General features: G+C 43.3%; 4 protein-coding genes, 1 long non-coding RNA gene and 1 pseudogene across 13 annotated transcripts; 5 read left to right on the forward strand and 1 right to left on the reverse strand.

Annotated features, from left to right (window-relative positions):
* Window positions 1–11,699: 11,699 nt before the first annotated feature.
* LOC129860908 (AMP deaminase 1-like) lies at window positions 11,700–56,016 on the forward strand. The gene is made up of 15 exons (XM_055931812.1): window positions 11,700–11,789; window positions 18,550–18,715; window positions 32,472–32,637; window positions 33,241–33,406; window positions 33,524–33,746; window positions 45,947–46,076; window positions 46,819–47,013; window positions 47,258–47,389; window positions 47,477–47,640; window positions 48,331–48,457; window positions 48,713–48,876; window positions 49,034–49,154; window positions 49,270–49,443; window positions 49,657–49,767; window positions 55,502–56,016. Exons 1-15 carry the CDS (start codon window positions 11,768–11,770, stop codon window positions 55,655–55,657), a joined length of 2,217 nt encoding a protein of 738 aa, XP_055787787.1. The 5' UTR covers window positions 11,700–11,767; the 3' UTR covers window positions 55,658–56,016.
* Window positions 56,017–60,209: 4,193 nt separating this feature from the next.
* On the forward strand, window positions 60,210–81,885 carry LOC129860907 (DENN domain-containing protein 2C-like). Its single transcript, XM_055931811.1, has 19 exons — window positions 60,210–60,787; window positions 63,615–64,870; window positions 65,873–65,997; window positions 68,830–68,951; window positions 69,054–69,194; window positions 69,722–69,800; window positions 70,039–70,083; window positions 70,348–70,535; window positions 70,786–70,895; window positions 71,272–71,341; window positions 71,705–71,782; window positions 76,459–76,599; window positions 77,352–77,500; window positions 77,775–77,952; window positions 78,583–78,624; window positions 79,459–79,564; window positions 80,367–80,612; window positions 80,784–80,870; window positions 80,956–81,885. Exons 2-19 carry the CDS (start codon window positions 63,858–63,860, stop codon window positions 80,979–80,981), a joined length of 2,946 nt encoding a protein of 981 aa, XP_055787786.1. The 5' UTR covers window positions 60,210–60,787; window positions 63,615–63,857; the 3' UTR covers window positions 80,982–81,885.
* A 2,601-nt stretch (window positions 81,886–84,486) lies between these two features.
* LOC129860910 (uncharacterized) lies at window positions 84,487–92,446 on the reverse strand. Its single transcript, XR_008760479.1, has 2 exons — window positions 91,317–92,446; window positions 84,487–85,245 (listed from the first exon to the last, which is right to left on the reverse strand). It is a non-coding gene; the product is annotated as an uncharacterized LOC129860910 (long non-coding RNA).
* LOC129860909 (pre-mRNA-splicing factor SPF27) lies at window positions 90,873–93,742 on the forward strand. Of its 2 annotated transcripts, none has more exons than XM_055931813.1 (7): window positions 90,873–91,360; window positions 91,871–91,963; window positions 92,147–92,217; window positions 92,369–92,530; window positions 92,786–92,836; window positions 93,004–93,084; window positions 93,178–93,742. In XM_055931813.1, the coding sequence occupies exons 1-7, from the start codon at window positions 91,268–91,270 to the stop codon at window positions 93,302–93,304; spliced, it is 678 nt and encodes a 225-aa protein (XP_055787788.1). In that variant the 5' UTR covers window positions 90,873–91,267; the 3' UTR covers window positions 93,305–93,742. The 2 variants fall into 2 exon arrangements, with proteins under 2 accessions (XP_055787788.1, XP_055787789.1); XM_055931814.1 differs by having other exon boundaries at window positions 90,894–91,021.
* A 909-nt stretch (window positions 93,743–94,651) lies between these two features.
* On the forward strand, window positions 94,652–115,683 carry LOC129860911 (E3 ubiquitin-protein ligase TRIM33-like). Of its 8 annotated transcripts, none has more exons than XM_055931822.1 (21): window positions 94,652–95,705; window positions 99,268–99,386; window positions 99,522–99,669; window positions 100,085–100,217; window positions 100,439–100,555; window positions 100,854–100,968; window positions 101,386–101,532; window positions 101,727–101,843; window positions 102,314–102,730; window positions 103,110–103,295; window positions 103,745–103,801; window positions 104,263–104,472; window positions 105,506–105,647; window positions 105,840–105,903; window positions 106,151–106,313; window positions 109,644–109,981; window positions 110,183–110,303; window positions 111,227–111,301; window positions 111,670–111,822; window positions 114,640–114,690; window positions 114,866–115,683. In XM_055931822.1, the coding sequence occupies exons 1-21, from the start codon at window positions 94,931–94,933 to the stop codon at window positions 115,115–115,117; spliced, it is 3,900 nt and encodes a 1,299-aa protein (XP_055787797.1). In that variant the 5' UTR covers window positions 94,652–94,930; the 3' UTR covers window positions 115,118–115,683. The 8 variants fall into 8 exon arrangements, with proteins under 8 accessions (XP_055787797.1, XP_055787793.1, XP_055787794.1 ...); XM_055931818.1 differs by having other exon boundaries at window positions 106,169–106,313; window positions 109,569–109,981; XM_055931817.1 differs by having other exon boundaries at window positions 94,653–95,705; window positions 101,727–101,844; window positions 102,318–102,730; window positions 109,569–109,981.
* A 9,224-nt stretch (window positions 115,684–124,907) lies between these two features.
* On the forward strand, window positions 124,908–129,311 carry LOC129860912 (lysosomal amino acid transporter 1 homolog; annotated as a pseudogene).
* Window positions 129,312–144,179: the final 14,868 nt, after the last annotated feature.

Consider the following 144,179-nt stretch of genomic DNA (forward strand, 5'->3'; position numbering starts at 1 on the left):
GTTGAAGATAAATACTTTTACTAAGAGTATTAGTAATTGACTGACCCAGTCTCTCCAGATCTCCTAACAGTACTATTTGTAGGGTACATTTTAGATCACTGCTATGCATTTTCAGCCATTCCTGAACCTGAGACCAGAAACAGGCTACCTGAGGGCAATACCAAAATAAATGGTCTATTGATTCTGTATCCTCACAACAAAATCTGCAGAGTTTCGATGATTTTATGCACCACATATTCAACATTTTGTTGGTGGCAAGAATTCTATATAACAATTTTAGCTGAAAAGCACGAAGTCTTGCGTTGTTTTATATATCAACTAATACACCCTGTACCATAGAATCGGTACATCAAATATCTCTTCCCAACTATTTTGCAATCTGTATAGCACAGTTGTCAACATCCTGGTCCTCAAGTGAAACTGGTATACTTGACTATTTATGCTATTTTTATTCCTCCGCAGGTTTTGATCCTTTATATTGGGCAGACAGACCAGTTCCCTACCTCCTCCCGCTGCCACCTGCCTCCTCCATTTTTGGGGTAATGCTGTAATCAATTGGTTGTGCTCTTGGATTGAGCAGACCTTCCCGTACATTTCTGATAACTCCATGAAGGACTTAACTACCATTCCAATTTATAATATCATATTAAAACAAAATACCCTTTTCAAACATCTTTCCCATAAATACAGGTATTTTATCAACCAGCACATTTGAGTTCAGTCATAATATTTGTTGTAATATTTGTTCTATCTTTTCAGGGGGGTGAAATTGAAATTGTAGCCAGCTCTGCAATGCTTGTTTGAAAAAGAGAGATACTTTGAAAAAAAGTATTATTTTCAATTAATCGAAAATGAGACATGGCAATCGGCAAAAAGGTCATTTTTAAACAACGGATGAGCTTTTCTTAGTAATCTACTTGAGAACCATTTAGGGTTCAAGTAAAACTTTTGAATAAGTGAAGGTTTTAGAGAGAGGTCTTAAGTCTTACTTTATCAAATGTCTTTTCAAAATCCGCTATAAATACCAGGCCTGGCTTCTTAGATGTTTCATGATGTTGTCATATATTATCTCCAATGTATAGTCCATGTAAAAACCCTATCTGATCAGGATGAACAGTACCTGGTGAAACGCTTTTAATTCTGAGTGCTATGCATTTCACTAGTATTTTTGCATCACAACATTGAAGTGTAAGGGGCCTCCAGTTTTTTTAGATAGACTGGGTCTTTATATTTGCCTTTTTTTTTTTATTTTTTTTTTTAACCTTTATTTAACTAGGCAAGTCAGTTAAGAACAAATTCTTATTTTCAATGACGGCCTAGGAACAGTGGGTTAACTGCCTGTTCAGGGGCAGGGGCAGAACGACAGATTTGTACCTTGTCAGCTCGGGGATTTGAACTTGCAACCTTCCGGTTACTAGTCCAACGCTCTAACCACTAATAATAGAGAAATAAGACCTTCCTGCTGAGTACCTGACAGACTACCATTTCTATAGGAGTAGTTAAAACAATCTAACAATGGAGCTTTTAGAATATCAAAAAAGGCTTGCTATACCTCTACCGGTATGCCATCAAGCCCTGGGGTATTTCCAGACTGAAAGGATTTAATAGCCTCAAAAAGTTCTTCCTCTGTAATTTGGCCTTCGCACTGATCTTTCTGTACATTTGTTAATTTTCAATTTTTTATATTATTTGGAATGAATTCCTTACCGTAACCTTCATTCAGTGGGAGAGGATGAGAAGGAAAAGAGAACATCTGCCTAAAATAATTAGCTTCCTCTTTTAAAACATCTTTCAGAGAATCATAGATGACTCTGTCTTCAGTAACGAGTTTCTGCAAATTATTTTTGTTAGTGTTCCTGTATTGACGATTCAGGATGAATTTGGTGCATTTTTCTCCATATTCCATCCAGTTTGCTTAATTTTTTGTAATAGATTACATTAGATCATTCTTGAATAAGTTCCTCAAGTTCTTTTTGTTTTTCCTCTAACTTATTTTGTATCTCTGTAGTATTGTTTTTATTGCTATCTACCTTTCCTATTAGTTCATGGATTTCCCTTGTTAGTCTTGTCTCTTCAGCCAGAAACATTTTTATTTTTTATTATTGGTGAATATTGAATTGAATGACCTCTGAAGGTACATTTAAAGGTATCCCAAACAATAAGGGGATTTGCTGAACCTATATTATACTGGAAAAATTCCGTTATAAATGATTGTGTCTTAGTTAAAAATAAGTTGTCCTCCAGTAAACTTTGATTAAATTTCCAATATACTTGTCAACGTGGGAAAACTGAGATATATGTGAATGCCAATTAGATGATGATCCGATCGCATTCTGTCTCCTATTAAAACTTTTTTAACCTTTGATGCAAGAGAGAAAGAGACAAGAAAGTAGTCAAGACGACTAGCTTGATTGTCTTCTCTATGTTTAAAAAATATATATTATTTCACCTTTATTAAACCAGGTATGCCAGTTGAGAAAAAGTTCACATTTACAACTGCGACCTGGCCAAGATAAAGCAAAGCAGTGCGACAAAAACAACAACACAGAGTTACACATAATCAAACGTACAGTCAATAACACAATAGAAAAATCTATGTACAGTGTGTGCAAATGTAGAAGATTAGGGAGGTAAGGCAATAAATAGGCCATAGAATCAAAATAATTACAATTTGGCATTAACACTGGAGTGATAGATGTGCAGATGATGATGTGCAAGTAGAGATACTGGGATACAAAAGAGCAAGAAGATAAATAACAATATGGGGATGAGGTAGTTGGGTGTGCTATTTACAGATTGTCTGTGTACAGGTACAGTGATCGGTAAGCTGCTCTGACAACTGATGCTTAAAGTTAAAGGGAGATATGTCTCCAGCTTCAGTGATTTTTGCAATTCATTCCAGTCATTGGCAGCAGAGAACTGGAAGGAAAGGCAGCCAAAGGAAGTGTTGGCTTTGGGGATGACCAGTGAGATATACCTGCTGGAGTGCGTGCTATGGGTGGGTACTGCTATGGTGACCAGTGAGCTGAGCTGAGATAAGGCAGGGCTTTACCTAGCAAAGACTTATAGATGACCTGGAGCCAGTGGGTTTGGCGACAAATATGTAGCGAGGGCCAGCCAACGAGAGCATACAGGTCGCAGTGGTGGGTAGTATATGGGGCTTTGGTGACAAAACGGATGGCACTGTGATAGACTACATCCAGTTTGCTGAGTTGAGTGGTGGAGGCTATTTTGTAAATGACATTGCAGAAATCAAGGATCGGTAGGATAGTCAGTTTTACGAGGGTATGTTTGGCAGCATGAGTGAAGGAGGCTTTGTTGCAAAATAGGAAGCCAATTCTAGATTTAATTTTGGATTGGAGATGCTTAATGTGAGTTTGGAAGGGGAGTTTATAGTCTAACCAGACACCTAGGTATTTGTAGTTGTCCACATATTCTAAGTCAGAACCATCCAGAGTAGTGATGCTAGTCGGGCGGACAGGTGCGGGCAGCAATCGGTTGAAGAACATGCATTTAGTTTTACTAGCGTTTAAAAGCAGTTGGAGGCTACGGAAGGAGTGTTATATGGCATTGAAGCTCGTTTGGAGGTTTGTTAACACACTGTCCAAAGATTGGCCAGAAGTATACAGAATGGTGTTGTCTGATTAGAGGTGGATCAGAGAATCACCAGCAGCAAGAGTGACATCATTGATATATACAGAGAAAATAGTTGGTCCGAGAATTGAACCCTGTCAGAGGTCCGAACAACAGGCCCTCCGATTTGACAACTCTATCTGAGAAGTAGTTGGTGAACCAGGCGAGGCAGTAATTTGAGAAACCAAGGCTATTGAGTCTGCCGATAAGAATATATGTACATCTCACTAGGTCAGGTTTTTTTATTCTCCAAATAACCACTGTTTCGAATGTGTCCATAATATTTGTGATTTCCTTAAGGACTCGGTGATGATAGTTTGTAGAGTGATTACCTTTAAGGTCCATTGAGGTACTTAACACTGTGTTATAGTCTCCTACCATAATGATTTGATAATTGGTTGCCTGTAAGTTCAATAAATTGGTATAAATGTTTTCGTAGAAGTATGGATCATCCTGATTTGGACCATGTAGATTAATGAGCCAAATCTCTTTTTCGTCCACTTTCATATTCAAAAGGATCCACCTTCCTTGCGAATCATTCCTGACTATTTGCACATTCAGATCAAACTTTTTGTTAATTAATATCATCACACCTTTTGAGTTCCTTTGTCCATGACAGAAAATGATTTCACCACCCCATTCCCTTTTCCACGCAACTTCATCTAAGGATGTTGTGTGTCCTGTAAACTGTATATGTTATATTCATTTTCTTTTAGCCATGTAAAGAGTGATCTTCTTTTTTTATAATCTGCTAAACCGTTACAATTATAACTGGCTATACTTATTTCACCCCTTACTATAACTAGATACTATTATCAGTCTAAATTGACCATAATTAGTGCTTGTAGATTCAATAAATAGTACCCGCAAAACATCAGTGTCAACGTCAACAGAAGAGGCGACTCCGGGATGCTGGCCTTCTAGATAGAGTTCCTCTATCCAGTGTCTGTGTTCTTTAGCCCATCTTAATCTTTTCTTTTTATTGGCCAGTCTGAGTATGGCTTTTTCTTTGCAACTCTGCCTAGAAGGCCAGCATCCCGGAGTCGCCTCTTCACTGTTGACGTTGAGACTGGTGTTCTGCGGGTACTCTTCATTGAAGCTGCCAGGTGAGGACTTATGAGGCATCTGTTTCTCAAAGTTAGACACTCTAATGTACTTGTCCTCTTGCTCAGTTGTGCACCAAACAACAGTTTTCAGCTGTGCTAACATAATTGCAAAAGGGTTTTCTAATGATCAATTAGCCTTTTAAAATTATAAACTTGGATTAGCTAACACAACATACCTTTGGAACACAGGCGTGATGGTTGCGGATAATATACGCCTATGTAGATATTCCATAAAAAATCTGCCGTTTCCAGCTACAATCGTAATTTACAACATTAACAATGTCTACACTGTATTTCTGATCAATTTGATGTTATTTTAATGGACAAGAAATGTGCTTTTCTTTCAAGGGCATTACTAAGTGACTCCAAACTTTTGAACGGTAGTGTATATTGGATGATGCCCACGTTGATAGTGTCTATCTGGGAATCTGGTTTGACGAAAAGCTATCTTTCAAAAAGCATATTGATGATTTAGGTATTCAAGTCCTACCCTATGAGGTCTGGAGCCTGCTGGTTTTCTTTTCTACCTGATAATCAATTGCAGAAACCTGGTGTCCCATGTCTAAATCAGTCCCCGATTAGAGGGGAACAATGAAAAAAACGTAGTGGAACTGGCTTCAAAGTCCAGGGTTGAGTTTGAGGGGTCTATATGAATGCAGCTGCCACTATTGAAGCCATTGGATACGGTTTATCATAGCGCACTACACTTTATTGCGTACAGTAGACATCACTGCATTCTGTATCAGAAAGTAGGGTGGCCCCTCTTAAGTCGCGTAAATCAATTTGGTATTTTTTGGTATTTTTTAAGGATCCCCATTACCGTTGCAAAAGCAGCAGCTACTCTTCCTGGGGTCCACACAAAACAGAACATAATACAGAACATCAATAGACAAGAACAGCTCAAGGACAGAACTACATTTAAAAAAAATTAAGCCACACATAGCCTACATATCAATGAATACACACAAACTATCTAGGTCAAATAGGGGAGAGTCGTTGTGCAGGGAGGTGTTGCTTTATTTGTTTTTTGAAACTAATTTTGCTGTTTATTTGAGCAATATGAGATGGAAGGAAGTTCCATGCAATAAGGACTCTATATAGTACTGTATGCTTTCCTGAATTTGTTCTGGATTTGGGGACTGTGAAAAGACCCCTGGTGGCATGTCTGGTGGGGTAAGAGCTGTGTGTAAGTTGACTATGCAAATAATTTGGGATTTCCAACACATTCATGTTTCTTATAAAAGGAAGAAGTGATGCAGTCAGTCTCTCCTCAACTCTTAGCCTAGAGAGACTGGCATGCATAGTATTTAAATCAGCCCTCTGATTACAATGAAGAGCAAAACGTGCAACTCTGTTCTGGGCCAGCTACAGCTTAACTAGGTCTTTCCTTGCAGCACTGGACCACACGACTGGACAATAATCAAGATTAGACAAAGCTAGAGCCTGCAGAACTTGCTTTTTGGAGTGTGGTGTCAAAAAAGCAGATCATCTCTTTATTACGGACAGACCTCTCCCCATCTTTACAACCATTGAATCTATATGTTTTGACCATGACAGTTTACAATCTAACGTAACACCAAGTAATTTAGTCTCCTGAACTTGTTCAACAGCCACACCATTCATTACCAGATTCAGCTGAAGATGATTTGTACCAAATATAACGCTCTTAGTTTTAGAGATGTTCAGGACCAGTTTATTACTGGCCATTCCAAATAAAGACTGCAACTCTTAAGGGTTTCAGTGACTTAATTAGCTGTGGTTGCTAAAGCGTATGTGGTTGAATCATCAGCATACATGAACACACAGGTCATTGGTAAAAATAGAAAAGAGTAGAGGGCCTAGAGAGCTGCCCTGTGGTACACCACACTTTACATGTTTGACATTAGAGAAGCTTCCATTAAAGAAAACCCTTTGAGTTCTATTAGATAGATAGCTCTGAATCCACGATATGGCAGAGGTTGAAAAGCCATAACACATACGTTTTTTTCAACAAACAGGTTATATCAAAGGTAATATCAAAGGTTGCACTGATATCTAACAGTACCGCTCCCACAATCTTCTTATTATAAATTTCTTTCAACCAATCATCCTTCCTTTGTTTCAATGCAGTACATGTTGAGTGCCCTTCTCTATAAGCATGCTGAAAGTCTGTTGTTAATTTATTTACAGAGAAATAGCATTGTATTTGGTCAGTTTGCTTCTAGAGAAGGGCACTCAGCATGTACTGCACTGAAACAAATGACGGATGATTGGTTGAAAGAAATTGATAATAAGAAGATAGCTTGCTAAGAGCTGGCAGCAAGCTTATAGGTCTGCTGTTAGAACTAGTAAAGGACGCTTTACCACTCTTGGGTAGCGGAATTACTTGGGCTTCCTTCCAGGCCTGAGGACAAAGACTTTCCTCTAGGCCCAGATAAAAATATGACAGATAGGAGTGGCTATAGAGTCAGCTACCATTCTCAGTGCTCTCTTTTTCTTTATAAATCCCTCTTGTACAAACCACCACCATAACTTGCTTCAGTGTTTCCCAACTCCAGTCCTCCAGTTTCCCCAACAGCATACATTTTTGTCGTAGCCCCAGACAAACTCACCTGATTAAACTTAACGAGGGCTTGATGATTAATTGTCAAGTTCAAAGCGGTGTGCTTGTCCAGGGCTACAATAAACATGTTGGGAGTACTCGAGAACTGGAGTTGGGAAACGTTGTCTTACTTTGTTGTTATATTACAGACATACGAGTCACCAGACCCGATCACAGGGATGGCTAACTCTGGAGATCCCTTAGGTTTCCACTGAGTTAGGTAGATCTGCATTTATTTAGACTGGATGGCTTTATTTTTTTTTTTACTGATGAATGTTTGTTTTTCATTATCCTATTTTGTTAGTTACTTGTATTAAATTGCTTGTAAATATTGTATGTTTTTAGGGTGTTGGAATTGTAAATATTGTGAATTTGTATGATTATGTGCAGGGCTCCCTTGTAAAAGAGACCTTGGTCTCAATGCGATTTCCCTGTTTAAAAAACATTTTCACAAAACAAAACCTCTCTCCTCTATACCCAATGTTCCCCTACTTCCCATCTCCCTCCTCTCTTTACCCAGTGCCCCCCACTGCCCACCTCCCTCCTCTTTACCCATCTCTCTTACTTGATGTCTTTAACTGGCTGCACACGGAAATAAGCTTTGACATTTGGGATTGCATTCTCTAAATAGATTGGTTGTGTCTTTGGGGGGGGGGGGGGGGGGCGCATTGGTGATTCGTGCATGAGGTTGGGGCAGGGGCTCAGTTGTTCAGTGTGTTCTTGGCCTCAAGTTTTATCCCAGTACCATCTCAAAAGTGTACCAAAAAAACAATGTCCTCAAAAAGCTTCCATGAGCTTCCACTCCAAACAAATTTCCAAACTGGGAGAAATGTGTTATCTTGTCTTTTCAAGGTTACTCAAAATACATTTCATAACGTTTTATTTATTCTCAATACGTCCTTTATGTTGTAAAAGTATCTCGTCAGATTGGTTTACTTTGCTGAGCAAGTTTAAGTCCTATTAGCTAAATTGTTGAGTTTTGGCAGCCTTTCAGAGCATGACAGTGGGCGAAAGGAGAATATCTTATATTTCAGATTACATTATCTTTTCCTCAGTGAACATTTTCTTACACGTTTTAACCCTTACCCTGTCAGGGAGTGGAGGATGTCAATTCTGCAGTGCAAGACAAGCAGGACCATTGCATGATGAAAATGGATCCACACACACCCATAAAATCATGTGATCTCAAATCAAATCAAATGTATTTATAAAGCCCTTCTTACATCAGCTGATGTCACAAAGTGCTGTACAGAAACCCAGCCTAAAACCCCATACAGCAAGCAATGCAGGTGTAGAAGCACAGTGGCTAGGAAAAACTCCCTAGAAAGGCCAGAACCTAGGAAGAAACCTAGAGAGGAACCAGGCTATGAGGGGTGGCCAGTCCTCTTCTGGCTTGCCGGGTGGAGATTATAACAGAACATGGTCAAGATGTTCAAATGTTCATAGATGACCAGCAGGGTCAGATAATAATAATCACAGTGGTTGTAGAGGGTGCAACAGGTCAGCACCTCAGGAGTAAATGTCAGTTGGCTTTTCATCGGCGATCATTCAGAGTATCTCTACCACTCCTGCTGTCTCTAGAGAGTTGAAAACAGCAGGTCTGGGAAAGGTAGCACGTCCAGTGAACAGGTTCCATAGCCGCAGGCAGAACAGTTGAAACTGGAGCAGCAGCACGGCCAGGTGGACTGGCGACAGCAAGGAGTCATCAGGCCAGGTAGTCCTGAGGCATGGTCCTAGGGCTCGGGTCCTCCGAGAGAGAGAAAGAAAGAGAGAAAGAAAGAAAGAGAGAAAGAGAGAGAGAATTAGAGAGAGCATACTTAAATTCACACAGGACACTGGATAAGACAGGAGAAGTACTCCAGATATAACAAACTGACCCTATCTCCCCGACACATAAACTACTGCAGCATAAATACTGGAGGCTGAGACAGGAGGGGTCGGGAGACATTGTGGCCCCATCCGACGATACCCCCGGACAGGGCCGAACAGGCAGGATATAACCCCACCCACTTTGCCAAAGCACAGCCCACACACCACTAGAGGGATATCTTCAACCACCAACTTACCATCCTGAAACAAGGACGAGTATAGCCCACAAAGATCGCCGCCACACCACAACCCAAGGGGGGCACCAACCCAGACAGGAAGATCACGTCAGTGACTCAACACACTCAAGTGACGCACCCCTCCTAGGGACGGTATGGAAGAGCACCAGTAAGCCAGTGACTCAGCCCCTGTAATAGGGTTAGAGGCAAAGAATCCCAGTGGAGAGAGGGGAACCGGCAAAGCAGAGCTAGCAAGGGCGGTTCGTTGTTCTAGTACTTTCCGTTCACCTTCACACTCCTGGGCCGGACTACACTCAATCATAGGACCTACTGAAGAGATGAGTCTTCAATAAAGACTTAAAGGTTGAGACCGAGTTTGCGTCTCTCACATGGGTAGGCAGACCATTCCATAAAAATTGAGCTCTATAGGAGAAAGCCCTGCCTCCAGCTGTTTGCTTAGAAAGGACAGTAAGGAGGCCTGCGTCTTGTGACCGTAGAGTACGTGTAGGCATGTACGGCAGGACCAAATCGGAAAGATAGGTAGGAGCAAACCCATGTCATGCTTTGCAGGTTAGCAGTAAAACCTTGAAATCAGCCCTTGCCTTAACAGGAAGCCAATGTAGAGAGACTAGCACTGGAGTAATATGATCACATTTTTTGGTTCTAGTCAAGATTCTAGCAGCCGTGTTTAGCACTAACTGAAGTTTATTTAGTGCTTTATCCGGGTAGCCGGAAAGTAGAGCATTGCAGTAGTCTAACCTAGAAGTGACAAAAGCATGGATACATTTTTCTGCATCATTTTTGGAAATAAAGTTTCTGATTTTTGCAATGTTACGTAGATGGAAAAAAGCTGTCCTTGAAACAGTCTTGATATGTTCGTCAAAAGAGAGATCAGGGTCCAGAGTAACGCCGAGGTCCTTCACAGTTTTATTTGAGACGACTGTTCAACCATCAAGATTAATTGTCAGATTCAACCGAAGATCTCTTTGTTTCTTGGGACCTAGAACAAGCATCTTTGTTTTGTCCGAGTTTAAAAGTAGAACATTTGCAGCCATCCACTTCCTTATGTCTGAAACACAGGCTTCCAGCGAGGGAAATTTGGGGGCTTCACCATGTTTCATCGAAATGTACAGCTGTGTGTCATCCGCATAGAAGTGAAAGTTAACATTATGTTTCCGAATGACATCACCAAGAGGTAAAATATATAGTGAAAACACCGAAATGTACAGTTGATTTGTCAGAGGACAAACCATTCACAGAGACAAACTGATACCTTTCCGACAGATAAGATCTAAACCAGGCCAGAACTTGTCCGTGTAGACCAATTTGGTTTACCAATCTCTCCAGAAGAATGTGGTGATCGATGGTATTAAAAGCAGCACTAAGGTCTAGGAGCACGAGGACAGATGCAGAGCCTCGGTCTGACGCCATCAAAAAGTAATTTACCATCTTCACAAGTGCAGTCTCAGTGCTATGATGGGGTCTAAAACCAGACTGAAGCGGTTCAAGTGGAACCACTTACTCTTTCATACTTGTTAGTGTTGTTGGAGACTACACAGCCAAAAGCCTTTTTTCTGGACCATGCAACTTTTCAGGCAGGATTTGTCTGTTGTTCCTTAGCTTTTGTATGTTCTTACCTTTCCAACTGGCAAACTAGCTATTATTGGATAATGAGAAGCTGTCCTTTACTGTACAGTGTTCAAAGGCTTTTGGAGTATGATCTTTTGAGGGTGAAGTGGACTTTGAAGCAGGTTCTTTACTGTTGAAGCTGAATATTTGATGCTCAACTTTTTCACAGCTGACAATGACACCACAATATGAGTCTACTGTAGTAGCTTTTGCTGAAGACATTTTGCAATGATTTGCAAACACTGCTAGATATTTTAAATATTTAATTGTGTACATGCACTAGTATAAATGACAGAGTAAGAGTTAAAAAGTGTAAGAAAATATTCACTGAGGAATAGGTAATGTAATCTTAAATATAATATATTCTCCTTTCGCCTACTGTTCATTGTGGATTACCTTTCCAGATAATTATTTTCCAGTCGTTTTCCCACTCTGTTCATGACCACCCTTCTGGAAAAAAAAATGTCTATGCTCTTGAACTTGTCCAGAAAAAAATTTGTGTGTGCTTTTGAACTTGTAACACCAGACCTTCACCCTCTCTCCCGCTATGTGTACTTGTCAGTGAGACTTGGCATGTTAAAACTTAAAATAGAGTGGTGACGCGGAATCCTCTGTCATGTATCCAGTGTGGGCACAGCAAGCTCTGGTTACACAGCGCAAGCACAGTTTCATATTGCATTGGAGAGGAAGAGGGCTCCACACTTCCCGCTACACCAGTCCAGTAGCTGACCAGCTTTGCCAGTCCTCAGGGATCGAGTTTGTGGAATTGAACCATGCCTAAAGTCAATATGCCAGGTGAGTCGTTTGGTGGGTGCCACTGCCATTGTATTGGCAGACTGCTGCCCCACTTTCAAGCCATGCCCAGGCCTGAGATTGTTGGTAGTCCTGTCATGCAGCATTGTTGCCAGTAGAACACAGATTTCCAGAGTGCAGTATTTTATATATGAAAACGTAGTTCTTTGGTAAATAGACTTTATTCAAGTACAATGATTTCTCTCTCTAATCTTAATCTTCCCAGGTTTATATTTATTTAATTGCTTGTTTATTAAAGGGTGACTGCACTTCCTGATTTAACCTAGTGTTTCAACAATGATCATTAAGAAATGCTAGCAAGTTCGTTTTGTGTGACCTGGGTGGGCTGGGTTTGCTTATTTTTGACCATTCCATTGGTCATCCTAAGGATAGGTCTCTGCCCACCCGGGCCACCGGGCCATGCAAAGCGAACCTGCGCTGTCTTTTAACAGAAAACCACCACACATGTTAATAGGCAAAAGGGGGAATTAATTGTTGACATAATTGTAATCCAAACCAAATCCTCAAGTAAGTCATGAAGCAGTCACTAACCATACTCCGTTTTGGACGAGACTGACTTTATGACCAAAATTATCCTATTTACACTTTGTAGTAAATTTTGACACTAGTATAAATGTTTGACTCCTATCGATGCCACATAGACCAGTAAAGGGCAGTTGACCTTTAATGGACTACCCATATTTTATTGTGAACGTCAAACTCTAAATATGTGTTGGTAACTCAAATTTGTTGGTCACTTACCTCTGCTGATTTGTCCCCTCATGTTTTGTCAGAAGAATTTTTCTTTCAGACAATCCATTCAGAAATGTTAATTGTAAAGATTTATACAGGATAAAGTTCCTAATCTCAATTTGACTCAATATCAGAAAGCTTTGATATGTTGATTGACTAATCCAGTCACACCAGGTCTTGTGGCATGAGCACAGACCAGCCAACTGTTCAGGTGATAAATTCCCATTGAGGCACTTGTTTGTCTGTCATTACCACTCTGACATTATAATTGGTGGGCAGAGAATTGGCTTGACAGCTTTAATACGTTGTTGCAGTCATGCACAGTGTTCTTGGTTGGTCATCAATCGACAAGATAATTGAAAAAAACATGATTATTTTATTTCATAATATACATAATTTAAAACAGCCAAGTTCTATTCACAACGGTATTCCGTTGGTAAGAGACAGACATTCCGTAAATACTAGGAATAGATTGTCCACCATCTATGCGTTATCCAGACAGAAAAGAGAAATAGTCAAAATAACATTTCGATTTAGAGCAATAAAGAAATGGAATAAATTAACTGAGCAAACCAGAAACCTTTCAATATATACATTTAAACATTATTTTAAAACGATTTAAATATAATACATAGAAATGTTGTGGGACTATAGTAGATGAAGAATCAATATTTTTTAGATTGAGTATTTACGGGTCATTATGTGAAAATGTGTTCGTATTATAAATTGTATTTTAATGTTTAAGGACTCTTGGAAGATTAGTCCAAATGGGGACTAAAAGAGATTGAAATCAAATCAAATCAAATACGAAGTCGTTAAGGCATAATTTGAACCTCTACCTATGGACAGCAGTCCAACATTACAAAATTCTTCAGAGTGGTGGGGAGTCTTCCCAGTTCCAGTATATCTGTCTGAGACAGAATATGAATATGTTACATTGAACATGCATGTGGACCAATATGCAAGTGGACCACTACAGTTGAAGTTGTAAGTTTACATACACCTTAACCAAATACATTTAAACTCAGTTTTTCGCAATTCCTGATATTTAATCCTCGTAAAAATTAGGATGACCACGTTATTTTAAGAATGTGAAATGTCAGAATAATAGTAGAGAGAATGATTTGGGTCAAACGTTTCGGGTTGCCTTCCACAAGCTTCCCACAATAAGTTGGGGGAATTTTGGCACATTCCTCCTGACAGAGCTGGTGTAACTGAGACAGGTTTGTTGGCCTCTTTGCTTACACACGCCTTTTCAGTTCTGTCCACACATTTTCTATAGGATTGAGATCAGGGCTTTGTGATGGCCACTCCAATACCATGACTTTGTAGTCTTTAAGCCATTTTGCCACAACTTTGTAAGTATTCTTGGGGTCATTGTCCATTTGGAAGACCCATTTGCGACCAAGCTTTAACTTCCTGACTGATGTCTTGAGATGTTGCTTCAATATATCGACATCATTTTCCCTTCTCATGATGCCATCTATTTTGTGAAGTGCACCAGTCCCTCCTGCAGCAAAGTACCCCCACAACATGATGCTGCCACCCCCGTGCTTCCTGTTTGGGATGGTGTTCTTCGGCTTGCAAGCCTCCCCCTTTTTCCTCCAAACATAACGATGGTCATTTTGTCCAAACAGTTCTATTTTTGTTTCATCGGACCAGAGGACATTTCTCCAAAAAGTACGATCTTTGTCCCCATGTGCAGTTGCAAGCCGTAGTCTGGCTTTTTTAAAGGCAGTTTTGGAGCAGTGGCTTCTTCCTTGCTGAGCGGCCTTTCAGGTTATGTCAATATTGGACTCGTTTTATTGTGGATATAGATACATTTGTACCTGTTTCCTCCAGCATCTTCACAAGGTCCTTTGCTGTTGTTCTGGGATTGATTTGCACTTTTCGCACCAAAGTACGTTCATCTCTAGGAGACAGAATGCATCTCCTTCCTGAGCGGTATGACGGCTGCGTGGTCCCATGGTGTTTATACTTGCATACTATTGTTTGTACAGATGAACGTGGTACCTTCAGGCGTTTGGAAATTGTTCCTAAGGATGAACCAGGCTTGTGGAGATCTACAAAAACAATTCTTGGCTGATTTCTTTTGATTTTCCCATGATGTCAACAAAGAGGCACTAGTTTTGAAGGTAGGCCTTGAAATACATCCACAGGTACACCTCCAATTGACTCAAATGATGTCAATTAGCCTATCAGAAGCTTCTAAAGCCATGACATCATTTTATGGAATTTTCTAAGCTATTTAAAGGCACAGTCAACTTAGTGTATGTAAACTTCTGACCCATCGGAATACTTGAATGATAATTGAAATAATCTGTCTGTAAACAATTGTTGGAAAAATGACTTGTGTCATGCACAATGTAGATGTCCTAACCGACTTGGCAAAACTATAGTTTGTTAACAAGAAATGTGTGGAATGGTTGAAAAAATAGTTTTAATGATTCCAACCTAAGTGTTTGTAAACTTCCGACTCAACTGTATGTGTGTGATGCCTTTTAAGCTGCATTTAGACAAGTAGCCCATTTCTGATCTTTTTTGTTCTCAGGCTATTGTCCAAACATTTTGTTAAACGAAAGCAATCCAAGCTTTTGTGAGTGTATCAATCAATGCTACAACAGCTAGCCCCAAATTAGCATGGTCACGAAAGTCAGAAATGCAATTAAATTAATCGCTTACCTTTGATAATCTTCGGATGTTTGCACTCACGAGACTCCCAGTTACACAATAAATGTTATTTTTGTTCGATAAATATTACTTTTATAACAAAAAAACGCCATTTGGGTTGCGCGTTATGTTCAGAAAACTACAGCCTCGTTCAGGTCTTGAAAGGCAGAAGAATATTCCCAAATGTATCAGATTCAAAAATATTACTAAAAATATTTATAATCATGCAATCACAAGTGAAATATACCAAAATACAGTTTAGATTGTGTTAATCCACCTATCGTGTCAGATTTTGAAAATATGCTTTGCAGCGAAAGCAATCCAAGCTTTTGTGAGTGTATCAATCAATGCTACAACAGCTAGCCCCAAATTAGCATGGTCACAAAAGTCAGAAAAGCAATAAAATTAATCGCTTACCTTTGATACTCTTCGGATGTTTGCACTCACGAGACTTCCAGTTACACAACAAATGTTATTTTTGTTCGATAAAAATCTCGCTAATTTTTCAAAATAAAAGCCTGAAACTATGTCTAAAGCCTGGTCACAGCCCGAAGAAGCCATTGGAAAAGGAATCTGGTTGATACCCCATAAATGGAAGAAAGACGGGCCAGGAAACACAGATTAATTTTTAAAAAATCACTTCAGGGTTAGATATTCTCAGGTTTTCACCTGCAGAATCAGTTTTGTTATACTCACAGACAATATTTTGACAGTTTTGGAAACTTTGGAGTGTTTTCTATCCTAATCTGTAAATTATATGCATATTCTACGATCTGGACCTGAGAAATAGTCCGTTTACCTTGGGAACGTTATTTAAAAAAAAAAAAAAGTAAAATCTGACCCCTAGCGTCAAGAGGTTAATGCAGCTGGTGGCCACACCAGATACTAACTGTTACTATTGATTTCCACCCCCCCCCCCCCCCTTTACTTCATTTCTGTTCGCTACATGTCTGTGGAACTTGATCAGTTTATGTCTCAGTTGTTGAATCTTGGTATGTTCATACAAATATTTACATTTCGTAGGTGGCAAACGTCTGGATGGATAATGTCATTTATCGGCGTAGTAACAGACCCCCACCTCGCAACCTATGCAACCCCAAACTCTTCACACCCCTCTTGTTGGAGGAGAGAAAATGTTACTGTTTTAAAGCTCATTTTCTGCAATTCTATGCATTCTTCCGTGTCTAATGTGTGTTTATATGATTTTAATGTTTTTATTTACCGGGACTTATCGACCCTGTTCTGGGTCCGGACCCGGTCCGCCAGTTGAGTATAGGGGGGTATAGAGAATAACTTAATCAAAGGTGGCCTGTCTCAGTGAGTCACTGTACATGGGAATGCATGACAGGAAACTCAACAAACAAGATGCTCTTGGTACTCCAGACTTGTTTGTGCTGTGAAGGGATAAGTAAATGTTTTCTTTCCCCCATCCCCTGAATGTTGTGAATCTCATGGATGATTCTACTCTTTGCATGGATCTTAGAGATACAACATTAATAATTCCATTAAGCCTACTACTGGACTAAAATGCATGCTCAATAGAGAATCTATATTAAAAGTTGGGTTTAAAGGAGAAGTTCAGTATTTTACAACTCAACTTTGGATGGGTCCTCACCCTGAAAGTAGTCTATGGGCTAGGAGATACTGTAATCCATGGTTCGGTTTTCTTTAAACAGCCACTACAAACTTTAGCTAACTTTAGCCAACGCTAGCTAAAACTCCATGGAAGTAATAGGCGTACATTCGTGCAATGTAAAAAAAAAATAATAATAAGAAGAAGAAAAGGCCAAATCACCACGTTCAAACCAAGTTGATTTGAAATAATTTGGCCATGGATTTTAGAAAATTGAACGCATGCCCCTATCATTTTGATTTTAGCTAGCATTGGCTAAAGTTAATTTAAGTTTTTAATAGATGGTAAAAAAACAAACAAACCATAGATTACAGTTAATCTTGGCCCATAGGCTACTTTCAGGGGGAGGAACCATCTAACATAAGAAATGAACCAGTGTCTGACTGACTACTATTTTAGAACCATGACATACTGTTTTGCAATAATCTTAAATTAAACGTAACATGTTCCCTAAATATCATGATTCATATTCTACCAAAAACAATGACCGGTTGCCTTACTTCTCTAAGTAATTTCATGCTTGTTAATTAACCTTTAACCTAGTTGATTTTGTTGTGTCTTTTCAGTCATGTTGTGATTCATTGTTAGTATTTCATCAACACATTCATGAGTTAACTTAATTGACTATCATTATGTTCATTATCTCATGCTGAATCCTTGGATGGTTACATGTTCCATCTCTAAATGGGAAAAGGGTTTTCCGTCGTTTGATCAAATAAAACAGACCAGGGAAGGGTGTCTCATTTTAATCTGTAACCTGACTTTTATTTTGTTTAATTGGTTCCCTTTTGGTTTATCCTCTCCTCTCCTGCTGCGGAATGCAATATCAGGTCAAAGTAAGTTTGAAGGGTGAGAAGAAGACAGCAATCCTAGAGTAGCCTGACCCTGCGTGTATGTCCCACCACTGAAATGTGTGACTGCCAACATTCATTCACTCACTTATTTGTCATAGAATAGAGTTTGCAGTGGATGCTAGACAAATGAATAAGTCAATAAATGTATCAGTCTGATGGCGCATGAGGTTTCTGGGCCTAGTTGAGTCCAGAGATACTCTGGCCCCATGAACAAGATAGGCCAAGAGTTTCTGCAGTTGTGTAGTATCACAGCCTCTTTTGTCTTGTTTGGCTCTAGAAGGCTGTTTTGTTTGTACTGTAGATGTTGATGTATCAGTAGAGCAAGCTTTTGAGTGTTTATGTGAGTCGTCGGGCCCTATTGTTTGTGCTGGATTACTGTAGCTCTGTGTGCATGGAACCTTGTGTTACCAGTCCAAGCTAGTGATCAGAGCTGTGGGAGTTGAAGTTGGACCAAGTTCTGCTTGGTCTTATACACACAAAGCATGCACTGCTGGAGTGTTTTCAACTGCAGTAAGGTATGTCTAATGTTTCCCTCTGTGGTACTACCTTGTTGTTTACAAGATCATTTCATTCAATAATTTAAATCATGATGGATTTGACCATCCTAGCTTGCTTGATCATTCACACCTGTTGTATCTATGCTGTTGATAGCTTGTTTCATGTTCAGTGCTTGTTTCAGGTCAGCGCTCCATGTTGTCCATTTCATTGCATCATGTCCTGTGTAGTGCACTTTAAAGCTTTTGGGAAACAAAATGTGATGTGGCATATGACATTAGAAAAGTGCACACTTAGTAACTTGCTATTACCTTACAAAAAACGGGGTGGGTAACAAGTTTGTATATGTTTCTACCAGAGACCGATGAGCACATGCGTGCCTTTGCAGAGGAAGTCTTTGCATCTGAGACCAAAGGTGAGGGCGTCCGCGATGAGATTTCCTTGTTTGAAGAGCAAGATGACTGTCCCATCCTTAAACAGGAAATGGCCTACCACCTGCACACTGAAGAAGATACTGAGAAACGGTGGGTATTAGCAGAGAGGAAGATGTGAAATAGAGGGTTTACTCCTGATATCAGTGGATGCACATGGCATTTCATCAACTTATATACACTACCGTTCAAAAGTTTGGGGTCCCTTAGAAATGTCTTTGTTATTGAAAGAAATGTATTGACCATTAAAATAACATAACATTTATCAGAAATGCAGTGTAAATGACTGTTGTAGCAGGAAACGGCAGATTTTTTAAATGGAATATCTACATAGGCGTACAGAGGCCCGTTATCAGCAACCATCACTCCTGTGTTCCAATGGCACGTTGTGTTAGCTAATCCAAGTTTATCATTTTAAAAGTCTACTTGATCATTAGAAAACCCTTTTGCAATTATGTTAGCACAGCTGAAAACTGTTGTTCTGATTAAAGAAGCAATAAATCTGGCATTCTTTAGACTAGTTGAGTATCTGGAGCCTCATCATTTGTGGGTTCAATTACAGGCTCAAAATGGCCAGCAACAAATAACTTTCTTCTGAAACTCGTCAGTCTTTTCTTGAACTGAGAAATTAAGGCTATTCCATGCGAGAAATGTCCAAGAACATGAAGATCTCGTACAACGCTGTGTACTACTCCCTTCTCAGAACAGCGCAAACTGGCTCTAACCAGAAAAGAAAGAGTGGGAGGCCCCGGTGCACAACTGAGCAAGAGGACAAGTACATTCGAGTGTCTAGTTTGATAAAGCGCTGTTCTGTGAAGGGAGTAGTACACAGCGCTTTACGAGATCATCAGTTTCTTGTAAATTTCTCTCATGGAATAGCCTTAATTTCTCAGAACAAGAATAGACTGATGAGTTTCAGAAGAAAGTCCTTTGTTTCTGGCCATTTTGAGCTTGTAATTGAACCCACAAATGCTGATGCTCCAGATACTCAACTAGTATTCCTTATGCAGCTGGTTGAGAGAATGCTAAGAGTATGCAAAACTGTCATCAAGGCAAAGGTGGCTACTTTGAGGAATCTAAAATACAAAATATATATTTTGATTTGTTTAACCTGTCTAGGATCAGCGTGGCGCTAGCGGCCCCCCCCCCCCCCCCCCCCCACTGAAAAACCAGTGCCGCGAAATTCAAAAAAAATATATTTTTAAAATATTTAACTTTCACACATTAAAGTCCAATACAGCTAATGAAAGACACAGATCTTGTGAATCCAGTCAACATTTCCGATTTTTAAAATGTTTTACAGGGAAGACACAATATGTAAAGATGTACATCTATTACCTAAAAACACATTAGCATATTCCACCATCTTTTATTTGTCCACCAACACCAGTAGCCATCACCAATTCGGCTAAACTAAGATATTTATAGCCCCTAACCCTACAAAAATACTTATTAGATGACAGTCTGATAACATATTTATGGTATGGGATAGGTTTTGTTAGAAAAAAGTGCATATTTCAGGTAGATGGCATAGTTTACAATTGCACCCACCATCACAAATGGACTAGAATAATTACAATGAGCAACGTGTTTACCTAACTACTAATCATCAAACATTTCGTAAAAATACACAGCATACACGAATCGAAAGACACAGATCCTGTGAATACAGACAATATTTCAGATTTTCTAAGTGTCTTACAGCGAAAACACAATAAATCGTTATATTAGCTTAGCACATAGCAATTAGCAGCCCAGCATTGACTCTAGCCAAAGTGAGCGATAAAAGTCAACATCGCCAAAAGATATTAATTTTTTCACTAACCTTCTCAGAATTCTTCCGATGACACTCCTGTAACATCATATTACACATTCCATATAGAGTTTGATCGCAAATGTTTATATTTAGCCACCAAAATCATGGTTAGACAATGTGAAATGTAGACAAGCTGGTAAAGAAAATGTCCTTGCGCCACTTAGACAGTGATCTACTCTTATACATAAATACTCATAAACGTGACTAAAAAATATAGGGTGGACAGGGATTGATAGACAATTTAATTCTTAATACAATTGCGTTATTACATTTTTTAATTTATCCTTACTTTTCAATACAGTTTGCGCCTAGCGAAGCTACGTCATAAAACATGGCGTTCTAAGCCACTAAAATGTTTCGACAGAAACACGATTTATCATAATAAAAATGTCCTACCTTGAGCTGTTCTTCCATCAGTATCTTGGGCAAAGGATCCTTTCTTGGGAGAAATCGTCTTTTGGTGGAAAGCTGTCCTCTTGCCATGTGGAAATGTCAACTGCGTTCGGGATGAACTGAAAAGCGTGCCCAACTTTTCACATCGTTGCAAAAATAAATGTCCCAAAATCGCACTAAACGGATATAAATTGCTATAAAACGCTTTAAATTAACTACCTTATGATGTTTTTAACTCCTATAACGAGTGAAAAGATGACCGGAGAAATATAACAGGCTAAACTAACGCTTGGAACAGGTGCGCGCCGGGGTCCTCTAGGCTCATGACGCAGCTCCCAAAGAATGACTAGCTTCAGGGTTTTTTGATTTGTAGGGCCTGTGAACGCGCAATCGACACCGTTGGAATCGTCATCACGTAAAGGCATCCAGGGGAAGACGTAAGAAGTGTCCGTATAGTCATAGCAACGACAGTGCCCTTTTAAATGACTTCAGAAGAGTGGCCAACATTTCTCAAATCTGACTCCATGTCAGGGAAATTGCTGTAGAATGGGCTCTGTTCCACTTAGAGACAAAATTTCAACTCCTATAGAAACTATAGACTGTTTTCTATCCAATAATAATAATAATATGCATATTGTACGATCAAGGATTTTGTGGGAAGCCGTTTAAAAAATTAGCCACATTAGCATAAATAGTCTAAACAGCGCCCCCATCCCCAACAGGTTAACACTTTTTTGGTTACTTCATGATTCCATATGTATTATTTCATAGTTTTGATGTCTTCACTATTATTCTACAGCGTAGAAAATAGTAAGATAAAGAAAAACCCTTGAATGAGTAGGTGTGTCCAAACATGACTAGTACTGTGTGTATATGTCACGTAGAGTAGGCCAGAAGGCTAAACTGGAAAACCTAACCTCTATCAAAATAAAAAGATGGCGGAGCCGCAAAAGTTATTCTGTGCAAGGGTGTTTATTTACATAGTGATTCCGGAACAAAAACAACAGTACTGCCATCAAACATATACCTTATGGGCCAGCTAAAAACAATGCTACCCCATCCACAGCTCAATCCACAAATGCCTCTCTATGAACTGAAAGAGAGGCTCCTTTTGTAGGGCTAGCCCCTCCCCTCAGAACAATTAACACCAATTAATTAAGCGATTACCTATACAAACCTACATTTTCCCTTTAACTAAACATGCTAAAGTATATACATTGCAACATGTTTTTTATGAAACAATATCACAATATAACATTTACAAAATTACATCACTACTGACAGTGTCTTTCAATATGCCCATTTACATTAATGAGCCATTTGGGACAGGCACTACAAAGTCAGCCCAATTCCCTTAGCTCGGGTCCTTATCCAGCATACCCGGAAGCTACAGAGATGGAGAGAGAGAAGAACGTAACAAACAAACAAACAAACGCTCATCCACAACATCGATAAGTAAAATAAATATTGCTTATATTAAATATGAACACTGACATAAGTGTGAAATGTATGTACTAAGACAGAGAAGTTAACTTGTGTGTCGACCCACATTGTTAACTTATCTGATAACGGAGCAGGGAGGAGTGATGAATGTTTGCGTGCATTAAAGTACCAAATGCGGCCCGCGGCCAGTGACGGACTTCTAAGTCACATTACCTTCCTCCTCTCCTGAAGTGACCAGGTTCGGGGGCCTTGATAGGTAGTCCGCCGTGATGTTTCTTTTCCTGCCTTGTGACGGACACAGAACCTAAAGGGCTGGAGCGCTAGATACCACCTGGTCACACGAGAATTCCGGTCCTTCATGGTCTGGATCCAGGTCAGTGCTCTGTGGTCCGTGTGCAGGTCAAATTCCCTCCCAAGAAGGTAGTAACAGAGGCTATCTAGGGCCCACTTTATAGCCAGGCACTACTTCTCGATTGTAGAATACCTGGTTTCCCTGGACAACAGCTTCCGACTCAGGTACAGCACAGGAAGCTCTTCTCCTGGCTCCGCTTGGGCCAGTACAGCTCCAATTCCCACAGCCGAAGCGTCCACCTGCACGAGAAACCTCTTCTGAAAATCAGGGGTCTGGAGAACAGGGAATGAGCACAGCCATTTTTTCAGCATCATGAAGGTTTCCTCACACTCCTCAGTTCACTTCACAGGGTTGCTGGCCACCTTTGAAGTAAGGTTGGTCAGAGGGACAGCGATGGTCGAAAACTGGGGAATGAATCTCTGGTACCACCCTGCCAACCTAGGGAGGACTTTACCTGTGTCTTGGTTCTGGATTGAGGGCTGTTCCTGATGGACTCCACTTTGTCCACCTGAGGCCGAACTTTACCCTTACCCAGCTGGTAACCCAGGTACTTTGTCTCCTGTTTCGCCCATTCACACTTCAGGAGATTAAGCGTGAGGCCTGCATCATGGATCTTCCCCAGGACTCTGCTAAGATGCTGTATGTGCTCCTCCCAGGAGTGGCTGTATATCACCACGTCGTCCAAGTAAGCAGCACAGTAATCGTCACAGTCCTGGAGGACCTTGTCCATCAGCCTCTGGAAAGTCCCCATGAAGGCCAAACGGCATGACCTTGAACTGGAACAGGCCCATCGGCGTCCGGAACGCAGTGTAGGCCTTGGATTGTTCATCCAGGGGCACCTGCCAGTACCCTTTGCAGAGATCCAATGTGGTGATGTAATGAGCTCTACCTATTCTCTCCAGTAAGTCGTCAATGCGGGGCATGGGGTAGGCATCAAACTGGGAGATGGCATTCACCTTTCGGAAGTCCATGCAGTCGCGCAAAGAGCCATCCTTCTTTGGGACAATGACAATAGGGCTGCACCATTCACTTGAAGATGGCTCGACAACATCCATTTCTATCATCGTGTGGACCTCTTCCTTGAGGGCTACTACCAGCCTCTCAGGCACACGGTAAGGATGCTGGCGGACAGGGTTCTGGCCAGGCTTCAAACGAATGACGTGTTCTAGGACTTTGGTTCTTCCTGGTCTCTAACTGAAGAGGACTGGATACTTGCCAAACAGCTGCTTCAGCTCATTTTGCTTGTCTTCTTCCAGGTGAGCCAGTCTGACTTCTGCTCGTTCTTTCCATGCCTCTGTGACCACATCTGACTCGTCCTCTTCTTCTACTCTGCGGACCAGAAAGGACTTTCCCTTGGAGAGTTCCTCTTTCTCCTCCCAGGCCTTGAGGAGGTTCACATGATAGGTTTGCTTCTTCTTACCCTTGTCCGGGTGCAGCACCTCATAGGTCACCGGGCCCATCTTCCTCCTGATTAGGTACGGCCCTTGCCATTGCGCAAGGAGCTTGCTGGTAGACGAGGGAAGGAGGAGCAGGACTTTCTGTCCTGGCTTAAACTCTCTGTGCCGAGTGTGCTGGTCATACCCTCTCTTCTGGGCCTTCTGGGCTTGCTGAAGGTTTGCCCTAGCTTCCTCTCGGTACTGCTCCAACCTCTCTCGCATCTGGAGGACAAACTGGACAATCCCCTGTCCTGAGGTAGCTACTGGGGAACCTTCCCAGCACTTCTTCAGCAGGTCCAGTGGTCCTTGCACTGGCCATCCATAGAGGAGTTCGAATGGCGAGAAACCTGTCGATGCCTGAGGCACCTCCCTGTAAGCAAAAAGCAGAAAAGGTAACCACTTATCCCAGTCTTTACCAGTGTCAGTCACAAACTTCCTCAGTATGTTCTTGAGTGTTTGATTGAATCTCTCTACGAGCCCATCCGTTTGGGGATGGTAGGGAGTGGTCCTCAAGCCTTTAATGCCCAGCTGTTGGTGGAGTTGAACCATCAGTCGCGAGGTGAAGTTTGTCCCTTGGTCAGTCAGGATTTTATCTGGGATTCCTACACGAGAGAAGAGCTGAACAAGAGCACTGATTATTTTTGGAGTGGTTATTGAACGGAGTGGGAAGGCTTCTGGGAACCGGGTGGCATAGTCACAGATCACCTATATATACTTGTAACCTGCGCTACTCTTCTCCAAGGGTCCAACAATGTCCATTGCAATTCTCTTGAATGGGGTAGAGATAACTGCCAGTGAACATAGAGTTGTCCGGTCAGACCTACGGACAGCACTGGTTTTCTGGCACGTGGGGCATGTTTTGCAGTAGGTTTGTACATCAGTATACATGGAGGGCCAAATATACACTGCTCAAAAAAATACAGGGAACACTTAAACAACACAATGTAACTCCAAGTCAATCACACTTCTGTGAAATCAAACTGTCCACTTAGGAAGCAACACTGATTGACAATACATTTCACAAGCTGTTGTGCAAATGGAATAGACAAAAGGTGGAAATTATAGGCAATTAGCAAGACACCCCCCAAAACAGGAGTGATTCTGCAGGTGGTGACCACAGACCACTTCTCAGTTCCTATGCTTCCTGGCTGATGTTTTGGTCACTTTTGAATGCTGGCGGTGCTCTCACTCTAGTGGTAGCATGAGATGGAGTCTACAACCCACACAAGTGGCTCAGGTAGTGCAGTTCATCCAGGATGGCACATCAATGCGAACTGTGGCAAAAAGGTTTGCTGTGTCTGTCAGCGTAGTGTCCAGAGCATGCAGGCGCTACCAGGAGACAGGCCAGTACATCAGGAGACGTGGAGGAGGCCGTAGGAGGGCAACAACCCAGCAGCAGGACCGGTACCTCCGCCTTAGTGCAAGGAGGTGCACTGCCAGAGCCCTGCAAAATGACCTCCAGCAGGCCACAAATGTGCATGTGTCAGCATATGGTCTCACAAGGGGTCTGAGGATCTCATCTCGGTACCTAATGGCAGTCAGGCTACCTCTGGCGAGCACATGGAGGGCTGTGCGGCCCCACAAAGAAATGCCACCCCACACCATGACTGACCCATCGTCAAACCGGTCATGCTGGAGGATATTGCAGGCAGCAGAACGTTCTCCACGACGTCTCCAGACTCTGTCACGTCTGTCACATGTCCTCATGTGCTCAGTGTGAACCTGCTTTCATCTGTGAAGAGCACAGGGCGCCAGTGGCGAATTTGCCAATCTTGGTGTTCTCTGGCAAATGCCAAACGTCCTGCACGGTGTTGGGCTGCAAGCACAACCCCCACCTGTGGACGTCAGGCCCTCATACCACCCTCATGGAGTCTGTTTCTGACCGTTTGAGCAGACACATGCACATTTGTGGCCTGCTGGAGGTCATTTTGCAGGGCGCTGGCAGTGCACCTCCTTGCACAAAGGCGGAGGTAGCGGTCCTGCTGCTGGGTTGTTGCCCTCCTACGGCCTCCTCCACGTCTCCTGATGTACTGGCCTGTCTCCTGGTAGCGCCTGCATGCTCTGGACACTACGCTGACAGACACAGCAAACCTTTTTGCCACAGTTCGCAATGATGTGCCATCCTGGATGAACTGCACTACCTGAGCCACTTGTGTGGGTTGTAGACTCCGTCTCATGCTACCACTAGAGTGAGAGCACCGCCAGCATTCAAAAGTGACCAAAACATCAGCCAGGAAGCATAGGAACTGAGAAGTGGTCTGTGGTCACCACCTGCAGAATCACTGCTGTTTTGGGGGGTGTCTTGCTAATTGCCTATAATTTCCACCTTTTGTCTATTCCATTTGCACAACAGCATGTGAAATTTATTGTCAATCAGTGTTGCTTCCTAAGTGGACAGTTTGATTTCACAGAAGTGTGATTGACTTGGAGTTACATTGTGTTGTTTAAGTGTTCCCTTTATTTTTTTGAGCAGTGTATATAGAGAGAGAGGAGGAAGGTAATGTGACGTAGAAGTCCGTCACTGGCCGCGGGCCGCATTTGGTACTTTAATGCACGCACACATTCATCACTCCTCCTCACTCCTCAGATAAGTTAACAATGTGGGTCGACACACAAGTTAACTTCTCTGTCTTAGTACATTTCACACTTATGTCATTGTTCATATTTAATATAAGCAATATTTATTATACTTATCGATGTTGTGGATGAGCGTTTGTTTGTTTGTTCTGTTCTTCTCTCTCTCCATCTCTGTAGCTTCCGGGTATGCTGGAAAAGGACCCGAGCTAAGGGAATTGGACTGACTTTGTAGTGCCTGTCCCAAATGGCTCATTAATGTAAATGGGCATATTGAAAGACACTGTCAGTAGTGATGTAATTTTGTAAATGTTATATTGTGATATTGTTTCATAAAAAACATGTTGCAATGTATATACTTTAGTATGTTTATGTAACCGATGTGAAATAGCTAGCTAGGTAGCGGTGGTGCGCGCTAGCAATCTTTCAGTCGGTGACGTCACTGGCTCTGAGACTTGAAGTAGGGGTTCCCCTTGCTCTGCAAGGGCCGCGGGATTTTGTGGAGCGATGGGTAACGACGCTTCGTGGGTATCTGTTGTTGATGTGTGCAGAGGGTCCCTGGTTCACGTCGGGGCGAGGGGACGGTCTAAAGTTATACTGATACATTTAGTTAAAGGGAAAATGTAGGTTTGTATAGGTAATCGCTTAATTAATTGGTGTTAATTGTTCTGAGGGGAGGGGCTATCCCTACAAAAGGAGCCTCTCTTTCAGTTCATAGAGAGGCATTTGTGGATTGAGCTGTGGATGGGGTAGCATTGTTTTTAGCTGGCCCATAAGGTATATGTTTGATGGCAGTACTGTTGTTTTTGTTCCGGAATCACTATGTAAATAAACACCCTTGCACAGAAGAACTTTTGCGGCTCCGCCATCTTTTTATTTTGATAGAGGTTAGGTTTTCCAGTTTAGCCTTCTGGCCTACTCTACGTGACATATGGTGGCAGTGGTGGGATGGCGCACCGCAAAGCAGTGAATTCCAACAAGAGAGGTAAAGGAATGCATAAAGGATTGCGTTCTCAGCAGCAGCATCAACTGTCAGAAAAGGTACCTGAAGTTGAAACGGGGTAGAATACCATGGAATCGTCTGGTGAAGAAGAGGTCAAGTATGAGAAACTTGGAGCCCGACCAAGGGGCCAAACACAACCAGAACCGTTTGAGCTACCGGTTGAACCAGCACATACAGCCATAAAAGACCAGCTGACTGAAGGAGCAGTTGGGGGACCAGAACCACGCCCAACCATGGTAGCTCTTATCCAGCAACTTTTCACCTGCCTTGAGAGGAGGGACAAAGACCTCAAGCAGGAGTTCCGAGGTCTACGCCAATCTATCCTCACAGCTCCTTACCAAGCGAAACTCGTCAGTGAGAGCTCAAGATTGGGTCTGCCAACACCAGGACGACAAAGGCTTGACACAGCAGGGACTTCAACTCCACAGCAGGCTCCCCAAGCAGTAATGAGGCCAGCACCAGGAAACCAGTCCAGCAGTGTTAACGTCCATCTTCCAGCATTCCTGAGGAAGGAGCCAAAGATGCCCTCATACCAGCAGGGGGAGGACATTGAAAACTACCTGCTGAGGTTTGAGTGCATGGCCAAGACGTGGCAGTGGCCCGAGGTAGAGTGGGCCTGCAGGCTTGTCCCATTGCTTACGGGCAAGGCCTTAGAGGCTTACACAGCAATGGATGAGGGGCTGTCCAACGTCTACAAGGTCTTGAAGGAAGCGCTGCTGGTGAAGTTCAACATCTCCCCGGAGACCTACCGTCAACGCTTCAGAGCGTCATCGACACCATCGGGTGAGTCGCCGACAGAGACGTACCACCGCTTCAAGGGTCTTTAACGACGATGGGTTCGACCGGAGGAGAAGACACAGGACAAAATCGGTGAGGTCATCATCCTCGAGCAACTTCTACAAGTTCTACCACACGACATTCGAACCTGGGTCCGAGAGCACGAGCCCAAGGATGGGCTTATGGCGGCCAAGCTTGCACTGCAGTACCTTAATGCACGTAAAGGGGGCCCACCACGACCTGCATCACCTGCTCCAAGGAGTCTCAGAGACACAAGGGACATCAGAGACGCCAGAGATGGTGGAGGTAACTCTGGGGGTTATGTGTCTGGAAGGAGGGAGGTATGGGATCATGCAGTTCGCTCTGATTGGAGGGGTCTGACCTGTTTTTCCTGCCGGCAGCAGGGGCACAAAGCTTCAATGTGTCCGCTACGTAAATCCAAGCTCTCAGGTTACTGTTATGTACCAAGAGAGGGGGATGGTGTTCAGAATAGACAGAGTGGGGAAGGGTCAGGCTGGGTACCTGTAAAAGTGAATGGTAAAAGTCTTACTGCAATGATTGACACCGGCAGTTCCCTGTCGTTAATCAAAAAGGTAATGTACCTGTTAATGACATTGATTACGGTCACCAGACACTGATCCAATGTGTCCATGGGGACCAGTCACAGCAGCCCACAGCTGAGCTCACAGTTGAGATTCAGGGTCAGAAATTCCTCCTCAAAGTTGGGGTAATGGAGAAGCTACCTTTGAGATGATTTTGGGGAGGGATGTGCCTGTACTCTCTGATCTGTTGGGAAGTGTGGGGGGTCAGCTATATGAGCAGTCAGTTGGCCAGTCTGATGTTCAGTTGTCACTCGTGCCCAGGCCAAAGCTGGTTTACAACCTCTGCCTGACTTGTGTGATAGTCTGTGCGAGGGGGGAACCAAAGGGCCCAGAAAGTCACGCCGCCAGCGGAGTCTTGAGAAGTATGTGGGAACCCCTGTACCTGTTGCTGATGTGTCTGGGTTAGAGGTGCAATGGGATGTTCCACAAAATGTTGCTACACTGCGGAAGTCTGATGCAACATTGAAAGGTTTATTTGACAAGGCCTTAGCTGGGGACAGTCTTCATGTGGGGGGATTTACACGGTAGACAACCACATACTCTACCTTGGGTCAGAGGCAGATGGCAGGAAGTTGGTGGTGCCATTTATCTGTAGACCACTTGTTCTCAACCTTGTACATACAGTTCCATGGGCAGGCCATCTAGGGCAACATAAGACCTATCTTAGGCTAGGCTCCCGTTTCACATATATATACACGTGTGAAAATAAAAAATAGTTGTGACTTTTGGTCACACACGTATCTGCCCTCTCATTGGCTAGAATGGTACCACCTGATCTCGCCTGCCTGCCATCTTTGAGGACATGTATTTCCAATGTTAGAGTGGTCACCTCGTCAATATAACAGGGGTGAGGTGATAAGGACACGCCCAGTCCCCAAAATGTATGGAGAGCAATAGTAATAGCGTCTTTTTTGTAGGCACTAACTCCGACAATGGTTGTTGAACATTTTTTAGTTTTTGGATAAATGCCGAAAATAAGGTCTGTGGTAAACACAGGCTTAGGAGATCTTATAACTTTTGTTCTATGATCATCTTCATCAGATAACGTACATTTTTGTGAATTTTGAAGCATGTATGTAATTGTTAAAAACACGTTAAGCACAAAGGCTTCATAATTCATAAAGGTCATGTTAACTGACTTATATCAAAGGACAAAACATATAAGATTTCCTAAGCCTGTGTTAACCTCGGCGTTTATCTCAAAAACCATAGGAATGGCTGAACGAACCAGAGGTAACTCGTTTCCATTTTTTAGGACTACAACAAGCTCCATGTTGTGCTTGAATGGTGACGAACAAATTCAGTTCAGTCAGTCGTTCTAATGACTCCACCCGACGCTTGTGGCTAGAAACTTCAGCCTGAATGTGAAACTTGTCTGCCGAAGATGGGACTTGAGACAGTGTTTAGAATCATTCCGTTTTCAGAGCACATTTTTTTTTTTTACAACAATCTATTCGTTAATAATTTCTTTGTAAATTTTCGGTGAAAATCCCTACCTATAAATGTGCTTTAGATGTTACACTGGCCTGATATTGCCAGCTACTAGCTAGCTACTTTCCCATCCTTACTACCGTACAGCAGTGCTCGGCAAGCGGGAGCGAAGGACCCTGTCCCCAGCAGTGATGCCAACGTAGCAATTTTATTGCTAGATTTAGCAACTTTTTTTCAAACAGCACCTAGCAACAAATGTAGCTACTTTTAAAAATGTATTTGGAACTTTTAGCAACTTTTGAAAAGTGACTCAAACGCTAGAATGCATGCATTTTCCCTCTAAATGACACAAAAACGATTTACTCTGTCACACTCAGTCACAACACACGTGCCTGGCTGCAAAAGTACATTGTGAGTGACGTCAGCAGCGGGCGCTCAACTCGTGCACAGGCAGCAGCAATTTCAGTAAATTGCAAATCATTGTTGGCTGACTGCAGCAGCAGTAGTACGTGTTCGACGAGCCAAACCCAATGAATATAGTTGGTCACGAATGTTTGATCTTGAACATAACTTACAACATCAATCAACATGTCTCAATCAAAACTATACAGCCAGAAGTACAGAAAAGAGTGGGAGTCTGTACCTGAACAAATGTCAAATCATATTTTTTGCCGAGATGGCCAGTCAATTTGAGTAACGTTATTGTGTATTCTACGTAATGACGCAGATTTACGTTTTCACGCAATGACATCACAACGGCATTTAGCAACAAATCAACCTGCCTCTAGCAACTTACCCTGAAAATTAGTTGGCAACACTGGTCCCCAGCGTGTTGTTGTGTTGCAGTTTGCAGCGCCAACGCTCCCCATTGAGCAAGTAGACAATCACGGTGACATCCAGATGGCTACTACCAATATTACAAGTTATTTCTCGTGTAGGCTGTTATCCTACTCTAAAAATAATCAAGTGGGATGGAAGAAATTTGCTACGTTAGCTACCGCCAGCGACGTGATACAGATGCCCAGTGGGAAGCACTTCGATAACAGACCTTTGCACTGGTCATTCGCACCAGCTTGTCGTTACGTTAGCTAATCAAATCAAACTTTATTTGTCAAATATGCCGAGTACAACAAGTGTAGACCTTACTGTGAAATGCTTACTTACAAGCCCTTAACCAACATTGCAGTTCAAGAGGAGTTAAGAAAAAATTTACCAAAAAAACTAAAGTAAAAAGTAACACAATAACGAGGCTATATACAGGGGGTACCGAGTCAGTGTGCTGGGGTACAGGTTAGTTGAGGTAATTTGTACATGTAGGTAGAGGTGTCAATGTAGCAGCAGTGTACAAAAGAAATGGAGAGGGTGTCAATTTAAATAGTCCGGTGGCCATTTGATTAATTGTTCAGCAGACTCATGGCTTGGGGGTAGAAGCTGTTAATGAGCCTTTTGGTCCTGGACTTGGCGCTCCAGTACCGCTTGCAATGCGGTAGCAGAGAGAACAGTCTATGACTTTGGTGACTGGAGTCTCTGACAATTTTATTGGCTTTCCTCTGACACCATCTATTATATAGGTCCTGGATGTACTGGGCCGTACGCACTGCCCTCTGTAGCGCCTTACGGTCAGATCCCGAGCAGTTGCCATACCAGGCAGTGATGCAACTGGTCACGATGCTCTCGATGGTGCAGCTGTAGAACTTTTAATTGGCATGTCACGGTGATATCCAGATGGTGACCAATACAAGTAATTTCTCCCTCGCCGATTGAACTAAATATCACTTTATATTACCAGTTTTAACTAGCACCATGCTGCTGTTGTTGCCAAGCCAGCTAACCTGCATAAACTAACTAGCTGGGATTGGCTCATCAGGACGACGGTATAACTGACTGAACCGAATCCATTCATCTCAGCTGGGTGACATATGTCATCAATTTGGGTGTACCAGACATGTCCATATAGTCTCGCTCTTTGCCTTATCACTAAATCCACTCTTTGTCTGTCGCACCTCCCCTGTCGCTCGGCAGTAAGAAGAGACTACAAAAGTGTCGCACCATGACTTTGCCTCCGTCCATGAGTGACCAGGCCAGGAAGGTGCTGGCACCTGTGGCGGAGGTGTTTTTGGACACCCCAACCTACCTAGAAGTGCCTGACTTCCAGAGAGTGGCCATCATTGGAGACTACGCCTCTGGGGTATTATATCTTAGCTATGTAGCCTATGTTTCTCTCTTATCCAGGTTAGACTTATTGAGATCAAATCCCCTTTGCATATGTCACCCAACAGGATGGACCCGCTCATAAACTCATACATAACACATTATCTATGCTGCCTCCTCCCTCTCCTCCTCAAATAGCAGCAAATGTCTTGTGGCCCTGGGTGTGAACTTGACCACTATGGCTAGTACGTGTCTCTGGGTCTGGGTCATTGACCTCCTGTAGGGAAGCCTCCTCAAGGAATAGATCCCTCTACACTGGAGACTAGGAGCCCACAGCAGATGCCTGGGTTTAAGTTAAAAAAATGTCTCTGACATTTACAGAGAGAAATCATAAGGAGGATGTGGGGCCTGCTTATCAAACTGTTTGTAGTTCACTTTCCCCTCTGCCAACTTAAGCATTACTACATAACCCACTTATGAATATTATCAAATTATTTGGTCCCATTGTAAACTGACAACTTGCTGACAATTATCCATTTGTGTTAGATCAGTAATTACTTCAAGGGATGGAAGGATGCATTTATTTTTTTTAAGTATTGGAACAGGGCACTTATTCCATCATTCCCCTCGCTACTCATAGGTGACCATGGATGACTTTGAGCTTTCATGTAAGGGTGTGTACCGTGCTCTGACCATCAGAGAGAAGTACATGAGGCTGGCCTACCAGCGCTTCCCCCTCACCACATCCCAGTACCTGAGGGACATTGAGGGAGAGCCCTTTAAGCCTGAACACTCCGCGCAACCAGGTAAGTGAATAGGCTGGAAAGTGTGAATGTAAATGTCTGGGGTATGCATACAGTAGTTTCTCGTGACAGATGATTACTGCCAAGAAAGTATCTAACAGCTACCATTTTGTTTGCCAGTCTTCACATCCCCACCCAAGGAGGGCGAGGACCCCTTCAACACCAAGTGCCTGCCCGAAAACCTGAGCTGGGTAGCGCGTATGAAGGACGGTGTCATCTATGTGTACAAAGACGCAGCAGAGGCCGACCAACACAAACCCATCGAGAACATGCCTGCCCCCCACTACGAAACCTTCATCGACGACATGAACTTCCTCATTGCTCTGATTGCACAGGGCCCAACGTGAGTTTTACTGCACAATGAGAGGTCAACTCCAACCTAATCTCATTACAAGACACTTCCGGCCAAATGCGAAGAGTCTGGTGGACCTAAGTGGCAAACCTGGCCTTGGTTAGCCAATACAGAACTTCTTCGATGAGGTTTAACGGCGGTTGGCATCCAATACATTTTGCATTACCGCCACCTACTAGAATACAACTCCCTTATACTTTGCTTGAAAAAATAAATAACTAAACAAGTACCCTACCATCTAACACTACACTCACAAAAAAATACAAATAATACAAAAGGACACCACCCTTCTCTACTATTTAAATCTATTAAGTCCTACCTCAGGCCAACTACCTGAAAGGATGGGACACCACCACTTAACACACCCTGTAACTCTTCTGACGCACACCCAAATACCTCTCTGCAGCTGCCACCACAACCTCAATTTTCTGCAACTTATGTTCCATCCCTGCAGTACAGCTGATAACCATTGCTGTAAATGCAAAAAATCCAATCTTCCTGAATAATATATATCACTTGATGGCCTATCCCTCAGTACTGGTACAGATCTACTACTCACACCACTCCTCCCAGGATCCCTCCTCTTTGACCCATCTTCCTCTACTTTCTTCACTGCCTCAGCATACGACAACTTCTGCACTACTCTAACCCTGGAAACTTCAACCTGCCTCTCTCACACAGGACATTTCTGACCCCCAGCCCCATGGGCACCCCTACAATTAACACATACCACTACTTTCCCCAATGCTACACATTTCTTTGTCTCATGCCCTTCTGCACACTTCTCACACCTAGGAACCTCCCTCCTACACACTGCTGCCACATGCCCATAAGCTTGACACATGTAACAACGTAATGTATTCAGCACAAAAGCTCATACAGGATAACTTATATATCCTAACATCACTTTGTCGGGCAAAGACTCAACATCAAAATTCAAAAGAACAGACAATGACTGTCAAGTTGCCTAGGTGTTATAATTATTTTCAGCTCTGCCCAAACTTGAAAACGGCTTGCTCAACCCGTGAAGGATGCAAAGGGACAACTCAATTCCTTTCCAGTGTTTTATTATGGTTTTGATGCCATTTGTTGAATATGTTGAAATAGTTGATTTGTTGAATAGAGTAGTTGAATCACAGAGGAATAGGGAATAGGAATAGCACTAGCAATAGGAATAGCACTAGCACTAGGAATAGCACTAGCACTAGGAATAGCACTAGCACTAGGAATAGCACTAGCACTAGGAATAGGTTGATAACCTTAAACAAACAGAGAATAAACATGCATTATTTTACACTAAACAATGCATGACACAGCAACAAAGCATGGCTTTGAATAAAGTAAACGTTTAAACAATTTAATCTAGCACTTCTAGCAATTACTTTGCAGTCAGAAAATATCCACACCAAAAGTCAACACTCCTACCAGAGTTAAACATGTAAATTGTGCTAAGCACTGGATGCAACATAATAAATAATTCCAAACATTACATACCAGTTGCGTCTTTAGGGTTGAACAATGAGCTGTGTGTATGTTGAGGACCAAACATTTTATACCCATGCTTATCTGACAGGTGCGCATGTAAAAGTAGTCCCTCCAGAAATCCTGGCTCAATTTTTTAGTTCCACCCGTGTTTTTTGGGTTATCTACCCTCTTGAGGCCTGGAGGTCTTTAAAGGAAGAGCTGCCATTGTGCTCATGTTTTGAGTGTTCTGTTTTGACGCAACACCTCCCACTTGACCTCCTGGTTCTTGAACCGAAGGAGGTCACACGAACCTCTGTGTTGGGGCATGTTCGATTTCAGCTATCAGGCTCTTCCTTCTTCAACAGGAAGTATAACAATGATGCGTCTGACATCCCTATGAAGAACTGTAGCAGGTATTTTAGTTGAGAGTGTCTTTGACTTCTCTTGAGCAGGCTTCACAGTTGGGACTGGGTAGCTGGGAAAAGTTCTGCCATGCACATCTCTGACGATGCCCTTCTTGTCAATGTTGACACTGATGACTCTGGCTAGTTTGTAGTGACCCCTCCAGGCATTTTGGTCAGCCAGCCAGACAACATCTCCAACAGCCACATTCCTATGTGTTGTGTGCCATTTACTCCTCACGAATAGATTGGGCCCAGCTAACTGACTCCACTTCCTCCAGAACCGGTCAACTTCTGTTTGGATCGCTCTCAATCTTTTGTATGGGTAGCTTTCAAAATCAAAGTATCCAAGATCTCCTCTGGGTCCAATCCGTCCAAGCAGAAGGGAATTTGGGCTGATGTATTCTATGCAGTCCTCCCGGCTTTGAGTTCTTGCATCTATGGGCCTCTCATTGGCAAGGTTAGCAGCCGTGTAGAGAAATGTTTGAAACTCACTCCATGTGAAGTCCTTCTCCTCCCAGGTTGTGCAAAGCCCGCTTCACAGTACGAACAGCTGCTTCTGCAGCTCCATTCCTGTGAGGGGAGTCTGCTGGGTGGATTTTCCAGCTCCATTCTGTCCCATGCTTGGAAGCTTCCTTTTCAAGCTCAGATTTACCTAGTTGATCCAAGAAGATGTAGAGTTCTTTGAGGGCAGGTCTGGCACCCACAAAGTTCTTTCCAGGATCTGACCACAATTTCTTTGGGTGCCCTCTCAGTGCCGTGCATCTTTGGTAAGCCAGTAGGAAGCCTTCCGTCGACTGGTCACTGACAACATCTGTGTGCATAGCTCTGGATACCATGCAACAGAAGACAATACCCCACACCTTGAGCTTGGTTTTCTTTTTCACCTCGTCCTTGACTTCATACGGTCCAAATAAGTCCACTGTTGTGTACTCAAATGGTCTGGCTGGTGTTATCCGCTCGGATGGAAGGTCACTCATGATCTGTTGGCACTTTCTGGCCCTGGCCTTTCTGCACACCACACAGTTGTCAACTCTCTTTTTAGCCAGCTTCCGGCCTTTTATCACCCAGGCTTTCTTCCTCATCCGGAGGAGTGTGCCTGCTATTTCTTCATGATTTGCACCATGGGCCTTTTGAGCTAGGAGAGTGGATATCCATGCCTCATATGGTAGAATTGGTACGGCAGTTTCGTCCTCATCAAAGATCTGGAACCTTCCTCCACAAACTAAGAGCCCAGTCTCTTTATCTCTGTAAACAGCGAGTCTGTTGAGAGTGGTATCTTGAAAGGTTATACCTTCTTGAGCTGCAAGGAACAAGTCTCTTAGTGCATCCTCACACTCCCCGACAGTGAGTACAGCTTGTTTGGCTCTGTACCTCCAGTTTGTTGTAAGAGCGTCCTCCCACTTTGGCTTATCTGAGGCTGAATTCTTGGTCAATATTTCTTTCCATCTCGTTGCGGCTCTCCAAACCCAGGCAATGACTCGGATCAGCCTGGTCAGATTGCTGACTTTCCTGATGTCAATCAGTTTTGTTACCGCAGAGCCGGCTGGTGATCTTCGGATCCGAGTCTTGGGTTCATCTGGGTTATTTTGCTGTGCATCACTCTGGTTTCTCTTGACCTGCGCTCTGGTCAGTGCTGCCGAGAAAGCTTTCCTTCGAAGTTTGTTTATACCTTCCTTGGCATACGCAGCGATTTCTTTGGCTGACTTATGTGGCCACTCTTTCACAGGTTTCCTCAGGAATGCTGGTCCATCCTGCCACATGGAATATTCCTGGAGGTCTTCTGGGGCTGCCCCTCTTGTTATGATGTCAGCACTGTTCAGGCTTCCTGGGATCCACCACCAGTCTTCTATGGATGTGGATTTCTGGATCTCTCCAACTCTATTTGCAAAGAAAGTTTGATATCCATAGCTGTCTCTCTGGATTGCTCCCAACACAGTTTGACTGTCCAGTAGATGGAGCCATCGTTCAATTTCTATTCGACTGTGCTTTTCAACGTACTTTCGAAGTCGTGCTGCATAGACAGCACCGCAGATTTCAGCTTTTACTGGTTCTCCCTTTTGGTCCAATGGTGTGAGCTTTGCTTTGGATTCAACCAGTCTGACTTTGATGCCTTGCTGGGTCTCCCATCTTAAGTACACTACGGCTCCATAGCTCTTGTCACTCCCATCAGAGAATGTTATTCCCCATGGTTTTCCAATCCAGTTGGCTGGTGTGAGGCTTCTGTGAAAGGTGATTTGGCCAAGACGTGTGTATTCCTCAAAGAATTGGATGGCTTCTTCCCTCAAATTTTCAGACAAAGGTTTGTCCCAAGTGTCTCGGTTCAGAGTTTTGCCTCCAGCTTCCTGAAACGCCTTTCTGACAAGAATGGCACCCTTTTGTTTGGCAGGTGTGACGAGGCCTATTGGGTCATACAGGCTAGCTACCTGGCTCAGCAGTTCTCTTCTCGTCAGTGGGTTTGGAGTTTTCCCTCTCACCTCTTCATCAAGGAGATTTTGGCCGACTCTCATTTTCCCTTTCCTCTTTGAGAAATTGATTGAAGTCATGAGGTACAGTCTATCCTCCTCAACAAGGTATCCAACTCCAAGGGCTTTATTGTATCCTTCCCTCATTTGGTTTGGGAGAATGAGTGCTGTGCTTGACTGCGCTCCTTGTTCTCCTGGTACGATCTCCTGCCTCCCACTTTGATCTGACCGGACCCAGGGCTTGAGGACGAAGCCGCCTGCCTTCAGGATCTCTTCAACACTTTTGGTGTTCTGGTCCAGCTTTTGCAAGTCATTATGGGAAGTCAGGATGTCATCGACATAGGTATCCTCTTCAAGGATCCTACGTTCCTCCTCCAGGTGAGCAAACATGGGCAGTTTGCTTGTCTCTCTCATAGCCAATTGCGCAATGCACCCTGCTGGTCGATCGCCAATGTTGACTCTGGTGATCGCATACTCTTCAATCTCTTCCTCCTCAGTGTCTCTCCAGAGAAATCTGTGGAGGTGCATCTCCAGGTCTTCCAACCACACAGAATTGTACATTTTCTTAATGTCGCCGAGGGCAGCATTGACGCCTCTCCTGAACCTGAGTAGTACTGCTCGGATGGGATTGAGGACATCAGGCCCTTTCAGCAGAAGGTCATTCATGCTGACCCCTCTAAACTTCTGGCTGCTGTTCCATACCAGTCTCACAGGTGTTGTGAGAGAGTGCGGGTTTGCTGCCACCAAGTGGCTGACATACCATACTGGCCCCTTCCAGCTGGCAATGAGCTCTTTGGTGAGTTTCTTCGCTGCTCTTCTCTCGACCATTTCATGGACTTGAGCTGTGTATGCTATTCTCCACTCTGGCTCTTTTTTGAGTTGCTTTTCTGTTCTCAAGAAGGTGGCTTCCACCCCACTCCTGTTGTCAGGAAGGGAACTTGGATCTTGAATCCAAGGGTATTTTGTGTCCCAATGGAGTTCATCACTGTGAGCATCTGCTTTGATGTAGGTGAGGCCTTTCCTTATGATCTCCAGCTCTCTTTCCTCACTCAGAGTCATTTCTTTGCCTCCTGGTTGACAGTTGCCGCACCGGCATCCTCCACACTTTGGGTCGCAAGCTGCTCCAATGCTGTCCCACTTCCACCAATCCAAGAACTCTCTGTGAGCAACTGTTCCTTTGGTTTCAGCTGTGAACAGCTTAGCTATCTCTTGATATTTGACAGCAGTTGCTTTCATGGATCGAGCAAAGTGTGTTTCAGACCTGTGTGCGGCTATATCCACTTCTTCAAACAGATCTGGATGTGCTCCACCAACAGTCTTTCCTAGCGGGCCTTCCCACAAGACAAGGTCTCCAATCACCTTCACTCTTTGCGGAGCAAGTCTTCCTTCGCGGTGGCTTATCAGTAGCTCAATATTCTCTGGTCTACTCAGATCTCCTAGATTGACTTCTGGGAAGAACTTCTTGAGTTGCTCAGGTTTGATGACTCTGTGGACGTTGGCAATTTCATTCAAACCATAGCAGATAAGCTCATGAGCTCTTTCCGTGCCTATGGGCGTTTTGACCCTCACTCTGAGGAGATATCTTCTGGTTCTAACCTTCATGCCCATTCCTCCGACTCCATGAACGACTAAAGTGATGTTTTCACTTCGAAGATTTAATCTTCTGGCAGCTCTGTGAGTGATGTAGTTTGTGTCCGATGCCAAGTCGATCAGGGTTCCAATTCTTTGTCCTGCATTGGCAGTTACCTTGAGCAGCATTAGAATAACTGGCAATTCTTCTACTGCACTTGACTCAGTCACTCCCAGCTGATTATTTTTGACACAGTTTGTTTTCGCAGTGGCGTTGGTGAATGCTTTCTTGAATTTCTCTGCCATCTCTGGGGAGAGCTTAGATACCAATTCCTCCTGCTCCTCTGTAAGCGTATACCTTCTCACATTGGATTGTCTTCTGTCTGAGTCACTTCTCTTGAAATCTCCCTTCAGACAAAGAAAGAAATGATGGTCTTTCTGACAGTCTCTTTTCCTGCACAGGTAAGTGTCTTTGCATTCATCATCTTCTCCATGACAGACCAAGCACCTCTTGCAGGCCCCCAGCTTTTCTACAGCATCCAACTTTTCCACCGGCTTCAGTTCTTTGAAACGCTTGCAAAAGAAGATCTTTTCTCTATGCTTTTCATCTCCACAGACAACACAGCCGCCTTTCCTTGTGGAACGTGTGGACGCATATCTCCTCTCCACACAAGCATATTTCTTCTCTGGCTTTTCACTCCCTCCCAGCTGCTCTAATTTTTCAAGAATTTCCTCCTGTGTTTTCAGGAATTTAAGAAGGTTTTCAAAGTGATTGTCCGGCGTGACATTATTCCTCGGGTTAACCATGAAGACAAGCCAATCCCGCTTGATGTTGTCAGGTAACTTGCTTTCTATGGATCTGATCACTAGAGGGTTGTTGATGGCCCCTGTGCCTCCAAGCTCTGTGAGATCATCCAGTGCCTTCTCTATAGTTTGGATCATGTCGATAACTTTCCTTGGCTGATTTGCTCTTAAAGCAGGAATTTTCTCCAGATCCTCAATTATCTCCAAGGCAATTGTAGACTTGTTTCCATACCTGTTCTCAAGCACCCTGAACATGTCCTCAGCAGTATTGTAAGTAGACAAACGGAGGTCTCTGCACATTCTCTCATCTACACTGTCAATGAGTTGGATTTTCTTTACTTCGACTGAGCCTGTTGGTTCCCCCTGCTTCTGTAGACTCTCCCAGTCTCTCCTCCATCGATGGAATGAGATAGCTAAGCTGTCCCACTTCCACCAATCCAAGAACTCTCTGTGAGCAACTGTTCCTTTGGTTTCAGCTGTGAACAGCTTAGCTATCTCTTGATATTTGACAGCAGTTGCTTTCATGGATCGAGCAAAGTGTGTTTCAGACCTGTGTGCGGCTATATCCACTTCTTCAAACAGATCTGGATGTGCTCCACCAACAGTCTTTCCTAGCGGGCCTTCCCACAAGACAAGGTCTCCAATCACCTTCACTCTTTGCGGAGCAAGTCTTCCTTCGCGGTGGCTTATCAGTAGCTCAATATTCTCTGGTCTACTCAGATCTCCTAGATTGACTTCTGGGAAGAACTTCTTGAGTTGCTCAGGTTTGATGACTCTGTGGACGTTGGCAATTTCATTCAAACCATAGCAGATAAGCTCATGAGCTCTTTCCGTGCCTATGGGCGTTTTGACCCTCACTCTGAGGAGATATCTTCTGGTTCTAACCTTCATGCCCATTCCTCCGACTCCATGAACGACTAAAGTGATGTTTTCACTTCGAAGATTTAATCTTCTGGCAGCTCTGTGAGTGATGTAGTTTGTGTCCGATGCCAAGTCGATCAGGGTTCCAATTCTTTGTCCTGCATTGGCAGTTACCTTGAGCAGCATTAGAATAACTGGCAATTCTTCTACTGCACTTGACTCAGTCACTCCCAGCTGATTATTTTTGACACAGTTTGTTTTCGCAGTGGCGTTGGTGAATGCTTTCTTGAATTTCTCTGCCATCTCTGGGGAGAGCTTAGATACCAATTCCTCCTGCTCCTCTGTAAGCGTATACCTTCTCACATTGGATTGTCTTCTGTCTGAGTCACTTCTCTTGAAATCTCCCTTCAGACAAAGAAAGAAATGATGGTCTTTCTGACAGTCTCTTTTCCTGCACAGGTAAGTGTCTTTGCATTCATCATCTTCTCCATGACAGACCAAGCACCTCTTGCAGGCCCCCAGCTTTTCTACAGCATCCAACTTTTCCACCGGCTTCAGTTCTTTGAAACGCTTGCAAAAGAAGATCTTTTCTCTATGCTTTTCATCTCCACAGACAACACAGCCGCCTTTCCTTGTGGAACGTGTGGACGCATATCTCCTCTCCACACAAGCATATTTCTTCTCTGGCTTTTCACTCCCTCCCAGCTGCTCTAATTTTTCAAGAATTTCCTCCTGTGTTTTCAGGAATTTAAGAAGGTTTTCAAAGTGATTGTCCGGCGTGACATTATTCCTCGGGTTAACCATGAAGACAAGCCAATCCCGCTTGATGTTGTCAGGTAACTTGCTTTCTATGGATCTGATCACTAGAGGGTTGTTGATGGCCCCTGTGCCTCCAAGCTCTGTGAGATCATCCAGTGCCTTCTCTATAGTTTGGATCATGTCGATAACTTTCCTTGGCTGATTTGCTCTTAAAGCAGGAATTTTCTCCAGATCCTCAATTATCTCCAAGGCAATTGTAGACTTGTTTCCATACCTGTTCTCAAGCACCCTGAACATGTCCTCAGCAGTATTGTAAGTAGACAAACGGAGGTCTCTGCACATTCTCTCATCTACACTGTCAATGAGTTGGATTTTCTTTACTTCGACTGAGCCTGTTGGTTCCCCCTGCTTCTGTAGACTCTCCCAGTCTCTCCTCCATCGATGGAAATTCCTTTTATACCCACTGAACCTGGGTAAACAGGTTGGTTTTATTCTCAGTGTCGGCTGTGGAGCTGGCATGGGCATCTGCAGCACTCTCCCTCTGTCTTTATCCTCTTCCGCAATTCTTTGCGCTGTGAGAAATCCTGCCCTCCTTGCTTCAAGGTTGTTTCTGAATGCTTTCAGATTCTTTATTCTGGCTTCCAGCCGTTCTTTTTCTGCTACTGGAATCCACATCTCCCACTCTGCTAGGCTTGTGATTGCATCTTGGACTTGTGCCTTCGCACCATCCCACCGTAGCTCGAAGCCATCTCTATTTACAGCAATAACAGGTATTTGAGCAACTCCATCACAGGCGGTCTCAGCTTCTTTGATTGCAGACTTCACCTCGTCCTCCCCGTATCTAGGCCATAGGTTGGACTGGATCATCCCCCTGACCTCATCCAATCGTACTTCGCATTCTTGGAATGTCTTCTCAAGTTCAGTCTGCTGCTGCTTGCTCAGGTCAGCTTCTTCACCCTCATCGGTTTCAGCTTCAATGTCTGCCAGAAGTCCAGCCCTGTATTCATCATTTGTCTCACTGACCTTCCTTGCCTCCGACGTGAGCTTCTTGAACTCCTCTCGCAGTTCGCTCTTAGTCATGTGTTTTGCACCTCTGCTAAGGAAGTTTGCTTGCTTGGTAAAAGCACTCTTAGCCAAAGTTCTTTCTTGCTTCAGCTCCTTCACTGTTTTCCCAAGAGTTTCCTCCGCCATTTTGAGATGTAAGCCAATACTCCTCTCTGCGACGACAGCTTTCCTGACTTCAGGCCGTTAATCCTTTTGTCTTCACTGCCACGTTGGTTATCAACTGTCAAGTTGTCTAGGTGTTATAATTATTTTCAGCTCTGCCCAAACTTGAAAACGGCTTGCTCAACCCGTGAAGGATGCAAAGGGACAACTCAATTCCTTTCCAGTGTTTTATTACGGTTTTTATGCCATTTGTTGAATATGTTGAAATAGTTGATTTGTTGAATAGAGTAGTTGAATCACAGAGGAATAGGGAATAGGAATAGCACTAGCAATAGGAATAGCACTAGCACTAGGAATAGCACTAGCACTAGGAATAGCACTAGCACTAGGAATAGCACTAGCACTAGGAATAGGTTGATAACCTTAAACAAACAGAGAATAAACATGCATTATTTTACACTAAACAATGCATGACACAGCAACAAAGCATGGCTTTGAATAAAGTAAACGTTTAAACAATTTAATCTAGCACTTCTAGCAATTACTTTGCAGTCAGAAAATATCCACACCAAAAGTCAACACTCCTACCAGAGTTAAACATGTAAATTGTGCTAAGCACTGGATGCAACATAATAAATAATTCCAAACATTACATACCAGTTGCGTCTTTAGGGTTGAACAATGAGCTGTGTGTATGTTGAGGACCAAACATTTTATACCCATGCTTATCTGACAGGTGCGCATGTAAAAGTAGTCCCTCCAGAAATCCTGGCTCAATTTTTTAGTTCCACCCGTGTTTTTTGGGTTATCTACCCTCTTGAGGCCTGGAGGTCTTTAAAGGAAGAGCTGCCATTGTGCTCATGTTTTGAGTGTTCTGTTTTGACGCAACAATGACTCTTTTGTTTCACCACTCACGCCACCCTGTCTGCGTCGCACCAAACAAAGAGCATCACAAACTCTGGGAATCTTCCCCTTCAGTTGGTCAACTTTTACATGTCCTGCTACCCCAGTAATCACTCCTTTCAATGGTGCCCTTTTCTTGAGCGCAAAACAATTCACATTTTTTGCCCCCATTCGTTTAACGCGGAGCACCTTCTGCCTCTGACCAGCAGAAACCCAAACAATTATCAAAAGACCACTTCTGGTTACCTTCACCAATTCCACAGCACCCAACTCTGTTTTCACGCACCCTGAAACCACAAATGGATCAGCCAAAAGGCTAGGGGCCACTTTTTCAAAAAACTTCACTCCTACAGTCACAGACTCATCTTTATCCTGGCCCTCGGTGCAAGCCTCGGGCTCCGAGAACTTCACCACACCTACCACCTCCGATACTTTGACCTCATTCACTTCTATTTCTCCTCCTGTCTTTAGCTCATTCTGCTTACACTTTCTACCATTCTTCTTTAACAAACCATCTCCATTTTCCCTGCTATTTTTAACCTACTCAAGCTCACCCTCTTCCACCCTCTCTCTCTTAGACCTCCTCTGCCTGTTTTTTTCCCTCCATTCCTCCTCTGTATTCCAAGTGTACGTCTCCTTATGATAATACTGCACTTCTCCTGACATGCATCTTGATCTTCTCAAGGGACGCCATTTAACCAGCTGTCACAATCTCCATATAATCAGCACAAACCCCTCGGGATCACCAATACAGAATGATCAGGAGAAACTCCTGACACACAGGCATTGGCTTAATCTACCAACCAATCATCTCCCACAACCCCTTCCTCTTCACCCTCCCCGGTACATGTCTTGTGCGCAACACAAATTCCTGCCTGGGTCTTGCCTCCATTTGGAGCCACGCCACCCAGTTGTGATTCGTTAATTTAATTACAGCTACTTTAATCAGTAAGGTCACTCCCATTGAATTCTGTTGTCACTCCCACTAAGGCCAACTTTTAAACATTGATGTTTTACATTTTTTTGTCATTTAGCAGACGTGCTTATCCAGAGCGACTTTGAGTGCATACATTTTCATATTTGTTCATACGAGTCCCCCATGGGAGTCAAACCCACAACCCTGGCGTTGCAAGTGCCATGCTCTACCAACTGAGCTCACGGGACTATGTCCCATGCTTATATGCACTTAGCCCAAGAATGTACTCTTAAGGAGTGTAGGCGAGCCTACCGTTACTCCTTAAGGTCCTAACTCTATAAAGGTGTGTAGAATTTTTTGGGGGAAAATTATTTCTCGCTGATATCAAAGATATGTTCCACAAGCTATGCGTGTTCATGTTCAGACAGAGCATCGGCCTTTTAACACAAGTCTCCCTAGAAGAAGATACCTTCATCAATAGACGCTAAAGGTAGTTAGCGTCTATGAATTTGGTAATATGTGCTGTGTGCAATAGCCTGGGAGCGAGGTTAACTCCAACCCAGCAGAGCCACAGCAGTGTGTATGTGCTGGCTTTTGATCCAACCCTGGTTAAACACTTGCATCAAGTGAGCTAGGCTGCGTTTACACAGGCAGACCATTTCTGATCTTTTTTTTCTTTCCACTAATTGGTCTTTTGACAAATCAGATCAGCTTTTGCCAATAATTGGGCAAAAGATTAGAATTGGGCTGCCTGTGTAAATGCAGCCTTAGGGCTGGTCTGGAACAAATAATCCAACATATGGACTACATATCACACCACGAAATGCCTAACAACTTTACAAGATCCACATTACATTTTTGTCTGTCTTTCCTGGGTGGCAGTAAGACATACAGTCACCGTCGTCTGAAGTTCCTCATGTCCAAGTTCAATGTGCATGAGATGCTGAACGAGATGGAGGAGATGAAGGAGCTGAAGCTGAACCCCCATAGGGACTTCTACAACTGCAGGAAGGTAGATAGCTACCACCTTACAAAACATATCAGTATTTAGCCTAGCTTATTTAACCTAAGACCTCTTGGTGTAATGGTTAAGGTGCTGGCTTAAAACACATGCACAACCAGACATTGGTTTATTGATTGGAAATTAAAGAACAATTACTAGGATTTTCTGCCTGTAGCAACAATAGTGGATAATGCTGAAAATACCGGTAAAAGCAGGTTTTGGCTAGGTAGTATACAGTTGGTCAGAATTTACTTTTTGTAGCCGGTTAGGAGAATTAGATTAAAGTTAGGAAAATTGTTAGCTAAAATGCAACAACAACAAAAAGCACATTTTTGGCATCAATTTGACACAGTGTTTCCATTTCTGCACCTAAAAGTAGGGCCCAAGACATGGTCAATCACAGAGCACATTCAACACTGAAAATAACTGCCTGTAACAGGGAAATCTTCACCCTGTTACACCAGTTTAATTTCATTGATAAAAATGACAGCAATAACAAAATTACAAAAAAGACCTTTCAACAGATATCTTATATTTGTGAATGCAAAAGACGTCTATGGGTTTTAGAGTAGGCTACTTTAACTTCCTACAGCCTGGGTGTGACTTCCGCTTCTGCTCCCAAATAGCAAATGTTGTGTGCTCTGCTCCCCCTGTTGTTCAAGCAGTGTCAGTACACCACAAAGAGAACTCATAATAACTTGTAAGTAACTCAACAATTTTTTTCTCATAACTCCTGTGTGTGCTGTTGTAGGTAGACACCCACATCCATGCAGCTGCCTGCATGAACCAGAAGCACCTCCTGCGCTTCATCAAGAAGTCATACAGGGTGGACGCTGACCGTGTAGTGCAAAATATTAATGGCAAAGATGTGACCATGAAGGAACTGTTTGCCAACCTCAACCTACACCCCTATGATCTCACTGTCGATTCCCTGGATGTGCACGCTGTGAGTTCTACCTCTAGCTAGTGTAGCGTTCAAAGGGGAAATGCAGTCCTGTGGCCAAAGTGAAAGTCTGCTATTACCTCCTGTGTAATAAAGTTCCAAACCTCTTGGCAGAAGCCGTAGAATGCTTATATAGTAAAATGCATATAGTGAAACAATATATAGCTTTGATATTTTTATTATTTTTCCATTGCCAGTGTGTACATTCCCTGTTTTTTACATGCTTCTCTCACCCTCTTCTCTCAAGGGCAGACAAACCTTTCAGCGTTTTGACAAGTTCAATGCCAAGTACAACCCTGTGGGAGCCAGTGAGCTGCGTGACCTGTACATGAAGACAGAGAACCACATCGACGGAGAGTACTTTGCCAGGATCATTAAGGTTAGACTCTGCTATGGCTGAGTTAGTATCCCTTTTGTAAACACTGCTTAATTACAACCAGCTAATTCTCATTTTTTTCGCACCCAGGAAGTGGCATCTGACCTGGAGGATGCCAGGTACCAATATGCCGAGCCCCGACTTTCCATCTATGGCTGTAAACCTAATGAGTGGACCAAGCTCTCCGGCTGGTTCAACAAGCATAGAGTCTTCTCCCCTCAACTCAAGTGGATGATTCAAGTGCCTAGGATCTAGTAAGTTCTATCCCTCTGTTCATCAGTGAATGTACTTGTCACACCCGTCCTCCTCCTCGTTTGAGGAGGAGTAGTTGGAAGGATCGGAGGACCAATATGCAGCATGGTAAGTGTTCATCTTGATATTTATTTAAAAATAGAACACTGAACGAACTATACAAAAATAACAAACGTGAAGCTATCAAATAATAGTGCTGACACAAAACACTGCACATAGACAATCACCCACAACCCACAATGACAAAACAGGCTACCTAAATATGGCTCCCAATCAGAGACAACGACAAACACCTGCCTCTGATGTAGAACCATATCAGGGCAAACACATAGAAATAGACAAACTAGACATACAACATAGAATGCCCACTCAGATCACACCCTGACCAAACAAAACATATAAACATACAAAGCAAACTATGGTCAGGGCGTGACAGTACTTCCCTCTTTCTGTACCCTTTTTATTATTAGATTCTTCAGGAAGTGTTAGAAATACTAGAGGCATGGATATACAGAGTTTGGCAAACTCAGTAAAAAATTATACTATTTTATGAGTGTCATGTTGGTCTCAAAGTAAAAAACAAAACCTGAACAGAATATATTTTTAAATGGCTCTCTAAATAATGATATTCGTGCATTTAGAATAATGTCTGACTAACTTCTAACTGCTCATTCTCTGTACTTCCACCTCAGTGACATCTTTAGAGGCAGGAACTTTGTGCCCCACTTTGGAAAGATGCTGGAGAACATCTTCATGCCTATTTTCCAGGCCACTATCGAACCCCACGCCAACCCTGAACTCAGCATCTTCCTCAAGCATGTGAGTGAGACTGGCATGAGAGACCAGGGATAAAGGAGGTTTACATTTTTTATTTATAATTTCAAGGGGTATTTCACCCGAATGTCCTAATTCATGATTGTTCTCCAGCCTTGATGGAATTTTTTTCAGAAGGGTGGAATTAGATTTTTAAAATTTGACATTTTCAACCACTTTATAAAAAGAAAGATTGGTATGTCGAAAATGCATTGAATATCAAGGCAATCTCTTAATTCTCCATCTTTCTCTGTTCTGTAGGTGACAGGTTTCGACAGTGTGGATGACGAGTCCAAGCACAGTGGTCACATGTTCTGCACCAAGAGCCCCAAGCCAGAGGAGTGGGACATTGTCAAGAACCCCTCCTACAGCTACTACATCTACTACATGTATGCCAACATCACTATGATCAACCAGCTACGCAAGTGAGTATCACATGTCAAATCACAATCCACATGTCCTTCAAGAAATTGTTTCAGAAAAAGTACAAATCCAACAATGATACACCCGTATCATTATCAGTGTCTTACAGTACATGGCCATCATTTTGTCTCTGAGTCTGATTTTATGTTTGCTTCCTAGAGCTAGGGGAATGAACACCTTCCAGTTCAGGCCCCACTGTGGAGAGGCTGGAGCCGTCACCCATCTGCTGGCCTCCTTCATGACCGCTGACAACATCTCTCACGGCCTCAATCTCAAGAAGGTCAGTAGCCTCTCCAAACAAAATAGCCTCCTCTCTTTGGCACCATCAACACATGACACAACTAACTTCTACGGTCTTAATGTTGATGTTTGTATTTAACACTCCCACCCAACAGAGCCCCGTGTTGCAGTACCTCTACTTCCTGGCCCAGATTCCCATTGCCATGTCTCCACTCAGCAACAACAGTCTCTTCCTGGAGTATGCCAAGAATCCTGTTCTGGAGTTCCTCAAGAAGGGCCTGATCGTCTCCCTGTCCACTGATGACCCTATGCAGTTCCACTACACCAAGGTGAGGCTAAACTGGGTGCATGTCCGGTACTGTCTGTGTTGTGTAGGACGATATGTATGTTTTGGGCTCTCTTGGTTCATGTTGGTGCATTACGTGCCAATCAACTGACCTAGGGTGCCGTTCATTGGTTTAACCTTTAAGTTCAGAATGGCAATGGTTGGTAGAGAGTAAGCCAGATGCCCAGCTCACTCTGCTCTGACTGTGTGTCCTCAGGAGCCCCTGATGGAGGAGTACGCCATTGCAGCCCAGGTGTTCAAGCTCAGCACCTGTGACATGTGTGAGATCTCCAGGAACAGTGTGCTGCAGAGTGGCCTGTCTGATGAGGTAACAAACCCAACAGACGACAAACAGGATAAACAATATACCGGTACTGCCTCAGAGACCCACAATTTATCCACACTGTGGCCTGAACTGTCAATATATATACAGTGCGGAGAACAAGTATTTAATACACTGACGATTTTGCAGGTTTTCCTACTTACAAAGCATGTAGAGGTCTGTAATTTTTATCATATGTACACTTCAACTGTGAGAGACGGAATCTAAAACAAAAATCCAGAAAAATCACATTGTATGATTTTTAAGTAATTAATTTGTATTTTATTGCATGACATAAGTATTTGATCACCTACCAACCAGTAAGAATTCCGGCTCTCACAGACCTGTTCGTTTTTCTTTAAGAAGCCCTCCTGTTCTCCACTCATTACCTGTATTAACTGCACCTGTTAGAACTCGTTACCTGTATAAAAGACACCTGTCCACACACTCAATCAAACAGACTCCAACCTCTCCACAATGGCCAAGACCAGAGAGCTGTGTAAGGACATCAGGGATAAAATTGTAGACCTGCACAAGGCTGGGATGGGCTATAGGACAATTGGCAAGCAGCTTGGTGAGAAGGCAACAACTGTTGGGGCAATTATTAGAAAATGGAAGAAGTTCAAGATGACGGTCAATCGCCCTCGGTCTGGGGCTCCATGCAAGATCTTATTTCATGGTGCATCAATGATCATGAGGAAGGTGAGGGATCAGCCCAGAACTACACGGCAGGACCTGGTCAATGACCTGAAGAGAGCTGGGACCACAGTCTCAAAGAAAACCATTAGTAACACACTACGCCGTCATGGATTAAAATCCTGCAGCACACGCAAGGTCCCCCTGCTCAAGCCAGCACATGTCCAGGCCCGTCTGAAGTTTGCCAATGACCATCTGGATGATCCAGAGGAGGAATGGGAGAAGGTCATGTGGTCTGATGAGACAAAAATAGAGCTTTTTGGTCTAAACTCCACTCACCATGTTTGGAGGAAGATGAAGGATGAGTACAACCCCAAGAACACCATCCCAACTGTGAAGCATGGAGGTGGAAACATCATTCTTTGGGGATGCTTTTCTGCAAAGGGGACAGGACGACTGCACCGTATTGAAGGGAGGATGGATGGGGCCATGTATCGCGAGATCTTGGCCAACAACCTCGTTCCATCAGTAAGAGCATTGAAGATGGGTCGTGGCTGGGTCTTCCAGCATGACAACGACCCGAAACACACAGCCAGGGCAACTAAGGAGTGGCTCCGTAAGAAGCATCTCAAGGTCCTGGAGTGGCCTAGCCAGTCTCCAGACCTGAACCCAATAGAAAATCTTTGGAGGGAGCTGAAAGTCCGTATTGCCCAGCGACAGCCCCGAAACCTGAAGGATCTGGAGAAGGTCTGTATGGAGGAGTGGGCCAAATTCCTGCTGCAGTGTGTGCAAACCTGGTCAAGAACGACAGGAAATGTATGATCTCTGTAATTGCAAACAAAGGTTTCTGTACCAAATATTAAGTTCTGCTTTTCTGATGTAGCAAATAGTTATGTCATGCAATAAAATGCAAATTAATTACTTAAAAATCATACAATGTGATTTTCAGGATTTTTGTTTTAGATTCCGTCTCTCACAGTTGAAGTGTACCTATGATAAAAATTACAGACCTCTACATGCTTTGTAAGTAGGAAAACCTGCAAAATCAGCAGTGTATCAAATACTTGTTCTCCCCACTGTATATATATATATACAGTTGAAGTCGGAAGTTTACATACACTTAGGTTGGAGTCCTTAACTTGTTTTTCAACCGCTTCACAAGATTCTTGCTAACAAACTATAGTTTTGACAAGTCGGTTAGGACATCTACTTTGTGCATGACACAAGTCATTTTTTCAACAATTGTTTACAGACAGATTATTTCACTTACAGTGGGGCAAAAAAGTATTTAGTCAGCCACCAATTGTGCAAGTTCCCCCACTTAAAAAGATGAGAGAGGCCTGTAATTTTCATCATAGGTACACTTCAACTATGACAAACAAAATGAGAAAAAGAAATCCAGAAAATCACATTGTAGGATTTTTAATGAATTTATTTTCAAATTTTGTTGGAAAATAAGTATTTGGTCACCTACAAACAAGCAAGATTTCTGGCTCTCACAGACCTGTAACTTTGTCTTTAAGAGGCTCCTCTGTCCTCCACTCGTTACCTGTATTAATGGCACCTGTTTGAACTTGTTATCAGTATAAAAGACACCTGTCCACAACCTCAACCAGTCACACTCCAAACTCCACTATGGCCAAGACCAAAGAGCTGTCAAAGGACACCAGAAACAAAATTGTAGACCTGCACCAGGCTGGGAAGACTGAATCTGCAATAGGTAAGCAGCTTGGTTTGAAGAAATCAACTGTGGGAGCAATTATTAGGAAATGGAAGACATACAATACCACTGATAATCTCCCTCGATCTGGGGCTCCACGCAAGATCTCACCCCGTGGGGTCAAAATGATCACAAGAATGGTGAGCAAAAATCCCAGAACCACACGGGGGGACCTAGTGAATGACCTGCAGAGAGCTGGGACCAAAGTAACAAAGCCTACCATCAGCAAGGGCATTGAAGATGAAACGTGGCTGGGTCTTTCAGCATGACAATGATCCCAAACACACCGCCCGGGCAACGAAGGAGTGGCTTCGTAAGAAGCATTTCAAGGTCCTGGAGTGGCCTAGCCAGTCTCCAGATCTCAACCCCATAGAAAATCTTTGGAGGGAGTTGAAAGTCTGTGTTGCCCAGCAACAGCCCCAAAACATCACTGCTCTAGAGGAGATCTGCATGGAGGAATGGGCCAAAATACCAGCAACAGTGTGTGAAAACCTTGTGAAGACTTACAGAAAACGTTTGACCTCTGTCATTGCCAACAAAGGGTATATAACAAAGTATTGAGATAAACTTTTGTTATTGACCAAATACTTATTTTCCACCATAATTTGCAAATAAATTCATAAAAAATCCTACAATGTGATTTTCTGGATTTTTTTTCCTCATTTTGTCTGTCATAGTTGAAGTGTACCTATGATGAAAATTACAGGCCTCTCTCATCTTTTTAAGAGAACTTGCACAATTGGTGGCTGACTAAATACTTTTCTGCCGCACTGTATAATTCACTGTTTCACAATTTCAGTGGGTCAGAAGTTTACATACACTAAGTTGACAGTGCCTTTAAACAGCTTGGAAAATTCCAGAAAATTGTCATGGCTTTAGAAGCTTCTGATAGGCTAATTGACATCATTTGAGTCAATTGGAGGTGTAGCTGTGGATGTATGTCAAGGCCTACCTTCAAACTCAGTGCCTCTTTGCTTGACATCATGGGGAAATTAAAAGAAATCAGCCAAGACCTCAGAATAAAAATTGTAGACCTCCACAAGTCTGTTTCATCCTTGGGAGCAATTTCCAAATGCCTGAAGGTACCACGTTCATCTGTACAGACAATAGTATGCAAATACTGTATAAACACCATGGGACCACGCAGCCGCCATACCGCTCAGGAAGGAGACGCGTTCTATCTCCTAGAGATGAACGTACTTTGGTGCGAAAAGTGCAAATCAATCCCAGAACAACAGCAAAGGACCTTGTGAAGATGCTGGAGGAAACGGGTACAAATGTATCTATATCCACAGTAAAACGAGTCCTATATCGACATCACCAAAAACACTCACAAACTTTTACAGATGCACAATCGAGAGCATCCTGTCGGGCTGTATCACCGCCTGGTACGGCAACTGCTCCGCCCATAACCGTAAGGCTCTCCAGAGGGTAGTGAGGTCTGCACAACGCATCACCGGGGGGAAACTATCTGCCTTCCAGGACACCTACACCACTCGATGTCACAGGAAGGCCAAAAAGATCAAAGGACAACAACCACCCGAGCCACTGCCTGTTCACCCCGCTATCATCCAGAAGGCGAGGTCAGTACAGGTGCATCAAAGCTGGGACCGAGAGACTGAAAAATAGCTTCTATCTCAAAGCCATCAGACTGTTAAACAGCCATCACTAACATTGAGTGGCTGCTGCCAACATACTGACTCCACTACAGCCACTGGAAAAATGTATGTAATAAATGTATCACTAGCCACTTTAAACAATGCCACTTCATATAATGTAAACATACCCTACATTACTCATCTCATATGTATATACTGTACTCTATACCATCCACTGCATCTTGTCTAAGCCGTTCTATACCATCACTCATTCATATATTATTTTATGTACATATCCTTATTCATTCCTTTACATTTGTGTGTATAAGGTAATTGTTGTGAAATTGTTAGGTTGGATATTACTGCATTGTCGGAACTAGAAGCACAAGCATTTCGCAACACTCACATTAACATCTGCTAACCATGTGTATGTGACAAATAAAGTTTGATTTGACATAACCTGAAAGGCCGCTCAGCAAGGAAGAAACCACTGCTCCAAAACTGCCATAAAAAAAGCCAGGCTACGGTTTGCAACTGCATGTGAGGACAAAGATTGTACTTTTTGGAGAAATGTCCTCTGGTCTGATGATACAACAATAGAACTGTTTGGCCATAATGACCATCGTTATGTTTGGAGGAAAAGGGGGGGACTTGCAAGCCGAAGAACACCATCCCAACCGTGAAGCACGGGGGTGGCAGCATCATGTTTTGGGGGTGCTTTGCTTTGCTGCAGGACTGGTGCCCTTCACAAAATAGATGGCGTCATGAGGGAGGAAAAGTATGTGGATATATTTGAAGCAACATCTCAAGACATCAGCCAGGAAGTTAAAGCTTGGTCTCAAATGGGTCTTCCAAATGGACAATGACCCCAAGCACACTTCCAAAGTTGTGGCAAAAGGGCTTAAGGACAACAAAGTCAAGGTATTGGAGTGGCCATCACAAAGCCCTGACCTCAATCCCGTAGAAAATGTGTGGGTGTAACGGATGTGAAATGGCTAGCTAGTTAGCGGGTGCGCGCTAGTAGCATTTCAATCAGTTATGTCACTTGCTCTGAGACATTAAGTAGGGTTGCCCCTTGCTCTGCAAGAGCCGTGGCCTTTGTGGAGCGATGGGTAACGATGCTTCGTGGGTGTCAGTTGTTGATGTGTGCAGAGGGTCCCTGGTTCGCGCCCGCGTCGGGGCGAGGGGACGGTTTAAAGTTATACTGTTACATGGGCAGAACTGAAAAAGCGTGTGCGAGCAAGGAGGCCTACAAACCTGACTCAGTTACACCAGCTCTGTCAGGTGGAATGGGCAAAAAAGTACCCATTATTGTGGGAAGCTTGTGGAAGGCAACCCGAAACGTTTGACCCAAGTTAAACAATTTAAAGGCAATACTACCAAATACTAATTGAGTCTATGTAAACTTCTGACCCACTGGGAATGTGATGAAAGAAATAAAAGCTGAAATAAATAATTCTCTCTACTATTATTCTGACATTTCACATTCGTAAAAAAAAAATGGTGATCCTAACTGATCCTATTTTTTTTACTAGGATTAAATGTCAGGAATTGTGAAACTGAGATTAAATGTATTTGGCTAAGGTGTATGTAAATTGCCGACTTCAACTCTAAACATTTTTACCAAGACATGCAATGATTCATGGCTAATTTCAGGCTTTTCAAACATTTTGTTACGTTACAATACACAATAAAGCAATGTGTTGGATTACACAACACTGTCGTAGACTGCCATGGCTAAGTTTAGTCAGAACCAAAACGTGTTGCCTTGGGTTTTTATCTACAGGAGAAGACTCACTTTCTGGGTGCCGACTATCTGAAGGAGGGTCCTGAGGGCAATGACATCCGCAAGACCAATGTGGCCCAGATCCGTATGGCCTATCGCTACGAGACACTGTGCTATGAGCTCAACCTCATCAAGGAAGGTCTGAAGACTGACTGATAAATCTTAGATTTTATGTTTTATGTTGACAGCCCCTGCTAAATGTATAGGTTCTTTAAGACAAAACCTTATTGTGTACTAGTGTTCTCTCCATGGCAAACCACGGTCTATTTATTAGAATGGGTCATGTTATCTCGTGGCTGTGTTCAACTCCGTTAAATTTAACAGGTTGCATATGTAGTGATCATCCTGTATGATGTATTCCATCTTTCATTTGATTGGTTTCACTGTTCTTTTACTTGTTTATGTGAAAACACATTTCATGCTTAATGTGCCATATTGTGGGATGACACATTTACAATAATGATTTGAAACAAATAAATGAAATGTCAAATGGTTTCATTTGATTTCTGTATGAATCTCTTTTGTCCATGACTGAATTGATTTGCTTAATTTGATGCCCTTGCCCCGTAAATTGCTTATTTCAGAGGGGATACAAATGACATATTCCTGTGATTGTGTCAATCTGCCTCCTCCATCCAGTCGTCGATGACAGCAGGAGGTGATGATGTTTTAGCTCCCAGGATCAATATGGAGCCCCTAAAAACTCTCACTTGGTTTGAGTTGTGCCACTAGCAAATTTTTCGGTGCCTGTTTATTCCTTGCTGTCCAAAATTGGTGGACGGTAGTTGGAAGAAAACACAGGTTTTTGGTCTAAAATAAGACATTTCGGTGATACAGTAGTTAGCTGATTAGCCGCTAAAGCTAGCAGTAGCTAACGAGGACTAGTGTGTGGCTAACTAGCTAGCTAGCTCGCGAACTAGCGACTGAAATGGAACGCCCGATTTGGAAGTCATCGTGATTTGCTTCTGTGGGAAACACTTGTAATGAGTCAACTAAGACGGAAAATATAGGTAATACTGATGTCTAAAACTAAACACAGGGAACAGGTCTAATTTGCTGCTTACAGTACTTGATTTGCTATTTAAGAAGTTGGGATTGCTGCAAGCGGACCTCGAAAGCAACACACTGGTAACGTTAATATATTTTCCTACAATTCAGTGGATTAAAAGTAAAGCTAAATATTTACTCTCAAAGATTAGGCGTTTTGCTTGGTGTCCCCGTTATCTGGTCTCATATTTAATTTGCTGATGAGCTGCTACTAATGATCAGTAACGTGCTGCTGATCCTTTGTCACAATCAATTAATAAAACATTTGTGCTGGTGTAACCGATGTGAAATGGCTAGCTAGGTAGCGGTGGTGCGCGCTAGCATCATTTCAGTCGGTGACGTCACTTGCTCTGAAACCTTGAAGTAGTGGTTCCCCTTGCTCTGCATGGGCCGCGGCTTTTGTGGAAGGATGGGTAACGATGCTTCGTGGGTGACTGTTGTTGATGTGTGCAGAGGGTCCCTGGTTCACGCCCGTGTCGGGGCGAGGGGACGGTCTAAAGTTATACTGTTACACTGGTGTTATTGAAAGAAAGTCCTAACAATTATCTTAATTTAAGCTAATTCACCAACACACCATGTCATGCACGGTGTGATCGATATATTTTTGTTGAGTTAATCTATGTAATTAAATATCCTGGTTAGGATCATCTTAATTGGATGTAAACAGCACAACTCCTCTCTTCATGAATTTACAAATGAATTATGTCAGACCTGAGATCAGAGGGGTATACTACAAAGCAAGATCAATGAGTTAGCTATCCCAAGGCCGGTAGATAGCGATATTGAGTCGTTTCATTTGACTGTAGAACACATTATATACACCTTCTGGTTGTAGCTAGATACTGTAACGACCCTGGGTTTATAAGCGCGGAAATCGATTCTGCCGCTGGAGCATGCTTTTGCGGCACAGTCGATTGCGCGCCGGACCTCGGGCTAGAAGGTCGAGGGTTCAAGACCTGCTCCCTCCTGTTTCATTACATTGGTGTCAGAATGCAAATAGTCCGGGTAGCCATTTGATTACCTGTTCAGGAGTCTTATGGCTTGGGGGGGAAAAAACTGTTGAGAACTGTTAAAACACCCCAGTCATAGAACTGTTAAAAACTGTTGAGAAGCCTTTTTGACCTAGACTTGGGACTCCGGTACCGCTTGCCATGCGGTAGTAGAGAGAACAGTCTATGACTGGGGTGGCTGGGGTCTTAGACTATTTTTAGGGCCTTCCTCTGACACCGCCTGGTATAGAGGTCCTGGATGGCAGGCAGCTTAGCCCCAGTGATGTACTGGGCTGTACGGCGAGCAATTGCTGTACCAGGCAGTGATGCAACCAGTCAGGATGCTCTCGATGTTGCAGCTGTAGAACCTTTTGAGGTTCTCAGGACCCATTCCAAATCTTTTTAGTTTCCTGAGGAGGAATACGCTTTGTCGTGCCCTCTTCACAACTGTCTTAGTGTGTTTGGACCATTCTAGTTTGTTGTTGATGTGGACACCAAGGAACTTGAAGCTCTCAACCTGCTCCACTACAGCCCCGTCGATGAGAATGGGGGCATGCTCGGTCCTCCTTTTCCTGTAGTCCACAATCATCTCCTTAGTCTTGGTTACGTTGAGGGATAGGTTGTTATTCAGGCGCCACCCGGCCAGGTCTCTGACCTCCCTATAGGCTGTCTCGTTGTTGTCGGTGATCAGACCTACCACTGTTGTGTCGTCTGCAAACTTAATGATGGTGTTGGAGTCGTGCCTGGCTATGCAGTCGTGGGTGAACAGGGAGTACAGGAGGGGACTGAGCACGCACCCCTGTGGAGCTCCAGTGTTGAGGATCAGCGTGGCAGATTGTCTTTTTGTCTCATTGTCTTGAGTTTCGGGAGCATCATATCTCCTTTCAACATGATCTTCTCTCCCTTTGGCATTGACCCCATCCTCATTGTTTGGTTCTTCTAGGATCTCTGATTCTTGCTCCATGTTCTCATCCTGACTACCTTCTGTATCCTGAAAACGGGGATGAAACGCATAGACCTCTTCTGTCAGTGATTTTTGTCTGAGGTCTTGGGTGTTCTGTGCTTGGAACTGGGTTAACTCCTTGGGACCAGATGGCTTCCTCATCAGTCTGCTGAAGTTTCATCCCCATCTCCTCCATGTTCTGTGTTTGACGTTCTTTTTCAAGCAGGCTATTTCCTCTCTTCCAAGGTCTCATGTTCCACAGGTAGGTCATTCATTACCATCAACATGTTGCGATGGAATTCTCTGATGCCCTTGGCACCATTCTCCTTTTCCACCTTGTAGACTGGTCCTTCCACCCTGCCTCCCAGTAGGCCTGCAATTTGCCCGGTCCTCCTCTCTCTGACATATTTTTCACCAAGATTCTGTCTCCAGGTTGGAGGGCCACTGCCGTTGCACCATGGTCGTAGTGTCTTGTGCTTTTAGCCGAGAACTTTTGACTGTTTCAGATGCAACTCGGTAAGCTTCCTACATTTTGGTGGCCCAGTTCTGAGCATAGACTGGGTGTGACACCTGTTCATCAGTCTGATTGAGGCCAAACAACCGGTCAATGGATAGGCGAGGTGGCTGGCCAAAGAGAAGGAAGTGTGGTGAGAAGCCTGTTGCTTCGTTACGAGTGCAGTTGTATGTATGTACATTATGAGGTAAGTGGTCTTTCCATTGTGATAAATTTTCTTCAGGAAGAGTGCGAAGCATCTGTAGCAGCGTACAATTAATCTGTTCCACTAGGTTTCCCTGAGGAGGATCTAGCGTTGTGCGGGAGTGGCCGACCCCTGCCAGCTCCTGAAGGCTTCCAAAGAGTTTGTTTTCAAAGCCCCAGCCTTGATCGTGGTGGCGCCTCTTGAGGATATCCGATTTTCTCTGCTGCTGTCTTTGCAGACTTGTTGCGGGTGGCGTAGGTCTGTGTAAACCTTGTGAAATTATCGACTGATACTAAGATGTATTCATACCACCCCCCCCCCCCCACACACACACACACAACACACGTAGAACAGTATTTTGAGACCAACTCAAAGGGAGCAATTGATGTGAGCTTGCCCATTGGAGCATTCGGTGGCACATTTGGTATTTTTTGCTTGATGCAACTACATTTCTTTGTGACATAGTCCTCAACTTCTTGTTGAATAAATGGCCAATTAAACTGCTCTCTCGCCAGGTGAGTAACCTTATCTGCACTCACATGCCCCATGTCATTATGTAGGTGTTTCAACACAGTGGCCTTGAATGTTCTAGTGATGACTAACCAACCTTTCTGTCAAGGATTCCATTCTTAGTCTGCAGTTTGGTACACTCATGCAGCAAGCGTTTGGCTCTCACACACCTTTTCTCTGTGTCTATTGGTTGTCGCCTCTTTAACATAGCCATCTCAAGACAACTCCAATATAAAGTGTTTTTTCTCAAATTTGCCGGGATGTCACGTGTCCTACTTATATGAGGAACACTTGTAACAACTTAAGCATTACGAAACTTATATTAGATCAAATAAACCTCATGTAGAAAAAAAAGCAATTAATTTACCTCCATACAAAAACTATTATCTTTAAAAAAAAAAGTTACCTTTATTTAACAAATTCTTATTTACAATGACAGCCTACCCCGGCGAAATCCACACGACGCTGGGCCAATTGTGCGCTGCCCTATGGGACTCCCAATCACGGCCGGATGTGATGCAGCCTGGACTCAAACCAGGGACTGCAGTGATGCCTCTTGCACTGAGATACAGTGCCTTTTTAGACTGCTGCACCACTCGGGAGCGCAGCGGGTGAAATGGAAGAAAAACAACAGCTGCTGGATGGAGACAGATTTTCAGCTGAGTTGGGCATCTCTCTTCCTCTCTAGTTTGTGTCTCGTCTGGAACACTTTTAGCATTTTATCTAAACCTTTTCCTAACCTTAACGTAATTCTCCTATTCTGCCATGTTACTTCTCCTAACCTGCTGCGTAAATTCTCCTAACCTGCTATGAAACCGGCAGACCTGCCCTGAGAACAGTCTGGTGTCCACTAATGCGAAACAACGCTGCTTTAGGTTTGGGCTGAAAAAAACGACTGCTGCAACCTGATTGGCTGAATGCGATACACACCATCCGGGATTAGCATTTAGCCACTCTAGCATGATGGTGGAAAATGGTGTTTCATAAACACATTTTCCAATTTTCTTTCATGTCTTTTCGCCATTAAAGTTGAAGACATCGAAGCCTATGCATCCTGAGTGGATAATGTATTGCCGGCTGCGTAAAATGCATTTGGATGGTAAGATAAACGACTCAATATTGCCATCTGTCGGCTTTTGTTCTCTAAGTTAGCCAGCTAACTTGCCTAAATGTTCTGAAATAACTTAATTTTTTGGAAATATAATCATTAAATGGGCATGGTCTCATTGACTCAACCAAAAACGCATCTAAGTTTAGCTTTCTTAATGAACCAGAAAATCAATAGTAGTTTCTGATTGTTCATCAAAGTTAGATGGCTAACCCATTGATCCTGCTTTGTAGTATACCCCTCTGTCCAGTGTGAGAAGGAAAATAGATTCCACATTACCTAATAGAAGCTGCATTTGCTGTTTAAGAGAAACCAGACTCCTTACCCTTTCTCTGGTACCCCACCTAGGGCAAGTTCAGTCATGCAGCAATTCTTGGAGAGGGAGGTTTAGCTGTGGTTGTTTTGAAGGTGCAATTAGGTTTTATCATGGTAGGTTTGGGTCTTGATGGTCCCTGTTTGGATTCTACTGGGGTGACACTACAAGTTCAAAGGTACCCTGGAATGACAACCTGACCATCCTTCATGACTATTCAAATTCTAATTATAGCTGGTAAACAATACTGAAACCAAAGCTTCTAACTGGGTGCAAGTCTCCTAACCATAATTATGGACAGTCGGTTGATGCTTTCTTCCTTCCTCTTAGGAAATGCAGGATAGGCCTTCCTGTATAACACACAGTTTTCAGTGTGGGATGTCCCGGCTGTGAGTACACTACATACATTAGATTTATGTCAAACCAAACAAAAGGCATTTGCGGAGCCTGAATGACGACTGTCTCTGGTCAAATTGATTCCCTAGCCTCCTCCTAGCTCTGCTGGAATGCAGCACAGACATATTATTATCATGAGCAGCACTGTGGAATTTCACCATGTCTCCCTTCTCTAAATGCTTTCAGCTTTCAAAAAAATGTGCAACGTGTCCAAGAACTTTGCTTCCAGCAAACAGAGTACAGTAACTAAATTGGAAAGGAATCTGCAGGAGTCAGGAACAGGAGTCTGAATATATTTAGGGAAGATTTCACATAGGGACTTGGGCCTCACCAAACAGTTTGGATGGTACATACAATGAGGGGGCTGTGCAAGATCATGAATATGAGTATTGCATGTCAAACTGTTCAGTTGTAGTTTTAGCACAAGCTAAACCCAATATGGAGCAATTCACTGTAAAAGACTCAAAATGTCAATGTTTCAATTGTCTGTTCCTATCAAATAGGAATAGCAATGTATAACACATTTTACAGTAATACAACATTACTGTGGTTGTGATATGGATTAACCGGAATCCTCAATAATTTATCTTAATTGTTTGTCACAGGCCCTTTGTGCGTCATTGCTCCTATCTTCAGTTAATGTTTTCATGGCTTTAAGGCCTAGATGTGCTGAAGTCGGCATAAGCATACTTGAAATATCTGTCCTTCCTCATCCACTGAAAGAGATGTTTGAGATAAGAGTAAATTAGATTAAATGTTTTAATCTATCATGGTGTTCTGTAATGGGACAGCTGTGGTTAAGGATGGGACAGAGGGACAGCCAACTCCCCTGGGGGGGGGGGGGGGGGTTGTGGTGGCTCCCAGACTGACTGACAGACACCCCTCTGGCTGCTAAAAGCTCCAGCGCCTTGTTCCTGCCGTTGCCTTCTTTTCTCCTCCGGGTTTTATTTTTGGCTACTGACCTTGACAGGAGCCTATCCTCTCCAGCTTCCTCCGGCCAAACACATCCCGTACGCCTTCCACTACATCAGGAGTGTGCTGTTGAAATAGTGTTGTCCTTCTCACTAGATTGGATTGGATTGGATTGGATGACGGATCACCACCTCAAGCTGAACCTCGGCAAGACGGAGCTGCTCTTCCTCCCGGGGAAGGACTGCCCGTTCCATGATCTCGCCATCACGGTTGACAACTCCATTGTGTCCTCCTCCCAGAGCGCTAAGAACCTTGGCGTGATCCTGGACAACACCCTGTCGTTCTCAACTAACATCAAGGCGGTGGCCCGTTCCTGTAGGTTCATGCTCTACAACATCCGCAGAGTACGACCCTGCCTCACACAGGAAGCGGCGCAGGTCCTAATCCAGGCACTTGTCATCTCCCGTCTGGATTACTGCAACTCGCTGTTGGCTGGGCTCCCTGCCTGTGCCATCAAACCCCTACAACTCATCCAGAACGCCGCAGCCCGTCTGGTGTTCAACCTTCCCAAGTTCTCTCACGTCACCCCGCTCCTCCGCTCTCTCCACTGGCTTCCAGTTGAAGCTCGCATCCGCTACAAGACCATGGTGCTTGCCTACGGAGCTGTGAGGGGAACGGCACCTCAGTACCTTCAGGCTCTGATCAGGCCCTACACCCAAACAAGGGCACTGCGTTCATCCACCTCTGGCCTGCTCGCCTCCCTACCACTGAGGAAGTACAGTTCCCGCTCAGCCCAATCAAAACTGTTCGCTGCTCTGGCACCCCAATGGTGGAACAAACTCCCTCACGACGCCAGGACAGCGGAGTCAATCACCACCTTCCGGAGACACCTGAAACCCCACCTCTTCAAGGAATACCTAGGATAGGATAAAGCAATCCTTCTGCCCCCCCCCCCCCCCCTTAAAAGATGTAGATGCACTATTGTAAAGTGGCTGTTCCACTGGATGTCATTAGGTGAATGCACCAATTTGTAAGTCGCTCTGGATAAGAGCGTCTGCTAAATGACTTAAATGTAAATGTAAATGTAGATTGTACATTCTCTTCGACAGGTTTCTCTTTGCTTTCTCTTCGGAGTGTTGTTTTAACTTGTTTTGAAGCGTTAATGGATGAGTAACTTTTGTGTCCTTTGCTTTGCAGGTGTTTCTTTAAGAAGAAAGGATGGAAAAGAGCAGACTCTGTTTTAAAGGAAGAGTGGTTTAAAAAGAAAAGGATAGAACACAGACTCCTGTAAAACTCATTGCCTTCCATAGGCTACTGTGGCTAAACTAGTCGCAGGACAGACTCACTGTGTTTAACAGTGTCTGTCTGTACACCGGAAGGGCCCTCATGCCTCCAACAACCATGCAGTGAGTGTGAGCTGGCAGTGTGCCCCCTCTCACCATGCTGGCTTTGGGCCTAGAGCAGGGGAGAGGTGGACGGGGCCAGGCTAATGTGGCCTGGCAGGCACCACCTTCAGGGAGGCCTCTAACCCAGGACCTAGGGAGGCCTCTAACCCAGGAGCCAGAGATGACTCTAACCCAGGAGCCAGAGAGGACTCTAACCAATGACCCAGGGAGGCTTCTTACATACGACCCAGGGAGGCCTCTAACCCACAAACCAGGCCTCAACATCAAGCAGAAGATCTCTCAGTGGGAAGGCCTCTGTCAACCAGACAGCAGTGGGAAGGCCGATAGGGTCAAAGCTCATGCACCAGTTGTATCCCAATCACTTTCTGGGGATGTCCTGGATAACGGAGTATGTAGTGACAGTAGGAGAGGCGGACCTCACGGCAAAGCTAAAAGCCTGGGTTTAGATTTCAGGGAAAACCTACAAGCACAGGGCATACACACAGGTGTCAGCAGAAAGTTTGATCCCCCTCAGAATCACTCCTGTTTCAGTAAGACTTCAACTGCAATACCAGAGTCCAAGCCATTTATAGAGCCTTTGCAATCTCTTACAACAGACACTACAAATATTTTCCAATTAGATAGGATGATCCCCACCAATGGTGAACTGAAGGTGGGTGGTGTGTTGGAAGTTAAGTTGACCAAACACCTACCTCTGTCAGTGGATGATCATAGAGAGAGCCTGCCCCCAGGGAATTTCTATACCTCAAGGGGCTTCTGGCGGAGGCTGGAGGGAGACAAGTTGTTCTGGGAGAAGGGAAGAAATACCTCAGCAGAGCCTCAAAGTTCTGTGGGTCCAGTGACTCACCCTCCACTGAAACCACAACGGACGTTTCAGTATCAAGGAGCAGACAGCACCCTAACACACTGGGTCCAATGGAATAGCAGGACTCCATCTGCCAACCAATCCAACACCAAGAGCAGTGGCATAACCCACCCACCTAGCTTCCCACCACCCCTGTGTCCTGTCAGCCGTGGCAATGGGTTTTCCAGACACAAAAATAGCAGGTAAGATCATGATACTGACACCACAAGGCTAAATCTAAAAGATCAGTGGGCGTGAGTTATGCCAGAGTAGAATAGAGGAGGTCTTTAGTTTGCCATTTTAAACATAGAAAAGTTTTGGCATTTTCCTTTCGCAATGGCTTTAGTCAAAGGAAAACATGTTTTTGTATTTCAAACAACCAGGTTAACAATTACTTGGGGTGAAAGTCTTTCTCTGTCCTAAGCTATTGTGCTTTCTCTCATACAGTGTCCTTAGTTCTAAAGGTAGCATTGTTTTATGTTAAGTCTGAAAGAAGGAGAACGAGAGTATTTTAGAGGCACAGTTTGCATGAGAGAAGGATCAGAGTCAAGCATTTGGGCGGCCTCCAGGTGTGATGTCACATGATCTTTGGCAGCATTGCAGACCATTGTCTGGATATGGCTTACTTCCACAGCATCCGACGGTCCAGGGGTCACATTTGGTTGTTTTAACACACACAAACAAACAAAACACACACACACACACTGGCCTTGATTGTTGTATTCCACTAACGCAGTCTCTTTATGGGGGCAATTCCACACGAGCACACAGTAAGGTTTCAAATGAAACCTGGCTTTGTAACATCTACAGACTCAGTGTTGTAGTGTCTTTAACAAAGGCCAGGGTAAGGCCTAAATTTCATGAATTTCCCAAATTGAATACATTTTTTCTCAATCAATCTATTAGGCCTACTCTTGTATCTCTTTCCTGCTGTCTCCTGCTCACACTCTCCGTATTGACCTTAACTATTATTCACGCGTTCAATATATTTTTCTCAAAGTTCTCCTTGCGTCTATTTTACACCCTTTTTCTCAGCTTTACTTCCTCCCTGACTCGCCTTCCTACGGCCTATATCATCTTCACTATCAACTTGCGAAAACCCTTCCAATGCCGAGACCCTTTTGCTGAACGTAAGCGGACAATACATTGAACAATAGCATGCTGACTGGCCCCGTCTCATGTCCCCTCTCCCTCCCTCTTCACAGGAAGTCCTTTGAGTTTGAGGATGTGGTGCGGTTGACAGCTCAGCAGGACACACTGGGAAGTGAGGCCAAGCGCTCAAGTCTATACCACGCCTTCTCTGACGACAACATTTATGAGGACATTATCTGTGAGTTCCTCCCTTGACACAAACCGAAAAAATACACTTCACTAGGGTTTTTTCTGCATAGAAAATTCTTGGGCGGACCGCCTAAGTGTTTTTTAGGATATTTTTTTCTGGGATGAAAAAAAAGCTTAAATGACTAAAACCATATATTGTATGTCAAAGATAATGGTCCTAAACATTTTTAAATAAGATCATCTTTGAAGTAACAGTCACCAAAATAAAAGCTATAGTCAGGGAGAATCAAAAATTCTAAAAATGATGCATTCAGGAGTGTTTTTGTCATTGATTTTGTTATAACGTTTGAGTCAGTCAGATAGCATAATAACATAGCATAAGTCATGGCAAAATGTTTAGAATTACATATATATATTTTTATCAGCAATTTCTGCTCTCCGCCCCATGGCAAAATTTGTGGAATTGTAGTAAATTAGCTTCAACAGCAAAATGTTGTCTTCGCAGCCAAGAGGGCCTTTAATATATTCGGTCAGTGAGCACGCCATTGGCCATGCCCACTGCCACGGCCCTGCCACACCCACCACCTAAGCCACATTTTGATCCAGAAAAACCCTGACTTCACCAAGGCAGCCTTAAGGCATCCGCATGCTTCCCAGCCGAAACAGTTCGGTAGAGTTTGTGCATATATTATGATGACATTTTGTGATATTTTTATTTGTTTTGGACTTCGGTGAGTTTTGTTTGGCTGTTCGGGCACACGTTTCTTCTGGAGACAAGCCGAAGTTCGGAGCCGAAGTCTACGTCCCTTCGTTGGTGATGGGTCAACAGTAGGGATTCTTCAATAAAGTCTTTGTTGTCATTCAACGAGAGACGAGAACATTGAGAGGTCAGAAATAGCCAGACATGCAAAATTGACTAAAGAACAGAAGTTGTGTTTTGGAGAAATGCCATCAGTGCATGCTCTGTAAGCAATGCAGTGGATGAAGAGCATGGTGAATGGACAGATGTGATTTTAGACAGCGAGGAAGAAGGAGAAGAGCCGAGTGAAGTGGGAAAATGTATGTTGAGGAAGAATGGCGTCAGACACGATAAAGAAGAATCTGGACCAGTAGGAGCAACATTTTGGAGAAAGTGGACCCTTATCTTTTGGCAGATCCATTTGTGGTTTCAGGGTGGGAGAGAATGGAGTTGGGTGTAGTTGAATTAGTGAAGGTAACCTGTAGTGGACTTGTGATATTTGTTTGTGTTACTTCTGACCAGAGGGAGAAGGCACTTCGTGTCATGCAACTTAGGTCAAAATCTGTTTCTTGCTTTGCTCTTAGGAATAGGGCACAATTGAAAGGAGTCATTTCTAGGGTAGCGTTAAGTGTGGAGTTGGAGCAATTTGGTGCAACACAGAGCTGGTGGGGAGCGTGGTGAAACAGATAAGTCATTGTCAGTCCTTTTGTGTTTTGAGTCAGTCAAGTCATGTTAGGATATATTGGTTATTCTATTAGCGCTTTTGTCCAGAATCCACTGCTCTGTTTCAGGTGCAACGTTTATGGTCATGTTGCAACAGTATGGAGGAGGGAGATTGAAATATGTGGGAAGTGTGCAGGAGGGCCAGAGGATTGTGTAGTTTTGGTGGATAAAGTTGTGTGTGACAATTGTAGGGGTGCTCATGTTGCTGGGGATCAGAAGTGTCAGCTGCGGGAGAGGCAGATGGAATTGGCCAGAGTCAGAGTACTGCAGAGGGTGTCCAATGCTGAGGCAGTGAAGAAAATGGAGGAGGATGGGGTGAGGGATCTTGAGAGGATCCCAGTGAGCAGTAGATTTGTGCCTGTACAGAGGGATGGAGTGAGTTACTCTTCAGTAAGAAATGGAAAATAAATCACAGAAAGTAGATGTTTTGGGGGAAGCTGCAGAGAAGTATTTGGATATACAAGATTTTACTTCAGAAGAGTTACAGGGTGTGTTGGGGTGGGGGGTGTCCGTCCACCCAGGCAGTTGGCATGGTTCAGGAACAGATTGGGTCAAACTAGTGGAATGGGGTAGTGGGTTTTTAATGAGTGTAGGTGGCAGTTGCAGAGAAGTACCTGGGTGTATGAGATGTTACTGCAGAAGAGGTCATGGGGTGGAGATTTATATTTTTATGAAATAGTGGTATATAGCTGTAGGGTTAGTTGCTGGTGCAATTTATTTATATTTTTTTACTTTTAGGAACAGGAATAATTAAGATAATTTAATGTAGGTAGGCCGTGACTGGCCTCACACATTAGAAAAGCAATTGGCTGTGTATGCACCATTTTAAGTTGGACGTGATCTGCCAACCCAGCCCCAAAGAAGAACAACAAGAGATAACTCGTTTTCTTGCACATTGAAAAATACTGCACCAAACAGCTTAGTTAGATGTAAAATTGCACGACTAACATCTCTTTGGCAAAAGCATAAAAATTTATGAGCGATTTCTTGAGTTATCTTCAATCAATTCTGATTACGGCTTCTCAAAATAGACAAACAGTACTATTGCCACTTTTTTTCATGTTTTTTCAAGTGAAGGTCTTCTATTAAGGGAGTATGCGAGCACACTTGTTCGGTTCGGCTAGGCGCCAGCCAAACTGAAGCATGCTGATGCCTTTGGTTGCCTTACACTCTCAGGAACCTTTAATATAAGATCTGTTCTTTCCTTATTTCTCTCTTTGTAACAACTGATAAAGAAAAAGGTGGGATATAGATTTTTTCAATATTGACACATGTCAAGTCCCTTTACTGATCAGTGGTGGATGACAAAGAAAGGCAGACATTTAAGACCACTTTGACTTAGTCATGGATTATTAGCAAATATCTACTGTATGTATACTGTGTATGTCATGTATCTCCCTCACCTTTGATCATATCCAGCTGAACCCCTGATCAGAGATAACACATATGAGGATGTCAAGCCGTCTCCTTCTATGTGTCTCCCCATTGGGCGTCCCCGACCCTGGACCATGGCACAGAGACAGAACTCTCTCAACCCAAAGGTAGTAATGGCAGCTGTTACAGGAAATGTGAAACAATTAGTATAATATAAATAAAAAAACATGCTTTAATCTTTCATTAACACCTTGTCTTCTGTGTCGCAGCTTCCTCCCAAGCCTCTCACGTTGCGGGTGGAGAGGAAGGACTCACTGGCAGCGACACAACCCTCACCTACAGAAGCCCCCCCTAGACCTGCCTTACCCAAGCGACCCACAACCATCCATAAAACACACAGACTGCCTCAGGTAAACACACACAAGCATTTCATAAGCGTTTTCTACAAAGTGGAAATTGTATTACCTCAAACTACTACGGAGGTTGTATGTAATTTTGACTCTCTGAGTGGGAAAAGCATGCTATTAGGTGGATTGGTCTGTTTGCATGACTACACATAAAGAAGCCAAGCTAGTGTTGTAGGCCTACACTCCGTTGTCAATTTGGAGATAAGACTGAGCTTCCTGTGTGCTTGGCTCTGGATCCAGGTCACTCATTAAACTGCTCAAGTTGAAACTTGACTGATGGCCCTATCCAAACCAAACCATTGCCCATTAGAAAACAACCTTTTTCAGTGCAGTCAAGGAAGTGTGCTTAAATCACATTTATTTGATTGGCCACAAATTAAAAAAAAAAAGTTTAAGTGGCCAGACATGTCAACATCAGTGTGATGATATATCATATGAATGTGATTTTTATTTGTATCAGATCAATATATATATATATATGTGTGTGTGTGTGTGTGTGTGTGTGTGTGCGCGTGGTTTCCGTGATGCAGTATGTCAACAAGATTCATGTGATCTTCGACACCAAGCGAGGGAAGAAGAGAGTGAAGAGCCATGGAGGTTCAGCTCGTGGTATGACAATTATTACCCTTCAACTTGTCTACAAGATGTAGATAAACTACTCTCTGTAAAGACCCAGCGTTTTGAGATACATTACATCACTGTTACAAACACAGTACAAAGACACTGTCAGTCTCTCCTATGACGTCTCTTTCTTTCATCCCTTTATTACACTCCCGTCTCGCTCTTTCTCTCTGTCTATGTATCTCGCATGCGCACACTCTCACTCTCTCTCTCGCTCTCTGAACAGAGGAGACCAGTGGAACTGAAAGTGACCCAGAGGACAACACTAAAGGTACTACTATAGCATTGACCTGCTACTTGTCAAATTGTCATTCATATTTAAAGTGAAATTTCACTCACAAATAAATGTTTGGCAGACATTTTGAGAATGTTGAGTTCAGTCAATGTCCCTCGCCGTCTACACTCATGTAATCCATCCATTTTCCATTCACATTTGATCACATTCCATTACCATTTATTCAAAGAGAGATATATGAGCATGTTCCCAACCAGATTCACTTATTAGGTTTTGAAAAATGTTCACTGTCTCCACCAGGCGGGTCCAGGCGCTCAGTCTATGTTCAGTCCACGCTAAAGCGGAGGCCAGGCTACCGCACCCTGGAGAAGGACCTGATCCAGCTCCAGCAACAGCAGCTCTTTCAGTTCTTTGTGGTGGTGTCACTCCGAAAGAGTTTTTCAGGAAACACCTACATCCCTGAGATCACGCAACAGTTTCCCAACAAGGTTATTGTCAATTGAAACCAATTAAAGCCAACCTCTTTCAGATTGGGGCAACAGAGCTAGGCGGATAGACCCACTTACACATTTTGTTTATAGGGGAAATACTGCTTGATGTACCATGGATGGGCTCAGCTCAAAGGAAACCCCAGAATGTTTAGTTTTTTTTAGTTACCATTGTACTATTGTTTCTGTTTTGCTGGCCAGGGAGTAAAATTAGACGCTCTGCATCTTTATCCTTTCTTAACCGCTATAGTTTGAGAAGTCTTCTCGCCACTCCCGTGAAGCTGACGACCGGCTGAAGGCCATTCCCATGTTCTGCTTCCCAGACTCTCAGGACTGGCGGCCTTCTGGAGACCTGCACAGGTAAGCTTCTGTCACATTCACATTATGGTCACAGTATGTAGCAGTGGTGTTACAATAAAGGTATTCATGTAATATATATATTCATACAACCACTTAATATGAGCATTGGAACAGGTAAAACATTTAGAAAGTAGCTACGTTTTTGTAATAATCACTGTGCTAAAATTGAGTTATTATATGATGATATAAGAATTAAGGCCAAGACATGTCCAATGAAAGGGAGATTATCTAGTGATTCAGACAAAGAGGAGCATGATTGCAGTTCATATGCCATGCTTTGTCTTTTCCCCCCAGGAAGACTGCACTGGAACACTGCTTAACTCTATCACATTGTGCATCCGTGTCCTATTGTCTTTGCTTTTATCCGTCTTTGTAGTGAAACCTTCTCTTTTGTCTTGACGGGAGAGGATGGCAGCCGGTGGTTTGGTTACTGTCGTAAGATCCTGGTGAGTGTGTGTGTGTGTATGAGTCATTACGTTGTGTGTGTGTGTGTGAGGACTAGGCAGTTTACGCAACATCTCTAAGCGATATACTACAGTCATAGGCTGTAAAACCTCTGAATCAGTGACCCAAACTAAACATAATTTCCCATTTGTCCACATGTTAAATCCATGACTGTACATTTTAATGTTAGATTTGTGTGTTTTAAATGCATTGCGCTGTTGTTTATTTTTACTATTTTATGGTCTGGACTGAGTGTTTGTTACCCCTGGAATGCCAGCGTTGATACAGCATTGCAATAACATTGTTGATACTGAATGGCAGGGTTGGTTTTCATGCTGATTTCCGTGTTTATTTGTGCCTTTTAGCCAAGCGGAAAGGGGAAAAGACTGCCTGAAGTTCACTGTATTGTAAGCAGGCTGGGCTGCTTCAACCTGTTCGCTAAGGTAACCAGCAGTGTGATTAAACTCTTCATATAATTAAGCAATAAGGCCAGGTGTGTGTGTGTGTATATGTGTTATATTCAGCAAAAAAAAGAAACGTCCTCACTGTCAACTGTGTTTATTTTGAGCAAACTTAACTTAACATGTGTAAATATTTGTATGAACATAACAAGATTCAACAACTGAGACATAAACTGAACAAGTTCCACAGACATGTGACTAACAGAAATGTAATAATGTGTCCCTGAACGAATCAAAAGTAACTGTCAGTATTTGGTGTGGCCACAAGCTGCATTAAGTACTGCAGTGCATCTCCTTACCATGCACTGCACCATATTTGCCAGTTCTTGCTGTGAGATGTTACCCCACTCTTCCACCAAGGCTTATGCAAGTTTCTGGGGGGAATGGCCCTAGCCCTCACACTCCGATCCAACAGGTCCCAGACGTGCTCAATGGGATTGAGATCTTCGCTGGCCATGGCAGAACACTGACATTCCTGTCTTGCAGGAAATCACGCACAGAACGAGCACTATGGCTGGTGGCATTGTCAGGATGAGCCTGCAGGAAGGGTACCACATGAGGGAGGAGGATGTCTCCCCTGTAATGCACAGCATTGAGATTGACAACAAGCTCAGTCCGATGATGCTGTGACACACCGCCCCAGACCATGACGGACCCTCCACCTCCAAATCGGTCCCGCTCCAGAGTACAGGCCTCGGTGTAACGCTCATTCCTTCGACGATAAGCGCGAATCCGACCATCACCCCTGGTGAGACAAAACCGCGACTCATCAGTGAAGAGCACTTTTTGCCAGTCCTGTTTGGTCCAGCGACGGTGGGTTTGTGTCCATAGGCGACGTTGTTGCCGGTGATGTCTGGTGAGGACCTGCCTTACGACAGGCCTACAAGCTCTGTCCAGCCTCTCTTTACAATGAAGATCTGTGAAGTTATTTGGAATTTTAGGAATTATCTTTGAAAGACAGGGTCCTGAAAAAGGGATGTTTCTTTTTTTGTTGAGTTTATATGTGTGTGTGTGAATATATACACTGCTCAAAAAAATAAAGGGAACACTTAAACAACACAATGTAACTCCAAGTCAATCACACTTCTGTGAAATCAAACTGTCCACTTAGGAAGCAACACTGATTGACAATAAATTTCACATGCTGTTGTGCAAATGGAATAGACAAAAGGTGGAAATTATAGGCAATTAGCAAGACACCCCCAATAAAGGAGTGATTCTGCAGGTGGTGACCACAGACCACTTCTCAGTTCCTATGCTTCCTGGCTGATGTTTTGGTCACTTTTGAATGCTGGCGGTGCTCTCACTCTAGTGGTAGCATGAGACGGAGTCTACAACCCACACAAGTGGCTCAGGTAGTGCAGCTCATCCAGGATGGCACATCAATGCGAGCTGTGGCAAGAAGGTTTGCTGTGTCTGTCAGCGTAGTGTCCAGAGCATGGAGGCGCTACCAGGAGACAGGCCAGTACACCAAGAACCCGATGGTCACTGACCGAGCTCTAGAGTTCCTCTGTGGAGATGGGAGAACCTTCCAGAAGAACAACCATCTCTGCAGCACTCCACCAATCAGCCCTTTATGGTAGTGGCCAGATGGAAGCCACTCCTCAATAAAAGGCACATGACAGCACTCTTGGAGTTTGCCAGAAGGCACCTAAAGACTCTCAGAACATGAGAAACAAGATTCTCTGTTCTGATGAAACCAAGATTGAACTCTTTGTCCGGAATGCCAAGCCTCACGTCTGGAGGAATCATGGCACCATCTCTACGGTGAAGCATGGTGGTGGCATTATCGTGCTGTGGGGAGGTTTTTCAGCAGCAGGAACTGGAAGACTAGTCAGGATCAAGGGAAAGACGAACTGAGCAAAGTACAGAGAGATCCCTGATGAAAACCTGCTCCAGAGCACTCAGGACCTCAGACTGGGGCGAAGGTTCACCTTCCAACAGGACAACAACGGTAAGACAACACAGGAGTGGCTTCAGGACAGCCAAGGCAACGTAGGAGTGGCTTCGGGACAAGTCTCTGAGTGGCCCAGCCAGAGCCCGGACTTGAACCCGATCGAACATCGCTGGAGAGACCTGACATAGCTTGAGAGGATCTGCAGAGAAGAATGGGAGAAAGTACTGCGTAAAGGGTCTGAATACTTATGTAAATGTGTATTTCAGTTTTTTATATACATTTGCAAAAATGTCTAAAACCCTGTTTTTGTTTTGTCATTATGGGGTATTGTGTGTAGATTGAGGGAGAGGGGGGTAACGTAACAAAATGTGGATAAAGTTGAGTGGTCTGAATGCTTTCCGACTGCACTGTAGCACAAACCCCTGAGGTTCCTTACTGCTATTATAAACTGGTTACCAACGTAATTAAAACCATGGCTTTCAGCCAATCAGCATTTAGGGCTCAAACCAGTTTATAAAATACATTTTAGCCTGCTTGTACACATGGGTTCAGTCTATTAAAATGTCCTAGCTAATCAGAATGGTGTGTTTTTGAGAATGATAATTTATATACTGTAGGCTTGTCACGAAGGTAACATTTTACAAACTATATGATACCAGGCCAAGTATCACAATACAGAGTAGTATTGCGATACTACGGTGTAAAAAAATCTGTGGCCTAGCTGTTTCTAAACGTTCTCCAAAAACCTCCCACTGAAATTCACACTTAAATTCAATGTTTTGAATAGAACTTCACATTATTCAATGTACAGTTCCAGTCAAGTTTGGACACCTACTCATTTATCTTTATTTTTAGCAAAGGGAAATGATGGTCCATCATTACTTTAAGACATGAAGGTCAGTCAATCCAGAACATTTTAAGAACTTTGAAGAACATTTTTTCTTCAAGTGCAGTTGTTAAAAACCATCAAGCGCTATGATGAAACTGTCTCTCATGAGGACCACCACAGGAAAGGAAGACCCAGAGTTACCTCTGCTGCAGAGGATAAGTTCATTAGAGTTAACTGCAACTCAGAAATCGGCAACTAACTGCACCTCCAGATTGCAGCGCAAATAAAGTTCAAGTAACAGACACATCTCAACATCAACTGTTCAAAGGAGACTGCGTGAATCAGGCCTTCATGGTCTAATTGTTGCAAAGAAACCACTACTAAAGGACACCAATAATAAGCAGAGACTTGCTTGGGCCAAGAAACACGGGCAATGGACATTAGACCGGTGAAAATCTGTCCTTTGGTCTGATGAGTCCAAATGTGAGATTTTTGGTACCAACCTCCGTGTCTATGAGACGCAGAGTAGGTGAACTGATGATCTCTGCATGTGTGGTTCCCACCATGAAGCATGGAGGAGGTGATGTGGAGGTGCTATTCTGGTGACACTGTCAGTGATTTATTTAGAATTCAAGGCACACTTTTTAACCAGCATGCCTACCACAGCATTCTGCAGCGATACGCCATCCCATCTGGTTTGTGCTTAGTGGTACAATCATTTGTTTTTCAACAGGACAATGACCCAAAACACACCTCCAGGCAGTGCAAGGGCTATTTGACCAGGAAGGAGAGTGATGGAGTGCTGCATCAGCTTATTAAAGAGCAGCGATCCTATCGAGCAGTGTGCGGATTTCTTATTTTTCCTCATCTTGCGCAACTGTTACTGTGCACCTGCAGAGGAGATGGCTCAGATGTTCGAGTGCCTTTTTTGAATTTTGAAAACGTTAGGCACCAAACAGAATTGAAGGAACACAAGAAATAAATATATTTTTGATATAGTTTAGACTTACATTAGGCCTATATGAATCCTACTTTTTGAAGCACATCTCATGAGTAGTACAGTTTTCCTTCCTGTGCCAATCAAATTTGCCTAAACCTACTGTCATGTTACCAGGTTGTTAGGTAACATGACTGAAAACGTTGTTTGTTATCAAACCAATAATTAGCGACCCTGGATTAGTTTCAAACGGCCTGTGACATGGTTTGTGAAATTATATAAAATGTGTGTGAATCCCAATAAAGAAAAAGGCATGTCCGGTAATATGGGTCATTTTTGTAAAAACAAATTTATGGTTTATGCTAGAGACAAGCTGTTTTCTTTGCTGTAAAGCTACAATCAATCATGTCACAAAGCAGTGCTCCATTTTCCCTCTGACACTCAGAGGCTGCATGACAGTGACCTTGCCTAGTATACTTAGACTGGTCTGTGCTCTTGGTTATAACAGGCGATGAAATTACAGAATGTGTCAACATTGCTCGCTTTGCGCGCTGCTCCAATGTTACAAATGTAACAACTGAAGACTCGTCTGCGCCTGCATCCCCCCTTGCTATCACTGCTAAATTATATATATTTTTTAAATGACGGCGGAATAGACACGCATGAAGAGAGGATGGAGAGAAGCAGGTAGGAACTGATAGGGGATGCGGCTGGCTGATAACAGCTGCCACACGTGATATGCACATGAAAGTGAAGTGGATATTATTGGACCTGCACATACAACAGACTAGTGGTTGTTGCTTCAATTCAACAAAACTGACTTTATAAACATTTTACAACAGGCACCAGCAGGTTCTTAGAAAAAATCAGTAGTATCATATGAAACGGTACTACGGTATTCTAAAATGTTGGTATCATGACGTTTTTGTACCGTGATATTACAGTGGTAACGGTATACCGTGCAACACTAATATACTGTGTGTGTGTGTTTTCAGATCTTGGAGGAGGTAGAGAGGCGCAGGGAGATCTGTCCAGCCCTAGTGTCTCCCTTCATGCGTAGTGTCATGGAGGCTCCTTTCCCCGCCCCTGGACGCACCATCACACTCAGGAGCTTCCTCCCAGGCTCAGGAAATGAGGTAACACAATCACACAACTAAGAGGACCTCTACGACTCAATGTAAAGAGTAACTACAGGGGGAGATTGTACAAAAGTCTGTCCTCTCCTCGACGACTCCATCTTCCTCTCCTCCATGACCCGGAAACTGCAAAGTAGTCTCCATATGTAGGAGTGTCAATTCATTAATAGGCGAACAGAGGAGTGTCTTCCTCTTTTCGATAGCCTCCTCCCGCCGAGGAAGCACAAGTGTATCCTCCCGGCGGCTAGCCTGTAAGTGTTTCAAAATCCGCAACACTCCCTTTGAATCAGCTTTTTTCGCGAAGGAGAAAAGCATGCACACATTTAAAAACGATACACTACTTATCCTTTTACATATTAAATGTTTTGCACAACTAGCAACATTTTTACTACTTTACACATTTATTTTGGGATTCAACCCCATCACACCAAATTTGCATGATGACATGCTAGTGGAGGAGAGTCCCATTTCATACAAGCACATTTGTTTCCTCCCCTCCTTTTTCAAAAGTAGGCAAGGATTTGAGCAAAACAAATAAAAAATCTCCCAGGGAGTTCGGAGAAGTAACAAGAGGAAGTGACACTGTTTAGTTAAGTTCCTACCTCTTTATTGCAGACACTATGTCAACAACATCTGCAATGTCTCTGCCCAGCAATCAACTATTGTTGTAAGAGTTGTATTTGGCCAAATAACTGAGCATTAGCCAACCTGTGTGTTTGTGTGTGTGTTTGGGTGTGTACTTGTGTGATCAGGTGCTGACGCTGTGCCGGCCGGTAGACTCAAGGCTGGAGCATGTGGACTTTGAGAGCCTGCTGCAGTGCCTGAGCGTTGGGAGACTCCTACAGGTGTTTGCCTCTCTGCTACTGGAGAGGAGGGTCATCTTCATTGCTGACAAACTCAGGTTAGGAGTTTCCTCTAGTACACACAGGTTCACTGTCGTCTCCACCTCGGCTTGGGAGACAGTAGGAGGGCAGGAACAGCATAGCACTGGTCCAGGGTGGGATGTATTGTGTGCTTTGCTCTCCTGTTGGTCGGTGTAAAAGTACATAGTGTAGTCTTAGTGAGTGGTATTATACAGACCGTATGGACTCCATATATTTGACATGCGTTGTCTGTAAAGTGGGTGCCTCTTCTCAGGAGTTGAACATCTCTTCATCCCTCTCTCTTCTCTTCAGTGTGCTGTCTCGTTGTGGCCATGCCGCGCTGGCGCTGCTCTACCCGTTCACCTGGCAGCATACATTTGTGCCTGTGCTGCCCGCTAGCATGCTAGACATCAGCTGCTCTCCCACTCCCTTCCTCATGGGGGCGCTGGCGCCCTGCCTGCCCGAGCTTCTGGAGCTGCCCATAGAGGAGGTCTGATTCCCAGTGGCTCGTCACTAGATGGCCATGCTACAATGAAAACATTTTCTATTTCGTCAGAATTGATCAAGTCCCCAACTGACTAGTTCCTTGATATTGGGTTAGGGTTACTTAGAATTCTGTTGCGCACAGTTGTTTACCAGATTAAAGGTCGACTCCGCGATATGACGTAGATGCAGAAAGTAAACCGCATAGGGGGTCAATTTCCACAACAACTAAGAGAGGTTAAGCACAAGGTTCAACTTCTCCGCTGTTTTGGTCCTGTGGCTACCACGCTGTAACAGCGTGATGCTGGCAAACCATTGCACATGCGCAGATACTGTGGGTGAGTGACTGTGTGAGAGCGAAGTGTTGCATCTCGCTCATCTCAATATCTGTGGTGCTGTTCGTGGCAATGTCATTTCGCTGAGTCTACCTTTTAATAAAGTATTTTACTGCCACCTAATGGTAGTTCTATGAACGTCTTTACAGTAGGACTAACAAACTGTGCAGTATCAATCTGCAAACAATTACCAACAGTTAATGGTAGAAAGTCTCTGATGTCTAATTCAAAGCCCAATCCATTTGACCTGAGTTAATTTTGTCATTGATAATTTAAGGTTCTGTCTCTGTTTTGCATTCTAGGTGCTTATTGTGGATTTATGTACGGACAAGTTTGTCAAACAGGTGTGTATTTATTTGCAACTCATGAAAGATAGGTGTGGTTCCAAAACACAACTGAATAGGGTATGAGGAACACTTTGTCTGTGCATGTGTTCCAAGTGACAGTGTTGAATATTAATACAACGTGATGATTTCACACATACCAGAGCTTGACTTTATCTTGGATGTATCTCCAAGTTCATATAGTGAGACTATTTAATAGTAGTAGCTATGGAGTTTCGCTTCTTTCTCACTCAGAGATCCTATTGGTCTGCTGATTTTGATGGCTAGTTTCTATGACAACCATTTTTAATGCATAAGTCAGGAATGTTCAACGTTGATGGGGGTGGAGGCCACAAAAATGTGGAACTCATCATGAGGTGCTGCAGTGGCACGCGGGTCTGCAAACCCACATATGCAGTCAGAGTGAAAGTACATAGTGTAGTCTTAGTGAATGGTATTATACAGACCCTAGCCTTTTGGGGGCCCTTGTTAGACTAACTTACCCAATCTAAAAAAAAATAAGAAATTGCTGATATAGGCTAATTGTGTGATTGTCAGTGACTGACATAACAAGATAAAAACAGCTGATGCACAACCAAATTTATAATTTGAACCTTGTACATTCTACTATTCTAACTCAACAGTAATTTGAGACACTGACTGACACCAATACCCCCACCCTCGTCCCCCCTAACAACAAAATGTATTTTTGCTGGCCGCCAGTTGCGCATCCCTGGCATAGGTGAATCAGAGTACACGGGTAGCCAGTTGCCTTGTTTCACATCAGTAGTAGGCCATCTCTTGCATGATGTGAGTTGCCCTGGGCTGTCCTGTTAACTACTCCTTGTTTCCAAGCTTGGTGATGAGGACTGTATCTTGCCCAGTAAGCTTCAGGCTGCACTGCTGGAGATCCTGGAGGAGAGAGAGCAGATACTGAGGCAAGATGGAGATTGCACAGGAGGTTTGCACAGCTACCTATTAATACGTATTAATCTTGAAAATGGCCTCGCAGCCAAAACATTGAAGAAACAATGTCTCCTTTCAGTCCCCTTGTCTCTCTGTCCATGTGTTGGATATAGGGTAATTGTATAGAAAGCCAATTCTTGAAGCATTCTTCACTCGCCTCTCCATTTTAACACCATCTACATTATAAGTGACTGTCCCCCTCCCTACCTCTTTCCCTACTGTATTTATTTATTTTGCTCCTTTGCAAACCATTATTTCTACTTTGCACATTCTTCCACTGCAAATCTACCATTCCAGTATTTTACTTGCTATATTGTATTTACTTCGCCACCATGGCCTTTTTTGCCTTTACCTCCCTTATCTCACCTCATTTGCTCACATTGTATATAGACTTATTTTTCTACTGTATTATTGACTGTATGTTTGTTTTACTCCATGTGTAACTCTGTGTTGTTGTATGTGTCGAACTGCTTTGCTTTATCTTGGCCAGGTCGCAATTGTAAATGAGAACTTGTTCTCAACTTGCCCACCTGGTTAAATAAAGGTGAAATAAATAAAAAATAAAATCTGTCCGTCAGGTAGCGTAGCCTAGGGCGGCAGGCCAGTAACCAAAAGGGCTAGTTCGAATACCCAAGCTGTCAAGAAGAAACATCTGTCGACGTGTTCTTGAGCAAGGCACTTATAACTTTAATTTGCTCCTGGGGCGCCGTACTACTATGGTTGCCCCAGTAAAACAACACATTTCACTGCACCTATCAGGTGTGTGTGTGTGACAATAAAACATTTATTCCCTGCAGTCCAGCAGTGTGGGCTGAGCTCCCTGGTGTCAGAGGCCTTTGTGCATTTCTTCGTGGAGCTGGTGGGCCACTACTCTCTCCATATGGGTGAGAGCAGCGCCAGCCGGACTTGGGAGCTGCAGAGGGAGAGCTTCCGCAAGTCCCACCCCTCCCGCGGGGCCCGCCAGTTCTTGCAGCTCTTCATGGACACCCAGATGTTCGCCGGCTTCATCCATGACAAGGAGCTGCGCAAGGGAGGGGGCAAAGGTCAGGGAGAGGCCTATCAGTGCTCCACTACTTTGAGGATGCATTCTTCCTTCCTCAAACTAATCACCTCTTATCTGACATGACAGTCTGGGCTGGTAAAAGCAGTTCAGAAACACCTAAATGTATTTCTTTGCGTGATTTGTACTATGCTCTTTTCTCCCCCTCCCACAGGGCTTTTTGAATTTAGAGCTGCAGAATATCTGTCCTCAAACCCTGAGCCTGAATCTAGTGGGTTCCTCAAGGGACTCAAAGGACTCGGTTAGTAGTGCTCCATTGATAACATTCAATTCAACAAATACCCTTTTTACTGTGAGGTAAATCATTTTGTTCATTTTATTTTCAGGAATGAAATTCCTACCGAAGAAGTGACAATGTCAGCGGTCTGGTTGAAAATGCTTCTGTAGGAGAAGATGAGGATCTTCCGCGGGATTGGCCAAGACGTGTGGAAATGATGTCACGGATATAGATATGTACTTGAATCGATCAGAACATAACGGTGTTTGGTACATAGGCCCACTGTCTTAGATATAGGGCTCGGGTTGAGACAGGACCATACTCTTCGTATTGCCCTAAAAGCACTCCATGCCAGAGTGAAGTGTGACTGTAATTGGAGGAAAACTGGAAATTTGAATTTTGTGCAAACAAGCTTCGATGAAGACTTGACATGGCAGAAGAAAGGCAGGAGCAAACACCATGTACTTATGAAATTTACACAAAACATTTCAGCTACAAGACTAACCTGTGCCTATTTCTGTTTTTGCTGTTAATTTTTTTAATGTTTGGTTTTAATCAAGTGTTTTGAGTGTTCTCAATATTATGGATGTAGTTGTTTTGAACTTGTCTAGCATGTCTAGTTGGAGAAAGATAAGGTAGGCTATTCTTGTTACCCTTCAGCACTCTGTTACAAAACAATGTAAAAATAATTGTATTGTTTGCATGATTGTAACTTTAAATATGACATCACATGTTTTAAACTGAGGTTAATGTATGTTTTCCCTGACATTTTGTTGTCCTTGACAAATGTTCCAAGTAATGTTTGGATCATTAAGATAATGCATTATATTGACATTTCTAACAGATTTTGAATAGCTCAATTCTGTATAGCTCATTCTGTAACAAAATATTTTGTTTACAATGTTTAGCTACTCTTATGCATTGTTCGCATTGTGAACTTAATGTGACATTGTATGAACCTGTTTGAATACCTTAGCAATTTGATATGACAGATGAAAGCGCTTCACAAAGTTTGATAAAAACGAAAAGTGTTTCTGACCGTTTGAGCAGACACATGCACATTTGTGGCCTGCTGGAGGTCATTTTGCAGGGCTCTGGTAGTGCTCCTCCTTGCACAAAGGCGGAGGTAGCGGTCCTGCTGCTGGGTTGTTGCCCTCCTACGGCTTCCTCCACGTCTCCTGATGTACTGGCCTGTCTCCTGGTAGCGCCTCCATGCTCTGGACACTACGCTGACAGACACAGCAAACCTTCTTGCCACAGCTCTTGCCACAGCTCGCATTGATGTGCCATCCTGGATGAGCTGCACTACCTGAGCCACTTGTGTGGGTTGTAGACTCCGTCTCATGCTACCACTAGAGTGAGAGCACCGCCAGCATTCAAAAATGACCAAAACATCAGCCAGGAAGCATAGGAACTGAGAAGTGGTCTGTGGTCACCACCTGCAGAATCACTCCTTTATTGGGGGTGTCTTGTTAATTGCCTATAATTTCCACCTTTTGTCTATTCCATTTGCACAACAGCATGTGAAATTTATTGTCAATCAGTGTTGCTTCCTAAGTGGATAGTTTGATTTCACAGAAGTGTGATTGACTTGGAGTTACATTGTGTTGTTTAAGTGTTCCCTTTATTTTTTTGAGCAGTATATATCTATATATATATATATATATACATACACAGTTGAAGTTGGAAGTTTACATACCTTAGCCAAATACAGTGAGGGATAAAAGTATTTGATCCCCTGCTGATTTCGTACGGTTGCCCACTGACAAGGAAATTATCAGTCTATAATTTTAATGGTAGGTTTAATTGAACAGTGAGAGACCGAATAACAACAAAAAAATCCAGAAAAATCCATGTCAACAATGTTATAAATTGACTTACATTTTAATGAGGGAAATAAGTATTTGACCCCTCTGCAAAACATGACTTAGTACTTGGTGGCAAAACCCTTGTTGGCAATCACAGAGGTCAGATGTTTCTTGTAGTTGGCCACCAGGTTTGCACGCATCTCAGGAGGGATTTTGTCCCACTCCTCTTTGCATATCTTCTCCAAGTCATTAAGGTTTCGAGGCTGACGTTTGGCAACTCGAACCTTCAGCTCCCTCCACAGATTTTCTATGGGATTAAGGTCTGGAGACTGGCTAGGCCACTCCAGGACCTTAATGTGCTTCTTCTTGAGCCACTCCTTTGTTGCCTTGGCCGTGTGTTTTGGGTCATGCTGGAGTACCCATCCACGACCCATTTTCAATGCCCTGGCTGAGGGAAGGCGGTTCTCACCCAAGATTTGACGGTACATGGCCCCGTCCATCGTCCCTTTGATGCTGTGAAGTTGTCCTGTCCCCTTAGCAGAAAAACACCAAAGCATAATGTTTCCACATCCATGTTTGACGGTGGGGATGGTCATAGGCAGCATTCCTCCTCCAAACACGGCGAGTTGAGTTGATGCCAAAGAGCTCAATTTTGGTCTCATCTGACCACAACACTTTCACCCAGTTGTCCTCTGAATCATTCAGATGTTCAATGGCAAACTTCAGACGGGCATGTACAGTGGGGCAAAAAAGTATTTAGTCAGCCACCAATTGTGCAAGTTCTCCCACTTAAAAATATGAGAGAGGCCTGTAATTTTCATCATAGGTACACTTCAACTATGACAGACAAAATGAGAAGAAAAAAAATCCAGAAAATCACATTGTAGGATTTTTAATGAATTTATTTGCAAATTATGGTGGAAAATAAGTATTTGGTCACCTACAAACAAGCAAGATTTCTGGCTCTCACAGACCTGTAACTTCTTCTTTAAGAGGCTCCTCTGTCCTCCACTCGTTACCTGTATTAATGGCACCTGTTTGAACTTGTTATCAGTATAAAAGACACCTGTCCACAACCTCAACCAGTCACACTCCAAACTCCACTATGGCCAAGAGCAAAGAGCTGTCAAAGGAGACCAGAAACAAAATTGTAGACCTGCACCAGGCTTGGAAGACTGAATCTGCAATAGGTAAGCAGCTTGGTTTGAAGAAATCAACTGTGGGAGCAATTATTAGGAAATGAAAGACTACTGATAATCTCCCTCGATCTGGGGTTCCACGCAAGATCTCACCCCGTGGGGTCAAAATGATCACAAGAACGGTGAGCAAAAATCCCAGAACCACACGGGGGGACCTAGTGAATGACCTGCAGAGAGCTGGGACCAAAGTAACAAAGCCTACCATCAAGCAAGGGCATTGAAGATGAAACGTGGCTGGGTCTTTCAGCATGACAATGATCCCAAACACACCGCCCGGGCAACGAAGGAGTGGCTTCGTAAGAAGCATTTCAAGGTCCTGGAGTGGCCTAGCCAGTCTCCAGATCTCAACCCCATAGAAAATCTTTGGAGGGAGTTGAAAGTCCGTGTTGCCCAGCAACAGCCCCAAAACATCACTGCTCTAGAGGAGATCTGCATGGAGGAATGGGCCAAAATACCAGCAACAATGTGTGAAAACCTTGTGAAGACTTACAGAAAACGTTTGACCTCTGTCATTGCCAACAAAGGGTATATAACAAAGAATTGAGAAACTTTTGTTATTGACCAAATACTTATTTTCCACCAAAATTTATAAATAAATTTAAAATCCTGCAATGTGATTTTTCTGGAATTCAATCAATCAATTTTATTTTATATAGCCCTTCGTACATCAGATAATATCTCGAAGTGCTGAACAGAAACCCAGCCTAAAACCCCAAACAGCTAGAATGCAGGTGTAGAAGCACGGTGGCTAGGAAAAACTCCCTAGAAAGGCCAAAACCTAGGAAGAAACCTAGAGAGGAACCAGGCTATGAGGGGTGGCCAGTCCTCTTCTGGCTGTGCCGGGTGGAGATTATAACAGAACTATGCCAAGATGTTCAAAAATGTTCATAAGTGACAAGCATGGTCAAATAATAATCATGAATAATTTTCAGTTGGCTTTTCATAGCTGATCATTAAGAGTTGAAAAACAACAGGTCTGGGACAGGTGGCGGTTCCATAACCGCAGGCAGAACAGCTGAAACTGGAATAGCAGCAAGGCCAGGCGGACTGGGGACAGCAAGGAGTCACCACGGGCGGCAGTCCCGACGCATGGTCCTAGGGCCCAGGTCCTCCGAGAGAAAGAAAGAGAGAAGGAGAAAATTAGAGAGAGCCAAGATTTTCAAAATGTTCATAAATGACAAGCATGGTCAAATAATAATCAGGAATAAATCTCAGTTGGCTTTTCATAGCCGATCATTAAGAGTTGAAAACAGCAGGTCTGGGACAGGTAGGGGTTTCGTAACCGCAGGCAGAAACAGTTGAAACTGGAATAGCAGCAAGGCCGGGCGGACTGGGGACAGCAAGGTGTCAGCATGCCCGGTAGTCCTGACGTGTGGTCCTAGGGCTCAGGTTCTCAGAGAGAAAGAGAGAACGAGAGAATTAGAGAGAGCATACTTAAATTCACACAGGACACTGGATAAGACAGGAGAAGTACTCCAGGTATAACCAACTGACCCTAGCCCCCCGACACATAAACTACTGCAGCATAAATACTGGAGGCTGAGACAGGAGCGGTCAGGAGACACTGTGGCCCCATCCGAAGAAACCCCCGGACAGGGCCAAACAGGAAGAATTGCTTTTTCTCATTTTGTCTGTCATAGTTGAAGTGTACCTATGATGAAAATTACAGGCCTCTCTCATCTTTTTAAGTGGGAGAACATGCACAATTGGTGGCTGACTAAATACTTTTTTGCCCCACTGTATATGTGCTTTCTTGAGCAGGGGGACCTTGCGGGCGCTGCAGGATTTCAGTCCTTCATGGCATAGTGTGTTACCAATTGTTTTCTTGGTGACTATGGTCCCAGCTGCCTTGAGATCATTGACAAGATCCTCCCGTGTAGTTCTGGGCTGATTTCTCACCGTTCTCATGATCAATGCAACTCCACGAGGTGAGATCTTGCATGGAGCCACAGGGCGAGAGAGATTGACAGTTCCTTTGTGTTTCTTCCATTTGCGAATAATCGCACCAACTGCTTGGCGATGGTCTTGTAGCCCATTCCAGCCTTGTGTAGGTCTACAATCTTGTCCCTGACATCCTTGGAGAGCTCTTTGGTCTTGGCCATGGTGGAGAGTTTGGAATCTGATTGATTGCTTCTGTGGACAGGTGTCTTTTATACATGTAACAAACTGAGATTAGGAGCACTCCCTTTAAGAGTGTGCTCCTAATCTCAGCTCGTTACCTGTATAAAAGACACCTGGGAGCCAGAAATCTTTCTGATTGAGAGGGGGTCAAATACTTATTTCCCTCATTAAAATGCAAATCAATTTATAACATTTTTGACATGGGTTTTTCTTGATTTTTTTGTTATTCTGTATCTCACTGTTCAATTAAACCTACCATTACAATTATAGACTGATCATTTTGTTGTCAGTGGGCAAACATACAAAATCAGCAGCGGATCAAATACTTTTTCCCTCACTGTACATTTTAGGTCAGTTACGATCACTTTATTTTAAGAATGTGAAATGTCAGAATAACAGTAGAGATTTATTTCAGCTTTTATTTATTTCATTACATTCCCAGTGGGTCAGAAGTTTACATATGTAACAGTATAACTTTACGTCGTCCCCTCGCCCCGACACGGGCGCGAACCAGGGAACCTCTGCACACATCAACAACGGTCGCCCACGAAGCATCGTTACCCATCGCTCCACAAAGGCCGCGGCCCTTGCAGAGCAAGGGGCAACCCTACTTAATGTCTCAGAGCAAGTGACGTAACTGATTGAAATGCTACTAGCGCACACCCGCTAACTAGCTAGCCATTTCACATCCGTTACACTCACCCCCCTTTCAACCTCCTCCTTTTCCGCAGCAACAATTGATCCGGGTCAACAGCATCAATGTAACAGTATAACTTTACGGCGTCCCCTCGCCCCGACACGGGCGCGAACCTGGGACCCTCTGCACACATCAACAACGGTCGCCCACGAAGCACGGTCGTTACCCATCGCTCCACAAAGGCCGCAGCCCTTACAGAGCAAGGGGCAACCCTACTTAATGTCTCAGAGCAAGTGACGTAACTGATTGAAATGCTACTAGCGTGCACCCGCTAACTAGCTAGCCATTTCACATCCGTTACACATACACTCAATTAGTAATTGGTAGCATTGCCTTTAAATTATTTAACTTGGGTCAAATGTTTCAGGTAGCCTTCCACAAGCTTCCCACAATAAGTTGTGGTGAATTTTGGCCCATTCCTCCTGACAGAGCTGGTGTAACGGAGTCAGGTTTGTAGACCTCCTTGCTCGCACACGCTTTTTCAGTTCTGCCCACAAATTTTCTATAGGATTGAGGTCAGGGCTTTGTGATGGCCACTCCAATACCTTGACTTTGTTGTCCTTAAGCCATTTTGCCACAACTTTGGAAGTATGCTTGGGGTCATTGTTCATTTGGAAGACCCATTTGCGACCAAGCTTTAACTTCCTGACTGAGGTCTTGATATGTTGCTTCAATATATCCAAATAATTTTCCTACCTCATGATGCCATCTATTTTGTGAAGTGCAACAGTCCCTCCTGCAGCAAAGCACCCCCACAACATGCTGCCACCCCTGTGCTTCACGGTTGGGATGGTATTTTTCGGCTTGCAGGCCTCCCCCCTTTTCCTCCAAACATAACGATGGTCATTATGGCCAAACAGTTCTATTTTTGTATCATCAGACCAGAGAACATTTCTCCAAAAAGTACGATCTTTGTCCCCATGTGCAGTTGCAAACCGTAGCCTGGCTTTTTTATGGCGGTTTTGGAGCAGTGGCTTCTTCCTTGCTGAGCGGCCTTTCAGGTTATGTGGATATAGGACTCGTTTTACTGTGGATATTTATACTTTTGTACCTGTTTCCTCCAGCATCTTCACAAGGTCCTTTACTGTTGTTCTGGGATTGATTTGCACTTTTCGCACCAAAGTGCGTTCATCTCTAGGAGACAGAACACGTCTCCTTCCTGAGCGGTATGACGCCTGCGTGGTCCCATGGTGTTTATACTTGCGCAATATTGTTTATACAGATGAACGTGGTACCTTCAGGCGTTTGAAATTGCTCCCAAGGATGAACCAGACTTGTCGAGGTCTATATTTTTTTTCTGAGGTCTTGGCTGATTTCTTTCGATTTTCCCATGATGTCAAGCAATGAGGCACTGAGTTTAAAGGTAGGCCTTGAAATGCATCCACAGGTACACCTCCAATTGACTCAAATGATGTCAATTAGCCTATCAGAAGCTTCTAAAGCCATGACATCATTTTCTGGAATTTTCCAAGCTGTTTAAAGGCACAGTCAACTTAGTGTGTGTAAACTTCTGACACACTGAAATTGTGATTCAGTGAAATAATCTGTCTGTAAACAATTGTTGGAAAAATTACTTGTGTCATGGACAAAGTAGATGTCCTAACTGACTTGCCAAAACTATAGTTTGTTAACAAGAAATTTGTGGAGTGGTTGAAAAAGAAGTTTTAATGACTCGAACCTAAGTGTATGTAAACTTCTGACTTCAACTGTATGTATATATATATATATATATATATACACACACACACATATCTCAGTACCAGTCAAAAGTTTGGATACACCTACTCATTCAAGGGTTTTTCTTTAGTTTTACAATTTTCTACATTGTAGAATAATAGTGAGGACATCAAAACGATGAAATAACACATGGAATCATGTAGTAACCAAAAGTGTTTAACAAATCTAAATATATTTGAGATTCTTCAAAGTAGCCACCCCTTTGCCTTGATGACAGCTTTGCACACTTTTGGCTTTCTTTCAATCAGCTTCATGAGGAATGCTTTTCCAACAGTCTTGAAAGAGTTCCCACATATGCTGAGCACTTGTTGGCTGCTTTTCCTTCACTCTGTGGTCTAACTCATCCCAAACCATCTCAATTGGGTTGAGGTTGGGTGATTGTGGAGGCCAGGTCATCTGCTGCAGCACTCCATTACTCTCCTTGGTCAAATAGCTCTTACGCAGCCTGAAGGTGTGTTTGGGGTCATTGTCCTGTTGAAAAACAAATGATAGTCCCAGTAAGCGCAAACCAGATGGGATGGCGTATCGCTGCCGAATACTGTGGTAGCCATGCTGGTTAAGTGTGCCTGGAATTCTAAATAAATCACTGACAGTGTCACCAGAAAAGCAGCACCACACCATCACACTTCCTACATGCTTCATGGTGGGAACCACACATAGAGAGATCATCAGTTCACCTACTCTGTGTCTCGCAAAGACACAGAGGTTGGAACCAAAAATCTCACATTTGGACTCATCAGACCAAAGGACAGATTTCCACCGGTCTAATGTCCATTGCTCGTGTTTCTTGGCCCAAGCACGTCTCTGCTTTTTATTGGTGTCCTTTAGTAGTGGTTTCTTTGCAGTAATTTGATCACGAAGGCCGGATTCACGCAGGCACCTTTGAACAGTTGATGTTGAGATGTGTCTGTTACTTGAACTCTGAAGCATTATTTGTTAGGCTGAGATTTATGAGGCTGGTAACTCTAATGAACTTATCCTCTGCAGCAGAGGTAACCCTGAGTCTTTCTTTCCTGTGACGGTCCTCTTGAGAGCCAGTTTCATCATAGCACTTGATGTTTTTTGCGACTGCACTTGAAGAAACTTAAAAAGTTCTTGAAATGTTCTGCATTGTCTGACCTTCATGTCTTAAAGTAATGATGGACTGTTGTTTCTCTTTGCTTATTTTAGCTGTTATTGCCATAATATGGACTTGATCTTTTACCAAACAGGGCCATCTTCTAACACTACTGATTGGCTAAAATGCATAGAGAAGGAAATAAATTCCACAAATTAACAAGGCACACCTGTTAATTGAAATGCATTCCAGGTAACTACCTCGAAGCTGGTTGAGAGAATGCCAAGCGTGTGCAAAGCTGTCATCAAGGCAAAGGGTGGCTACTTTGAAGAATCTCAAATATAAAATATATTTGGATTTGTTTCACACTTTTGGTTACTACATGATTCCATGTGTTATTTCATAGTTTTGATGTCTTCACTATTATTCTACAATGTAAAAAACAACGGAAAAACCCTTGAATGAGTCGGTGTGTCCAAACCTTTGACTGGTACTATGTGTATATATATATATATATAAATTGCAAGTGAAATGTCCACCATACACTTTTTTTTATAAATGTGCGCATACTAAATATGAGTGGTATTCATTCATGTCTCCACTACTGTCACCAACAATATATTTTTATATTTTATTTCCTAATGGCATGCTATTTTTGTGGTAATTAGTCCTAATGACCTGATCCAGGGTTTCCCAAACTCTGCACATTTTGGTTTTTGGCATAGCAGTACACAGTTGATTTCAAGTAAACATCAATATTTTATCATTTGAATCAGCATTGTACTGTTAGTGCAAAAACCAAAACGTGCACCCCTTGGGGTCCCGAGGACCGAATTTGGGAAACACTGACCTAAATAAACTATTACATAATGAACACGAACTTCAGGATGCAAATTATATATTATTACTAGCTATGTTGCATATGAAAAAGTAATTTAGATAACTACTCCAGTGTGTAGGGGGCGCTATAAAACCAAAGGCCACCATCAAACGCCAATGGAAAATATGTTCAGGCTCCCGGAAGACAGCAGGAGCGAGAGGCCACAGATAGAACAATGAGACAGATCTTTCACCGCATGTATAAATGTGATGCATCCGTTGGCGTTTCCACTCACTACCAAATATGGAACGTGATTGATTATGGCCGACATTCTGCAAATGTTCTCATCGATTAAACATTTCATCTCGATACAGTTTTCTGTTCCCAAAACTAGAATATGTTATGAACAGAGTGGACTAAGTTTAGTAGACTTTACCTTTTCAAAAGTTTTTAAAAATCGTTAAAAGGAGTGCAAAGGCGAAGTTATTGTAGTTATTTTAGTTATTGCACACGCGCACTTCAAAGGTGGCGTTCCCTAACGGAAATATGCAGATATAGGCTACAACGCGCCAATAGGATCTCACAAGCTCGTGTTAAACTCGGCCCACATCCTTGCCTGTTCTCCCCTCTATGACTAATTTGTTCCCATTGAAAACGGCAGGCTGTAATTTATCTTGGTTTAGTTATAAAAATCTTCGGACTGGCCACGTTGTTAGGATTCCAGAAATTAGCACAGGTACAAAGTCAAAATTGGCTATATCGTAAAAATGTATGAAAACGAACATTTGCCTTTTGATCATAATTTAAGGTTGGGGTTGATGTTATAGCAGAGTGGTTAGGTTTAAAATGATAAGACAACTTGTATACATGGCGGGGTTTATGACTTTGTGGCTGTGGTAACTAGTGACGACCGCGTTGTTTTGCTGCCAAAACAACTAGTTAGTTAGCGGTGCTAGCTAGTAAACAAACAACTGAACTGAATATGTCTGGAACTTCATCAGTAGCTGGTGAAGTATTTGTAGATGCCCTACCGTATTTTGACCAGGGTTATGATGCAGCTGGCGTCAGAGAGGCGGTAAGTGTCTGCTCCATAGGCATAGTTATCAGTTGCTAACTAACGTTCGCTAGTCTAGCTATAGTTAGCTAGCAGGCAAGTAACTGACATAGTTAGTGCAATCAGTCCCTTACCTAACCGTAACCATTTCACATGTCAACTTTATTGGGATGGCAACCATTAATGTACTGCTGGTGTACCATAACACTATCAGTGTGATCGAAGCGTAAGAGCGTCTACTAAGTGACTAAAATCTCAACGTAAAATGGGGTGATGTCCCAAGGACCTATGATAGACATGAACAAGCCACGGAAGCAAAGTAACGCTACCAGGCTACTGTCAATAATAAAAGCATTATCTTGCTAATCTGGTCGTTTTAGAATCATGCCTCAAGCAACCGCCATCATCGGCTAACGTACAATAACATACAGTAGCTAGCTATGTCACCCCTCAAAGAGGTACGAGTCTAGCTAGGTTAACGTTATTATAGTACTATGCTGTCTGTTCATATGCATTCATTTCCATACACAGGCAGCAGCCTTGGTAGAAGAGGAGACTCGCAGATACAGACCTACAAAGAACTATCTCAATTATATACCCACACCTGATTTCACTACCTTTGAAGTAAGTATCACTTACACAGTTCCACATTCTATTAAAACATAAAGCCATAAATGAATATGCACATAATGTCATGCTGTAATATGCTTATGGATTTAGACTGACTCACTGTCAACTGTGTAATCTATGATGCTCTACAATTACATTATGTGAAGCAAATACTCATGCTTATATATCACCCATCAGACTGAAATCATGAGGAACGAGTTTGAGAGGCTAGCAGCCCGGCAGCCTCTGGAACTTCTCAGCATGAAGAGGTCAACCCAGTCTACTCTTTTGCACATGGCAAAAACAGTCCTGTTAAAAAATATTGATAACATTCAATCACCCATTCAGTTCTAACGTGATGCATTTAAACCCTTGTTGTCCCGAGTGTACACCCAACTGTTTTATTTTTCACCTGTGCAGATATGAGCTTCCAGCTCCATCGTCAGGGCAGAAGAATGACATCACTGCATGGCAGGACTGTGTGAACAACTCCATGGCTCAGCTGGAGCATCAGGCAGTGCGCATTGAGAACCTGGAGCTCATGGCACACTATGGCACCAACGCATGGAAGGTCTACAATGAGTGAGTCAGTGGCTGCTGCCTGTGCACAGTAGAGGTCTTAATTTATCTTAAAGTCGGGGAGAGAGTCACAGAGAACAACCAAACTGATTTTACTTAACAAATTTGGCTCGATTAGTGATTTAAATCGGACAGGAAAGAAGATCCTTTTTAAAAATAATAATAATAATTTAACACATGCTTGTCCTGAAGAGTAAAGTATAGGTTCACAGGAACTTTTTGACATTGCCTTAATATTGGTCATTATTTCCACTACAGTAACCTGGCCTTTATGATTGAATTGGCTCAAAAAGAACTACAGAAATGTAGGTAAGTAAATGGTGTGAAAACATTCCATTACGATTTACAAGTCATGTATCACATTCATGGTTAGCTTGTTTAGTTGTAGTTTTGGAAAGAGTCTGACACAAACTGTCAACAAGCTTCTGCATAAATGTTTTTTTTAACAGCCTTCTCTGTTTGTGTCATTTTTGCAGAAAGCAGATTCAGGACTTGAACTGGCAACGAAAGAATGATCAGCTTGCAGGCGGGGCCAAGCTGAGAGAGTTGGAGTCAAAGTCAGTTCTGTAAATGTTGTATTTTTCATTAATGTTCTCTAAATGTGGTATGATTGTCAATGATTTTTAAATCCTTGCTATCTCTCGTAACAGTTGGGTGTCCCTCGTAAGTAAGAACTATGAGATTGAACGTGCCATTGTCCAGTTGGAGAATGAAGTTGGACAGCTCAAACAGCAACAGGGTGACGAGAACAAGGAAAATATTCGACAGGACTTCTAGAACTCAAGCCTTGTGCGAGACCCCTTCTACAAAAAATAAAATGTTAAGCTTGCAGCTGAGAACCAACATGAAAAGAAAAGGACTCCAAACTTTCAGAAGAACATATTTGCCTTGGCTCCACAGTTTCTTTACATTAGTGTCAGACGGTGACCATTGAAAAACCATGGGCTGTGTAAAGAGCTTTTTCATTGTACCTCGAGATCACTTAAGTGAACTCTGGTCAATTTTTAAATGTTTGTCAATTTAAGTAGTTCTAAAATGAGGTAGAGTTAAGCATAACTAATGATGCTGTCTACCAAATTAACATGATTTCTTCCCATATAGACAAGTACCTGTGCACAAAAACATGCTAGCATGTTTAGAACATGTGTGATACATAAGGTTTTTGTACATGTAAATAAAGAAAATACACTTATAATAAAATTATGTTGAAACATGTGTGTTTGTTCATGGATTGGTTATGTCTGCTATCAAAAGTACTACCAACAGATGGGCCCTGGTTCTTGCCTGTAAAAAGCCTGTCAGTGAATATTAACCTAGTTTAAAATGAGAAGCTATAGAGCCCCAGAGTGGAGGTGTCATAATACCAATAAAACCTGGTGGTCAAACGGAATTGGTTCCAATTGTAATTTCACCATACATTTTTCCCAATGGGGGGTTTTAGAAACGCTTAAAATAAGGGCTGTGTTTCGTGTAGGCATACACTGGTGTGATTATTTAATAACCATGTAAATCTCGAACAAGGTGACTTATCAGTATATTAGGCTCTATTTACTCCTGATTCGAAAATGCTAATTAGCATGGAAGTAGACATCATGCAAAACTACAAATCCCAGCAAGCTCCTGCATGTCATTTGACACCTTTGCTAACAGGTAATGTGTCAATTTAAAAACGTGCACAAGACCGTATATAGAATTGTCAATTTAAAGAAATGTAGCCAATTTATTATTACTGTAGTTAATCCAGAGATTCTTACTTTTGCCTCGATTCAGCAGTTTTGTCCAGATTATCATGGCATTTGTAGTTTTTATGATAGCCACATTAGCAGCTAATTAGCGTTTCATTTTTGGGGGGTAAATACAGGAAAATACATTGATAAAAGTCTCCTTGTCCGAGAGAGGTCTACACGGTTATCAAAACGTCACGCCAGGATAAGCCTACATGAAACAGCCCTTTTTTAGTGTTTCTAAAATCCCCTATTGGAAAATGAATGGTGGAAAAATGATTGGAACCATTTCCCTGATTGACCGCTAGGTTTTATGGGTATTATGACTCATACTGTGGTACACAATTGCAGATTTCCCTGCTGTCATATGACAATGAGTCAGCCCTAATATTTTTTTTGCGTGAGTAAACTAAGCAAATGCTACAATTCTTGTGCATGAGATTAGATGTTTATTTTAATATTTCAAATGTTTTGGAAATGTAAAGCATTACTTTGATATTATCCAAACATGATCTAAAATGTCCTGTCATATTTGGGTCCTACGAATTATTTTGGAATGTTTATGCTCTGTTATTGACAGTCAAAGATTAAGACCGTAAATTACGTAATGACGTGAACAACACGTTTTTTACTCGGTACGTAGGACGTCCTGCCGGTTGCGGTTCAAAGAGGAAGGAAGATGGCGGACAACAAAGGCGAAGAGGATATGGAGAGCTCTTCCAAATTAGATTCAGAACCTCAGGGAGAGGATAGCGGAGACCCAGAATTGAAAGATGTGAATCCGCTGATTGCCATAGAGACAAATTTTAAAGAAGGAGAGGATTCACAATCCCAGGAGAATGTTTCCCAGATGTCTAAACCCGCTAACGACGTCGTTAGCGGAGGAGGTGACGCTAGCAGCAACAGCGCGGGCACAGGGGAAGAAGGCAGCATTAGCAGTAATGTTAGCCCAGTTGGGAACACCAATGGCGGGACAACCGAATTTAAAAATGTGAATGCGGTGATTGTCATAGAGTCGAACTCGAAAGAAGGAGAGGATTCACAATCCCAGGAGAATATCTCCCAGGTGCCTACACCAGCTAACGTTAGTGGAGGAGGGGACGCTAGCAACAACAGCGCGGGCGCAGTGGGAGAAGGCAGCACTAGCAGCAGCCCAGTTGGGAACACCAATGGGGGGACAACCGAGTCCTCGGCTGCTGGGGATACTGCTGGAACCTCACCAACACTCACAACCGATATGTCCCCACCTCCAACAGTTCCACCAGCCAACCCCGTCATCCCAATAAACCTTATGGATACTTGCGCTGTGTGTAAACAAAGTCTCCAGACCCGTGACTGTGAGCCTAAACTCTTACCGTGTCTTCACTCATTTTGCTTGAAATGTATCCCACTGCCAGAGCGACAAGTTACCGTACAGGTGCCTGGGCCGAACGGACAGCCAGACACCCACATAGGTGAGTGTAGTCTACTTTCAAGTGTGCAGGGGATACACAATTGCTACCTACTGTAGTGGTAGGTACCAAGTATCAACAATTATGTATAAACGTTGAGTACCATGCAGCTGCCAAATGGTCAGCAAGCATAATGACATGCTGAGTCGACTTGATCGTGAGTTTCAGGATAATATTGTTTTTCACTGATTACTAGCCGTCATTCGGGGAGATAGATAGTATATATATTACTCACATTGTGACTCTTACAATATGTTTCACTATGGCCCTAATCTAGTTATGGTAATACAACAGCATACTTAATAGGCAACAGCCCCTGGGCCTGATAGGCCGGCTATGGGCAATTCCAAGGTAACACCCAGACTCAAGATTTTTTTTCTTTAAAATGTGTGTCAAACAAAAACCAATGATTTGTTAAGTTAAACAATCCATACAACACTATGCACAAGGACTACTTAACAATTTCCACTTCTATTAACGTTACCTAACTTTGCGTCTGCACTGCTCTTCAAGTAAATGTACATAGAGTTGCATGGTTCGTTTATGCCAGAAGAGAATTCATATTGAATGTCACATGTGCCCCATACAGAATATAATTATTCTCAGTTTCTCTTATCAGTAAAGCGCCTTGGCCTAGGACCCAAAATTCCGTTTCACCATCCTTTCTCAAGGTGGGAAGTTTGTCCATCCGCACAACATGATCGTTGCATGACATGACAATTACACCAGAATAGGTGTAGGTAGCCTCTAAGTTAAAGCGTTGGGCCAGTAACTGAAAGGTAGCTAGTTCGAATACCGGAACCGACAAGGTGAAAAATCTTGGCATTTAACCCAAATCATGTGGAGTTGGGATTTGCAAATAATACATTTTGCATTCATACATGTGTATAATATACATGTGTAATAGGACAATATAGGCATCCACCTAATTATTTTATATGTATTATACATAGACCTATAATGCCATTGACAGATGAAACATGGTGCTCTTGGTTTCTGCTGAGAATAAATTATTGGTTTTCCAGGTGTAATTATTTTGCAGTTCAGATTCAATTCACCTACACAGAAATGTCCAAAGTCAACTAACCAACTTTTTTGCAGTTTTCTGTAATGTTTAGTCCATGCCTATTTCTCCCTAGGCACAATTGTGGATTAGTATTTACTTTGACTCTATCAATACTAAATTCTAGTATACCAGATCTTGTTACATTAACCTTAGGCTAACTACTGACATTCAAAACTAATTTACATACATTTTATGGGTAAGTAAAGGCTTAGGTCTAGCTAATGGGCAACCAAGAACACAATTCCAGCATTTATTTCTGGCATTAAATCAAGGTAAAATGTTTTCCATTATAGTTGGGACCTTCTAGGGGTGGTCATGTGGACAGACCATGTAGTTAGGCCATGGGCTGAACATGTCTGACCCCCAACCATTACGATACATTTGATAATGCCCAGGAACACTGCCCTTTCTGCTTGCCAGCACTCATTGCCTTCTCAAATGCCATTATGACACATTGGCCTACACCTAGTCTGGTCCTCCAAGATCTGTTTGCGTATTGCAGCCATCCCCTTATGGTTGTTGATGTGCCAAACTTTTGGCATTGACAATGACCATAGGGGGCTGGCTGCAATATACAAACAGATCTAGGAGGACCAGACCAGGTGTAGGCCGATGTGTCATTATGACATTTTCCAGAAGGCAATGAGTGCCGACGAGCAGAAAAAGATCTGGGACCAGCCTATTTCTATTCGATGCCGATGGTATTTTGGCCACTGTTGTCAGAACTACCCAAGGGTTGTTCTTTTTTTCTATTATGACCCACATTGTCTTATCAACATGGCTAAGATTCAATGAATTCGATGTAAAAACTTAAATAAACTCCTAAATAAGAGCAATAGACCTAGGCCTAACTCGTTACAATGCCATCTCATATTGCCTTATTTGCACTAAGTCTAGATAAAATAAAATTGCCACCTGGTTTGGTATAAACTACATACAGCTGATGAATTTTGGGGAAATGTAAACACTCACATTTAAAGATTGAACTATGGATGCAAGGACTTTCAGTCCATGAGACCGATATCATGGTGTTAAACATATTTTGAAGATACACATTGTTATAATTTGAATCTTTGTAAATAAACAATCATAGGCCTAAATTAAGTATTTGGCCAATCATACAACATTATATTTTGGTTTATTTGCTTTGCCCTCAAGGAAATTGTCTGAATATGGCATCTGTTTTTAGATTCCATGTAAATATGTAACAGTACAGCCTAACCATTAAATAAACAAACATGTGAACTAATGGTACGCGATTGTCAGCATCATACACATGTAGGCTATTCGAAAGGTCAAGCATGACAGGTGCAACAAAATTAAGCTATGTCTATTTAGTAAGTTGGCCATTTTCATAGTTTTCCCCTAGTCTGCTTTTTTATGTTATATTCAAACATTCATGCATGAAATTCTGCCTCACCTATTAGGTCATATAAATGGTATAATGTAACAATAACAGACCATGATTTTGAAAAATGTGAAATTCGATTTAGATACAGTTTGTGTGCAGTGCACTGCTTGTATGTGTTTTGTATGCGCCCTGACTTGCCTCAGTTCAAAGTCTCACAGCTGCAGTGACAGATCAGTCTTGGTGGTGTGGTCTCCTAAACCCTTTCAGCTGCACTCACAGCCAATCACTCACAGCCCCTTGCAGCTGAGTCTTACACCAAACCGGCTGTGTGCAGCATGAGCCGGTATAGACTGGCTCAAACTGGATTGAGCTGGTTTGTGCTGCATCTAGTAATGTACTCGGAAATGTAATTAATGGGTTTAAGGGAGTTGAGAGGAGTTAAGTTTGGGGGTGGAGCAGTTATGGATTATGTATTCAACATTTAGCTGAAGGATATGTATTTTCAACATATCATTGCCCACTTTTGATACAGCTCACTGATTTGCGTGTCTTATATGAATATATCAATCTGTCATTATTCAGAAATCTTGAAAAGAATATGAAATATTGGGGTGAATATGATAATTGAATGGATTTATAATCCCAACCCTCAAAGGGAAACTGCCTCACCCTCCACCAATGTGTAGCACCCACCTACTTAGGCCCTATAATGTATTTCATAGTCTGCTATTTTGGTACTTACCAATTCAGTTGTAGCATCTTTATTATTAATACATTTAAGCACCAACCAATGTAAAAGGTGAACTGACATGGCTGACGTTTTTTAAACAAAGCTACCCCCACAGTTCAGATTGTAGATGCAATAAAACTAATTTTCACCCCCCCCCCCCAATTTTTTTTGTGGTTGGGACAAGTTGCCAAAAGTTTAAAAGTAGGTGATCCAACTTGATGATTGCGTCCATCTCTTTTCTACACATGCCTTTTGAATAGCCTCTGACATCTGTAGTATCTGTATGCAAACTATTAGCGAGAAAATAGTTATTTTTTTTGTTGCTGATTTCAAATGATGATTTCTTTGTCAATTTCACCACTTAGGCAATAGGCCTAACCAGTGCTTCTATCTTGTCTCTTTCCTCTGTCTACTCTAGTGAATGTCATGCGGTGTGTAGTTTGTTGTCAAGACTGCAAACAAAGTGACATCATTGACAACTACTTTGTCAAGGACACCACTGAGGCCTCCAAGACTTCAGATGAAAAATCTGCACAGGTACACCACCATTTAACTCTAATTTAATTAAGTTAAGTTCAAGTGGATGGTTGATTTAATACAATTCCCTCATTATCAGCTGCATCTAGCCAAAGTTAGGTGTCTAAGTGGCATTGTGTGTTTTGTCTCATTCAGATGTGCACCAGTTGTGAAGACAATGCAGATACCATTGGGTTCTGTGCAGAATGTGGAGAGTGGTTGTGCAAAACCTGCATCGAGGCTCACCAGAGGGTCAAAATCACCAAGGACCACAAAATCCGCAAGAAAGAGGATGTCTCTGAAGGTAAACTGTCCAACAAACCTAAACACAATATGTGATGGATACCTTAGAATATCAAGTGACAATTTGACATAGCCTAGTTGGACGTGTAGATCGGAGGTTTCTATTTGCAAGTAGAAGGCTCTGGTGTAGGCATTTGGTGACTCTTAGGATGGCTGTAGTTTATCCAGGCCTTATAACTTCACAGCTGACTGGCTGTTGTCATGGTAACATGCTGCAGAATCAGTCAGTGCTCCAGTAGTAGTAGATTGGCCCTGCTGGTTCTCAGTATAGCTGACATGCAGTACTATACACTGTATTAATTAATGTATTTCTTTATCTCACATGTTCTTTCACTCTTAAAAACAAATAAAAAAAAGTTGTATTGTTATTGATCTCTCTATTTCATACTCTTTCTTTTGTTTCTCTCGGTCTCTAGAGTCTGTAGGTGTGTCGGAACAGAGGCCTGTGTTCTGTCCCATCCACAAACAGGAGCCCCTGAAACTCTTCTGTGAAACCTGTGACACACTCACCTGCCGGGACTGCCAACTGCTGGAGCATAAGGAGCACAGGTAGGACATGCAGTACTGCATACAACATATGATCTTTAGAATAGGAAATCAAAATCTGTAGTGAATTCTGGTCGGTAGTGGTGGTGGATGGTAATAAGTTTGGTTTTGTGTTACATTCACATATATCCAGTGAGGATCGGGCACAATGAGGAAAAACAGCAATCTAGTCCAGTGATCTAAGCCTTGGTGTTCCTTGCTGAACAGAGTTTCTCTTCTCTTAGGTACCAGTTTCTGGAGGAGGCCTTCCAGAACCAGAAAGGCATCATCGAGACGCACATGGTCAAACTGCAGGAGAAAAAGACCTACGTTCACTACTCTCACTCTCAGGTGACAAGCAGGTACAGCAGCATTCCCATCTCTCCTGTGAACGTGGCTTGTTTGGAGACTTCATAGCTGCAGGGTGAACTTTCCCCTTGGTACAGATCTAGAATCAAATTCCCGTTCTCCAATCCTAATCTTAACCATAGGTGGGGAAAAGGCTAAACTGACCCAAGATCAGTGTCTAGGGGCCACTTCCCCACCCTACAGAGATTTCATAAGGGCTTGTTTATGGGTTGAGAAGTAAAGTGCTCTTTTATTGTTTACTAGTGTGTCTCTAGTTTGAGTGTCCTTGTTTCCATCCCCGTTTCCATCCAGGATAAAAGAAGTTACTGATACCCATAAGAAGGTGGAACATGACATCAAGATAGCCGTGTTCACTCTTATCAACGAAATCAACAAGAAGGGCAAGTATTTACTGCAGCAGCTTGAGGTAAGGCCATCATGGTACCTATATAAGGAATGCATTTGAACTCATCCCTCAGAGTCTTTAGAATTCCCCAAATTAATTGAGTTATAATAATTTATGCTTTTAGGCCTAGAGACAGATTATGCCTAGTCCTGGACTAAAACACACTTTCAATGGAGATTTTTAATCCAAGACTAGGATTCGGTAAACCGTCCCTCAGTGTTTTGTCTAGGCCTATGTATTGAGAAGAATGAATACCAAAGAATCACTATGAACTTAATTTGGCTCCTACATTGCTAGATGATGTGAAGTTTATTCTGTGACGTTACTTGGATACTGTTTTAATTTAATAAAAAAGGGTCAGGCTTTACCCTAATTACATAGGCGGCTGGATGCCTGTTGGTAACGTTCCTCCCTACCGTTTGTCCCTTGGTCCTCCAGAGTGTGACTAAGGAGAGGAGCATGAAGCTGTTGACCCAGCAGACAGACATCGCCAACCTGGCCAGGCAGATCCTCCATGTGCTCAACTTCACCCACTCTGCCATTAACAGCGGCAGCAGCACCGCCCTGCTTTACAGCAAGAGGCTGGTACGGAGAACAGATAAACATACACAAAAACAGTCTCAGGGAAAGCTCGCACACAACCTATTCTCCACAAAGGCCAAAGAGTGCACTATAATATGCAGAAGTTGCACTATCCTAAATTGATCCTCTCTATAAACTATTGTCTAAAGTATCTGCAAACCAATAACATCCCAATATCTTCATATGTGTCTGTGCAGATCATCTACCAGCTGCGCAAGGTCCTGAAGGCTGGACTGGAACCAGTGCCTCAGGCTAACGGAGCTGTTCGCTTTTTCTGTGACCCCACATTCTGGGCCAAGAACGTGGTCAACCTAGGTGAGAGGATTTACTACTCTACATGCAGGGAAGTATGCAAGGAAATCTGTTTCTGGCCACCGATGGTACAGTATAAAGCATTGCATAGAACGGGAGATATGCCCTACCTGCACACTGATGATAGTGATTCCCAAAGGTGACCACAAGATTGGCAGATTGTTTGGCATAGTTTCACAGTTTGGACTAGGTGCATTAAATGTCTGTGCCTTTTTCTTTTTACGCTTGTATACTTTGCATCGTGGTAGGATGGCAGATAATTTGACACGGCAATGTCTCGGGGACTGGTATAGACTACCTACAGCTGATGGATTGGTTTGGCATAGACTACCTATAGCTGATGGATTGGTTTGGCATAGACTACCTATAGCTGATGGATTGGTTTGGCATAGACTACCTATAGCTGATGGATTGGTTTGGCATAGACATACTCAGTCACTTACTTTAGCCTCTCCTCTCTCACCCCCCAACTGTAGGGAACCTGGTGATTGAGAAGATGCCCCAGGCTCAGCACCCTCCCAACATTATGGTGGGGCCCATCTCCCCGGGCCACGGCCACCCGGGCCACGGCAAAAGCCCTGGGCAGATCAACCTGGCCCAGCTCCGGCAGCAGCACATGCAGCAGCAAGTCTTCGCCCAGCAGAAACAGCAGCAGCACCAACAACAACAGCAGCAGCAACAGCAGCAGCAGCAGCAGCAGCAACAACAGCAGCAGCAGCAACAACAGCAGCAGCAGCAACAACAGCAACAGCACCAACAACAGCACCAACAGCAGCAGCACCAACAACAGCAGCAACACCAACAGAGGATCCAGGAACAGATGCGTATTGCCTCCCAAATGTCCCAGCAGCACCCCCGGCAGGCTGTACCTCAGATGGTACAGCAGCAGGTAGACTGAGGAGGACTAAATGTCTTGATGTTTTTAGGGTACCATTGTTCTCATCGATAGCAGTGGTGTAGTGGAGGGTAAATGCATTTTAACACCGCTTACTCACTTAGTTTATTTTGCACAAGCATGTATCCACTTATTGTGGAAAAAGGCATTGAAAATATAGGAAGTGTTAATTTACTCACCGTGAACTGTGATCAGCATTTACCCCCCCACTACATCACTGTTCGATAGTGCCTTTGTCAACCCAGGTTAAATGTTTTTTTGGACCTATAATAGTACTGAATATTATAATCGGTTGCTATAATGATTTTGTTCATGACAGTTATACTTTTACCCGAAAATACAACTGCCTGTCCTCTGCTGTGTCTCTCCCTAGCCCCCGCGCCTCATCAGTATGCAGGCCCAGCAGAGGGGCCCAATGAACGGCGGGCCCAACATGTACCCCCCCCACCACCTGCGCCTTCCCCCGGGACAGGGCCGCATGCCCAGCTCCAGCGCCCAGCCACGCATGCCCAACGGCCAGCAGTACTCCCCCATGATGCAGCCCCAGCTGCAGAGACAGGTCAGACTACACCACTTTCATTATGTCCCTGAGGGGATAAAAACATTTCATGAATTGAGTTGAGGTATAGATACATTATTACTCCACAAAAGGGAAATTGATCAGTCAACACATCCAAAGATGATATCCATAAAATAATAACAAGAACAATCACATATACAGTAAACAATAGTGCGGCAGGTAGCCTAGCAGTTAAGAGCGTTGGACCAGTAAACGAAAGGTCCCAGGTTCAAATCCCTGAACCAACTAGGTGAAAAATCGTTTGATGTGCCTTTGAGCAAGGCACTTAACCCTAATTTCTCCTGTAAGTCGCTCTAGATAAGAGCGCCTGCTAAATTACTAAAATGTAATATGTTTTATGCAGTCACCGGTTCTACTGATTGGTGCAACTGTCGCCATTTGGTAGTAGGATTTTCACTGTGTATGTATGGGTACCTTTTTGTGTTTAGATGACTGTAGATTCTGAGATGAGCGACCACAGGTTTCGTTTGTTACATCTCACTGGGGTTTGGCACTTTTTCTACTTATATGTAAATGGTAGTCGTTACGGCCGGGACTAAACCAGTATCGCGATACTCGTTAGTATCGTGGCAAGGAAACAAAACACAAAGCGGATTTAACTTCTAAAGGAAAACATCCCTAATGTTGGAAGCAAACATCATGATGTTGTCTAGAGTCACATGTATTTATTGTCCTAGCTATAGCACACTATATTTTACATACAGCAGGTTTTTAAAGGACCAAATAGTTCGGTCTGCTTTGTGTTTTTGCCATGGAAAGAATATTGCGATATTGGTATTGTCACAGTCCTAGTAGTCGTGTTTCTTGTTGCATGAGCATGATTCGTGATTATGCTTCCAAAAATGACCTTTCAGCACGTTGTAGACCTGGTAGAATGAAACAATTCATAAATATTCAATCCTGCCACATCTGTAGTTTTTGACTTCCTCCTTCTCTGTTCCTGTAGCATTCAAACCCGGGTCATGCTGGACCCTTCCCAGTGGCATCTCTCCACAACGTGAGCGCTGCCAACCCCACCAGTCCCACCAGTGCCAGCATGGCCAGCGCCCATGCCCACCGTGGCCCTGCCAGCCCCATAGTGGGCGCCATCGACCTCATCCCCTCCGTCACCAACCCAGAGAACCTGCCATGCCTACCAAACATCCCCCCCATTCAGGTGCACACATCCCTCTGGGACCAGGCACATGTCACGCACTTCCAAATCTCACCATGCCTGCTTCCATTCTCATCCTTTCTCCTGGCCCCCACCCCTTTTCTTTTTGTAGATCTGAGGGGATTGGATAAGTATGAGTATTATGATGAATATTCAATGTATACTGCACAAAATATAAATGCAACAATTTCAAAGATTTTACTGAGTTACAGTTCATATAAGGAAATCAGTCAATTGAAATATATTCATTAGGCCCTAATCTGTGGATTTCACATGACTGGGCAGGAGCGCAGCCATGACTGGGCCCACCCACTTGGGAGCAGAGTCCAGCCAATCAATGAGTTTTTCCCCACAAAAGGGCTTTATTACAGACATAAATGTGGAGGTCCTGGGCTGGCGTGGTTACACGTGGTCTGCGGTTGTGAGGCCGGGTGGACATGCTACCAAATTTCCTTAAACGACGTTGGTTTCGGCTTATGGTAGAGAAATTAAGTCATTTCTCTGACAACAGCTCTGGTGGACATTCCTGCAGTCAGCATGCCAATTGCACACTCACTCAAAACTTGAGACATCTGTGGCATTGTGTTGTGTGACAGAACTGCACATTTTTTTGTGACCTTTTATTGTCCCCAGCACAAGATGCACTTGTGTAAAGATCATGCTGTTTAATCAGCTTCTTGATATGCCACACCTGCCAGGTGGATGGATTATCTTGGCAAAGGAGAAATGCTCACTAACAGGGATGTTAAAACATTTGTGAGCAAAATGAGAACATTTATTTCAGCTCATGAAACACTTCAAGTGTTGTGTTTTTATATTTTTTGTTCAGTATAGTTTCTGCCATACTGCTTTATACCTATCTGTGCTCATTAAAGGAGCTAGGGGGAGGGATAGGAAGCGGAACGGAACCTGGCTCAACTTAGATAAAAATCAAATGTGGTGCTCATACATATACGTGGCGATACTTCACAAGGTGAACTAAAAATGACCACTAATTCAGTGTTATCCTGTGGCTGGATGTTTGTGGCGCCATCAGCTGGAAGACGCGGGCTCCAGCAGCCTGGATGCCCTACTGAGTCGCTACATCTTAGCCAGCACATACCCTCAGCTGGGCCTGGGGCCCCCCGGGAACATGAACCTCTCCCACGGACCCTCCACACACTCCCCTGGCTCCTCAGGTACTGGAGGACGACTCTACTACAACGAGCACAAACACTTTCTTCACACACAGCTTCAATCTGATCTATGATTTTAAATCATTTGCTCAAATCACTGTCATGGCTATCACGTTTAACGAAGAAAATTGTTTTTCTTACATGACTTCTATATTACTGCCTCATCCTTGCTCACTGTCTATCTCTCACCCGTAGGCTTATCAAACTCCCACACGCCTGTGCGGCCATCCAGTACGTCCAGCACAGGAAGCAGGGGCAGGTAATGACACACAGGCCAAGCACTAGACCTCTGCTCAAACACAAGGGCTCTCACATTACTGTGAGACAATGATGAGAAAATGACACTATTACATAAAACTGTGAAACATCCATAGGATGGGTTGAAGGTAGCATTGCAGATACTGAACCATTGAGTAAGCTAGTCACTCCTGAACAATGAATCTCACTGGCATACATAGTTATACATCTATTTATGTAAGGGAGGTATTGTGTGTGTGTGTCATAAGCTGTGGATCTGCGGGTAGGCCAGGGCCAGCAAGCGGCCCAATGGAACAGCAGGTCAAAGTCAAGCAGGAGCCCGGAGCCGAGAAGGAGTGTGGTTTCTTGGGAACCACCACCTCCAACGTCAAAACGGAACACGGGAAGGATGGAGGGAGGAGCGCGTGCATGGTAACACATCTAACTGCCCAGCTCTTTCAGCTCCTTTTAGCTTATCTAGACCAAGATCTAAACTCAGCAAAAAAAGAAACATCCTCTCACTGTCAACTGTGTTTATTTTCAGCAAACTTAACATGTGTAAATATTTGTATGAACATAAGATTCAACAACTGAGACATAAACTGAACAAGTTCCACAGACATGTGACTAACAGAAATTGAATAATGTGTCCCTGAACAAAGGGGGGTTCAAAATCAAAAGTAACAGTCAGTATCTGGTGTGGCCACCAGCTGCATTAAGTACAGCAGTGCATCTCCTCATGGACTGCACCAGATTTGCCAGTTCTTGCTGTAAGATGTTACCCCACTCTTCCACCAATGCACCTGCAAGTTCTCGGACATTTCTGGGGGGGAATGGCCCTCGCCCTCCGATCCAACAGGTCCCAGACGTGCTCAATGGTATTGAGATCCGGGCTCTTCGCTGGCCATGGCAGAACACAGAACATTCCTGTCTTGCAGGAAATCACTCACAGAACGAGCAGTATGACTGGTGGCATTGTCATGCTGTAGGGTCATGTCAGGATGAGGAGGTGTACCACATGAGGGAGGAGGATGTCTTCCCTGTAACGGACAGCGTTGAGATTGAGCTTGTTGTCATTGCAGGCAGTCTGATGATGCTGTGACACACTGCCCCAGACCATGACAGACCCTCCACCTCCAAATCGATCCCGCTCCAGAGTACAGGCCTCGGTGTAACGCTCATTCCTTCGACGATAAACGCAAATCCAACCAATACCCCTGGTGAGACAAAACCGCGACTCGTCAGTAAAGAGCACTTTTTGCCAGTCCTGTCTGGTCCAGCGACGGTGGGTTTGTGCCCATAGGCGACGTTGTTGCCGGTGATGTCTGGTGAGGACCTGCCTTACAACAGGCCTACAAGCCCTCAGTCCAGCCTCTCTCAGCCTATTGCGGACAGTTTGAGCACTGATGGAGCAATTGTGCGTTCCTGGTGTAACTTGGGCAGTTGTTGTTGCCATCCTGTACCTGTCCCGCAGGTGTCATGTTCGGATGTACCGATCCTGTGTAGGTGTTGTTACACGTGGTCTGCCACTGCGAGGACGATCAGCTGTCCGTCCTGTCTCCCTGTAGCGCTGTCTTAGGCGTCTCACAGTACGGACATTGCAATTTATTGCCCTGGCCACATCTGCAGTCCTCATGCCTCCTTGCAGCATGCCTAAGGCACATTCATGCAGATGAGCAGGGATCCTGGGCATCTTTGTTTTGGTGTTTTTCAGAGTCAGTAGAAAGGCCTCTTTCTAGTGTTCTAAGTTTTCGTAACTGTGACCTTAATCGTCTATCGTCTGTAAGCTGTTAGTGTCTTAACGACCGTTCCACAGGTGCATGTTTATTAATTATGGTTCATTGAACAAGCATGGGAAACAGTGTTTAAACCCTTTACAAAGAAGATCTGTGAAGTTATTTGGATTTTTATGAATTATCTTTGAAAGACGGGGTCCTGAAAAAGGAACGTTTCTTTTTTTGCTAAGTTTATATCTAGCAGGTATTGGTCTACCTGAGGCTATCTACACTGCTCAAAAAAATAAAGGGAACACTTAAACAACACAATGTAACTCCAAGTCAATCACACTTCTGTGAAATCAAACTGTCCACTTAGGAAGCAACACTGATTGACAATAAATGTCACATGCTGTTGTGCAAATGGAATAGACAAAAGGTGGAAATTATAGGCAATTAGCAAGACACCCCCAAAAAAGGAGTGATTCTGCAGGTGGTGATCACAGACCACTTCTCAGTTCCTATGCTTCCTGGCTGATGTTTTGGTCACTTTTGAATGCTGGCGGTGCTCTCACTCTAGTGGTAGCATGAGACGGAGTCTACAACCCACACAAGTGGCTCAGGTAGTGCAGTTCATCCAGGATGGCACATCAATGCGAGCTGTGGCAAAAAAGGTTTGCTGTGTCTGTCAGCGTAGTGTCCAGAGCATGGAGGCGCTACCAGGAGACAGGCCAGTACATCAGGAGACGTGGAGGAGGCCGTAGGAGGGCAACAACCCAGCAGCAGGACCGCTACCTCCGCCTTTGTGCAAGGAGGTGCACTGCCATCGCCCTGCAAAATGACCTCCAGCAGGCCACAAATGTGCATGTGTCTGCTCAAACGGTCAGTAACAGACTCCATGAGGGTGGTATGGGGGCCCGACATCCACAGATGGGGGTTGTGCTTACAGCCCAACACCGTGCAGGACGTTTGACATTTGCCAGAGAACACCAAGATTGGCAAATTCGCCACTGGCGCCCTGTGTTCTTCACAGTTGAGCGCAGGTTCACACTGAGCACATGTGACAGAGTCTGGAGACGCTGTGGAGAACGTTCTGCTGCCTGCAAAATCCTCCAGCATGACCGGTTTGGAGATGGGTCAGTCATGGTGTGGGGTGGCATTTCTTTGTGGGGCCGCACAGCCCTCCATGTGCTCGCCAGAGGTAGCCTGACTGCCATTAGGTACCGAGATGAGATCCTCAGACCCCTTGTGAGACCATATGCTGACACATGCACATTTGTGGCCTGCTGGAGGTCATTTTGCAGGGCTCTGGCAGTGCACCTCCTTGCACAAAGGCGAAGGTAGCGGTCCTGCTGTTGGGTTGTTGCCCTCCTACGGCCTCCTCCACGTCTCCTGATGTACTGGCCTGTCTCCTGGTAGCGCCTCCATGCTCTGGACACTACGCTGACAGACACAGCAAACCTTTTTGCCACAGCTCGCATTGATGTGCCATCCTGGATGAACTGCACTACCTGAGCCACTTGTGTGGGTTGTAGACTCCGTCTCATGCTACCACTAGACTGAGAGCACCGCCAGCATTCAAAAGTGACCAAAACATCAGCCAGGAAGCATAGGAACTGAGAAGTGGTCTGTGGTCACCACCTGCAGAATCACTCCTTTTATGGGGGTGTCTTGCTAATTGCCTATAATTTCCACCTGTTGTCTATTCCATTTGCACAACAGCATGTGAAATGTATTGTCAATCAGTGTTGCTTCCTAAGTGGACAGTTTGATTTCACAGAAGTGTGATTGACTTGGAGTTACATTGTGTTGTTTAAGTGTTCCCTTTATTTTTTTGAGCAGTGTATATAAGATGATTCTTGAACAACAGAGGTTTTCGGCCTCACTTCTTGACGCTAAACCAGAATTCTGAATGTACTTAACCCACTTGAAAGGGTTCAGTATTTTGTTGTTGTGTGTGTTTGTCCCACAGATGAGTAGTTCAGAGAGCAGATGTACTCCCCCTCTCCCCGTGTTGGGCTCTGTGACTTCTGGCTCCTCTGTCCAGGACATCCTCAAGAAGGTGGGGGAGCATGTCAAAACTGAGCCCCAGGACCAGGAGGCCTGCAGTGGGGCCAACAGGCCTGGCAACGCCCCTATCACCACCAGCAGCACATCCACTATGGCCTCTACCGCACTGCTGACCAATGGCAAGGGAGCCGCTGCCCTGCGCTCTCCACGCACTGCACAGGGGACCAACCAGAGCGGGGCAGGAGGGAAGGAGGACGACCCCAACGAGGACTGGTGCGCTGTGTGCAACAACGGGGGAGAGCTGCTTTGCTGCGACCGCTGCCCCAAAGTCTTCCACATCACTTGTCACATCCCCACCTTGAAGTGCTCCCCGAGGTGAGCCCCTGATGCGCGCACACAGGCTGTCGTTGACTACAGTAGATGTCAGAATGAGAATGAATTTCATTCATATAGCACCTTCAACTCAAAGCATTTTACATTGGATGCTGATATTTTGCTATACATCAGCTATTATTTTCCCATGTCTATATATCTGGGTTATTGCTTCAGATTTTCTTTCTGTTTCTCCCCTCTCAGTGGAGAGTGGATGTGCACGTTTTGCCGGAGCCTGGCAAGCCCGGAGATGGAGTACCAGCCTGACGATGAGCCTCGTAGCGAGGACAACAGTGAGCAGGGCCTGAGTCCTGAGGAACAGAGGGTCAGTGGAACCATCCACCTGTAATACCTAGAACATGTGTCAAACTCTTTCCAGAGGGCTGAGTTTGCAGGATTTCACTCCTCCCTTGTACTTGATTGATGAATTAAGGTCACTGATTAGTAAGGAACTCCCCTCACCTGATTGTCTAGGTCTTAATTGAAAGGAATAACCAGCAGACACTAGGCCTTCCATGGAATAAGTTTGACACCCCACACCTAGGTCTTTCCCTGCTTACAGTTGAAAGGACTTCCCATAGGATTAGTAGTTTCTACTGCCACTGCCAATTCAATACATTTCTTCACTACGTATATCAGTGAATTTCCATTGACCCTGTTCCTGGAGAGATATCGCCCTGAAACTTTTCGCTCCAACCTTAATTTAGCGCACCTGATAATAATAATTAGCTCTTTGATAAGCTGAATCAGGTTAGTTACAACTGGGGTTGGAGCGAAAACCTACAGGTAGGTAGCTCTCTGGGAACAGAGCCCTGAGTTGTAGAGCCCTATTTTAGATACCCTCACATTTGAGGAGTGAATCCGTGTGAATGAAGGCAGTACAGCTCTCTAAGGTAGTATAGCGGTTAAGAGCGTTTGGCCAGTAAACATAAGGTTGCTGGTTTGAATCCCCTAGCCAACTAAGTTAAAAATCGGTCGACGTGCCCTTGAGCAAAGCACTTAACCCTAATTGCTCCTGTAAGTCATTCTGGATAAGAGCGTCTGTTAAATGACTAAAATGGAGTATGAGTTCCTGGCAACTTGTTTGTAGTCATAAAGCCTGATGTGCTACTCCTTCCATTTTTATTTGCTGCGTTCAGACATTGGGACACATGCCTCAGTGTCTCTCTCTCTCCTAGCTGAGGAATGATAAGGACTTGTGTAATGTTCTGCTGCATAACCACCACCCCTATCTCTCATTCCCTGCAGAGGTGTGAGCGCCTCCTGCTATATGTTTTCTGCCATGATCTCAGTGAGGGGTTCCAGGAGCCTGTCCCTCCCTCTGTAAGTATCTCAAGCATGTAAAAGGCAATTCCACCATTATTCTATCTGACCTTGATGGCCAAATGTACCTTTCACCTCTACTGAGTACAGCCTCTCTAGTTTTTTTCCTTCTAGGGACTATTTCCTGGCCACTGTGTTCTTGATTCTACCATTGGTTTCTTTGGGGTTTTGGTCTGGGTTTCTGTAAAAGCACTGTGTCAACTGCTTATGTAAAAAGGGCTTTATAAATACATTTGATTGGTTTATTGACCCTGCCCTATACCCCCAGCGTCACATTAATTTATCATTGTGGCTATAACCATAATGTTCTGTATATTAAATTAATGAACCAATATGGCTCTCAAACCACAATGTTCCCTTCTCACCAGATCCCTAATTACTACAAGATCATCAAGAAGCCCATGGACTTGACCCTGGTGAAACAGAAGCTACAGTTGAAGCACGTCCAACACTACCAGAGCTCGAAGGAGTTTGTCTCGGATGTGCGCCTGGTCTTCAGCAACTGTGCCAAGTACAACGAGGTGAGTGGGCATGACTTCCAGGCATGAGGAGATAAAAATAAAAAATGTTTTATTTTTATTAACCTTTATTTAACTAAGAGATGGGACTGACTGATAGTTAAATGGATGCAGGAGGCCACATGCACACTAATACTGTATGCTGACAGTGGGAATACATTATTCAGAAGGTTGATCCTTATCACACCGTTTGGCATGGACTTGTGCACCCACAGGGATTAACACTGGATGACTGAATGCAGTTACTGTGTACTCACACTATACTGTTTGTTGTGAATGTGGTGTTGCCAAACTAATTTGCTGTTTTTCTAACCTGAATATTTTCATGGCCACTAATGTAATGTCTTTCTGGTCAGTTATTTTGTACATAGTGGGATAGTCTGCTGTCGTAAGACTTCTTGATTTGTTTACTGAGGAGTTAACAAAACAAGCAAACCTATAAAGCATGGACTATAATTGTCATTATTGCCACAATATATTAGTTCAGAGATTGTCATTCTAAATAACTTTCTTGCGGAGATTACCCTTTAAACAGCTAATGTGTTCCTTTTTGTCTGTATTCATTATAGCTAACCGTTTCTATCAACAAAAATATAAACACAACATGCAACAATTTTCAAAGATTTAACTGAGTTACAGTTCACAAAAGGAAATGTCAATTGAAATAAATTCATTAAGCCCTAATCTATGGATTTTACCTACCCAATCAGATTTAGTTTTTCCCACAAAAGGGCTTTAATTACAAACGGAAATACTCCTCAGCGCCCCTTGTCAGACGCTATTGTCCCCAACACAAGGTGCCCCTGTGTAATGATCATGCTGTTTAATCAGCTTCTTGATAATCCATTCACCTGACGTCACCTGACGGGTGGTATTTCTTGGCAAAGGAGAAGTGCTCACTGACAGGGATATAAACAAACATTTTATAGAAATAAGATTTTTGTGTGTATGGAAAATTTCTGGAATTATTTATTTCAGCTGATGAAACATGGGACTAACACTTTACATGTTGCATTTATATTTTTATTTATTTATTTATATTTTTATTTCAGTGTAGTTTGACTGTGCCACAAGTCCTGGATCTTAAAGTAGAAGTTAGCTTTTTTACAACCAAATGTTATAGAATGGTCCAGACCCTTTAAAAAAATAATACATTTTGCGATTTCACTTGTTTTTGAGAAACGTACTGCAACTAGTGCTTTTTTTTTTTTTAAGTCTCCTTATCCTCGTTATGTGGTACGGGGCTCTGAAAATACATGAACAAATGCTCTAAAAACACCCACATGTGTAATTTTTTAAACGGAAATGCTCTCAGTATAGTGATGTAGGTCTTCGGATGTTGTACACATGAAATTGTCATTCCGAACTTTATCTGCAAAATTATATTCCATTTTGTGCGACTCGAGCCGTTTCCCCTATTCAGCTGTTCCATTCTGTGTAGCCTGCTGCTATAGGTAACTGCCAAAATAAAGGAAACACCAACATTGTCTTAATAGGGTGTTGAGCCAACAGAACAGCTTCAATGCGCCTTGGCATAGATTCTACAAGTGTCTGGAACTTCCTGTGTGGAAGCATCTTCTTTCAATATACTTTATACCCCTCATTTACTCAAGTGTTTCCTTTTACTTTGGCAGTTACCTGTAGAATGGACCTGGCAGTCGAGTTGCAACAAAATTAAATATAACGTTGTGGATGAAGTTCAGAATGCAACAATTTCATGTGTACAACATGTAAAAACCTACAACAATATACTAATAGCTTTTCTGTTTCTAAAATGACTAATTTGGGTGATTTTTGGAGCCTTTGTTCATATGTCAGAGCCCACATACTGCACAAAGAGGATAAGGAAATGAAGCGCTGGTTAGTGGTACGTTTCTCAAAAGTGAAATTGCACACAAAAAGGGTTTGGTACCTTATTTAAGATGCTGTTTACATCAAAATTAGATTTGGTTGTAAAAAAGAAAAAAAAGAAGCTACATTCTCCTTTTTAGTGTAATAATGAATAGTTTAAATCTGATACTTACCCAAATACTTAACTTTTTGAATGCAAAAGAGTTGTCCCATGTGTGTGGGATTTTCATATTTGGCTTTAAGTCAAAATGTGTCAATCTGAATGGGACCTTTTGATATAGTGTCGAACATGTTTTCAAGTGATGTGTTTAGGGGGAAAGGTAATTTACAAAGTGGTTGGTTTTCAACATTGATTTAAAATGGAACAGAGGGAAACAATATGATACCTTGAGAAAATCAATGAGGAACTGAGTTGTGATGGTGACGTTAAAATATTTCCTATTGGTTGCAGTTGACATAGTCAGCAGTTCAGCTCAATGTACCATATATGCTACATATGCATAAGTTACGATTTCCAAGGACACTTACTAGGTATCAGTGAAGGAACTGTCAGTGTCAAGGATAGTATATCAAGCTAAACAATTTAGCAGGGAGAGGAAATGAAAGCTGTCACTCCCAGGAATACGCCAGGACCCAGAGCAAGGCTATGGATGCTGTTCAGAATTCTCTCAGCAGGCAGAAGCAGCCAGGTAAAGACAGACCCTAGACTAGCTTGGAAATGTAATGACAAGATTTACCCAATGACTGTAAGCTGCAACCTCAGTAAGTGAAACAAGAGTTTATGGAGGGATGACAGACACAAACCATATTTGGACACAAGTTCACTAAGGGGTGAATTTTCCTTAGGCCCAAAGACCTAGGGTAGTGACGGTACACATGGTTGTTACCTATAACCTGTCTGTACTGTGAAATCCCCCCTCCCCTTCTGCTTTTTTGTATTTTATTGTACTGTTATCGCCCCTTTTTTAGATGTCTCGAATAATCCAGGTATATGATGAGGAGAAACAGAGTAATGTGCAGGTAAGCTGTTTCTAATACACATGGAGGGTAAAGGTTCGGCTGCCCACTCTGCCACTAGGAATGTTAATCCACTAATGTACTCCTCCCATTCATCCCTCCTGTTCAATGGTACCCGCACACCCCACCTCGCCCTTCCTCATACTCTCCCCCTCTTTCCTTCCCTCCCTCCCGGCAGGCGGACTCAGAGGTGGCGGAGGCAGGGAAAGCTGTGAGTTTGTACTTTGAGGAAAGGCTGCTGGAGCTCTACCCAGATGAGAGTTTCCCCGAGGTACCAGAGGAGCCTGAGGTACCAGAGGTACCCGAGGAGCCCCAGGCCCCAGCTGGAGAGGGAGAGGAGGCGGATCTCACAGAAGACTCCGAGGATGAGTTTGTGCAGCCTAAACGCAAGCGGTTAAAAACTGATGAAAAGCCGATGCACATCAAGTGAGAATCATTGTGTTAAAAGAGGAAAAGAGAAGTGAAAGGATTTTGTCTTCCTCATCATGTTTTTTGCTTTTTTTCCCTTTAAGACCACATACGTAAAATGCAGGACCTATTGTACAAATGTACAGGTTTATTTCATCCTTTTCCTCTTTTAAAGAGTTATTGTAAAATAGAAATTAAATCAATCTGTGTATCTGGCAAACTGGACTTTTTAAAGACCTCCATTTCCTCTTCTGTGGCAATTTATGGATGTTTAAGAAAGTGCTTGTACAGATTTTAAAGTATGATTTGTTTTAAAGTATAATTTTGTTTGCAGTAGTTAAATGAATAATGCGTCTTTTTTTCTATTATCATTTATAATGTTTGTAAATCTGTGAAACTTGCTTTATAAAGTATCTGAAACTCCCATTTCCCCTAATCTTGATGTACTATAAAGTTTGACATTAATTACCTACCAAGTATTTGTTGTATGTTTGTTGAAATATTTGACCTGCTGTAAATAAGAGAAAACAAATGAGGAAAAACCAGTGATTTGTTTGGTATTTCATCAATAAATAAAATGTTCAAATATTTCCTGTAAATAGTATTGATAATGTTGCAAGACAAGACTTCATTTCAGGCTCTGAGAAAAAAATTGTTTAAAGGTCAACTGCCCCTAAGAACCAACTTCTCTGGTTTCAAATGGCCTACGTGGCATCGATACGAGTCAACTTTTACTACAGAGTAAATTTGATCATTTTGTTAATGAAGTCGATCTTGTCCCAAACTGAGTGTCACGATTTACTGCAGGGTTGGGTATGGATTACTTACATGTCCACTTTAGCCAATTATGGCCAATAGCCCAGATACGGCAGGTTGTGGCCCGCCCCCAACTACCATGTGGACATTTGTTATCAAGTCTACATATGGGTGCACAGGCTGAGCTGCATTATCTGCACTGGAGACTTTAGTGACATGCAACCGGTGGAATAGCTGGAAAATGGCACGTGTTTCAGGCAGAAATGTGGCTGCAGTGAACTTCAGCTGTACAATATACTACAGTGGTATATTGCTGCCATTCATCAATACTTTTTAAATAATTATTACGAAATTAGATCACATTAGGTAATAATTCAATAACTCGTTATGAGAAAAGTCACGTTATAACGAGAAAGATGTATTTATTGCGAAATAGCCTTTATTGTGATGAAACGTTAGCATAGGCTACTTGGCACGCTTGTCTTCCTCTTGCACAGGTTGACATTATGTCCAGTTTGCTTGTGTTGATTAACTTGTATTTTCTCGGTTTGAGGCATTAGGAGATATTAGTGTCACTGAGCAAAATAAATGGTGTCATTCATTTACATACATTGTGGGGAGATCGGAGTTCTCTATGGCTGTACAGCAGATTTTTTTTTAAACTATCGGACCTCGACGTTATTCCTTGATCAACTGGGCGGACTTTGAAAGCTTCATGGATACAAACTAATGCATTCAAACAGGTGGTGACCCAAAATAGTCAGGCGTTTACTTCATATTCTAGATCCCCATGGACTGTACATTTGGACCTAAATCTCTGGAAAGGGGATTAGTAGCTACCTTCACAACCAAGAGTAACAGTTTAGGCATGTGTCCTTTTTGTCTTGAAATTTCACATTTAGAAGGTGCATTGAAGCTATTAGGTAGTATGATTAGCATTTCTAGCACAACCAGCTAGTAAACTATATCTGATTTATGCACAAATTCGCCACTCGAGAGGATCATTATGGTAGCTATGGCTATTCTCAAGAACAAGCAAGCCCCTATCTGAGAACCATTTCCTGCTGATCAAGCGTACTCAATGAGCGCTAATTTAATCAAAAGTGCACTACAGTGGTTTGGAAATATGACATTGCAAAAGAAGTAAAATGATTATTAGGAAAACCTTTAGTCATTTGGATGTCGTCAGAATGACTTTAGATGTACACTGCTCAAAAAAATAAAGGGAACACTTAAACAACACAATGTAACTCCAAGTCAATCACACTTCTGTGAAATCAAACTGTCCACTTAGGAAGCAACACTGATTGACACTAAATTTCACATGCTGTTGTGCAAATGGAATAGACAAAGGGTGGAAATTATAGGCAATTAGCAAGACACCCCCAATAAAGGAGTGGTTCTGCAGGTGGTGACCACAGACCACTTCTCAGTTCCTATGCTTCCTGGCTGATGTTTTGGTCACTTTTGCCTGGCGGTGCTTTCACTCTAGTGGTAGCATGAGACGGAGTCTACAACCCATACAAGTGGCTCAGGTAGTGCAGCTCATCCAGGATGGGACATCAATGCGAGCTGTGGCAAGAAGGTTTGCTGTGTCTGTCAGCGTAGTGTCCAGAACATGGAGGCGCTACTAGGAGACAGGCCAGTACATCAGGAGACGTGGAGGAGGCCGTAGGAGGGCAACAACCCAGCAGCAGGACCGCTACCTCCGCTTTTGTGCAAGGAGGAGCACTGCCAGAGCCCTGCAAAATGACCTCCAGCAGGCCACAAATGTGCATGTGTCTGCTCAAACGGTCAGAAACAGACTCCATGAGGGTGGTATGAGGGCCCGACGTCCACAGGTGGGGGTTGTGCTTACAGCCCAACACCGTGCAGGACGTTTGGAATTTGCCAGAGAACACCAAGATTGGCAAATTCGCCACTGGCACCCTGTGCTCTTCACAGATGAAAGCAGGTTCACACTGAGCACATGTGACAGACGTGACAAGAGTCTGGAGACGCCGTGGAGAACGTTCTGCTGCCTGCAAAATCCTCCAGCATGACCGGTTTGGCGGTGGGTCAGTCATGGTGTGGGGTGGCATTTCTTTGTGGGGCCGCACAGCCCTCCATGTGCTCGCCAGAGGTAGCCTGACTGCCATTAGGTACCGAGATGAAATCCTCAGACCCCCTGTGAGACCATATGCTGGTGCGGTTGGCCCTGGGTTCCTCCTAATGCAAGACAATGCTAGACCTCATGTGGCTGGAGTGTGTCAGCAGTTCCTGCAAGAGGAAGGCATTGATGCTATGGACTGGCCTGCCCGTTCCCCAGACCTGAATCCAATTGAGCACATCTGGGACATCATGTCTCGCTCCATCCACCAACGCCACGTTGCACCACAGACTGTCCAGGAGTTGGCGGATGCTTTAGTCCAGGTCTGGGAGGAGATCCCTCAGGAGACCATCCGCCACCTCATCAGGAGCATGCCCTGGTGTTGTAGGGTGGTCATACAGGCACGTGGAGGCCACACACACTACTGAGCCTCATTTTGACTTGTTTTAAGGACATTACATCAAAGTTGGATCAGCCTGTAGTGTGGTTTTCCACTTTAAATTTGAGTGTAACTCCAAATCCAGACCTCTATGGGTTGATAAATTTGATTTCCATTGATCATTTTTGTGTGATTTTGTTGTCAGCACATTCAACTAGGTAAAGAAAAAAGTATTTAATAAGAATATTTCATTCATTCAGATCTAGGATGTGTTATTTTAGTATTCCCTTAATTTTTTTGAGCAGTGTATAACGTTAGCTAGTTAAAATTGAGGGGAACCAACTCAGATTTGAACTAGCTGGCTATTGTTGACGAACTTTGTTTGCTAACGACATTGCCATTCATTTGACGACATGATAACGATTGCAAAGTTGTTTTCTACTAAACATTTGCCTACTTTAGCAATGTCATATTTCCAGGACACTATAATGTTAATTACACTAAACAGTTCTTAGCCTCCATCTATCACAACTTTTGGACACAGCTATGCCATATATTTGTATAACTACACCAAGATAGACCACAGCCTGTCGTTTCCAATGGGAACAAATTAGTCATAGTGGGCAGAACCAAGCACGAGCTAGCGATATCCTAGCCCGTTCTAGCATATATCTGCATATTTCCATTAGGGAACGCCTACTCTGTGAAGTGTGCGATAACAAGTCGCCTTTGCACTCCTTCTTAAACAACGTGATTTTTAAAAATTTTGGCAAAGGTTCAAGTCTACAAAACTAGTCCACTCTGTTCATAACATATTCTAGTTTTGGGAACAGAAAACTGTATTGAGATTAAATGTTTAATCGATGAGAACATGTGCAGAATGCCGGCCAAAATCCATCTCGTTCCATCTTCTCCCACTGCAAGCCACTGGGCTTCCTCTCACTACCATTTTTGGTAGTGAATGGAAACCCCAAGCGGATGCTTTACATTTATACATCCGGTGAAGTATCTGTCTCTTTGTTCTATCTTTCTTGAGAACATGCATATCAATAGAGATGTTCGTATTGCATGGCCCGGTGCCGGTTGATCGGAGTTTGTATTTTATTCCATTAGTCCTTATGGGAAATCTCCACGCACCCGGGTCACCGTGCCATCTAAAACTAACTCCACAAATGCATGACGCGAACCAGTGACAGAGGTGCAACCTATGAATAGCTAAATGTATTTTGCATTTCTTCATTTTGCCAAGCTCTGTGTGTGTTTCGTGGAGTTCCAGGTGTGGCTGGAGGAGTCATGGTGGCCACTGGAGGGCAACTTTATTGGAGCTCATTTACATGAAGTTAATTTATAACAACTGATCGAGTACCCTATATTAGGTACTACAGTGCCAGCTAGTACAAGTACATATGGATTTACAGTATGAATAATATTTCATTAATGTACAAGGGTCCACTTTGGCTCAAGAGAACAATCCAGACTAAGGATTTGCAAAAGGTAAGATCATAATAAATATTATATGGGCCGAGTGGACCTGATCCTAGATCAGTACTCCTTCTCTGATGGCGAATTCTCTCTCCTTCATTCCTTCTATAACTTCAGATTGAACCCCTGGACAATGATTAGTAGATGTGGGTGAGTGGACACACAGATCTGGGACTAGCCTAGCAGCAGCAGCTCTTCTCAACTATTGGCAAGAATTTATTTGCCATCCAATCACCATGAGATAAGGTTTATTCTGCATTCAACACTTCTATTGCAGGAGAGATGAGCACCTATCAGATCCTCCTGCTGTCCTTCACCCCTCGATGCAGTCTGCTGACCATCGTTAATGCCAGGAAGAAGTCCGCCAGCCGACGTAGGAGCCATGTTCATCACCATGCAACGCTCTACTGACGAGGTAGACTATGCTTTGAATAGCAACTGACTGACAGGCAGTCAGGCAGAGACACGGACACTCACATTTGACTTGACCTTATATTGACAACACACAACTCACAGGTACCCGCCTCTCCCTTCCCATCCCATTAAGCTCCCTTTCTCCACCTTAGGTACTGAAAGAGATTTACGTCAGTTCAAATCTGGCATCAGGACAAAATGTGATTCATAGTCACCGAATATAGTTTAAGTATTTTGATTAAACTCAAACGATAAATGGCAAATGCAATTTTCGTATATACGGATTCACTGGATCTCCGCGCAGGGTAGATCAGAGAACTGTGGAATGTACTCAAAATAGTAGTTTTATACTATGACAAGTTTATTCTCAACTCTTCCAGTTGGCCTATCATAGTAGAGGTTTAGCATGGCTCATTCTTGCTCCTCCTTTGTGGGCCCCCCCAACTTGTCCAAGCCCCTTGGCGTTTTCCTTCTCCACATCTGGTTGTTGGGTAGAGCAGCTCCATCTTATGTCCCCCTCGACCATTCACTGAAACAGTTCCTAATATGGTATTGTCCAGTATTCTAAACTCCTGGTTGGTCTAGAGATGCACCCCTCCCCTCTCCAGACTGTCCACAGCTTTTATGGCCTGTGGTGGTCAGTTTTTACACACCTACCCCCTCTGTATTGTATGTGTGCAACAAAACATCATTCACCTTCAACTAATATGCTAACAGCCTATAGTGCATAAACATAAATCCTAACAGTACCACGTTGTCTCCCATCTACTTTATAGTGGCCTCAACTGCACCCTACCGCATAACCTCTGGATAGCCAGGTGAATGAAAAGCTTCACCAGAGATTGAAGAGGAAGCGAGACACCCCACTCCCTATTTTTTTTTGTTTCAATTGAAGTCAATGAACTAAGTAGACTTGACAAAGCTGCTATCGCATTGGGTGTCTATGGGCGAGCCACCCCCTTAAGTAGGCAATGGTAAACAGCCTGAGTGAACTATCTTTACTTATCCACCGTCTTTGGCTTCACCCCGGCACAGACGGGGACTGAAACTCCACCGTCAGTGTATCCCCAAAGTTGAAGGAAGCCCGCCTGCTTGCTTGCTCTGCCCCTCCAGTACAGTTTACACCATATTTGCTTGAACAATAAAGTTGTTGCCTGAGTCAATACTTTTAAAGATACATCTTACTTCACAAGGGTGAAAATCCTACATTCAATGCATATCAAGTTTTTCCTTTCCACTATCAAAAGGTTGTGAGGTAAAAATGTAAATAAAAACGTTGATATAGTTCATTGATTTGACATGCCCAATCTGAACATTTAAACCACCACAAGTTATGTTAACGATATACCCTTACTATAACATTACCTTTGGGGACCTGTGATGGAGACATTGTCCTTAAGGTTACGCAGTCATTCTTGTCCTAAAAGAGCACTGGTGTTCATGAAACAGGTTACAATTTTATAAGTAGTCTGCAACTAGGTTTCCGTGAATATGGTTTCCAACATAAGATGCACAGAACTTCTCTAAAGAGCAAATACAAGTCTGTATTGTAATTATATTTACAGAATACAGTATTGTCCATATGACTACGTAACACCTGCCGCCTATAGGGTTACCAAAAATGGCACCACTACCAGACTACGGCAGTTCCTTTTTACTGAGGGGGAACACCTCAACCATAGGAAGACTGGTTCGTGATAGGCCACCTATTGAGTTGGATCATGACTTCTGAGCATTACAATGGACCAAACAACACTATATCAAAAATATATTATTTTATATATATTTTATATTATTACAAGTTTGTCTTTAAAATAAAAGATTAAAACCACTGGCACTTTCTGTTTGTTAGCCAGTTCCAACAGTATTCAATCAATTATACATAAGATAGTAGTCTCTCTAGACTAGAGTCTAGACAGACGGTTTGCCTCCCACAATGCCGGCTTAGGCTACACATCTGTACATAAAAAAGTATGTTTCGCGTAGAGGAAAGTTAGGAGTTGAGACATCCGGCATTCTTACTCACTTGTTGCCCTAGCACAGTGCTTATTTTTGAGAATAGCCATAGCTAGCTACTATAGTGATCCCCTTGAGAGTGCCTAATTTCAGTGCATCATTCAGATATAGCTTGCTAGCTAATGGGTTGGTTGTGCTAGAAAATATATAATTATGCTAGCTAATTGTTTCAAAGCACCTTCCAAATGTGAAAGTACAAGACAAAAAGGACACTTACCTAAACTGTTCCTTTATGTCCTCTTGGTTGTGAAGATAAAGTAGATAGTGAATCTCCTTACCAGAGACTTCCGCCCAAATGAGCAGTCCATGGGGGTCTAGAATGTGAAGTAAACACCTGACTGTGTTTTGGGTCACCACATAACCTGTTTGGAATCATTTAAGATGCATTAGTTTGTATCCATTAAGTGCCCCATGTCTGCCCAGTTAATAATGAAGGAAAAGCTAGCTACTGTTTTTTTTGCGTGTGCTGTAGAGCCGTCGATAACTCAACACAATGTAGGTAAACTAATGACAACACCATCTATATTGCTCAATAACACTAATATCTCCCAAAGCCTCAAATTGAGGAGAAAAATAACAGTTGATCAACTCAAGCAAACCGGACATAATGGACTCCCCATTATGCGCTCCCGAGTGGCGCAGCGGTCTAAGGCACTGCATACAGTCCCTGGTTCGAATCCAGGCTGTATCACATCCGGCTGTGATTGGCAGTCTCATAGGGCGGCACACAGGTTTGGCCGGGGTTAGCCGTCATTGTAAATAAGAATTTGTTCTTCACTGACTTGCCTAGTTAAATAAAGGTTCAATTTAAAAAAAAAAAAAACAATAATAATGGCAACATGTGCATGCCATGTAGCCTATGCTAACGTTTCAGCATAATAAAGGCTATTTCTCGTAATAATGTTCAACCTGATTATTTTGTAATAATGTAATCTTTCTCGTTATAACGTGATCTTTCTCATAATAACGAGATAATGGATTAGTCAAAGAGATTTTCGTCAGTTCAAATCTGGTAGCAGGACAAAATGTGATTCAGAGTCACCGAATATATTTTAAGTATTTTAATTAAACTCAATCGATAAATGGTAAATGCAATTTTCGTATATACGGGTTCACTGTATCACCACGCAGGGTAAAGCAGGGAACTGTGGAATGTACTCAAATAGCAGTTCTTATACTATGACAGCTTTAGTTCCAACTCGTCCAGTTGGCCTATCATAGTAGAGGCTGAGCGCGGTTCAAACTCTTGCTCCGCCTTTGGTGGCACCCGGACTTGTCCAAGTCCCTTAGTGCTTTCCTTTGTCCACATCTGGTTGCTGGGTAGATTAGCTCCGTCTTGTGTCTCCCCCTTGATTCTTCACTCAAACAATTCCTAATATGGTACTACTAATGCCCTAACCCCCCTGGTTGGCCTAGAGAGATGCACCCCTCCCCTCTCCAGATTGACCACAGCTTTTATGGCCTGTGTTGGTCAGTCATTACACACCTACATCTGTATTATTTGTGTGTGTGTGTAACAAAACAATATTAATCTTCAAACAATATGCTAGCAGGCTATAGTGCATAAACATAAATACTAACATTAGTTCATTATAATGAGTTATTGAATTATTTCATAACATGATTTTACAGTATCTCGTAATAATTATATACAAAGAAAATCTGAGTGGCAGCAATACGCCACCTTAAGACACCTTTATGGTCCTAATTTAACTTAAAATCGTATAGAACTTCGAAGTTAAATAGTTTGAGATGGTTATTTTGTGATATAGCTTGGAAACTTACAATTTAGCTGATTTGTTATTTAACCGAGGTCCCTTATTACATACATAATTGGGGGGGGGGGGGGGGGGGGGTCATGCCCCTGTGAAAAGTGATTGTATTAGTTTTTCGATCCGGTTTACCTTCCGTTCATGAGCCAGTCAGGTGTCCAGCTCTGGCCAACTGTCGACTCAAAACAGAAGTTAAGTACTGTAGGTTAAAGAGTACCCCATTCATAGACTCTGATTGCTTTAGCGCCTATTGATGATAGTATCTTCTGATTGAGGGTGTTTTGTTAAGAGCCCCGATGCTTGCTCGCACATTAACACAGGGTCGGAATTGTAGTTCAATGGAGGTAACACTGGGCGAATGTAACTGCCGAGAGCTGGTTAAAGGGCTACTTGGGCATTTTGGTAATAAGGTCATTTATTTACTTACCCAGAGTCAGATGAACTCATGGATACCATTTTTATGTCTGCGTGAGGAAGTTGCTAACTAGCTTTAAGGTAGACTTCCAGTCACTGCGCTAACGCTAGTTAGCGTTGGCTCGTAAAACTTCATACTGGACGCACAGACATACAATTGTATCCACGAGTTCATCTGACTGCGGAAATAGATAAATGGCCTCATTGCCAAGTATCCATTTAAGCACTTGGAGTAATGAGTAGGATTCTGTGTTTTCAGATGCAACAGAGATTGCTTTTGATAAAAACGCTTTATCTGCCTCCCCAATGAAAACTAGTTTGAAAATTCAAACATATTTTATGGAAAATATATGTTTCTAAATTATGCACTATACTGCCTCGTTAACATATTCGAGCGGCGCATATTTCGGTTTGATTTGAGAAAGGCGCTCCTCCTTGGCCGCTTTTGCTCGTTCACGGTGCACTGCGGCTCAGGTTAATAGAACTCCCTCAATCTGCCGTCTAGCTCCGCCTTTTCCCTGACGTTAGAGATCATCTTTCCAATCATAACTAGCTAGGTCACTCCGAACACAATTGTTTTTACGTCTATGCTTTTCTTCTTTATCTTTGCAAGCCAGTCGGTAAACAGACGTTGACTCCTGGACATACTTCAATAACTGGCCGATAATCAGGTAAGATCAGTATTTTGAATGTTCGACCGGCGTTACCTTGTTTTAGACGTTTGAATCAGCCACAACCTTGAGAAGGCAGCCGGCTAACAAGCAAGGAAACGTAAGCTAGTAACTTGTTTTATCGCCCAGCTGTAAACAGTCAGTCCATTCTTAGTACAAACCGAGGTCACTCGAGTCTGAATTCCATAGCAGATAGTAACATTTGAGACTGAGGTATAAAAAAAGTTTTGCCTACAGAAATAATAAGCACATATCTACCTATAATTTGTTGCTTATTTAGCTATTTTGTCTAACTTGTGCGTTTAACTCTTTCCTCTGTGCATAGAATGAGTCTGAATTTGGGGTCGGCTGATGGTGTCCTCACGCTGGTGTCCATTGGATGGAACACTGATGGAAACTTCAGCGCGGTGTGCCCAAATGGGTCAATATGGGTTTGGGAAGGGCTGCGGGAATGTGCCCAGGACGCCAGGGACATGGCCAGTGTAATCCTGGGTCTGTTGTCAATAATGTGCTTCATGGTCTCTTCTCTGCCGTAAGTCTTGATTGGGTTTACATTATTTCAGTCCATTTCTGACTTATGGACAACACAGTTACTCTTCCCATTATTATGTTCATGAATGCAGGCAGTACTACAACTCTTGTAAGAGTGGGAATATGGACAGTGCCTTGTCCATTTGGTTTCTGCTGCTGTGGCTGGGGGGGTGACTCCTGCAATGTTGTTGGCTCATTCTTAGCTGACCAACTGCCGCTACAGGTAAGTGACGGCTGTCTGGGTCAGTCAATATTGCTGAAATGGTTTAAAAATAATAGAAAACTGTTTTGGTGTCAGTCTAAAGTGAGAATAGGGAGAAACTGAAATTGTCAGCTCATCAAGATACTAATGTAAAGATGACATTTTAATATTCGGCATATAAGTATTCCCCTTGTCCACCCCACTGACATGTCTCTCTTCCCCCTTCTCTCATACAGACGTACACAGCAGTGTATTATGTCCTGGCTGACTTATTGATGCTGGGAATGTACTTTTACTATGTGGCTAAGAACAGGATGAATAACAGTGAGTTTGTTTTTGTCAAATTATCTGCGGTGAGATTTGTCAGTACTAAATCAAGGCCACTGGTCAGTGTACATTCCACCCATTGACTATTAATCGAGGGGCATTTGTGTGTATAACAGTTTTTCCAAAATTCAGTCCTTGAGTATTCCAAACAGTACACATTGTTGTAGCCCCAGACAAACTCACCTGATTCAACTCATTGAGGACTTGATGATTAGTTGACAAGTGGAATCAGGTGTGCTTGTCCTGGGCTACAACAAAAATGTGTACTGTTGGGAGTACTTGAGGACTGGAGTTGGGGAACACTGCAGTTTAACACACACACACACACGACAGGGTATGGCTTGTCCATGTTCTGCCGAATCAGCAAATGTTCTCTCCAAGACGCCTTTGTAAAAATGTCTCATTATGCCAAAAACCATTGCAGGTTGTTTTAATTGAATATAGGCGTACAGTTAACAGTTCAGTGAACCTAACATTTTAGCATTGGAATAGCTTCAGATTGGACTGTTCTGGTCTATACATAGATGCTCCCTAGGATTAGGCTAGTGTTGAGAAACACTGCTTGATTCTAGACCTTGTGATGGTAGAAGTCCCCAAACTTTGCTTTTTTAGTACACTACCAGATCAAAATTATTCTACATTAGTGTTGAATTTTTTCCACTCATTGTCCAATGTAAAAAAGGACCCAATACTGATGTCAGAAATACCGTGCATCACCACAACATTCTGTTCTGTATTTCCTTAATTTTGTGGCAGCTGATGATGCAGCGACTCATGGTTGCAGGAGTTTGCTGAGGCAGTGTCTTCCAAAAATGAAGACTAAGCCCATTCCCTCCCCTCTCCTCCCCTCTCCTCCCCTGCTCCCCTGCTCCCCTCCTCCCCTGCTCCCCTCCTCCCCTGCTCCCCTCCTCCCTGCTCCCCTCCTCCCTGCTCCCCTCCTCCCTGCTCCCCTCCTCCCTGCTCCCCTCCTCCCTGCTCCCCTCCCTTTCCTCAACCCAGGCTGGTCGGTCTTAAATGTGGTGGGTGTGGTCTATGTCCTGGGCTTCTCTGCCGGCCTCGTGGCCTTACCTACGTCCCAACAGGATGTGGTCCTCTCTGAGTTTAAAGGGCGGGCCTTGCTGTCAACAACTGTGGATGGTATTAAGGTGAAAAGTGGTCTTTAAGCAATCAGTGGATGCTAATGTAATTTGTGTTGATATGACACTGGCCCCTGGCTAAACATTATCTGTGACATGCAAACTTTTTTTTTTTGTGTGTCCAGGCTTTCAGCACCAAGGAGATCATTGGGTATATCATTGGCTCCATATCCTCAGTGCTCTACCTCTGCTCCAGACTGCCACAGATGCACACTAATGTGAGTCTGAAAAAGAGGAGTTGGGAAGGGTTGTTGAGTGAATGAGTACTGGGTAGGCTTCCTACCTGTAAAAGTGCTGCATGGATATTTTCTTTCTCTCATATTTTTCTATCTCTCTGTAGTATACGAGAAAGTCGACGGAGGGTGTGTCCTACTTCCTGTTTGCCCTGGTCATCCTGGGTAACACCATGTACGGCCTGAGTGTGCTGCTGAAGAACCCTGAGCAGGGCCAGGGAGAAGGAAGCTACATCATCCACCACCTGCCCTGGCTCGTCGGCAGCCTGGGCACCCTCTCTCTAGACCTGCTGGTATCCTTCTCATTACAATGCCTGCTGGGCCTCTGGTCTCTTCAATCACATGTGTACTTGTAACATTTAGTCTGCTTTGACTTAACACTTGGCTTCTGCTTTTGGCTCTGTCCTTGTATTACAATGACCGTAATGAACTTACTTGAAGGCAATTGGTTCAGGTTGGTTTGTGACTGGTATGATGTAAGTATTTACCTGTACATTATCCTATATTTAAGCCTGCAGTCTTTGGGATGCATTATATTTCCAGTGCCTTTTAATAAGAATGTTTTAATTTCAGAAACTTCTTGAATTCCCTTGACTCACAGTATCAGATCTCCATACAGTTCGTGATATACCACAATAATGCCCCTCTAGAGTTGGAATCGCAGCACGGTGAGAGAGCTGCTCTGCTGGACAAATGAAACTACTCCCTGGGTGCTGGATCTAGCAGTACAAACACTTATCCACACCAAATGGACTCTCAATTCACATTCCTAAACAGTTTTAGCAAACACAGGAAATCCCTTTCTTTAGATTTTATAGTTATTTATACGATCTGTGTGTTTAATGTTTTGAGAGACTCCACATTGTTCATTGGGCTGCAGCTGTAGTTTACTCTTCTTAATGGCTCTTAATCTTTTAGTGACAGACCGTTCCACCGTTACTCAAACACTTGTCGTTTGCTTTAAACCTGTTCTGACAATCATGACGCTACTTGTCACTACATGGAACCCTCTTGTGGTTGTATTGGAATAGTCTTGTTGTATTTCAGAAGTGACGATTTAACTAGAAATATTTTTTGCAGATCACTTCACCTGTCTTCTGAGTACACAAAGACATGGAAATCTTAGTGTCTTAATATGTTCATGCGGATTTATTGTAACTAAAGTGTTAATGTCTGAAGTACTGTACTTTTTAATTATATTTGATAATTTACATCAATTGCCTTGGGTGTATTCCAGTGACTCTATTTTTATTTATATATTTTTTTTGTGATAGCATAATTATTTCTACTTGGGATAAGTAAGGAGTTACATAGACTACCTATTGATGTGCCTATTAAGATTTCCAGGTGCTAAATGAGGTGAAAAGCAGACTGGATTACATTTTCCATGTGTCTTTTGTAAAAATGTTTTTTTTAAATGTTTGCTATGGTTTCAGATCTGGAGACTTGACCTGTTTGTTCGGTGTAAGCATATCTTGATGCTCACTAAAGATTTTTGGTGATGGAATGGTCCTGTTTTTCCTTTTCTTGGTCTGTTCTGTAAACACATGGTGGTGCACCACCGTCTACTGATATGCATAGCAAGGATTTGGGTGATTAAGATATTATCACATTGATAGTGTCTCATTCCCTACATACTAATACATTTTAGACCATTTAAAAAAAAAATGGTCCTAAAGAAATGATTTGCCGGAATGTGTATTTTATTTCATTTTCATAAATGTTTATTTATTTCTCACCCACATGCACAATGGGTTGCATAATAAATCAAGTTTTTAAATGAAACTGTGAAAATGGCTATGGAACTTTGATTACTTTCTCAGTATATCTAGCAAACTATTAATGTCATTTGCTGCCTTCCATATCCAATCCTATACTGTTTTTGACTGGATTTAAAGATTATATAATAAAATTCATAAAACATGGGAATTTCATATACAGTGCATTTGGAAAGTATTCAGACGCCTTCACTTCCACATTTTGTTACTTATTCTAAAATGTATCTATTTTGAATCAAGCTACACACAGTACCCCATAAAGACAAAGCAAAAACAAGTTTTTTTTTTTTAATTAAAATGTATTACAAATAATCTTATTTACTTAAGTATTCAAACCCTTTGCTATGAGACTTGAAATTGATCTCAGGTGCATCCTGTTTCCATTGATCATCCTTGAGATGTTTCTACAATTTGATTTGATTCTATTGATTGGACACGATTTGGAAAGACGCACACCTGTCTCACATTTCTGCAGTATTGAAGGTCCCTATGAACAGTGTGGCCTCCATCATTCTTAAATGAAAGACATTTGGAACCACCAAGACTCTTCCTAGAGCTGGCCAAACTGAACAATCGGGGCAGATGGGCCTTGTTCAGGGAGGTGACCATGAACCCGATGGTCATTTTGACAGGGCTCCAGAGTTCCTCTGTGGAGATGGGAGAACTTTCCAGAAGGACAACCATCTCTGCAACACACCAACAATCAGGTCTTTATGGTAGAGTGGCCTGACGGAAGCCACTCCTCAGTAAAAGGCACATGACAGTCCACTTGGAGTTTGCCAAGAGGCACCTAAAGGACTCAGACCATGAGAAACAAGATTCTCTGTTCTGATGAAACCAAGATTGAACTATTTGGTCTGAATGACAAGCGTCACATCTGGAGAAATTCCAGGCACCGCTCATCACCTGGCCAATACCATCTCTAAGTTGAAGCATGGTGGTGGCAGCATCATGCTGTGAGGATGTTTTTCAGCAGCAGAGAATTGGAGGTCTAGTCAGAATCGAGGGAAAGATTAACAAAGCTAAGTACAGAGAGATCCTTGATGAAAACCTGCTCAGGACCTCAGACTGGGGCAAAGGTTCACCTTCCAACAGGACAACGACCCTAAGAACACAGCCAAGACAACGCAGGAGTTGCTTCGGGACAAGTTTCAATGTCCTTGAGTGGCACAGCCTGAGCCCGGACTTGAACCTGATCAAACATCTCTGGAGAGACCTGAAAATAACTGTGCAGCAACGCTCCCCATCCAATCTGACATAGCTTGAGAGGATCTGCAGAGAAGAATGGGGGGAAACTCCTGAAATATAGGTGTGCCAAGCTTGTAGCGTCATACCCAAGATGACTCAAGGCTGTAGTCGCTGTCAAAGGTGCTTCAACAAAGTACTGAGTAAAAGGTCTGAATACTTATGTAAATTACATTTTTCAGTTTTAAAAGAAATTCTAAAAACATGTTTTTGCTTTGTCATTATGGGGTATTGTGTGTTGATGAGAGAAAAAATGTAATACATTTTAGAATAAGGCTGTAACAAAATGTGGCAAAAGTCAAGTGGTCTTATTACTTTCCAAATGCACTGTATAACTTGACTAATAACTCACTAACTACTAGAGGTCGACCGATTAATCGGAATGGCCGATTAATTAGGGCCGATTTCAAGTTTTCATAACAATCGGAAATCAGTATTTTTGGATGCCGATTTTTGCCTTATTTTTATTTATTTTTTACACCTTTATTTAACTAGGCAAGTCAGTTAAGAACACATTCTTATTTTTAATGACGGCCTAGGAACGGTGGGTTAACTGCCTTGTTCAGGGGCAGAACGACAGATTTATACCTTGTCAGCTCGGGGATTCAATCTTGCATCCTTACGGTTAACTAGTCCAACGCTCCAACCACCTGCCTCACGAGGAGCCTGCCTGTTACGCGAATGCTTCCCTGACCAAGGCCCTTCTCCCCTGATTGGTGTTTCCAAACTTCTTCCATTTAAGAATGATGGAGGCCATGCTGTGTTCTTGGCGACCGTCAATGATGCAGAAATGTTTTGGTACCCTTCACCAGATCTGTGCCTCGACACAATCCTGCCTCAGAGCTCTACTAACAATTCCTTCGACCTCATGGCTTGGTTTTTGCTCTGACATCCACTGTCAACTGTGGGACGTTATATAGACAGTTGTGTGCCTTTCAAAATCATGTCCAATCTATTGAATTTACCACAGGTGGACTCCAATCCAGTTGTAGAAACATCTCAAGGTTGATCAATGGAAACAGAATGCACCTGAGATCAATTTCGAGTCTCAAAGCAAAGGGTCTGAAAACTTATGTAAATAAGGTATTTCTGTTTTAAATCTTTTATAAATTTGCAAGCATTTCTAAAAACCTGTTTTTGGTTTGTCATTATGGGGTATTGTGTGGAGATTGTTGAAATTTTTATTTGTTTAATTAATTTGAAAATAAGGCTGTAACGTAACAAAATGTGGAAAAAGTCAAGGGGTCTGAACCTTTTGAACTCACTGTGTGTATACAGTACCAGTAAAAGGTTTGTACACACCTACTCATTCAATGGTTTTTCTTTATTTTTACTGTTTTCTACATTGTATAATAATAGTGAAGACATCAAAACGATGAAATAACACATATGGAATCATGTAGCAACCAAAAAAGTGTTAGACAAATCTAAATATATTTTAGATTTTAGATTCTTCCAAGTAGCCACCCTTTGCCTTGATAACACCTTTGCACATTCTTGGCATTCTCTCAACCAGCTTAATCTGGAATGCTTTTCCAACAGTCTTGAAGGAGTTCCAACATATGCTGAGCACTTGTTGGCTGTGTTTCCTGCAGTCCAATTCATCCCAAACCATCTCAATTGGGTTGAGGTCAGGTGATTGTGGAAGCCAGGTCATCTGATGCAGCGCTCCATCACTTTCCTTCTTGGTCAAATAGCCCTTACACAGCCTGGAGGTGTGTTAGGTCATTGTCCTGTTGAAAAATAAATTATAGTCACACTAAGCCAGCAGCATACCACCCTGCATCCGCTTGCTGGATTGCTTCTAAAGCTAAGCAGGTTTGGTCCTGGTCAGTTCCTGGATGGGAGACCAGGTGCTGCTGGAAGTGGTATTGGAGGGCCGATAGGAGGCACCCTTTCCTCTGGTCTGATTTTTTTTTCCTGATGCCCCAGGGCAGTGATTGGGGACATTGCCCTGTCAGGGTGCCATCTTTCGGATGGGATGTTAAACGGGTGTCCTGACTCTCTTTGGTCACTAAAGATCACATGGCATTTATTGTAGGAGCCTAGGTGTCCTGGCTAAATTCCCAATCTGGTCTTCATACTGTACCATCATGGCCACCTAATTATCCCCAGCTTACAATTGGCTCATTTGTCCTCTACCCTGTATCTATTCCCCAGGTTGTTGCTATAAATGAGAAATGTGTTCTCAGTCAACTTACCTGGTTAAATATGTGCAAACCAGATGGGATGGTCTATTGCTGGTTAAGTATGCCTTGAAATCTAAATAAATCACAGACAGCGGTACCATCACATTTCCTGCTTCACGGTGGGAACCACACACGTGGACATCACCTACTCTGCATCTCAGAAAGACATGGTGGTTGGAACCAAAAATCTCACATTTGGACTCATCAGACAAAAGGACAGATTTCATGTTCATTGCTTGTGTTTCTTGGCCCAAGCAAGTCTCTTATTATTGTTGGTGTCCTTTAGTAGTGGTTTCTTTGCAGCAATTTGACCCTGAAGGCCAGATTCACACAGTCTCCTCTGAACAGTTAATGGTGAGATGTTAATGGTACATTAACATCTCAGTTAATGGTACATCTCCATTACCCAGTATTTTTTCATAATTTCGCATTGCAAGCATACAAAGGTTATCACATATATACAGTAATCATGGTATTGGTGTAGCCCCACACCCGACCCCCAGGGTAACCCCCAACATTCCCCCTTTTGAGACTACCTAGTCTCATATAACCATGTACAGAAATTGACTGTAGACATCTGGAACTTTTAACCATTCACATATAGGTAGTATAGTAATCATCCTCTGGGTCAGTGGGGAAAGCAAGAGGGTCATAGTTTGGGTCAACACCAGTGGCATCATAGTTTTCATCATAGGAGGCAGGTAACGCCAATACCATTAAACCAGGCATGGTCTTCTTCACTGCCCATTTACCAAGACAACAAAAAATCAAAACACAGCAAAAGCATATCAACACAGGAACTACAAATGATAAGATTCCCATGAAAATCTGGCCCATAACATTTCCAAATTTCCCAGTGAACCATTTACCCATCCTGGTCAGAACATCATCATCACTAGGGCTGAGAGTATTAGAGAGCTTAGACATATCAAGCAGGATTTTGGTCCACAGGCCTGATCTGTCTCTGCCATTGGTCTACTCATTGAACCAAACAACTCTCTCATGGATTTGGGTTTAGACAAAATTAACACCGCAGTCCTGTTTGGGGACACTTTTCTACCTAAGTCTCGAACAAACTTTACTCACGTGTTGACAGGGCCGGCTTCACCCACACAAACAAGTAGTGTGGATAGAGCCAACACAGTCAACCACCAACGACCACATGCTGTCGTCTTCCCTCTCTTATACCCCCTAAGGTTTTGTTTAATTACAACATAACCTTGCTGGTCATGTAAAACACTTGGTTCTTCAGGGCTTTGGTCTTGCCCTTCATCTTTTTCAAGTCTTTGGTCTCGACTCACATCTACTTCTGCCTCTTGTTTCTGGCTGTGTCTGGCGCGATCATCTCCTGTGGGCTGAACACCTTCTGGCAGTGGGACAGGTGGTGCCAGCCGGACCATTCCTGAACTCTGACCACCGTTGGTGTTGCCACGGTTACCTTGAATGGCCCCATCCATCTTGGCTGGTTCAATTTTCTCTTGTGGACCCAGTCTCCAACCTCCACATTCAGGTAGTCGGGGTCCTCACCTGGTACCTCCTCCCGAGCTTTCCTAGTGTGAGAGTGGAGAGATCTGACAATAGTAGTTAGCTCTTTCATGTACTCCAAGTGTTCTACTTCAGCTAGAGTGAGGTATATTTGTCTGTCAGTCATGGGTCTGTGTGCAGGAACATTCATGGGTCTTCCTGTCAACATTTCATGTGGTGTATACCCCAGGCCTTTATTAACACTACTGCACATTTTCATTAACACCAGTGGTAAACAATCCACCCAAGATTTCTTGGTGGAGTGGCATGCCTTAGCTAACCCTTGTTTAATGGATTGGTTAGCTCTCTCGGTAACCCCATTACTCTGGGGGTGGTAGATGGACACAAACTTCTGGTCCACTCCCATCATTATGGCTACCTGCTTCACTACATTTACATTTACATTTAAGTCATTTAGCAGACGCTCTTATCCAGAGCGACTTACAAATTGGTGCATTCACCTTATGACATCCAGTGGAACAGCCACTTTACACCAGTGAAGTGGGTACCATTGTCTGCAGATAAAACCTCAGGAACACCAATTCTAGGTATTATCTCCCTCACTAGTAGCTTTGCTACTGTCTTAGCATCACAGTGTGTGGTGAGAAATGCCTCCACCCACCTAGTGAATCCTGTCAATAAGGACTAAACAGTACCTTTTCCTTTCTTTTCTTTCTGCAAGATCTATAAAATCCATGGCAAGATGGACAAATGGTACTCTTGGCATAGGCAAATGACCTGGTTTCAGAGGTGCTCCTTTGGCAGTGTTAAATTGCATGCACGTAGCACATCAAAACAAACTGTTTCACATGCTGAGTCAAATTTGGACAAAACCAATCCAAAGAAATTGCCTCTGTCATATCCCCCTTGACAAATGGGCCATACCGTGGGCCACTTGGCAAACAGAGGCGATAAGACAAGCTGGCAGACACGGTCTGCCAGACAGAGTCTGTCTCCAAATTCTAGAAACGGGGTCAAGTTTACAACCCCGCTGTTGCCATACCAAATGAGAACCAACATCCAAAGCCTGTTAAGATGCCAAAACATCAGTGTCTTTCCCAACAGTAGCAGAGAAGAACATGGAGTGGCTATGACACTTTGAGGCAGCCAATTTAGCAGCCTCATCTGCCATGGCGTTACCCATACTCGCAAAATCTTTCCCCCCAGTGTGAGCAGCAACCTTCACAATAGCCAAAGCAGAGGGCAGCATCATAGCCTCCAAGAGATCTAAAACCATATTTCTATTACAAATAGGACTTCCACAAGCATTGTGAAAACCCCTACTTCTCCAGACACCACACCAGGAGAGACAAACCCCTATTGCATAAGCAGAATCAGAGAAAATTGTAATCCTTTTCCCTTCTACCAGTTTACAGGCAGTGGTTAGTGCCAAAAGGTCAGCCTGTTGAGCTGAGAAAGTATCTGGTAATGGTTGTTGTATGTGAGTGATTCTATCAATTTTCACAATACCAAACCCTGCATGTTTCTTCCCTGTAGTTTGATCTATATATGCAGAACCATCGACGGAAAGCTCCAAGTCAGCATCAGTCAGAGCAGTGTCAGAGAGGTCAGGCTGGTGCATCTAAGCAAGAACAGTGGGCTCCGGTGTCAATTAAGAATGGGATAGTTCATCCATGGACCTGAAGTTTGATTATTGGGTCCATTTTCCCCATCTTTGAATATGTACTGGGGACACTGGAGGAAGTGTCTGGGCCTCTTCATTGCTGATCGTCAGGAAAATAGGAACTGTTGGTGTTCTGATTTCCTTGTGGCCAGACACCTCCTCTTCCCCCTCTCTGTGGTTGATTTCCTCTGCGTCCTCCTTGGTGGCCAGGACCAGGCTGGTAACCTCCTTGTGCCTGCTGGGGAGGTCCTCCATAGGTTTGGGGTTGCTGCTGATATCCACCTTGTTGTTGGTATCCTCCTCTTTTTCCTCCTCTGAAATTTCCTCTCCGGTCCACTCCAGGTGTTGTAGCCCATCCTTGATATTGAGGATTTCGTGTACATTGGTGTCCATCACCCAGAGCTGGCATTCTGGGTGATGGTGGGCCCAGGGTTGTGGGTTCCCATAGGTCTGAGGGGGAATTGTACAAAAGGCACTATGGGCTGTGGTTGCGGAGCAGGTCCACTTGGGGAAGCTGTAGGAGCAGGAGTGTTCATCATCACCATGTCAGGCTCACCTCCTTTGTTACTCTTCTCCAATTGAGCCAATTGGGCCTTTTTTACTGCACCATCAAGCCCCTGTTGTCTTGATTTCTCTGCTTGTTTATCACAAAGCCAGTTCTGGTAGTGGTGTCTCATAATTCTCGCGTTGCCCACACACTTTTCTATCCCAGCCCACGACATCCCTCTGTTGCGTCTGTACTTTTTCTGGGAGTTTGCGGCAGGCTCTGTCATAATACATGTTCTCGGTGGCTTCAGAATGTTCATGGCACTCTCCCAATTCCTCAAGCCATTTTTGTTTCAGGTTATCTATCCAATCTCCGAAGTCTAAGTCGGGTACAAATTTATTGTCAGATAGTCTACTCATGTCTCGCATGGTAGGGAACATATCGCTCAAGCAGTCCCATAGGTGTTGTCTGCACTGGCTTATCTCCAGCTCAGCGGGTTGAGCCATTAACCCACAACGGATCATTACATCAGTGAACTGTCCATGGGTGAATGCCCGGGATAAAATTGCCTTCATATCTCCAAGGCATAGGGTCTGGTGGCCTTGCTTTTTTTCAAATTCTCTTATCCAGACTTCGGCTCCTTTCAACATTATTGGTAGGGATTTAGCAGCAGTTGCAATATCTCCAAAACTCTGTAAAACGCTTGTATTCAGCATGCATTTGCCCCCCCCCCCCCCCCTTGTTTGTACACTAGAGGGAACACGCCCTTTGGGTCATCATCCAAACTTCTTGCGGTATATCCTCTACATGTTTCCTCTTCCAGTTTCATTCTTTCCATTTTCTCTTCTATATCACCTTCTATTCTTTCCTTCTCCGTGAGTTGTTCTCTTAGTTCGTCATATTGTCTCCTGTTTTTCTCAGAATCGTCTTCCTGTAATTCCCTCAGTTGTTTTCGGTGTTCGCAGACTTTACGCCTTAAGTCTTTCCATTGTTCTTCGAAAACACTATTCTTTTACTCGTTCCAAACTTTGTTCTTCCATCAGATGTCTGGCAATTCTCACTGGTTTGTATGAGATCTTTTTCTTACTGCCTGTTTCCCAGTCCTTCTCCGGATCCCAGGGTCCACTACTGCCCTTATATGAACTGTTGACCATATGCGGAATCTTCCTGTCTTTGTCTTTGCCTGGGTTTCCTAGAGGGGTTGACGAGGACCCGGGGGACTCTAATTCCGCAATTCGCCAATTACTAACACTTTTTTCTCCATCTCGTTTTATTATTTTTTCCCCCCTTTTGTAGACTTTCGCCCTCTTCTCCTTTCATTAGTTTCGCCTTAATAATGACCTTTGTACCATTAGCTATTAAAGTGTATAAACCTTCTCTCACTTCCACACCTTCTTTATCTTCATAAGGTGAAGGAGCTGTAGGGTGAAGGGGCCCACATCCTGGGTCTCTCTTTTCCCTTGTTCCGCCACCCATTTACTCTTCAACTGTTTCAACTGACTTTGAGCATAAAACGTCTGTCCTTCAGTCCGAATTAGTCCCAATATAGTGGCTGACAGTATGGTAACCTTCTTATTACTCTTCTTCTTACTGGCTTGCCTTCCCTTGACTATGTGATCGATACATATCACACATCTTATCAAATGTTCTTGTGACCGGATATCTGTACTTTTCTTCTTTGTTTGTCCATTTACAAAACACCCAGTCCAGGTCGGTTTTCAAGTAGGGATATTTGTCCTGTAAATATTGTTTAGGACTAATATGTTTAATTGGTGTGGGACCCACTGTCTCTGCACTGCATTTGGTTGAATCTGCCATGGTATAAGGGCACAAGGCAAGACCCGGGAGGCAGATGGTTTGAGTCTTTGATATTTATTACCAGAGGTGGGACCAAGTCATTGTTTTACAAGTCACAAGGAAGTCTCAAATCTTAGCACTCAAGTCCCAAGTCAAGTCCCAAGTCAAGACAGGCAAGTCCGAGTCAAGTATCAAGTCAAGACCAACAAGTCTCAAGTCAAGTCTCAAGTCCTAAACCTTGAGTTTGTCACGTTCGTCGTATACATAATGAGCGGACCAAGGCGCATCGTGAGTAGAGTTCCACATATTTATTAAAGTGAACCTTCAAAAAACAACAAAGAATAAATGAACGTGAAGTTCGTAGCGCACATAGCACTTAACCAAAACGAAACAATATCCCACAAACACAGGTGGGAAAGGGACCACACTAAGTATGATCCCCAATTAGAGGCAATGATCATCAGCTGCCTCCAATTGGGAACCATACTCACACCATAGAAATTCTAGACTAGAACACCCCCTAGTCACACTCTGACCTATTGCACCATAGAGAACCCCAAGGGCTCTCTATGGTCAGGGCGTGACAGAGTTTTGAGTCCTAAACAAGTCACAACATGCTCTTCACCAAATGTAATACCATTTTATATTTTTAACAAGAGTAATAGTTAGAATATTATATTTATTCAAATCATGAATGCTTTTAAAAATATATTTATTACTTTCCAAAAGCCATAAGAAAGATCCCCCCCCCCCCCCCCCCCCCCCCCATAGCGATCAACTATGGGGCAATCGGGCGATGTAGGCTTGTACACAATCGCCCAACCTTAACTCTCTGCAGGTCATTCACTAGGTCCCCCCGTGTGGTTCTGGGATTTTTGCTCACCGTTCTTGTGATCATTTTGACCCCACGGGGTGAGATCTTGCGTGGAGCCCCAGATCGAGGGAGATTATCAGTATTATCAGTAAATTCATTAAAAATCCAATGTGATTTTCTGGATTTTTTTTTCTCATTTTGTCTGTCATAGTTGAAGTGTACCTATGATGAAAATTACAGGCCTCTCTCATATTTTTAAGTGGGAGAACTTGCACAATTGGTGGCTGACTAAATACTTTTTTGCCCCACTGTATATCCGAAAATAATAATTTTGGGTATCATCTTTCCAAGGGCTCCATCTAAATTCACCCGCCAACGTTCCTCTGCACTGCCACGCACAACTTTTTCTCAGCTGGCACAATTTGATTTGACACTAAAGAGGCCTTTCTACTGACTCTGATAAACACCAAAAGAAAGATGCCCAGGGTCCCTGCTCATCTGTGTGAATGTGCCTCAGGCATGCTGCAAGGAGGCATGAGGACTGCAGATGTGGCCAGGGCAATAAATTGCAATGTCCGTACTGTGAGACACCTAAGACAGAGCTACAGGGAGACAGGACGGACAGCTGATCGTCCTCGCAGTGGCAGACCACGTGTAACAACACCTGCATAGGATCGGTACATCTAAACATCACACCTGCGGGACAGGTACAAGATGGCAACAACAACTGCCTGAGTTATACCAGGAACGCATAATCACTCCATTAGTGCTCAGACTCTCCATAATAGGCTGAGAGAGGCTAGACTGAGGGCTTGTAGGCCTGTTGTAAGGCAGATCCTCACCAGACATCACCGGCAACAACGTCACCTATGGGCACAAACCCACCGTCGCTGGACCAGACAGGACTGGCAAAAAGTGTTCTTCACTAACTAGTCACGGTTTTGTCTCACCAGGAGTGATGGTCGGATTCTCGTTTATCGTATAAGGAATGAGCGTTACACTGAGTTCTGTACTCTGGAACGGGATCGATTTGGAGGTGGAGGGTCCGTCATGGTCTGGGGTGGTGTGTCACAGCATCATCGGACTGAGCTTGTTGTCATTACAGGCAATCTCAACGCTGTGCGTTACAGGGAAGACATACTCCTCCCTCGTGGTACCCTTCCTGCAGGCTCATGCTGGCCCTCCAGCATGACAATGCCACCAGCCATACTGTGCGTGATTTCCTGCAAGACAGGAATGTCAGTGTTCTGCCCGGAGCCCGGATCTCAATCCCTTTGAGCACGTCTGGGACCTGTTGGATCGGAGGGTGAGGGCTAGGGCCATTCCCCCCCAGAAATGTTTGGGAACTTGCATGTCTTGGTGGAAGAGTGGGGTAACATCTCACAGCAAGAACTGACAAATCTGGTGCAGTCCATGAGGAGGAGATGCACTACAGTAATCAAATCAAATCAAATTTTATTGGTCACATACACATGGTTAGCAGATGTTAATGCGAGTGTAGCGAAACTTGTGCTTCTAGTTCTGATTGTGCAGCAATGTCTAACAAGTAATCTAACAATTTCACAACAATTACCTTATACACACAATTGTAAAGGAATGAATAAGAATATGTACATATAAATATATGGATGAGTGATGGCCGAACGGCATAGGCAAGATGCAGTAGATGGTATAGAGTACAGTATATACACATACGATGAATAATGTAGGGTATGTAAACGTTATATAACATGGCATTGTTTAATGTGACTAGTGATACATTTATTACATCCAATTTTTTATTATTAAAGTGGTTAGAGATTTGAGTCAGTAGCCCTTCTGCTCCACGGGACGTTTCTGTCCTCCCTGAGCTCGCCTTAGGACACCTGCGTTACCGTTTGACAGAGATTTGAGATTTAGAGATTTGGCAGCAGCCACTCAATGTTACTGATGGCTGTTTTTTCAGTCTCTCGGTCCCAGCTTTGATGCACATGTACTGACCTCGCCTTCTGGATGATAGCGGGGTGAACAGGCAGTGGCTTGGGTGGTTGTTGTCCTTGATGATCTTTTGGCCTTCTTGTGACATCGGGGGGTGTAGGTGTCCTGGAGGGCAGGTACTTTGCCCCCGGTGATGCGTTGTGCAGACCTCACTACCCTCTGGAAAGCCTTATGGTTGTGGGCAGAGCAGTTGCCGTACCCGACAGGATGCTCTCGATTGTGCATCTGTAAAAGTTTGTGAGTGTTTTTGGTGACAAGCCAAATTTCTTCAGCCTCCTGAGGTTGAAGAGGCGCTGTTGTGCCTTCTTCACCATGCTGTCTGTTTGGGTGGACTATTTCAGTATGTCTGTGATGTGTACGCCGAGGAACTTAAAACTTTCCACCTTCTCCACTACTGTCCCATTGATGTGGATAGTGGGGTGCTCCCTCTGCTGTTTCCTGGAGTCCACAAATATCTCCCAGGGAGACCCAGGGTCTCGAGCTTCATGACGAGTTTGGAGGGTACTATGGTGTTAAATGCTGAGCTGTAATCAATGAACAGAATTCTTACATAGGTATTCCTCTTGTCCAGATGGGATCGGGCAGTGTGCAGTGTGATTGCGATTGTGTCGTCTGTGGACCTATTGGGGTGGTAAGCAAATTGGAGTGGGTTTAGGGTGTCAGGCAGGGTGGAGGTGATATGATCCTTGACTAGTCTCTCAAAGCACTTCAATGATGACAGAAGTGAGTGGTACGGGGCGATAGTCATTTAGCTCAGTTACCTTAGCTTTCTTGGGAACAGGAACAATGGTGGCCCTCTTGAAGCATGTGGGAACAGCAGACTGGGATAGGGATTGATTGAATATGTCCGTAAACACACCAGCCATCTGGTCTGCGCATGTTCTGAGGACGCGGCTAGGGATGCCGTCTGGGCCGGCAGCCTTGCGAGGGTTAACACGTTTAAAATATTTCTCGCTTTGGCTGCTATGAAGGAGAGTCCGCAGGTTTTGGTAGCAGGCCGTGTCAGTGGCACTGTATTGTCCTCAAAGCGAGCAAAGAAGTTGTTTAGTTTGTCTGTGAGCAAGACATCGGTGTCCGCGACGGGGCTGGTTTTCTTTTTGTAATCCGTGATTGACTGTAGACCCTGCCACATACGTCTCGTATCTGAGCCGTTGAATTGCGACTCTACTTTGTCTCTATACTGACGCTTAGCTTGTTTGATTGGTTGCAGAGGGAAGAGCTACACTGTTTGTATTCGGTCATGTTTCCAGTCGCCTTGCCATGATTAAAAGCAGTAGTTCGCGCTTTCAATTTTGCGCGAATGCTGCCATCAATCCCCGGTTTCTGGTTGGAGAAGGTTTTAATAGTCACCGTGGGTACAACATCACCGATGCACTTGCTAATAAACTCGCTCACTGAATCAGCGTATACATTACATCAATGTTGTTGTCTGAGGCTATTCAGAACATATCTCAGTCCACGTGATCGAAGCAATCATGAAGCGTGGAATCAGATTGGTCGGACCTGCGTTGAACAGACCTGAGCACGGGCGTTTCCTGTTTTAGTTTCTGTCTATAGACTAGGAGCAACAAAATGGAGTCATGGTCAGATTTCCCGAAAGGAGGGCAAGGAAGGGCTTTGTATGCATCACGGAAGTTAGAGTAGCAATGATCCAGAACTTTGCCAGCCCGGGTCGCGCATTCGATATGCTGATAAAATTTAGGGAGTCTTGTTTTTCGATTAGCCTTGTTAAAATCCCAAGCTACAATAAATGCAGCCTCAGGATATGTAGTTTCCAGTTTACATAGAGTCCAATGAAGTTCTTTCAGGCCCGTCGAGGTGTCCGCTTGGGGGGGGATATACACTGCTGTGATTATAATCGAAGAGAATTCTTTTGGTAGATAATGCGGTCGGCATTTGATTGTAAGGAATTCTAGGTCAGGCGAACAAAAGGACTTGAGTTCCTGTATGTTGTTATGATCACACCACGACTCGTTAATCATAAGGCATACACCCCCGCCCTTCTTCTTACCAGAGAGATGTTTGTTTCTGTCGGCGCGATGCGTGAAGAAACCGGCTGTACCGGCTCTGATAACATATCCCGAGTGAGCCATGTTTCCATGAAACAGAGAATGTTACAATCTCTGATGTCTCTCTGGAAGGCAATCCTTGCTCGAATTTCGTCTACCATGTTGTCAAGAGACTGTACATTGGCGAGTAGCATACTCGGGAGCGGTGAGCGATGTGCCCGTCTACGGAGCCTGACCAGAAGACCGCTCCGTCTGCTCCTTCTGCGGCGCCGTTGTTTTGGGTTGCCTACTGGGATCCGATCCATTGACCTCGGTGGTGGTCCAAACTGAGGATCCGCCTTGGAAAGTCGTATTCCTGGTCGTAATGTTGGTAAGTTGACGTTGCTCTTATATCCAATAGTTCTTCCCGGCTGTATGTAATAAGTACTTATTGCAGCTAGTGGCCACACCAGATTCTGACTGTTACTTTTGATTTTGACCCCCCCCCTTTGTTCAGGGACACATTATTCCATTTCTGTTAGTCACATGTCTGTGGAACTTGTTCAGTTTATGTCTCAGTGGTTGAATCTTGTTATGTTCATACAAATATTTACACATGTTAAGTTTGCTGAAAAAACGTGCAGTTGACAGTGAGAAGACGTTTATTTTTTTGCTGAGTTTACACATATCAAAACAAAACTAATGCCTTCCCTCAGGTAAGGTGACCATAAAAAAATCCAGTGTCTTCCCTCAGGTAAGGTGACCATACATAAAACCAGTGTCTTCCCTCAGGTAAGAACACCATACATAAAACCAGTGTCTTCCCTCAGGTAAGAACACCATACATAAAACCAGTGTCTTCCCTCAGGTAAGAACACCATGTGCATATAACACTTTCAATCACTTGTCACCCAGTACATCAGTACTGACTTGGTTCGTCCTAATCCATAACCAAATTCCTCACACAAGGTTCCATTAGACCCTCAGGAATTTCTAACTATTACACATGGTGTTCTGTGTCATTTATCACATATACATGATATTACGGGCTTGCAAATAAATGTAGGAATAGACTGTTCCTGTAATTATCAACCCCATGAGTGAGGTGCCACATACATACTGGAATGAGTCAACAACCACACAGTGCTTTTTCTAATTTCAGACTTTTGGTTTAACAGGTGTCTGCTTACCTTATAATTTGATGCGCTGCACAGTGGGACGAAGATCATCCAGACGCGG

The sequence above is a fragment of the Salvelinus fontinalis genome, chromosome 8, assembly GCF_029448725.1.
Source record: "Salvelinus fontinalis isolate EN_2023a chromosome 8, ASM2944872v1, whole genome shotgun sequence".
In the NCBI taxonomy this organism is placed as follows: Eukaryota; Metazoa; Chordata; class Actinopteri; order Salmoniformes; family Salmonidae; genus Salvelinus; species Salvelinus fontinalis.

Bases quoted from the DNA above. Each gene is read 5' to 3' on its own strand.
- LOC129860908 (XM_055931812.1), top strand. From the start codon at position 11,768: ATGCCTAAAGTCAATATGCCAG. The intron at 47,014-47,257 runs GTGAGTTCTACC...TCTTCTCTCAAG, and splicing joins ATTCCCTGGATGTGCACGCT to GGCAGACAAACCTTTCAGCG. The intron at 49,444-49,656 runs GTGAGGCTAAAC...GTGTGTCCTCAG, and splicing joins TGCAGTTCCACTACACCAAG to GAGCCCCTGATGGAGGAGTA.
- LOC129860907 (XM_055931811.1), top strand. From the start codon at position 63,858: ATGCTGGCTTTGGGCCTAGAGCAGGGGAGAGGTGGACGGGGCCAGGCT. The intron at 70,536-70,785 runs GTTATTGTCAAT...TAACCGCTATAG, and splicing joins CGCAACAGTTTCCCAACAAG to TTTGAGAAGTCTTCTCGCCA. The intron at 70,896-71,271 runs GTAAGCTTCTGT...CCGTCTTTGTAG, and splicing joins CCTTCTGGAGACCTGCACAG to TGAAACCTTCTCTTTTGTCT.
- LOC129860909 (XM_055931813.1), top strand. From the start codon at position 91,268: ATGTCTGGAACTTCATCAGTAGCTGGTGAAGTATTTGTAGATGCCCTA. The intron at 92,218-92,368 runs GTCAACCCAGTC...TCACCTGTGCAG, and splicing joins GAACTTCTCAGCATGAAGAG to ATATGAGCTTCCAGCTCCAT. The intron at 92,837-93,003 runs GTAAGTAAATGG...TCATTTTTGCAG, and splicing joins AAAGAACTACAGAAATGTAG to AAAGCAGATTCAGGACTTGA.
- LOC129860911 (XM_055931816.1), top strand. From the start codon at position 94,931: ATGGCGGACAACAAAGGCGAAGAGGATATGGAGAGCTCTTCCAAATTA. The intron at 103,296-103,744 runs GTCAGACTACAC...TTTTGTGTTTAG, and splicing joins AGCCCCAGCTGCAGAGACAG to ATGACTGTAGATTCTGAGAT. The intron at 109,982-110,182 runs GTGAGCCCCTGA...CTCCCCTCTCAG, and splicing joins ACCTTGAAGTGCTCCCCGAG to TGGAGAGTGGATGTGCACGT.